General features: G+C 50.1%; 1 protein-coding gene across 4 annotated transcripts; it reads right to left on the bottom strand.

The window, feature by feature from the left end:
* Positions 1–28,086: 28,086 nt before the first annotated feature.
* ADARB1 (adenosine deaminase RNA specific B1) lies at positions 28,087–141,603 on the bottom strand. 4 transcript variants are annotated; one of them, XM_042237801.2, is made up of 13 exons: positions 141,408–141,603; positions 117,813–117,915; positions 114,515–114,664; positions 96,852–96,988; positions 66,845–66,919; positions 62,157–63,091; positions 58,029–58,143; positions 57,141–57,309; positions 56,385–56,533; positions 54,928–55,096; positions 48,024–48,205; positions 33,350–33,484; positions 28,087–32,465 (listed from the first exon to the last, which is right to left on the bottom strand). In XM_042237801.2, the coding sequence occupies exons 2-13, from the start codon at positions 117,827–117,829 to the stop codon at positions 32,065–32,067; spliced, it is 2,634 nt and encodes an 877-aa protein (XP_042093735.1). In that variant the 5' UTR covers positions 117,830–117,915; positions 141,408–141,603; the 3' UTR covers positions 28,087–32,064. The 4 variants fall into 4 exon arrangements, with proteins under 4 accessions (XP_042093735.1, XP_042093745.1, XP_042093738.1 ...); XM_042237804.2 differs by having other exon boundaries at positions 31,378–32,465; positions 33,306–33,484; XM_042237811.2 differs by lacking the exon at positions 48,024–48,205.
* Between the last annotated feature and the right edge of the window lie 2,576 nt (positions 141,604–144,179).

Below are 144,179 nucleotides of genomic sequence, written 5' to 3'. Positions count from 1 at the left end.
ACCTCAGGACTCCCAGGGAATGCACCCTGGGCGCGAGCCCACCTTCCTGTCCTTTCTGTGTCAATTTCTCTCCACTGCATCATCTGTGTCTGGTGGCCCTCTGCATGGGACTGTCCCCCTGAGGTCTCACTGTTTGCTCTAGGACTGTTGATGTTCAGGAAGGGCTCACAGACTCCAATGTGATTGGATCAGTTATTGTTGCCAGAGTGAGCATGACATTCTCTCCAGCCGTGACTCTGACTACAAACCCTCCAAGCACACCTATTTTTTCCCCTTAGTTTTGTTGCCAGGGGTGGGAAAGTGGGCAAGCACAGCAAAATGAGTGACAATAATGAAATTTGAATTTCAGTGTCCTTTTAATGGCAGGGGCTAAGTCACCCACCCTCTTGGTCACTAGGAATCCAGGGATTGGCTGTGTCCCCACGATGCTTCAGTTTCAACACAGACAGGTAACCCTAAAAAGGTTACCTTCTTCTGGATTCAGGCCACACAGGTGATGGGGCACAGAAGGAACGGCAGCCCGTCTCCAGCTGCCTGGGCTCCAATCCCCCAATGGATGAAGGGCGAGTGACCAGGCTCTGGTGGCTCTGCTGGGCAGGTGACAACATTTTAAACTACAGTCGACATTTCCACCCTAAAAGGTTAAGGATCAAGCAGTTTGAAATAATCCGGAAAAGAAACTGTCTCTACTTTGTCCCTTACATGACCCAGTGTTAGCTGTTCCTGAGAGAAGGTCTAGAATAAACCAGGCACTCGTGAGACATGGGATTTTTTTTTTTTTTTAATAAAAGATACACTCTGGATGCAGTGGATCCTGCATCCCAGGGCCCCAGGGCATCATCATGAGCTGATTAGTTCTGGGCAGAAGGAGAAAGACAAACACTGCTTTGAAGGTCAATGTCATCTGACTTTGCTTAAAAATATTCCAGCTCCAAAAAAGCCCTTCCCACCCACGCTTTCTCAATCTCTTGGTTCCTTCTCCCCAAAGGAGGCTGTAGGGAGTGGGCTCAGGACACACAGTTGGACACTCAGCCCTGAAGACCCAAACCTGGGAGGGTCCTGTGCCCATGACATGCAGGGGTCTGTCCTATGCCCTATAGGCCCAGACAGCCTCATGACGGGGTCTCAGGGGTATCAGTCTTGGCTAGAAGCCCACCCCAGGACTTAGGAGTGGGGCAGTCAGCCTCCCCAAGCAAAAGGCTCCGCGGGACTCCCAATGTGGACAGGATCGGTGGGGCAAGAGTGTCTCAAAGAGACGCCCTCACAATTTCAGTTTTGCTGGCAATCTCTAAGAGATTTCTGACATCCTGTTGTTATTGTTCAGTGGCACAGTCGTGTCTGACTCTTGTGACCCCATGGACTGCAGCACAACAGGCTTCCCTGTCCTTCACCATCTCTTGCAGTTTGCCCAAACTCATCTCCACTGACTCCATTATGCCATTCAACCATCTCATCCTCTGTCAACTCCTTCACCTCCTGCCTTCAATCTTTCCCTGCTTCAGGGACTTTTCTAATGAGTAGGCTCTTGGCATCAGGTGGCCAAAGTATTGGAGCTTCACTTTCAGCCTCACTTCTTCCCAAGAATATTCATAGTTGATTTCCTTTAAGATTCACTGGTTTGACCTCCTTGCAGTCCAAGGGACTCTCAAGAGTCTTCTCCAACAGCACAGTTCAAAAGCATCAATTCTTTGGCGCTCATCTTCATGATCCAATTTTCACATCCATACATGACTACTGGAAAAACCATAGCTTTGACTATACGGACTTTGGTGGCAAAGTGATGACTCTGCTTTTTAACACACATCTAGGTTTGTCACTGGAGGAGGAAATGGCAACCCACTCAGGTATTTTTGCCTAGAGAATCCCATGGACAGAAGAGCCTGGCGGGCTACAGTCCATGGGGTTGCAAAAAGTCAGACACAACTGAGCAACTAATACTAATACTAGGTTTGTCGTAACTTTTCTTCCAAGGAGCAAGCACCTTCAATTTCATGACTGCAGTCACCATCTGCAGGGATTTTGGAGCCCAATAATATGAAGTCTGTCACTGTTTCCCCATCTATTTCCATGAAGTGATGGGCCTGGATAAGCACAATGGTGTGATCACTCACCTAGAGCCAGACATCCTGGAATGTGAAGTCAAGTGGGCCTTAGGAAACATCACTACAAACAAAGCTAGTGGAGGTGATGGAATTCCAGTTGAGCTATTTCAAATCCTGAAAGATGATACTGTGAAAGTGCAGCACTCAATATGCCAGCAAATTTGGAAAACTCAGCAGTGCCCACAGGAGTGGAAAAGGTCAGTTTTCATTCCAATCCCAAAGAAAGGCAGTGCCAAAGAATGCTCAAACTACCACACAACTACACTCATGATAGTAAAGTAATGCTCAAAATTCTCCAAATCAGGCTTCAGCAATACGTGAACCGTGAAATTCCAGATGTTCAAGCTGGTTTTAGAAAAGGCAAAGGAACCAGAGATCAAACTGCCAATATCCACTGGATGGCAATGGCAGCCCACTGCAGTACTCTTGCCTGGAAAATCCCATGGATGGAGGAGTCTGGTAGGCTGCAGTCCATGGGGTCGCTAAGAGTCAGACATGACTGAGCGACTTCACTTTCACTTTTCATTTTCATGCATTGGAGAAAGAAATGGCAACCCACCCCAGGGTTCTTGCCTGGAGAATCCCAGGGACAGCGGAGCCTGGTGGGCTGCCATCTCTGGGGTCGCACAGAGTCGGACACGACTGAAGTGACTTAGCAGCAGCAACTGGATCATCAAAAAAGTAAGAGAGCTCCAGAAAAACATCTATTTGTCCTTTATTGACTATGCCAAAGCCTTTGACTGTGTGGATCACAATAAACTGTGGAAAATTCTGACAGAGATGGGAATACCAGACCATCTAACCTACTTATTGAGAATCCTATATGCAGGTCAGGAAGCAACAGTTAGAACTGGACATGGAACAACAGACTGGCTCCAAATAGGAAAAGGAGTACGCCAGGCTGTATATTGTCACCCTACTTATTTAACTTATATGCAGCATGAGAAACGCTGGGCTGGAGGAAGCACAAGATGGAATCAAGTTTGCTGGAGAAATATCAATAACCTCAGATATGCAGATGACACCACCCTTATGGCAGAAAGTGAAGAAGAACTAAAGGGCTTCTTGATGAAAGTGAAAGAAGAGAGTGAAAAAGTTGGCTTAAAGCTCAACATTCAGAAAACGAAGATCATGGCATTTGGTCCCATCACTTCATGGAAAATAGATGGGGAAACAGTGGCTGACTTTATTTTTCTGGGCTGCAAAATCACGGCAGATGGTGATTGCAGCCATGAAATTAAAAGACACTTACTCCTTGAAAGGAAAGTTATGACCAACCTAGACAGCATATTAAAAAGCAGAGATGTTACTTTGCCAACAAAGGTCTGTCTAATCAAGGCTATGGTTTTTCCAGTAGTCCAGAGTTGGACTATAAAGAAAGCTGAGTGCCAAAGAATTGATGCTTTTGAACTGTGGTGTTGGAGAAGACTCTTGGGAGTCCCTTGGACTGCAAGAAGATCCAACCAGTCCATCCTAAAGGAGATCAATCCTGGGTGTTCATTGGAAGGACTGATGTTGAAGCTGAAACTCCAATACTTTGGCCACCTGATGCGAAGAGCTGACTCATTGGAAAAGACCCTGATGCTGGGAAAGATGGAGGGCAGAAGGAGAAGGGGACGACAGGGGATGAGGTAGCTGGATGGCATCACCGACTCGATGAACGTCGGTTTGGATGTTCTCTGGGAGTTGGTGATGGACAGGGAGACCTGGCGTGCTGCAGTTCATGGGGTCACAAAGAGTTGGATATAACTGAGCGACTGAACTGAACTGAAGGGACCGGATGCCATGATCTTAGTTATCTGAATGTTGAATTTTAAGGCAGCTTTTTCACCCTCCTCTTTCACCTTCATCAAGAGGCTCAGAGTTCCTCTTCACTTGTCTGTCATAAGGGTGGAAGTGAAGTGAAGTGAAGTCGCTCAGTTGTGTCCAACTCTTTGCGACCCCATGGACTGTAGGCTCCTCCAAGGACCAGGCTCCTCGGTCCATGGGATTTTCTAGGCATGAATATTGGAGTGGGTTGCTGTTTCCTTCTCCAAGGGATCTTCCTGACCCAGGGATCACACCCGGGTCTCTCGCACTGTAGGCAGATGCTTTACCATCTGAGCTACCAGGGAAGCCCCATAAGGGTGGTGTCATCTGCATATCTGAGGTTCTTGATATTTCTCCCTGCAATCTTGATTCCAGCTTGTGCTTCGTCCAGTTAGGCATTTCACGTGATGTACTCTACATGTAAGTTAAATAAGCAGAGTGACAAGATACAGTCTTGATGTACTCCTTTCCTGATTTTGAAAGTTTTCAATGTCCGGTTCCAACTGTTGCTTCCTGATTTTCAAACACGGTTTGCAGGAGGCAAGTGGTCTGGTATTCCCATCTCCTTAAGATTTTCCACAGTTTGGTGTGATCCAAACAGTGAAAGCCTTTAGCATCATCAATGAAGCAGATGTTTTTCTGGAACTCTTGCTTTTTCTCTGATCCAGCGGATGTTGGCAATATGATCTCTGGTTCCTCTGCCTTTTCTAAGTCCAGCTTGAGCAACGGGAGTTCTCGATTCACATACTGTTGAAGCCTAGCTTGGATAATTTTGAGCAGTGTCTTTTCATATGCTTTACTTCATGACTAAATTTCGGATCACAGGCATTCCCAGTCTGGGTCCTGCCTGGGACATTGTGCCCCTGACTTTCAGGCAGACTAGTCCTGCCTCATACAGCAGCACCAGTGTCTCTCCTGGCGGGAGCCTGTCAGCCCACCCGACAGCTGGTGGATGAGTCCTCAGAGCAGAAGGGACCATCTCTCCCCTGGTTCCTGTTACCCGATCTTCCACTCCCTAGAGCTGGACCTCTGAGTCCCCTGGCCCATGCACCTGGCTGACCTCTTCATCCTTGGATCCAACACCCAGGACAATCCTGGGGACACTGGAGGAGCCCCGAGAGGTTAACTGAACAGACGGATGGAAATAAAGGTGAACACCCCCAGCCCAAATATAAACTCAGGATTCAGGATACTCAGTGCAACACTCACTCCAACACACCTGTAGGGATCGTTTGCAGGTGGCTCTGCCCCAAGGCTGCCCTCTGGCCACCTCCCCAGGGCTGTACCTGACCCAAGGTTCGCCGCGATCCTGGGTGGGACACACTGCCTTCCCCCACAGCCATCTCCCCCAGCCTGGACATGAGCGATCCCTTTCTAATTCAGAGCCTCTCCTGAGAACTGTCTCTTCAACCTGGCGGGCCTCCCCTCCCCCACCTCGGTGACCAGCCCTGGGGGTCAGGCACCTATTCCCCTTGGAGACGGAACACTCCCCAAGGTTCTGAGCGTTTGATCGTGGCCCAGAGGACACTGGCCGTCGGAGGCAGAGCTGGGGAGCCCTCCCTGCCATGGAGGGCCCCCTACCTGCGCCTGGGGCCCACAGCCAGCTCACCCTGGAGCCGCTAGGGGGCGCTCTGCTGCTGGCTTCTGAGAGCTTGCCCCGGGTCCCAGGCCTCCCTCTGTTGCCCTGGGGGGCCCTGGTTTGTGTTGTCTGGCTGCGTTGGGTCCTGAGGAGACGGCACATCGTCCGCAGAGGGAAGGTGCCGCGCAGGAGGTGTCCTGCCTGCGATGAGGTCTGCGGACAAAGTAGGGAGACAGGTGGTTCCCCCACAGCACAGGCCGACGGAGCCCCTGGACCGCCCGGCGGGGAACCCGGCCCACCCGTGCGCCACACGCTGTGCCCATCGGCACTGAGCACACACCTGAGCGGGTCCTCTCATCGGGACACCGGGGACTTGGTGGAGAAGGCACTGGGGAGCCGGGAACCTCAACGCCCCCGAGTGACCCATGACAGACCCGGCCGGGGAGCATCTGAGAAGAGTGGAGGGCAGCGTTGCCAGAAAGCTGTGAGCGATTTGAATGAAAACACTCTTGTTGCCGAGCGTCCAGGGCTGCTGGCCCGGGAACTTGTGAGATGGAAGCAGAGAGTCCAGGAGGAGGAGGAGGAAGCGAGGCTGCGGGAGGCGAGCGCACCGCGGCAGCAGGAGCTGGAAGCCCAGGTCTGCCAGGCAGAGGCCCTGGCTGGGCCACTGCTGGGGGTCTTCCCGGTCCCCGGCCTCTCTGGGGGCCTTGGGGGTGATGGGGACGTCGAGCCGGCTGGCCGTGCCCCGGTCCAGCAGCCAAAAGGTGTCCTGAAGAAGGTGGGCGCTGGTGGGGACTTGTGCGTGTCCCTCCCGGGCCTGGAGCCCCAGCCTCAGGGAAGAGCCAGACAGGAGCTGGAAGAAAAGCTGCGCTTTACGAGGCTCATGGGGGAGAAGGTGCGTCTGCAGCGAGAGCACGCGGCCCTGTGGGGAGCAGCCTTTCAGCTGGAGCACGACGTGCAGCTGCTGAAGCACAAGCTGCAGGTGCTGCCGGGACAGCACGCTCGGCTCTTGGCGGAGCTGCAGGAGAGGGAGCTGGAGGCGGAGGCGCGCTGCCTGGAGCTGGAGAGGAGGGTGCCCGCCATGCTGGAGGACATGGCCGCCCAGCAGGAGGCCCGCAGCATCTATTGCGAGATGGCCAAGCACCTGGGCCGTGAGCTGGAGGTCAGCGTCACCTTCCATCGCAAGCAGACCCTCTGCCAGGAGAGGATGGTGTGGGAGAGCTGGATGGCTGCCGAGAAGACCTGGAGGAAGGTCCAGGAGCTCAGGAGCTACAACGCGCGCCTCAGGCAGGAGCTGGCCGCTGACCTGGCCCCCTCCCGGCCCTGCTCCAGGAAACCTGGAGCGCCAGCCACTGGCCCAGAGGCTCCCTGGCTGATCGGACCCCCTAGGAGTGGCAGGCTCGGGGGTCCTGGGAGGCAGGCAGGTCTTGACTCGGCTCCAGCATCCAGCCTAACCGCCAGCTCCACACCCAAGACCCACGTGTGTCTGTGAAGGAATCTTCCTTCCTCTCCACACGCAGCTCCCATGACTGAACAGATGCCCCAGTGACTCCACATCCCATCATGACTTCTCATGATGATGAAATTCCCCCAGGGAGCCTTAAGAAGTATATTTTATAAGTCATGTGGTTTTGTTTCAATGAGATGCCCACTGTGATCGTGAGCCTCTTCTGTGTGGGCTTGATAGAAATGTTTCAGATGATTAGAACTCTTCTGTGACTGGGGCCAGGCCTCAAATTGACCGGAATAAGTTTTCACTGGTTTCTAAAACAGAAGCAGGAAGGCAAACAAGACAAGAAAACCTTAAGGAAAAGCAAACTCCTGGCAGGCTACTTATATTTGTATTAGTTGAGTCTTCACTCATAATTTACTCCTACTTCACAGATTAGAAAAAGCTAAGATTTTGCAGCCGCTGTTTCATGCCTAATTTCTTTTTAATCTTTGTTGCTTTAAGATCATATTTTCATTCAACTTTTCTGAATATATGCACTCAAATTCACAAGGTTTATTTTGATGCCATCCTCACGCACACACACACTTCACAAGACAGGTATTAGACCCTGTTCGGTGTGTCACGTACCTGAAAAATGTAAAAGAAGACTTTCGAAAAGTATTTAAAATAAATATGTGTCTGGGAAGAATCGATGACGCATGTGTCATTTCTAGAAATCAGGCCCATCTCGGGTATGCAGAGGGAGGGGTGGATTCCCTGAGACCGTGAGCGGGTTCCAGCGGGACAGCTCCCCACGTGGAGCGCATGAGACCCTGAGCTGAGGCCGTGTCCTGAACGGTGGCAGGAGGAAGGGAAGGACCAAGGACAGGCCTCCAGGGCTCAACAGGGGAGATGTCCCTGCCCTGGGCATGGCGGGAGGAGGGGAAGAGGTGTGGCTTGACCTGGGGAGGGGCTTGTCAGGAGCATGGAAAGGGCCCCCACCTGGGTGCTGTCCCCACACTGATGCAGGAGCAGTGGATGGTGCCCTAGACCTGGCTGGTGCCGGCAGAGGGGAGCCTTGGGGCAGGCCAGGCCACAGTGCACGCTGTGGTGGGGGAGTGCGGGGAGTGAGCCCCACATTGCAGTGTCCTGGATCAGAGTGTGTGTTTGGGTTGCGGGTGTTCTTTAATCATCTGTCTGTTCAGTTAATATTCCTGGGCTCCTCCGGTGTCCCCAACACTGTCCTGGGTGTTGGATCTGGGCACAAAAACATCACCCAGGTGCATGGTCCAGGGGACCAAGGGTCTAACTCTCAGGAGGAAAGGAACCAGGGGAGAGACGGACCCAATGCTCCCCAGACTCGTCCACCGGCTGCCCAGCGGGGTGACAAGCTCCCACCAGCAGACACTGGTGCTGCTGTCCGTCTGAGGCAGGGCGAGTCTACCTGGAAGTCAGGGGCACAGTGTCCCAGGCAGGCTGCAGGCATGGGAATGCCTGAGATTTGGTGTCTGGGGCCGGAAATGTGGCAAAGGTGACCTGGGTTAGGGGCAGGGCAGGGCCTCTTGCTTCCAGGCAAATCCTCTAGGGCTGAGACCCCACAATGGAGGGGCAGCCCTGGGCAGGGAGTTGAGGGAAGTGGGGTGATGGCTGTTCCCTGCAGACCCCTATGGGGGTGGAAAGAGTGGAATGTAGGGGCAAAAGTGGGGGGAGAGCCCTCTTGGGTCTGCAGGGAATTGCTGAGTGGCCCTCGGGTGGTCATCACGGGATGGAAGAGGAGGCCGGCGGGCCTTATAATCAGACAAGAAAAAGCTTGACTTCTCAAGCTAGGAGCCCCAGAGGATTTAGATCTAGTGATCTAGCTTTCTGGGTACAGGAAATTGCCGTTTCTAGGCCTTTAAAAGATCTTTACTGGCCCAGCTCCTGGCCAACACATACTACCGAAAATGAGTTGATGGGATTAGAGAAAGCGGTATGCAGGGTGGGAGTGCTGCAGAGGAAAAGGTGAGGGAGAGTTTAGAACCTTGGAGAGTAGTGAGTTCCCCGTTGCTGGAGATATTCAATCAAAGATTAGATGGTTGCTTGTCATCTAAAAAGCTATAGACCAGATTTAGGTTCAGTTTAGTTCAGTCGCTCAGTTGTATCCGACTCTTTGCGACCCCGTGAATCGCAGCACGCCAGGCCTCCCTGTCCATCACCAACTCCCCAAGTTCACTCAGACTCTGTCCATCAAGTCCATGATGCCATCCAGCCATCTCATCCTCGGTCGTCCCCTTCTCCTCCTGTCCCCAATCCCTCCCAGCATCAGAGTCTTTTCCAATGAGTCAACTCTTCCCATGAGGTGGCCAAAGTACTGGAGCTTCAGCTTTAGCATCATTCCTTCCAAAGAAATTCCAGGACTGATCTCCTTCAGAATGGACTGGTTGGATCTCCTTGCAGTCCAAGGGACTCTCAAGAGTTTTCTCCAACACCACAGTTCAAAAGCATCAATTCATCGGCGCTCAGCCTTCTTCACAGTCCAACTCTCACATCCATACGTGACCACAGGAAAAACCATAGCCTTGACTCGACGGACCATAGTCGGCAAAGTACTGTCTCTGCTTTTGAATATGCTATCTAGGTTGGTCATAACTTTTCTTCCAAGGAGTAAGTGTCTTTTAATTTCATGGCTGCAGTCACCATCTGCAGTGATTTTGGAGCCCCGCCCCAAAAAAGTCTGACACTGTTTCCGCTGTTTCCCCATCTATTTCCCATGAAATGATGGGACCAGATGCCATGATCTTCGATTTCTGAATGTTGAGCTTTAAGCCAACTTTTTCGCTCTCCTCTCACTTTCATCAAGAGGCTTTTTAGCTCCTCTTCACTTTCTGCCATAAGGGTGGTATCATCTGCATATCTGAGGTTATTGATATTTCTCCCGGCAATCTTGTTTCCAGCTTGTGCTTCTTCCAGCCCAGCGTTTCTCATGATATACTCTGCATATAAGTTAAATAAACAGGGTGACAATATACAGCCTTGACACACTCCTTTTCCTATTTGGAACCTGTCTGTGGTTCCATGTCCAGTTCTAACTGTTGCTTCCTGACCTGCATACAGATTTCTCAAGAGGCAGGTCAGGTGGTCTGTATTCCCATCTCTTGAGGAATTTCCCACAGTTTCTTGTGATCCACACAGTCAAAGGCTTTGGCATAGTCAATAAAGCAGAAATAGATGTTTTTCTGGAACTCTCTTGCTTTTTCCATGATCCAGCGGATGTTGGCAATTTGATCTCTGGTTCCTCTGCCTTTTCTAAAACCAGCTTGAACATCAAGGAGTTCACGGTTCATGTATTGCTGAAGCCTGGCTTGGAGAATTTTGAGCATTACTTTACTAGCATGTGCTGCGGCTGCTGCTGCTAAGTCTCTGCAGTTGTGTCCGACTCTGTGCGACACCATAGACGGCAGCCCACCAGGCTCCGCCATCCCTGGGATTCTCCAGGCAAGAACACTGGAGTGGGTTGCCATTTACTAGCATGTGAGATGAGTACAACTGTGCGGTAGTTTGAGCATTCTTTGGCATTGCCTTTCTTTGGGATTGGAATGAAAACTGACCTTTTCCAGTCCTGTGGCCACTGCTGAGTTTTCCAAACTTGCTGGCATATTGAGTGCAGCACTTTCACAGCATCATCTTTCAGGATTTGAAGCAGTTCAACTGGAATTCCATCACCTCCACTAGCTTTGTTCGTAGTGATGCTTTCTAAGGCCCACTTGACTTCACATTCCAAGATGTCTGGCTCTAGATGAGTGATCATATCATCATGATTATCTGGGTCTGAAGATCTGTTTTGTACAGTTCTTCTGTGTATTCTTGCCACCTCTTCTTAATATCTTCTGCTTCTGTTAGGTCCAGACCACTTCTGTCCTTTATCGAGCCCATCTTTGCATGAAATGTTCCCTTGGTATCTCTAATTTTCTTGAAGAGATCTCTAGTCTTTCCCATTCTGTTGTTTTCCTCTATTTCTTTGCATTGATCGCTGAAGAAGGCTGTCTTATCTCTTCTTGCTATTCTTTGGAACTCTGCATTCAGATGCTTATATCTTTCCTTTTCTCCTTTGTTTTTTGCCTCTCTTTTCACAGCTATTTCTAAGGCCTCCCCAGACAGCCATTTTGCTTTTTTGCATTTCTTTTCCCTGGGGATGGTCTTGATCCCTGTTTCCTGTACAATGTCACAAACCTCATTCCATAGTTCATCAGGCACTCTATCTATCAGATCTAGGTCCTTAAATCTATTTCTCACTTCCACTGTATAATCATAAGGGATTTGATTTAGGTCACACCTGAATGGTCTAGCAGTTTTCCCTACTTTCTTCAATTTGAGTCTGAATCTGGTAATAAGGAGTTCATGATCTGAGCCACAGTCAGCTCCTGGTCTTGTTTTTGTTGATTGTATAGAGCTTCTCCATCTTTGGCTGCAAAGAATATATTTGTCCTCAAGCCCCCTATGTAGCTAAAAGAGAGAAAATGTTAGATTGGCGGTTTGAGGCTGCCTGTGGAGCTTTTCAACCCTATGCAGTGTATGTAGCTCCTTCACTCCCCTTTACTCCTGGGGGAGGGACGTGCTGTCTCAGATGGGAGTGCTACCTTTTAGCCCTGATGATAAAGTGACCTCTCAAATGCTGCGGATGGGTTATGATCCATCAAAAGGATTAGGTAAACAACAGACAGGAATAATTGAGCCAATTTGCCCAACTCCTCAACAGCTATGTACTGGATTGGCGTATCCAAATTTATAATGAAGGCTATTGTTTTTGCTGCCGACCCCATTACATGGGAATCTCAGGACCCAGTGTGGGTGGAACAATGACCTCTACCTAAAGAAAAATTACTGGCAGCTAAAACGTTAATTACTGAATAACTAGAATTGGGACGTATTTGAGCTCTCCAATAGCCCCTGGAACACTCCTATTTTTGTCATTAAGAAAAAATCTGGTAAATGGAGACTTTTACAAGATTTAAGAGCAATCAATGCCACCATAGTGGACATGGGAGCTTTACAACCTGGGCTCCCTTCTCCAGTAGCTGTTCCAGAGGGATATAATATAATTGTAATTGATTTACAAGACTGCTTTTTCACCATTCCCTTAAATGCTGAGGATAAAAAGCTATTTGCCTTTAGCCTGCCATCAAAAAATCTTAAACAGCCTTACCTACGGTTTCAGTGGAAGCTTTTGCCCCAGGGAATGAAAAATAGCCCCACCCTATGCCAGAAATTTGCCAATGCCGCTCTAGAAGATATCAGGACTAAATATGAACAAGTATATATGATTCACTATATGGATGATATTTTAATAGCTCATCCTGATAGAGCTCATTTGCAAACTCTACTTCACGATTTGACCCAGGCATTGTCAGCTAGAGGCTTAAAACTTGCCCCAGAGAAAATTCAAACTAACCCACCCATAACTTACTTAAGAAGGGTTATCAGTTCAAAAACTGTGACTCATGTCACGCTGCAATTGAGAAAAGACCGTCTTGTTACTTTAAATGATTATCAAAAACTTTTAGGTGATATTAACTGGATTAGACCATATTTAAAATTAACCACTGCTAAACTAAAGCCTCTTTTTAACATTTTACGAGGAGATTCTAACCCCACTTCTAAAAGACAATTAACTGCTGAGGCTCGGGAAGCCCTAGGCAAAGTAGAAGCAGCTTTATCTGATAGTTATGTAAAAAGAATTGACTTAACAGTAAACTGGCAATTCCTTTGCCTAGCAACCTGGACAGTACCTATGGGAGTTCTGTGGCAGAATGGTCCCTTAAAATGGATCCACCTTCCCGCACAAGCTAAAAAAGTAGTGGCTTCTTATCCAGGCTTGATAGCAACGTTGATATTAAAAGGGAGGAAACATTAAATTATTTGGTAAAGAGCCAGCAGAGATTGTAATTCCATATAATAAGGAACAACTTGATGCTCTTCTAATGTTTGATGAAGATTGGCAGATTGCCATAGGAAATTATTGTGGTCAACTTTTGCATCATTTACCCTCACATGCTTTATTAATTCAAAAATTTTTTAAAAAGGGGGAATTTAAGTATAGCTCTCCCCATCAAATCTTGCAACATGCTCTTTTCGTAATAAATATTTTAAATGCTGATTCAGCCAGAACTACTGCAATGCTTCGCCATTGGTGCCCGGAGCAATTAAATGCAAAGCAATTAGTAAAATGGAAGGACCTCCTCTCCGGACAATGGAAAGGTCCCGACCCATTATTAACTAGTGGTCGAGGCTGTGCTTGTATTTTTCCACAAGATGCAGATTCGCCAGTTTGGATCCCAGACAGACTGATTCACCATTGCTTCAATCACAGAAGAGGAAGGACACTTCTCTACCCCTGCCTCTGCCGCCACAGGGAACAGCCGAGCGCAGGGAGCCGTGGGCGGGGCCTGCCTGGCTGCTGGGGCCCAGTGCACTGTGCTCGCAGGCAGCGTCTGCGCTCGCTTAGCCGCAGGCAAGAGAGACAAGATAAACATTGAGATCCCGTTGGGACTGACAGCTGCTGCAGTGCGAACTCTTGACCAGGAAATGATTCTATTTACTCTATTTTAGCTTGTCTACTATATGCAGGTCAGGAAGCAACAGTTAGAACTGGACATGGAACAACAGACTGGTTCCAAATAGAAAAAGAACTAGTCAAGGCTGTATATTGTCACCCTGCTTATTTAACTTATATGCAGAGTTCAGTTCAGTTCAGTTCAGTCACTCAGTCATGTCTGACTCTTTGCGACCCCATGAATCGCAGCACGCCAAGCCTCCCTGTCCATCACCATCTCCCGCAGTTCACTCAGACTCACGTCCATCGAGTCCGTGATGCCATCAAGCCATCTCATCCTTGGTCGTCCCTTCTCCTCCTGCCCCCAATCCCTCCCAGCATCAGAGTCTTTTCCAATGAGTCTTCGCATGAGGTGGCCAAAGTACTGGAGTTGCAGCTTCAGCAGCATTCCTTCCAAAGAATCCCAGGGTTGATCTCCTTCAGAATGGATTGGTTGGATCTCCTTACAGTCCAAGGGACTCTCAAGAGTCTTCTCCAACACCACAGTTCAAAAGCATCAGTTCTTCGGCGCTCAGCCTTCTTCACAGTCCAACTCTCACATCCATACATGACCACTGGGAAAAACCATAGCCTTGACTCGACGGACCTTAGTCGGCAAAGTAATGTCTCTGCTTTTGAATATGCTATCTAGGTTGGTCATAACTTTTCTTCCAAGGAGTAAGCGTCTTTTAATTTCATGGCTGCAGTCACCATCTGCAGTGATGTTGGAGCCCAGAAAAATAAAGTCTGACACTGTTTCCACTGTTTCCCCATCTATTTCCCATGAAGTGATGGGCCCGGATGCCATGATCTTCATTTTCTGAATGTTGAGCTTTAAGCCAACTTTTTCGCTCTCCTCTTTCACTTTCATCACGAGGTTTTTTAGCTCCTCTTCACTTTCTGCCATAAGAGTGGTGTCATCTGCATATATCAGGTTATTGATATTTCTCCCGGCAATCTTGATTCCAGCTTGTGTTCCTTCCAGTCCAGCATTTCTCATGATGTACTCTGCATATTAGTTAAATAAACAGGGTGACAATATACAGCCTTGACACACTCCTTTTCCTATTTGGAACCAGTCTGTTGTTCCATGTCCAGTTCTAACTGTTGCTTCCTGACCTGCATACAGATTTCTCAAGAGGCAGGTCAGGTGGTCTGGTATTCCCATCTCTTGAGGAATTTTCCACAGTTTCTTGTGATCCACACAGTCAAAGGCTTTGGCATAGTTAATAAAGCAGAAATAGATGTTTTTCTGGAACTCTCTTGCTTTTTCCATGATCCAGCGGATGTTGGCAATTTGATCTCTGGTTCCTCTGCCTTTTCTAAAACCAGCTTGAACATCAGGGAGTCCACAGTTCACGTATTGCTGAAGCCTGGCTTGGAGAATTTTGAGCATTACTTTACTAGCATGTGAGATGAGTGCAATTGTGCGTAGTCTGAGAATTCTTTGGCATTGCCTTTCTTTAGGATTGGAATGAAAACTGACCTTTTCCAGAGTACATCATGAGAAACGCTGGACTGGAAGAAACACAAGCTGGAATTAAGATTGCCAGGAGAAATATCAATAACCTCAGATATGCAGATGACACCACCCTTATGGCAGAAAGTGAAGAGAAGCTAAAAAGCCTCTTGATGAAAGTGAAAGAGGAGAGTGAAAAAGTTGGCTTAAAGCTCAACATTCAGAAAACGAAGATCATGGCATCCGGTCCCATCACTTCATGGGAAATGGATGGGGTAACAGGGGAAACTGTCAGATTTTATTTTTTGGAGCTCCAAAATCACTGCAGATGGTGACTGCAGCCATGAAATTAAAAGACGCCTACTCCTTGAAAGAAAAGTGATGCCCAACCTAGATAGCATATTCAAAAGCAGAGACATTACTTTGCCAACTAAGGTCCGTCTAGTCAAGGCTATGATTTTTCCTGTGGTCATGTGTGGATGTGAGAGTTGGACTGTGAAGAAGGCTGAGCGCTGAAGAATTGATGCTTTTGAACTGTGGTGTTGGCGAAGACTCTTGAGAGTCCCTTGGACTGCAAGGAGATCCAACCAATCCATTCTGAAGGAGATCAACCCTGGGATTCTTTGGAAGGAATGATGCTGAAGCTGAAACTCCGGTACTTTGGCCACCTCATGCGAAGAGTTGACTCATTGGAAAAGACTCTGATGCTGGGAGAGATTGGGGGCAGGAGGAGAAGGGGACGACCAAGGATGAGATGGCTTGATGGCATCACTGACTCAATGGACGTGAGTCTGAGTGAACTCGGGGAGTTGGTGATGGACAGGGAGGCCTGGCGTGCTGCGATTCATGGGGTCACAAAGAGTCGGACATGACTGAGTGACTGAACTGAACTGAATCCTCTCCTTATGTTTTTCTCTTTGTTAATGATTCTCGAAAACTTAATGTTCATCTGAATTACACAGGTGGACTTAATGTAGTGTCTTGTAAACAATGTATGCTCTCATCTTGTTAAGATTCAATGTGATCAAGATGGTTTGTGGGATTACTAATTTTAGGGAATTCAGCTTTAATAACAACAACTATTACTGTTACTGTGGCAGCAATATCATTGACTCAACAAGTGCAAATGCCCAATACATTGAAAAATCATATTTGAGGTGTTTGGAATAGCTCAGATATTAGTTTAGACTTGGAAACTTCACAACCAGATACAGACCTTGGAACACTCTCGATTGGATTTTATTGCCGCTGGAGTGGCTAATGACTTTTTCCACACCCTCTCTAACTTTATTTCTGGAAAAATGATTGTGTCTAATATCTTCAGTTATGCTCTAATTTTACTTCCTATAATCATTCTTCCTTGTATTTTCAGGATTCTTCGGCAGAGCATTTCTGGCTGTTTAAAGAATTAAAAAATGGGGAGATGCCGGGAGCCAGCGTGAGGAACTCTGCCCACAGCAAAGGTCATGAGGAAGGAGGCTTTGGCATATACAAAGGCGGGATCGAGCCTCAGGAAACCCCCTGTTCCTGAGCATCTACCCCCCACACCAGGGTCTGCCTACTTTACCTAGGTCTGCTCTCACCAATACCTCTGACTTTACAGGGGGCTGACCCCCATTACCTCTCTCGGAGAAGGAGTTAACTTACAGCTCCAAGTCAATAAAAATTCTTGGGCGTGACAAGAGTGTTTTAACTTACAAACTCCTCTGAAGGTTATCTAGCCTGCCTGTACAGTTTCGTCCAGCCACATGTGATTGTTTACAGCCTCCCAACCATGAGAGGCACGAGATGTTTTAGACTTACTAAAGGCAGATTCTTTTGGGACGTTAGAAATTATTAGTATAGTGGGTTGGTTAGGAATTATATTGGTGAAGGCTTTTTCATTTGTGGGGCCAATAATTGCCTCTAAGTCTCCATATTCCCTGCCCTGGGCGTGACAAGGGTGTCTAAGGTCAAACCTCTCTGCTGACAGACTAGCTTGTGTGACAGGATTATCCACACTCCTGCCTCTATGCACATGATTGTTTCCTACCTCTCAACCATAAACAGCACAGAGAGTTTGGAGTATTTTGAAAATCTTAATTAGCATAGGGCTTTTCTCATTGTTGAGTCAATGATTGCCGCCAGGCCTCCATATCCTTAGGCACCTGGGAATATATTAATGTATTTGGAATATAGAAAAGGAAATATAGTAGTTTTTGATATTAGCAATACTAGACCTTTTGAGTTAATGAATTTTATCTTTTGTTATAGGTCACTGTACTTTGTTATAAATCACTGTGTCCTTGCTATGTAAAAATGTAACTTTATCACTATCTTAAGACTAAATAGATCTTAAGGGGAACATTGGTGAAGGGTTTTCATTTGTTGGGCTGATGTTTGCTGCTGAATCTCCATATTCCCTGCCCTTATAATGAATATAACTAGCATATAGGAGAAATAAGTATTAACCTTTAAGATTAATCATGTTAACCTTAGGTTAAATAAATTCCTTTCTTAGTTGTAACCCACTACACCCTCACCCTATAGGAATGCAACTTTATCTGCTACCTTCAGAGGGTGGTGCCTGGTTTAAGAAAAAACACCCTTGGAAAAAATAAGTTTTTTGGTTATCAGAAAGAAAGGATCATAAAATGTCAGCAGGCCTCATGGCCAGAAGATGATGTAAAACCCCTAAGACCTTTTTTTTAATACATTTATGTGAAGCACCTGATTTTGATAAAGGTCAGGACTGCTGACCTCAGCGTGACTTAAAAATTTCCATTTGTCTGTATGTGTAACAAAAGGTATATAAGCAAACCTAAAAAATAAAGAAATCGGATCAATTTCTGGAAAGACTGATTCCCCCGTGTCGTTTCTTTCTTGCTCCCCATTTTTCTGGCTGAAGTCCCATCTGGGCCGTGGGTGCTCACCACATCTACTTACTTGCCCCAGCTTTTAAGTTCCACGCGAGAAGGAGTCCAAATAGGGCACCTTCCGATATTCAAGTGGCGCCGGTGGCCTAATGTAGATGGCGCAAATTCCTTGTTTTGGAATTTTATTGGTATCCCACGTAACCAAGTTATTCAGCCTCTTTTTCTCCACTAATATTTCCTACTACACTATCCGTTTCTAATCTCTCTATATATCCGTAATTAAATAAGTTCTTTCCTAGGACACCAACCCCATCCCTGCTTTGAATTACCCTGGATCTACCAGGGCTGGACCCCAGCAGTGCTTGAGGGTGGAATTCCTTCTACAGGTAAATTTAAGCAAACTGACATCATAAAAATGTTGTGTCCAATCCTGTAAACTCTAAAGTTCAGTCTCTCAGTCATGTCCAACTCTTTGTGACCCCACGGGCTGCAGCACACCAGGCTTCCCTGTCCTTCATCGGCTCCTGGAGCTTGTTCCAAAACTCATGTCCATCAAGTCGGTTATGCCATCCAACCATCTCATCCTCTGTCGACCCTTCTCTTCCTGAGTTCAATCTTTCTCAGATCAGGGTCTTTTCCAATTAGTTAGTTCTTCACAACAGGTGCTAAAGTATTGCAGCTTCAGCTTCACTTCAGCATAAGTCCTTCCAATGAATATTCAGGGTTAATTTCCTTTAGGACTGACTGGTTTGATCTCCTTGCTGTTCAAGGGACTCTTAAGAGGCTTCTCTGTCACCACAATTTAAAAGCGTCGATTTGTAGGTGCTCAGCTTTCTTTATGGTCCAACCCTCACATCCATACAAGACGACTGGAAAAACCATAGCTTTAACTAAATGGACCCTTATTGGTAAAGTAATGTTTCTGCTTTTTAATATGCTGTCTAGGTTGGTCATAGGTTTTCTTCCAAGGAGCAAGCATCTTTCAATTTAATGGCTGCACTCACCATCTGCAGTGATTTTGGAGCCCAAGAAAATAAAGTCTCTCACTGTTTCCATGGTTTCCCCATCTATTTGCCATGAAGTGATGGGACTGGATACTATGATCTTAGCTTTTTGAATGTTGAGTTTTAAGCCAGCTTTTTCACTCTCCTCTTTCACCTTCATCAAGAGGCTCTTGAGTTCCTCTTTGCCTTCCACCAGAAGGGTGGTGTCATCTGGGTATCTGAGGTTTTGCTATTTCTCCCAGCAATCTTAATTCCAGCTTGTGATTCATCCAGTGCGGAATTTCACATGAGGTACTCTGCACAGGAATTAAATATGCAACGTGACAGTATACAGCCTAGATGTATTCCTTTCCCAATTAGGAACCAGTCTGTTGTTCCACATCTCTTCTGTTGATTCTTGATCTGCATACAGACTTCTCAGGAGGCAGACAAGGTGGTCTGGTAGTCCCATCTCTTGAAGAATTTTCCACAGTTTCTTGTGATCCACACAGCTAAAGGCTTTAGCAGAGTCAATGAAGCTGAAATGGATGTTTTTCTGGCATTCTCTTACTTTTTCTACTATCTAGCAGAGGTTGGTAATTTGATCTCTGGTTCCTCTGCCTTTCCTAAATCCAGCTTGAACATCTGGAAGTTCTTGGTTCATGTACTGTTGAAACCTCGCTTGGAGAATTTTGAGCATTAGTTTGCTAGTGTATGAGATGTGTGCAATTCTTAGTAGCTTGAAAATTGTTTGGCACTGCCTTTCTTTGGGATTGGAATGAAAACTGACCTTTTCCAGACCTGTTGCCACTGCTAACTTTTTCAAGTTTGCTAGCCTATCAAGTGCAGCACTTTAACAGCATCATCTTTTAGGGTTTGCAATAGCTCAGCTGGAATTCCATCACCTCCACTAGCTTTGTTTGTAGTGATGCTTCCTGAGGCCCACTACATTTCACACTCGAGGATGTCTGGCTGTATCTGAGTGACCACACCATTATGGTCATCCATGTCATTAAGATATTTTTTGTATAGTTTTTCTGTGTATTTTTGCCACCTCTTCTTAATATCCTCTGCTTTGGTTAGGTTTGTACCATTTCTGTTTTTGCTGTGCCCATCTTTGTATGAAACGTTCCCTTGGTATCTCTGGTTTTCTGGAGGAGATCTCTTGTTTTTCCCATTCCATTGTTTTCTTCTATTTCTTTGCATTGATCACTTTGGAAGGCTTTCTTATCTTTCCTTGCTATTCTTTGGAACTCTGCATTCAGATGGATATATCTTTCCTTTTCTCCTTTGCCTTTCACTTCTCTTGTTTTCTCTCATTTGTAAGGCCTCCTCAGACAACCATTTTGCCTTTTTGCATTTCTTCTTCTTGGGGGTGGTTTTGATCACCACCTCCTGTACAATATTACAAACCTCTGTCCATAGTTCTTCAGGACACTTTATCTATCAGATCTAATCTGTTGAATATATTTGTCACTTCCACTGTATAATCATAAGGGATTTGATTTATGTCATACCTGGTCTAGAGGTTTTCCCTGTTCTTCAATTTAATTCTGAATTTTACAATACGGAGTTCATGATGTAAATACTGTAGATTCCCATTAATTTGGGTCCATTTCATAACCTCAGTCTCTCTGCACTCAGTCTCCCAGTTGTGTCTGACTCTCTGCCATCCTCTGGTCTGTAGTCCCGCCAGGCTCCTCTTCCGTGGGATTCTCCAGGCAGGAATACTGCAGTGGGTTGCCATTACAGTTTATTGTAATTAATGTAATAGGTATTTGTTCATTTACTAGATTTATATTTTTTACTCTATATGCCCTATACAACTTTTCTTAAATTTATCTAAGTAGTTTATATTTTTAGATAACATTATAAAGGGTATTTAAGATTTTTATTGTTAAATATCATATAAAAATATATAGAAATCTATATATGTCCACACACATACATTTATATGTATTTGTGTTTGCATCTAGTGCCTTTCTCTCTATCCATATCTACCATCTATCCATCTGGATCATCCATCTGGTGTGAGTACCGTTTCTCTGAATTGGCTAAATTATAATCCTCAGTTCATGGAGGGTTCCATCATCAGCCGTGCTTGGCAGGTATATTTCATGCACGCACACATATGAGTGTATGCTTAGTAACGCAGGAAGCCCTTTTAATGTCTCCCATAACAACATCTTCACTAGTCATCATTTGTGCCCATGCCCTCTCCCCAAGACATCTTGCTCCCCCTTACTCATAGAATATCATCCTAAACCTACCTCTGAATTGACTGAATTGTTGCTTTGTGTTTGGACCTTCAGCAACTTTTCTAGGTTTCTGCTATAACAAGTAATTCTGTAATAAGTATTCTTTTTTGGTATATCTATTTCTGCTTTATTGACTATGCCAAAGCCTTTGACTGTGTGGATCACAATAAACTGTGGAAAATTCTGAAAGAGATGGGAATACCAGACCACCTAACCTGCCTCTTGAGAAATCTGTATGCAGGTCAGGAAGCAACAGTTAGAACTGAACATGGAACAACAGACTGGTTCCAAATAGGAAAAGGTGTACGTCAAGGCTGTATATTGTCACCCTGCTTATTTAACTTATATGCAGAGTACATCATAAGAAACGCTGGACTGGAAGAAACACAAGCTGGAATCAAGATTGCCGGGAGAAATATCAATAACCTCAGATATGCAGATGACACCACTCTTATGGCAGAAAGTGAAGAGAAGCTAAAAAGCCTCTTGATGAAAGTGAAAGAGGAGAGTGAAAAAGTTGGCTTAAAGCTCAACATTCAGAAAACGAAGATCATGGCATCCAGTCCCATCACTTCATGGGAAATAGACGGGGAAGCAGTGGAAACAGTGTCAGACTTTATTTTTTGGGGCTCCAAAATCACCGCAGATGGTGACTGCAGCCATGAAATTAAAAGACACTTACTCCTTGGAAGAAAAGTTATGACCAACCTAGATAGCATATTCAAAAGCAGGGACATTACTTTGCCGACTAAGGTCCGTCGAGTCAAGGCTATGGTTTTTCCTGTGGTCATGTGTGGATGTGAGAGTTGGACTGTGAAGAAGGTTGAGCGCCGAAGAACTGATGCTTTTGAACTGTGGTGTTGGAGAAGACTCTTGAGAGTCCCTTGGACTGCAAGGAGATCCAACCAATCCATTCTGAAGGAGATCAGCCCTGGGATTTCTTTGGAAGGAATGATGCTGAAGCTGAAACTCCAGTACTTTGGCCACCTCATGCGAAGAGTTGACTCATTGGAAAAGACTCTGATGCTGGGAGGGATTGGGGGCAGGAGGAGAAGGGCATGACCGAGGATGAGATGGCTGGATGACATCACTGACTCAATGGACATGAGTCTGAGTGAACTCCGGGAGATGGTGATGGACAGGGAGGCCTGGCGCGCTGCGATTCATGGGGTCACAAAGAGTCAGACACAACTGAGCGACTGAACTGAACTGAACTGAGTCCAAAGACTGATTATGTTCCTGGGGAGTGTTCTTATAACTAGAATTTTTATGTTATCGACATCGACGTCCCATGGTCTACAATTCATCTTCCAATACCCACAATCCCTTTCCACCATCCCCCAGTCAATTCCCAAAGCCCACCACCTCTCACTCTTCTGCATCCACCATCCACAATTTACTCCTCACTGTTCTTTAGCAACCATCGATCACCACCATCTGCTTTCCAGCATCAACATTCCACCTTTCACCACCTCCCACCCATCACCCATGATTCACTTTCTTCATCCCATCCTCCACCACTGGCCATTTGCTTTCCACTTTCAACATTCCACACTCCACCACACTCGTTTCCCCAGTTACCACCCACCACCCACCCTCCAAAACCCACCACACACCATCTGCCAGCCTCCGTCCACCTCTGACAGTCCACCTGTTACTTCCCACCTTTCACCGCACACATCCACCACCCAACAGCCACCATTCATTTACCACCCAACATCCTCTATCCACAATAGGTCATCCACCTAAAACCCTGTAACCTCACCATCCGTGTCCCACTGTCCACTTCCCACCATCACGTGCCATTATTCAAATCCCAGTCTCTCCTATCCTCCTTCCACCACCACCCTTCCACCCTTACTTCACTTTCCACCACCCATCTTCCCTTCCCTACCATCCCCATTCGCCACCTTCTACTGTTGATTTTTCACCTTCCACTGTCCTCCAATGTCCACTCACCTCTCACCACCCACATTTACCACCCACTAGCCACCGCACATCACCTACCACTCACCACCCAAAACTCACTGTACACCATCCATCTATCCACCTGCCACCACTCACCCTGGGCCATCCCACCTTCCACTTGTCACCTACAGTCTCAACCTTCCATTGCCCATCTTCCACCTTCCAAAACCCATATTTCACTGTCCATCACATGATACCCACTACTCACATCCACATAAGTTTTCAGCTTCACTCAGAAGAATCACCTTCCACTCACTGTATACCTGCCACCAACCCTGCACCAACGCCCTCCACCTTCCACACTTTACCATCCACCTGCCTCCTGTCACCTTCCACCATTCACCTGCCATCAAACACCACTATTTTCCATCACCCCCACCAGCCACTTTCTACCACACACCGTCCACCATGGACCTATTGCATCCCCCCATCCACCTTCTACCATCGGCCAGCCACCACCATCACCCATGGTCCATTCTACCTCCTCCACTCCACCGTGCTCCTCGACTGCTCACAACCCACTTTCCTCTCTTTGGCTTTCCAGCATCTTTTATCCTCTTTGCCTGTCCTTCCTTTTCATCTCTTTGTGATCACCAGATTTTACTTATTAATAATATCTCCTGGATTTGTATTTCTTTTTAAATACTCTCAGTTGACAATTATTCAAACCACATAAATACATACTGGAGAAGGGAAAGGCAACCCACTCCAGTATTCTTGCCTTGAGAATTCCATGGACAGAGGAGCCTGGGGGGCAACATAACAACACCGATAGGCAACTGATACACAAGAGTGAAAAAAACGGGCTTGAAACTCAAAACCTCAACATTCAAAACACTAAGATCATGGCATCCAGTCCCATCACTCCATGGCAAATAGATGGAGAAACAATGGAAACAGTGACAGACTTTACTTTCTTGGGCTCCAAAATCACTCCAGATGGTGACTGCAGCCATGAAATTAAAAGACGTTTCCTCCTTGGAAGAAAAGCTATGACCAATCTAGAAAGCATATTGAAAAGCAGAGATGTTACTTTGCCAACAAAGGTCCATCTAGTCAAGGCTATGGTTTTTCCAGTACTCCTGTATGGATGTGAGAGTTGGACCTTAAAGATAGCTGACAGCTGAAGAGTTGATGCTTTTGAACTGTGGTGTTGGAGAAGACTCTACAGTCCCTTGGACTGCAAGATCAAACCAGCCAATTGTAAACGAAATCAATCTTAAATATTCATTAGAAGGATTGCTATTGAAGCTGAAACTCCAATTTTTGGCCACCTGATGGGAAGGACTGACTCATTGGAAAACACCATGAAGCTGGGAAAGATTGAAGGCAGGAGGAGAAGGGGATGACACGATGAGATGGTTGGATGGTATCACCCACTCAATGAACATGAGTTTGAGAAAGCTCTTGGAGTTGGTCATGGACAGGGAATCTTGTGCTGCATTCCATGGGGTCACAAAGAGCTGGACATGACTGAGTGACTGAACTGATTACACACAAAAGCAACATCTGAGGTAAAAGGCATACTCCTTGGAAGAAAAGTTATGACCAACCTAGACAGCACATTCAAAAGCAGAGACATTACTTTGCCGACTAAGGTCCGTCTAGTCAAGGCTATGGTTTTTCCAGTGGTCATGTATGGATGTGAGAGTTGGACTGTGAAGAAGGCTGAGCACCGAAGAACTGATGCTTTTGAACTGTGGTGTTGGAGAAGACTCTTGAGAGTCCCTTGGACTGCAAGGAAATCCAACCAGTCCATTCTGAAGGAGATCAGCCCTGGGATTTCTTTGGAAGGAATGATGCTAAAGCTGAAACTCCGGTACTTTGGCCACCTCATGCGAAGAGTTGACTCATTGGAAAAGACTCTGATGCTGGCAGGGATTGGGGGCAGGAGGAGAAGGGGACGACCGAGGATGAGATGGCTGGATGGCATCACTGACTCAATGGGCGTGAGTCTGAGTAAACTCCGGGAGTTGGTGATGGATAGGGAGGCCTGGCATGCTGCGATTCATGGGGTTGCAAAGAGTCGGACACGACTGAGTGACTGGACTGAACTGAACTGAACTGAACTGAATGAGATGAGGACTGTTCTTCTAACTAGATGGTTCTCAGGTGCAAGGATCAGGAGCAGTCTGCTGCAACAACACCAGTTCAGTCTTAGTTACGCTCTTAGTGTTTTTTCAATAGCTGTAAAGCCACGACACTTTGCAGAATACACAGAAGAGGAGGCTTTGACACATGACAGCAATGTCCCTCAACTGCTTATTGAACTCCAAGCTAATATCCTTTCATCAGAAGGTGATCTGTAATAAAAATTATAAAAACATTTAAAATGCTTTATCAGGTCTCAACCAGGTTACCTTTTCATTCAAATGCTCTGAAAGCAAAGGATCCGAAACTCTGTACCTGTCAGACAGTATTTTATCCTGTCACTCTCAAATTGCTGGGACATTTACTGGCATGGCCTCACCTCTGCTTATAGTGATTCTCCATCACCAAGTGGTACTTTGTTCAACCGGATACATTCTGAGAGGGTTGGGAATGTGCAAATGTTCACTTCATTGCTTTTTAGCCCATTTGACATTTTTTAAATAAAATGCTCTGGCCATTCCATTATTTTAAATCCATTTTCACCAAACCTTGGAGGTGCAGATTATTTTCATTCTACTGATCCTAATGGCCCATGTCTGCCATACAGCCTGACCCTCCTTGTCAAGCCTGGGAAATGAGTGAGACTTACCTTCTGTCAGATCAGGTCTGATCCAGTTTTCTAATTGAAATAAAAACATTAACATGACTTTCCAGTAATTTTCAAAAAGAAAATCCTGAGAAATAAAATTAGAGGACATACCTTATAAACATCTAAAGGCAGTGAGGCCAAGATTTAGAACACCTAGATGTAATTGACCCACTTTATAATCTGCCAATAAAAGAAAATCAGTCTATATACTGAAAGTATGTAGGCAAATGTTCAGGTTATATACTGAGTGAGGAGAATGATGACAAAAAATGTGTATATATTGGTATTGAACATTATTCCCAGGAGCTAAAGGCTAAGTAAGAATTAAGCGTAAAAAGCATTTTTAAAAGCCTTGCCTCACTAATTCATGATCAAAGCCTCCTTGATGTTTAATGAAAAAGAAAGTTATGCATTGCTAAAACTAATCAGTCTGATAGCTAGCACTTTCCAATGTATGTCTGCAGTGTTATTTAAGAATATTCAGTTTATCCATGTAAGAAAAGAGAAGAGAAGTGAGTAGTCTGACTCTTGAAATCATTTAAGGGGGTAGGAACTCGGTATTCAGGAGAAGCTCGTGTTCACGAGGCCAGACTTTATCTAAACATAGCTGACTTTCACTTTGGCCCCACTGCTTCCTACCCGAGGAAAAAATTTAAAGACATAGAAGCAGAAAGAACAGTGCAGTGAATTTCTATGTGTCAGCTCTAGCAATTTCCTATGTTTGGCCAACAGCGTTTCATCTAGACCTTCCCATCACTTATGCTGCTTTTTCTTTTAAGCAAGTTCCAGACTTGTTCATCTGCAAAGACTCTACTGTGCATCCTGGCAGCACCTTTGTGATGGTGACAAATGACACGGACTCCCCGTTAGCCAGATGTCGGTACCTTGCTGCTAGTGTCCAAATATTTTCACTCTCCTCTCTTCCTTTTTCCATCAGTTTCCTGACTGTAAACACATTCTTTTATTGAGATAGCCCATTATGTTCAGTATTTCAAATTCTTCTTTGCTCTCACATTTTCTTATTTCTTTTAGAATGTTAATTGAGCTCATTGGAAATTCTTGGGCTCTCTGTTTGAAAATATTAGCACGTACTGTGATGGAGTCTAAATCACTGTCTCTGTTCTAATTATCAGTTGCATGCATCACACGTCTTCTCCTCAGGTCATTCGCCAGGGTGCTATGGCCGCTTGGCAGCTGGCCTCAGTGGCCACAGCCCAGGGAGCTGAGGGGTGGGGAGCACCGGGGGGGCGGTGTCCCAGCTCGGCAGCCTTGCCACTTAGGGCTACAGGTGGACGCTCCCAGCTCGGGGCCCTTGCACGGCCTAGAGCCAATCACCAGTTTTACAGCTGTGAAGACGGCAGCCCACGCTTTATAAACAATAAAAAATACGATGACCTGCCAAGTCCTGAGGCCTGCTGCCCCCAGACACCCGGTGGGTTCTCACTGTGCCCTCGTACCCGGAGCCAGTAGTGCGGGGACTGTGGTTCTGACCAGAGCGGGGGCGGGGGGGGGGGGTCACTGTCACTCATGCATCGGACTAGGACGAGCAATGCCTCTCATCACAACTTTCAGAGGCTGCACCAACCCATCCTCAATTCCGGAGCCTTTGCAACCTAACAAGTATGCTTCAGTGTCATCTGCAAGTCTGCACCCCGTTCTCAGGCCTGGGGACTGCAGGGCAGCCAACGAGGCCCAAGAGGGGGCATCCGAGGTACAAGGCTCCCCCAGGGCCCAGAGGGCACCCAGCAGGCTGAGGCTCAGGCACAATGATGATCCTGAGGGTCCAGCACCTTGTTCTCAACACAGCTGTGAGCTCGTATTGTGTGGCTTTAAACAGCAGCTGGGCTCCACCTCTCCCCAGAATGCTGTACCTTCACTGCTGGGCCAGTGCCCCAGGCCCACTCAGGCTGGTCCCTCTGTCTTTACTAAGGAAATTATTAATGACGTGACTAATTGGATTTTAATATTAACAATGACTCAGCAACTTACTAAGCAGCTGGTTTCCCAGACGTCCAGCAGTTGAGCGAGTCTTCAGGGCAGCCCCCAGACCCCCTCCCAACCTGGGAGCGGATTTTCAGCCTTTCCCGCTGGAGAATGTGTGCTCCGTGTGGTCAGCCCCATTACAGAACCCGGAGTCTTGCCGCCTCTCCAAAGGAGCCACAGGAAGACCCCACGACTCTGGACTGAACCTGTGAAGAAGAGGCTGCTCCCAACCTTTTCTCTGAAGCGTCATCAGTCTTTCTGATGACACATACCTTCATTCGAACATTGCTTTTATTGTGGGGAAAGAAATGGAAACAGAATCAAAACTGACGCAAAAGAGAGCAAACCACTTGTCTCTAACAGTGCTGCTTTTTATTTGTATGGGACTGTTCACTTTCCAAAAACTTTTCCTATTTGCTTTTCATGTCGTTGTAGGAATGCTGGACAAAGGTAAATTTTTTAAAAAGGAAAATAAAATGGAAATGACTTCCCATCCCGTCATCCACGCACAGTGACCAGACTCAGTCCTTTCAGATTGTTCCGCGTGTACCCTCCTTCCATGAAGCATCTCCACAACTGTGAACTTTAACACTTGCTTTACAGCCAGTTTTCCACTCTATTGGCAATGTCCTTCCAAACCACCGGCCCTGAACATTACTGCAACCAGGGGCTACCTCATGGCCCCAGCACCCAGATGGTCTGGTCAGCACCACCCTGGGGTGTGGCCCCCCTTTGCTGCCCCATCCACATCCCTCCACATGCCTCCCACCACGTGGGCTCATGTCCCCCACTCCCCAACAGATGGGGCAGGAGCAGGGTGGCTGTGCAGTGTCCACTCCTCTGCCCGGAACTTGGGGACGGGACTCGGAGGGCTGACCCCGGGGGCTGGCACTCAGAGCAGGCACAGGCGGGGAGTGGAGCCCAGCCGTAGCTGCCCCAGCAGGTGTTGCTCCTGACACCCCTTCCCGAGCAAGAAGGGGGACACCCGGGAGGAGAGAGAGTCGGGGCAAGGCTGTGGTGGTGAAACATGGTTTTATTGAGAACATCTCATGCCCTCCGTCTGAGTGACAGCGTCTCATGCTCGGTTCTGGCTGGTCTCGGGGCAGGAGGAAGCTCATGCGGGGGTCACGTGTGGCCTGGACATTAGTGTAGACGTGGGGACACCAAGGGCTGAGCCCTAGTGACAGCGTTCTCAGCTGAGTTACATTCATAAAAGTGTCTGAATTCTAGAACAAGATTAAAAGCATAGAACCCAAAGTCGGAGAAGCAAACCGTTTTCGGGGCTCACTCCACAGACCACCTTAAACTGCTCACAGCTGTGTCCATGATGCACTGTCAGCACAGGCTGTGGCCAAAACATGAGTCCTTGGCTGAAAGGGGGGCGGGGAGCCTCGTCCCTCCAGACACTGAGCGAGGGGGTGCAGACATGCTGCTAGGAACAGGAGCTCAGAGCCAGGATTAAGTGAGAGCGCCCACCCCCCACTCCCAGTCGAGTGGACACAAAACCCAGTACCCTGGGCTGGCTGCTGGTGAGGGAGAGGGGGTCCCAGGACTCACAAAGCTGGGCCCACACAGTCACACTCTGCTTTTTCCATCTGTATAGGTTTGATGAAAAATAAACCTTCTGAGAGATTCACCGAATTCATAGAATTTAGAGATGGGAAAGCCAGCTCATTTTATTTCTCATGTTGGATCAAAGTGATGACTGGGGCAGACCTTACACATTGGTGTGAGGTATTCTGGAAATGCCAAACATCCATCCTTTTCGTCTGTTTTGAGAAAAGGGCTATGTGGTGAACCCTGGGACCTGCCCAGCAAGGAGACCAAGAGGCTCGGCCCCAAGATAAGGAGAGTAAGGGCTCTGCAGTCTGGAGGGCAACAAAACTATTCCGAGGAAATAAATTCCAGAAAAGTGTATATATCTCACACAATGCTGGTTTGTACATTTTGAAATAAAATAATTTGCTTTGATCACAATAAAAATCTCCAAAACAGAAAAAGATGAAAAGCCCCTTTAAGAGTCAACTGGCAGGGAGGAATACAGTGTCCTGACCCCAAGCAGGGGGGGAGAACCCAGGATGGGGGCCTGCCTCGGCCCCACCCCCACGAGCCCTGGCTCACTTTTCTACAACACAGGACAGCTGCCCCTTGGGCTGGGCACCGCAGAGAGGCCAGTTTCTTGGCAGAATTAGCACTCCGGGCTCAGCCAACAAGTCAAAACAGAGCCCCTCCCATCCCTGCTGGTCAAGCTGCCCTCAAAAATGTAAGATTTTTTTCAAAAAATCAAGCTCTTGGTTATGTCAAATCTCTGTTTCTAAAGCCCAGATTAAGGACCGTAGATGTAAAGGACTCCTCAAGGGAACAGCTCCTTGGTGACACCCTGTGGGCATCTGGGAGGGGTGTGTAAGATGCTGGGCTCCCTGATTTCTTTGGGGTTGAGGGGGTATGCTCCCTGCTTTTCCTGCCTACAGACAGACAGACACGCACACAGATGGAGGAGACTGGCTGCACTCAGGATAATCAGGCTGGAGACTTCCTGCCTATGAGCAGCGTCCAGCTGTCCTGTTCCGGGAGCAGGGCTGGCCTCCTGCCCTGGCTCAACTCCCTCTGGCCTCACACAGAGGTCCTGCCCACCCAGGGCTCCTTAAACCCCTACCCTTGTGAACTCATACACCTTCCCCCCAGCATCTCTCGAGGCCTGAGCACTCTTGGGGTGGGAGCCCTGTGCCAGGCCCATGCTGCCCAGTGGCACATGGCCGAGGCCCTGGGGACCCGCACATAAGACATTCAACTATCTGGGGTGGGGGCAGGGGTGGGGAGGGGCCGGGCGTGCAGGGTAGCTTGTGTGTGCGCAACACCGTTCCTCTAGACTTTGTAACCAAAATCCATGTATTTTTAAAAAACTAAGTCCATCTTCCACTCCCCATTAGAAAAAAATACCATCTATACAGACGAGAATACAAACGCAGGGGTTCACAGACATCTTTTCTGAGTGTGCAGGCCCCACCGGGCCCTGTACTGGCAAGGTCAGGCTGAGCCACACTCCGCAGAGGGAGGTGTGGGTCTCAAAGGACAAAGATCTGTCCTTTAACCTGGTCAGCCCCTGTGCGGACAGCACCCCCAGCATGTGCCCACAGGGCACACCATCTCCCGTCTCTGTGGTGCAAGGAGACACCTGGAGGCCAGCTCTCTTCAGCCTCACCTCCCACCCTGAGCACAAGGGTCATGGCCAGGGCCACCCTGCTCCTGCTTATTAAGTCCACAGAGGACACCCCCCACCCCCAACACGCCCCCTGGGCACACAGCCTGACTCCTGGACTTGGCTGGGGAGTGGGGTCTGCCCTCTCGCCCACAGCACCCCAAGACCAGGAACTGGCACTGACCCCATGAAGGGTGGGAAGCTCCTCCGGGGTCCTGAGTGAAAGCAGGAGGCAGTTAGCGTGGACTTTGTGCTCAGTGGGGATGGCCTCCCAAGGCCCCCCAACCCGCCCCAACTCCAGACTCACTGGCTCGGCCTGCCTGGGCTCATCCCTGCACAGTGGGGTGCCGGCCCGTGTCCCGGGTGTCCCAGACGCCAGACCACCCCCTTCCCTGCCGTGACACAACACCCAACCCCGGTCGAGAACATGTGAGCGACATGCTGTCTTGCCAACTTTCAGTCTGAACACTTCTTATATTTCAAACACGTCTTTGATAAAGTGGGAAAGAATAATTTAAAAATATGCCCTTAGTGGCATTTTCCAAGAGTGAATATCTACGTAATTCATCCTATTTCCATCCTGCGAGGATTCTGGGATGGTCGTTCACATCCACATGATTCAGAGGAGGGATCAGAGGGAATCCTAGGCCATTTATTGTGCAGTCGGCCTGCAGACTCCTACTGGTCCTTAAGAGTTAAATACTGTTTAAAAAACCCAAGTGAATGGCCAGGCTCACCGGCCACGTTTGACCTGTGATTACTGAGAGGTTTTCCAGGATATGGTCCATCAAGGGGTACAGAAGCTTCTAGAAGAAGGGGCTGCAGGACCTGGGCCCGGTCCCAGGGGCCACCTAGCGGATCATTGTGCTGCAGGTGGGCCTCTGTGGGAAGGCAGCGACTGTAGGGGAAGGGGCCACGGGCAGACAGGGACGGTTTCCTTAGGCTAGCTTCCTCGCTACTTCCTAGCGCCCTCCATATGGAAATGCCTCTGCACTTAATACGATGTGGCATAAGAGTGACCTGGCATAATTATTTCTTATTTTATAAACCACATTCCTAGTTCTGAATAAATTATTCAAGAATTTCACACAAAGTAATTTCTATTTTCCTAAACTTCAGGAAGCCCTACTTAGTAGAACTCAATTTCTAAACGTAAACTGAGATTGAAAGCAGTCACTGGATGACTCAGAGGGGAAGCGCTGCTGCTGAGATGCGGGTGGGGACCGGGACCCCGAGCCCACAGCCACCACCCCACCCCCGCCCTGCCCCGCACGCCTGCCCCCAGGACGGCGCCCGCACACCCATGCCTGCCCCAGCCCAGCTGTGGGGTTGGGGCTGTGCTGCACGCTGTCAGGGTGTGAGTGCGAACTGGTCCTGTTCCGTGGGCTTCTCCACCCAGGCGCCCAGCCCGGCCTTGATGAAGGCTCTGAACAGACAGGCCTTGGCAGCCTGGTACTCCTTGGCAACCAGCTTGGACTCGTGGTACACGTTGGGTTTGGTGATCTTGGAGCGTAGTAAGTTGGAGGGAACCTGTGAAAAGACAAAAAGGCACGTGCAGCTGTTCAAGCCGTAACAGTGGAAAACACAATCCAGTACGGTGTTCAAAGAGCAGCATTTGAACCTGTGCTGCTTCTGGGGGACCCCACTGACCCCAAGAACCACATCACACAGAGCCACGCCAGACGCCCCCGTGCGCCTGCGTCCTCAGCCCCAGTGGCAGCTTTGCAGTTAAACAGGCGGGCTGCTGGCAACCCATGAGCAGGGGACTCAAAACAATACACTAACACTTTTGCGTCTTGAGCAAACACTGCTCTGCTGTTTGGTCACAGAGAACTCTGTGCCTCGGCCCGTGAGGCCAACGCATTTCCGTGCAGCTAGGATCTGCAGGGAGGGCAGCTGCTGTGAGGCTGCCCGCGTGGTGACCCTCTTGGCACGTGGACATGGCAACTTCCGTCCATCACAGATAAAAGCTTCTGACTCGACTTAATAGGTGAAAACTGGTCACATATGGATCCACTAGAGAAGATTTTATCTGGGGAAAAGGGGACCTGTTGCTGTGAAAACCCTCTAACTCCAAACCAAACCTCAAAATCAACAGGTTTAAGAGGCTTCCTGAAGGGCTGAGTGAACTCAGGGCAGCCCCAGGTTGCAGGGCCCAGGAGTCTGCAGTGAGGGGGAGCGCCTGCCAGGCAGAGGGGGGCCAAGTGGAGGGGTGCTGAGCCCCGGGTTCATATGGGGGTGGGGAACGGGCGTAGTAGGGTGAGCCTGCTTTGGATCTGAGGGGGCAGGGCCTGACTGCCAGCTGAGAGCAGCCAGAGGAGACAGGGAAGGGTGGCCGCGAGTGGGTGGGGGACCCGGGTGCCTCAGTACCTTGCCGTGCACACGCATCCAGCGACAGTACAACGCGTGCTTACACAGGCGCGAGGCGCGGCCCAGCTCGTCCTTCCCCGTGGTGGCGTTGATGACCTCGATGGCTGAATCGCCCACCGTCCAGTTGACGCTGAAGTTGGGGGCCTTCCCTGGCTGCCGCGCCTCCGCGTTGCTGATGCCTGGAATGGGACGAGACGGGGAAGGTGACACGGTTGCTGTGGGGACAGGTCTGACAGTCGTCAGCCAGGCACATCCGCCCTCCCAGGAGCTCAGTTGGGTCCAGTGATGCTGCCCCGAAACACGCCTGTGGGGAGGCGAGCAGGTCCACAGAAACCCTGAAACCTGAGACTTCACGCACTCTGAGTTCCCTTGGGGCCAAAACTGCTGGCATCCAGGAGCAGATGGACTCCATTTCCAGGTTAATTCAGGGGCCACATGGCTGTGCACCGCGGGATGTTTGTGCTTGGGCCCTGCCGCGGGGGCCAGGCAGCTTCAGAACCCTCCCCACACGCATGACACTCAAGACCCAGCAAACTCGCCTCTTAGCAAGTGTGTTGGTGCTTTCTCAGCACGGTACAAGTCTCCTGTCTTAACCAGTCAGAGGCTTGTGCTGTGGGGCTGACAGGTGGATGCCCTCAGGTCACTGGGGACTGAATGCAGGTGCCCACCATGGGCAGACTGACGCAACCCCACGGACCCAGACACAGGCCAGAGTGCTTGCAACAAGAGCTGGCTTATGGTGGCAGTACCGGACCTCCGGGAGCTCCCTGGGGGCTCCTTGCTCTTGGTGACCACCTCCTCCCCCTTGCACAGAGTGTTAAAGCCAGGGCAGCAGGTCCAGGCAACCCACGGCTGGCACCCAGGCCTCGCTCAGAAGCCTCACTTCTTCAGGGCAAAGCAGCATGAGAAGGAACAGGGAAAATTCATGTGTACAGGCCACCAATCTTGGGGATTCATTTCAAGGGACAATATGAGTTCAATGTGATGACCTTGCCCCCTCCCCCAGATGTGCAGGGGAGGGGTGGGTACCCACTGTGCCCGGCCTCCCCTTTGCCCTTCCACTGCCTGGTGGGTGCTGGTGTCTGAATTCACGCTTGGATAGCACTGGGTGGAGCTTCCTGAAGACCCAGGTATTAAACACAGACCCCACAATGGAACCCCCGGGGTGGCTGCCCAGTATGTCTTCCCCAGGAAGGTCGGGGGGGGGGGGAGGGTTGCCCCAGCAGAGGATAGGTTCCGGGCACCAGAAGGGAGCTCGTGCTGGGACCACTCCACCCTGGGTCACCTGCCCTTCTGAGGTGACTGCCAGGGTGACTTCAGGTCAGCAAGTGAACACTTCAAAAATGATTTGTCCCCAGGAAAGAGTACAGAATAAGAGGTGCATGTCCCCTCGAGTCATCTGCCCACAGAACTGCCTGGCCCTGCTAATCGTTGTTCTGACTCACAAGTCCTCCTGGCTACAGTGGCCACCTCTGAGGGCTTTGTCCAAGCCCCACGCCGGGGTCCAGCTGCCTGACTGGCTGCACGCCCTCCTCCCAGAGGCAGTGAAGAGCCTAACGGGAGGGGTGAGAGCCCCCGGTGAGGCTGAGTGGAGAACACACCGCACGCACAGAGCAGAGGTGCGCTGGTCCTGGCCTCCGGTGGCTTCTCCCGCAGCCCCAGCCCGTCTACCCGCCTGTCTTCTCAGGTGTACATAGCACCCGCCTGCGGAATCCTCCCAGCAAGGCCAGTCCCCTGTGCAGTCCCCCACCGGTGCCCAGGGCCACTGCTCCCCAGCAGCCTGCCTCCAGCTTGGCCTGGGGGACTCGACAGCCGCTAGGCAGACAGACCCAGTTCTGAGAAAATCTTAATGGTTGTTTTTTCAAGGTTTCTGCCTTCTCCGTGAAACTGCTGAAAGAATCATTTTTTTTCATTCTAAGACATGAGCCCTGAATTATTTCACTTTCCATAAATGTTTTAACTAAATTATAGGACATCTCACAGAGTAAGCAAACCCTCAATAAACTGAGCCTCTGGCCCCAGGGTCCACCCCCATCCCTGCTCCTCTGCCACGGCAGTCACCAGCAGCCTGACACCGCATTACTGATCATTGCTGCCTGCCTTAGTATGTGTTACACAAGCGCTTTCCAGACCTTCGAATTAACGTGTGATCTCTGTACTTACTAAAAACACGTATTAATAAGGCTTATTCCTTACATCCTCTCTGTTCTCAGAGTTACTTTCTCTCAGTTGTGTTTTCTCATATAGATCAGTCTCTTCTGTGTTTATTTTCCTCAGAAGTTTGATGGCTATTCATTCACGTTTGTGAGTAAACGTCTTGGCTGATGAACAGAGGCAGCTGGCATGGCCTCCTGAGCCTCTTTTTGGGAAAGGCCTGCACATACAGGGAGAGCCTGGACCCACGTCCGTCTAGACCAGGGGTCCAGAGTCCAGCTTGGCCCCTGTCCGGCTGTCGGCACGGGAGCCTCACGGTGGGCAGGACTCCCACCAGGGAAGCTCTGGCTTCGTCCCGGGTGTCCCAGGGCAGCACATCCTCGATACTAACCCTCTGCCGCCTGGCCGCTTCTGCCCTGCGAGCTGGGGCTGCTTCAGGCAGTTTCATCAGCTGCGGGGTCTGGGGCAGCTGTCACGGGCACACGTGTGCAGGTGCAGTTGGTTCTGCAGGTCCCCTGGCTCAAGGCCACAGCCTCTCGAGGACGGAGTCAGGACGAGCGGCTCGGGGAAGAAAGGGGGTCTGTTCAGGTATAAGTGGTGGGGAGTCTCGTAATGGGACAGAACCTTCTGTGAATGAATGGATAGCGCTTATATTATCTTCTTTTGCAGTTCCATGACTCCTCAACATAAGATCGAAATCAAGGGTTACTCTTCAACGATACTTAAACCTTAGAACTGCAACATTTTACGTTAAAACTAGACATGGTCGGTTAACTAACTGTATAAATATTTTTCAAGTGAAACTGTTAGTCACTCAGTCATGTCCAATTCTTTGCAATCTCATGGACTATAGCCTGCCAGGCTCCTCTGTCCATGAGATTCTCCAGGCAAGAATACTGAAGTGAGTAGCCATTTCCTCCTTCAGGGGATCTTACCAACTCAGGGATCGAACCCAAGTCTCCTGCATTGCAGGCAGATTGTTTACCGTCTGAGCCACCAGGGAAACTCCATAAATATGTTTCATATTCTATGTTAAATAAAAACTACCATCAGAAAATAAAGCTACAAGACAGCAGCCAGTCCAAGGTTCTAGTACCAGCCATGTACTTTCCTGGGGCAGGGAGCCCACGTGGGCCCAGGAGCTCCTGTCTGTAAGTCTCTGGGGTCAATACTCCCACAGGACAGACACCCAGAAGGAGCTTGTGTTTCCGGGGCTGCAAAGTGAGAACTAGGGTAATGAGCTAACCACAGGGTACTGTGCAGAAAACAGTAAAAGCAGCAACAGCCTGGGGGTCCTGAGAGTGTCTCTGCTGCTGTATCTCCAGCATGCTGAGTCAGAGCTTTTAGAGCAAAAGCATGAAAAACTGTGAACTGGCCTAGGAACTGACACAAGGGAAACTCAGGAAACTTGGCTGGTGGCGCCAAAGCGCTGGTGGTGAGGGGTATTTCTCTTGCTTCCCTTGTAAGGGTGCTTCCTGTGCCACACACGGTGTGATCAGAGGCCTCACACACACAGTGAAGAGTAACAGATGCCTAGGGGACTACAGCTCCTGTTACAGAGGCTACTGTTCCCTCATTAAATGGCCAGGACAATGTGTAGTTACAATCTGGACTGAGTGTGGCCTTCATTCTGCAAACACACGAAACCCCGAGCAGAGCTAAAGGGGAAGGAGTCAAGTGCACAGCACAGTGATGGCCATGCAGTCCGTCACCCGGGCCGTGTGTCCCGGGCCTGCGGCCCCTGGAGTGGGGCACCCAGGGATGTCCTTCTCGTTTCCCCTGGGCTGACGGAGGGGGTGGGAACCAATGGGAAGCATGAGTCTGTGAGGGCAAGGCGGCCACACACACCTATTCTGTCATCTTCAGCTCCCCAACCCCAGACACAGATCGTGAGACTGTGGGCTCCACCTGGTGGACCTCAGGCCAAATCAGACCCCGTTCTTACACCAGGTCGGGGTGGGGGGTGTTTAAAGCACCAACTTAGGCGAAATACTGGGTGCTGCGGTCCACAAGGTGATATGCATGCTGCTGGCAACCTGGCCCAGAGGACAGAGGACCAAGCCAGCCTCATCCCCGGGACAACAGGGCTGGTGGGTGGAAGGGAAAGTGCCCCCACCCCAAGCGACATGCCCTGAGGACGAGAGGGGAGATCCAACTCTGGTGCAGGGGAAAGAGGACATCTGGGCAGGGCGGGGCAGCAGACCCCAGGACAGACACAGAACATGTGGCTCCACGGGAGGCACCTCAGACAGGGTTCAAGTCCTCCACATGCCATTATATCTACTGGTGTGGGCAAGAATCCCTTAGAAGAAATGGAGGACCCCTCAAAGTGAACAAGAGTCCTAAATGCAGTACTTGGGTACAATCTCAAAAATGACAGAATGAACTCAGTTCACTTCCAAGGCAAACCATTCAACATCACAGTAATGCAAGTCTATGCCCCAACCACTAACACCGAAGAAGCTGAACAGTTCTGTGAAGACCTACAAGACCTTCTAGAACCGACACCAAAAAAAAGATGTTCTTTTCATCCGAGGGGACAGGAATGCAAAGCAGGAAGTCAAAAGATACTTGGAATAACAGGCAAGTTTGGACTCGGGAGTACAAAATGAAGCGGGGCAAAGGCTAACAGTTTTGCCAAGAGAACACACTGGTCATTAGCAAACATCCTTTTCTAAGAACACAAGAGATGACTCTATACATGGACATCGCCAGACGGTCAATACCGAAATCAGACTGAGTACATTCTTTACTGCAGAAGGTGAAAAAGCTCTATACAGTCAGCAAAAACAAGACCAAGAGCTGACTGTGGTTCAGATAATGAGCTCCTTATTGCAAAATTCAGGCTTAAATTGAAGAAAGTAGGGAAAACTACTAGGGCATTCAGATATGACCTAAATCAAATCCCTTGATTATACAGTGGAAGTGACAAATAGATGCAAGGGATTAGATCTGATAAGAGTGCCTGAAGAACTATGAACAGAGGTTCCTAACATTGTACAGGATGACCAAAATCATCCCAAAGAAACAGAAATGCAAGAGAGCAAAGTGGTTGTCTGAGGAGGCCTTACAAATAGCTGAGAAAATAAGAGAAGAAAAGCAAAGGAGAAAGGGAAAAATATGCCCAAGCGAATGCACAGTTCCAAAGAACAGCAAGGATACACAAGAACACCTTCTTAGGTTAACAATGCAAAGAAATAGAGGAAAACAACAGAATGGGGAAGACTAGAGATCTCTTCAAGGAAACGGGAGATACCAAGGGAAGATTTCATGCAAGAATGGGCACAATAAAGGACAGAAACAGTATGGACCTAACAGAAGCAGAAGATATTAAGAGGTGGCAAGAATACACACAGCTATACAAAAAAGGTCTTAATGACCCAGATAACCTCGATGGTATGGCCACTCAGCTAGAGCCAGACATCCTGGAGGGTGAATTCAAGTGGGCCTTAGGAAGCATCACTACAAACAAAGCTAGTTGCTGCTGCTGCTGCTAAGTTGCTTCAGTCGTGTCCGACTCTGTGCAAGCCCACAGATGGCAGCCCACCAGGCTCCCCCACCCCTGGGATTCTCTAGGCAAGAACACTGAAGTGGGTTGCCATTTCCTTCTCTAATGCATGAAAGTGAAAAGTGAAAGTGAAGTCACTCAGTTGTGTCCGACTCTTAGAGACCCCATGGACTGCAGCCCACCAGGCTCCTCTGTCTATGGGATTTTCTAGGCAAGAGTACTGGAGTGGGGTGCCACTGCCTTCTCTGCAAAGCTAGTTGAGGGGATGGGATTTCAGCCGAGCTATTTCAACTCCTAAAAGATGATGTTGTCAAAGTGCCACACTTAATATATCAGCAAATTTGGAAAACTCAGCAGGGGCCACAGGACTGAAAAAGGTCAGTTTTCATTCCAATTGCAAAAAAGGCAATGCCAAAGAACGCTCAAACTACTGTACAGCTGTACTCATTTCACATGCTAGCAAGGTAATGCTAAAAATCCTTCAAGCTAGGCTTCAGTAGTACATGAACTGAGAACTTCCAGATGTACAAGCTGGATTCAGGAAAGGCAAGGGAATGAGAGGTTATATAGACAACATTCAATGGATCAATACATCTACTTTTGCTTCACGGACTATGCTAAAGCTTTGACTATGTGGATCACAAGAAACGGTGGAAAATTCTTAAAGAGGTGGGAATAGCAGACCACCTTACCTGTCTCTTGAGAAATCTGTATGCAGGTCAAGAATCAACAGTTAGAACCAGACATGGAACAACAGACTGGTTCCAAATTGGGAAAGGAATACGTCAAGGCTGTATATTGTCACCCTCCTTATTTAACTTATATGCAGAGTACATCATGCGAAATGCCAGGCTGGATGAATCACAAGTTGGATCCAAGACTTTTGAGAGAAATATCAACAACCTCAGATATGCAGATGATACAACTCTAATGGTAGAAGGCGAAGAGGAGAGTGAAAAAGTTGGCTTAAAACTCAACATTCAAAAAACTAAGATCATGGCATCTGGTCCCATTACTTTATGGCAAATAGATGCGGAAACAATGGAAACAGTGACAGACTTTATTTTCTTGGGCTCCAAAATCACTGTGGATGGTGACTGCAGCCATGAAATTAAAAGATGCTTGCTCCTTGGAAGGAAAGTTATGGCAAATCTAGACAGTGTATTAAAAAGCAGAGACATCTCTTTGCCAACTAAGTCAAAGCTATGGTTTTTCCAATAATCTTGTATGGATGTAAGAGTTGGATCATAAAGGAGGCTAAGTGCCAAAGAACGGATGCTTTCAAATTGTGGTGATGAAGAAGACTCCTGAGTCCCTTGGACAACAAGGAGATCAAACCAGTCAATCCTAGAGGAAATCAACCCTGAATATTCATTGGAAGGACTGTTGCTGAAGCTCCAGTACTCTGCCAGATGCGATGAGCTGACTCATTAGAGAAGACTTTGATGCTGGGAAAGATCGAGGGCATTAGGAGAAAGAGGTGACAGAGGACAAGATGGTCAGATGGCATCACCAACTCAACGGACATGAGTTTGAGCAAACTCTGGGAAATGGTGAAGGACAGGGAAGCCTGGCCGTGCTACAGTTCATGGGGTTACAAAGAGTCAGATACAACTGAGCGACTGAACAACAGCAATAATAACTAGTGATTCTGGGCATCTCTTCCTGTTGACCATCCATGTCTTCTTTAGAAAAATGTCTATTCAGGATTTCAGCCTATATTTTGTTTTTTTTTTTTTAGTACTGAGTTGTATGCACTTTTTGTACACAATGGATATTAACCTCTGATCAGTTGTATCATTAGCAAATATTTTCTCCCAGTTGGTAGGTTGTCTTTTCATCTTGTCGACGGTTTCCTTTGCTATCCAAAAGCTTTTAAGTTTAATTAGGTCTCATTTGTTTAATTTTGCTTTTCTTTCTTTCCTCCTCAGAGACTGATCCAAGAAAATACTGCTGTGATCTTTGTCAAAGAGGGTTCCACCTAGGTTCTCTTTTAGGAGTTTTACGGTTTCAGTTCTTACAATTAGGTCTTTAGAAACCATTTTGAGTTTATTTGGGGTATGGTGTGAGGGTGTGTTCTAGCTTCACTGACTGCAGGTGGCTGTCCAGCTTTCCTAACACCACTTGCTGAAGAGACCGTCTTTTCTCTATTGTATATTCTTGCTTCCCTCCTCAAAGATTAATTGACTACAGGCGTGTGGGTTAGTTTCAGGGCTCTCTATTCTGTTCCACTGATCTATGCATCTCTTTTTGTGCCAATACAACACTGTTTTGATTAATGTAGCTTTGTTGTATAGTCTGAAGTCAGGAACCATGATTCCTCCAGTTTTATTCTTTTATTCTCAAGATTTCCTTGCCAATTCAGGGTCTTTTGCAGTTCCAGAGAATTTTAAGATTATTTGATCTAGATCTGAAAAATGTCATGGGCATTTTGATAGAGATTGTATTATATCTGCAGCTGTCTTTGGATAGAATGGCCATTTTAATAATATTAATACTCCCAATCCAAGAGCATGGGGTATCTTTCCACTTCTTTGCATCATCCTCAATTTCCTTCATCAATGCTGTGTAATTTTCAGGTCTTTCAGATCCTTGGTTAAGTTTATTCCTAGGTAATTTATTATTTTTGATGCAATTTTAAATGGAATTCTTTTTAAATTTCCTCTTTCTGATACTTTATTATTAGTGTGTGTGCTGTGTGCTAAGTTGCTTCATTCATGTCCAACTCTTTGCAACGCTATGGACTGGTAGCCTGCCAGGCTCCTCCGTCCATGGGGTTCTCCAGGCACGAAAACTGGAGTGGGTTGCCATGCCCTCCTCCAGGGGGTCTTCCCGACCCAGGGATTGAAACTGCGTCTCTTACTTGTCCTGCATTGACAAGTGGGTTCTTTACTACTAGCACCCCTGGGAAGCCATTATTAGCAGACAGAAACAAAAATGATTTCTGTATAGAATCTTGGCTTCTGCAACCTTGCTAACTTCACTTATTAGTTATAATAGTATTTGGGTGGAGACTTTAGGGTTCTCTAGAGATTATCAGATCATCTGCAAACAGTGAGTTTTACCTCTGCCCTTCCAACCTAGGTACCTTCTATTTCTTTTTCTTGTCTGACTGCTGTGGCTAAGACTTCCAAAACTGTATTAAATAAAAGTGGCAAGAGTGTTGCCACTTGTCTTCTTTCTGAATTTAATACAAAGCTTTCAGCTTTTCACCATTGAGTATTATATTGGCTGTGGGTTTGTTGTAAATGGCCTTTATATTGTTGAGCTATGTTCCCTCTATGCTCACTTTAATGAAAGCTTTAATCCTGAATGCCTGTTGAATTTTTTCAAATGCTTTTCTTGAGTCTATTGAGATGATCATATGATTTTTATCTTTCATTTTGTTAATGTGGTATATATCACATTGACTGACATGTGAACATTAAACCATCCTTGTGACCCTAAAGTAAATCCATTTCACCATGATACATGATCCTTTTAATGTATTGTTGGATTTGGCTTCTAATATTTCGTTGAGGAATTTTCCGTCTATATTCATCAAAGATAGAGTATCTTTGGTTTTAGTATCAGGGCAATGGTGGTTTCATAGAATGAGTTTGGGAGTGTTTCATCCTCTTCAATTTTGGGGAATAGTTTAAGAAGGATACATAGAAGTTCTTTGTATGTTTGGTAGAATTCTCCTGTCAGGTCTTAAACTTTTGTTTGCTAGTTTTTTTTCTAATTATAAATTCAATTTCACTTCTAGTGATTGGTCCATTCAAATTGTCTGTTTATTCTTGACTCCGTCTTGCCAGGCTGTGTGCTTACAGAAATTTGTCCACTTCTTCTAGATTGTCCAATTTGTTGGCATATGACTATTCATAGTACTCTTATGATCTTTTGTATTTTTGTGGTATTGTCTGCCATTTCCCCTCTTTCAAGTCTTATCTTATTTATTTGGATCCTCTCTCTTTTCTTCTTGATGAGACTGACTAAAAGTTATCAACTTTGTGTGTCTGCACCGAAAAAAAACCAAACAGCTCTGGCTTTTGTTTCTCTTTTCTATTGCTTTTTTAAAACTATGTTTAAATTTCTCTCTCTGATCTTTATTATTTCCTCCCTTCTGACTTTGGGCATCATTTGTTCTTTTTCTGAAGTTTAGATGGCAGCTTAAGTTGTTCAGTTGAAATTTTCCTTCTTACCTGAGGAAGGGCTGTATTGCCATGAATTTGCCTTTGGTACTCCTTTTGTTGCATCCATATATTTTGGAAAGCTGTGTCCCATTTTCATTAATATTAAAGTATTTTCTGATTTCCTCTTTGATTTCATCACTGACCCACTGTGTTTTGTTTTGTTTTGTTTTTAGCAGCATGTTGTTTAGTGTCCACAGATTTGTTTTCTTTTTGTTTCTCTATCAGTAGTTGATTTCTAGTTTCATACTACTGTGGGCAGAAAAAATACCTGATATAATTTCTGCCCTCTAACACTGCTGAAGTTTGTTTTGTGACATAGTATGTAATCTATCCTGGAGAACATTCCATGTGTACTTAAAAGAATGTATGTTCTCCTGGTTTGGGGCATAATGTCTTATAGATATCAATCAAGTCCAACTAGTCTAATTTGTAATTTAAGACCACCTTTGCCTTACTGATTTTCTTTCTGATCTGTCCACTGATGTCAGTGGAGTGTTAAAGTTACCTATTATTGTATTGTTGTCAATTTGCTCCTTTACATCTGTTAGTATTTGCTTTATAAACTTAGCTGCTCCTGTATATGTTAACATATTATTGACTGGGGATTTTTTTGCAGAAACTAATGCCTATGGCTGGCTATTTGTTATGTAAGTAAATATTGAAACACTCTGGGTAATAACATTCAGGTAACAAAAAGCGTATTAATACATCTCTAGTCAATACATGGTTAAGGAATGTTACATCTTCCTCTTAAAAAAGTTTATGAATATGCATACAAATAATATCAAAACTCATTATAAAATGTATTATTTAAGACAGTAGCATTTTAATCCATAACTTGCTATGGAAAATATAAATAAATAAGCCTAGTTTTTTCATTTTTTTGTTTTCCTAATCAAATTACAACATTCCTGTACTTTATTTTTCACTGTTTACATAACTAAGTTACTACCTAAGGTAGAAGGCAGCACACCTGCAAAGTCTTCACTATGTTAAGGTCAGATAATCAATTTCCTATCCCAAAAGACACAACTAATACATTACAGAGAATTATCACTAAATATTAGCAGCTGCTTTTGTTAAGATGAGCTTTTATGGGGAATACTACAAAAATGGAGTAGGAAGGAAACAGAATTTCATGTATCTCTATCTGTGAATTCTGTGAAAGCCCCACAGGTTTTTTTTTTTTAACTTATCATTTATTTTTAATACACATAACATGTATCTATTCTTCTTTAAATTATTTTCCCAATTAGGCCATTACAGAATATGGAGCAGAGTTCCTTGTGCTATACAGTAGGTCCTTGTTGGTTATCCATTTTAAATTTAACAGTGTGTATATATGTCCACCCCAAATTCCCTAACTATCCTTTCCCCACACTTCCTCCTTGGTAACCACATGTTCATTCTCAGTCTGTGGGTCTGTTTTGTAAATAAGTTCATTTGTATCATTTCTTTTTAGATTCCACAAAAAGCAGTGTCATCTCATTTCTCTTTCTTTGTCTGGCTAACTGCATTCAGCATGACGGTCTCTAGGCCCAGCCACGTTGCTGCAAATGGTGTTACTTCATTCTTCTTATGGCTGAGTGACATTCCACCACGTCTCCTTTCCCCATTCATCTGTCGATGGACATTCAGGCTGCTTCCGTACCTTAGCTAGTGTAAACAGTGCTGCTGTGAACGCGGGGGGCGCATGTGTCTACTTTCCTTTACGGTTCTTCGTAGTCATGGTTGCTTTTATTTTTTTTTGGCCATTTAATTACATACTGGATTATTTAAGTGATCGTCTTACTCCATATTGGCCTTTCCTAATGGGATTTTCTCTTTCCTACATTTTCTTACTTCTTTTCCATTTAGAGAAAGCCCTTCAATAATTCCTTTAGGGTACATTCAGTACTGCTGGAATTCTAGTTTTTGCTTGTCTGAGAAATTCCTCCTCTCTTCCTCTATTCTAAATTATAATCTTGGGAAGCATATCCTGGGTGGTGTGTGCTTCCCTTTCAGCACTGTGAATACCCTGTGCCACTCTGGCTGCCCATAGCCTGACCAGGAATCTCATGTAACCGACCCCTTGTTTTTCTCTTGTTGCCTTAAGAATTCCTTAGCTTTTGCCATTTTAATGATGTGTTGGTGTGGGTTTGATTGGGTTCATCTTGTTTGGGACTTTCTGTGCTTCCTGTACCTGGATATCTGTTTCCTTCTTTAGGTTTGAAAAGTTTTCAGCCATAATTTCCTTGCGTGCACTTTTTACCCCTCCTTCTCCTTCTAGAACTCCTACAACATGAATGCTGGCACATTTGATGTAACCCCAGAGATCCCACACATTCCACTCATTTCTGTTTTGTCATCTTTCCGTCCACTGCTCTGGCTGGGTGAGTTCCATTATTCTCTCTTCCAGATCATTTCTGTGTTCTTCTGGGTCATTCCGTCTATTATCCATGGCTTCTAGAGTGCTATTTAATCTCAGATATTGAATCACCTATTTCTGATTGGGGCTTCATTAAATTTTCCATTTCCTGCGCTTTTGTTCTGGGGGTAGGTGAGCCCCACACGCTCACCCCAACACCGTTTGCTCTTCCTCTGTGTGTTACTGTTTTGTGACACGGTTGGCAGTGAGATCGGCATTGTGGGTCTCACCCCATGACCCCAGGCATCCTGGCTGTGACCACGACTGTCAAGCCTCTTGGTCTTCCTCACTGAGTTCTCTCGGCGCACCTGGCATCAAGCGGGGCCAGGGAGAGACTCAGACCTGGGGGCCAGCGGAGGAGAGCCAGGAGCCAGAGCTGTCCTGCACTTGCAGACCCTGGATTTGAAACTAATCTGAAACGGAGGAACAAGAGAGTTCAGAAGGATGGGAAAGTGCATCACGTGAGCACCCAAGGCAAAGGTTCACCTCCAGGAAGTTCTTTCCTAAACACACACTTCGCAGGCTGAAATTAAAGTAAAATTCTCATTTTTAAGCTCGATGGTATTTTCAAACACAGTCTGCTGATAAACCTTTTAATAAGTCCATCTAGATTTGCTCCAGTTTCCAGGAAACCTCATTCAGTCACCTCAGCCTTTCTCTGTGTGGCATTCAGGTCCGTTTCTCTCGCTCCCTTCAGACACGACCGTTCTCTCACGGCTGTTTCTCCTTCCAACATGGGAATGACCTGCGATAAACAATGAGGTGAAAAAGAGCAACAAGCAGGGCATGACCTGCCAGGCACACAGCCGTGCACCAGGTGTACACAGCAGGACGACTGGGAGGGGACAGCCCAGGTGGGCCTGGCCACTTACTGACTGTGGGGGCTCCCTGTGAGCAGGCTGAGGGCGGCACCATGGGCCCGCCTGAAAGGAATGTGGCCTCCTGAGTCACTCAGACACCAACGCCCTCTCCTCTGGATTCGCCCTCTCCGCTGGATTTCTCCCGTTGGAATCCTTTTGTCTGTGAAGATGCCCTGCATGGTGTCTGTGGGCCTCAGGGCAATACCGGTGAGGAAGAAGGAAGAGCAGGGCTCCCTTATCTGTAAGTTCATGTATCTAACAGACATACATGGTGAAACACTATTTTGCAGCACGTGCTCATGGATACAGACGCGCTCCGTACACGGACGACGTGATAAAAGCACGCCTGGCTTCACGGGTGAGCAAGTCGGTCAGTGACCAGGGCCCCTTCAGCAAGTGGTGGAGCTGCACACCCAGAGCCACCCACTGGGCACCGGGCAGCGGTGACTCCCGAGTGGCCCCCGGCGCCACGAGTCTTACATATGCTCTTCTCAGTGGCTACCAACACTCAAGACAAGCGACAGCTGACCGGATCAGAGCACTCTTGCCCCACACACAAAGCACAGACCGAACAAGGAAAACTGTTGGAAAACTGTTTGACTCGTGAGAAATTCACACGCTAACACACATCCAAGTACACCTGCTTCACACCTACCAGAGTAAGTTCAACGGTAGGGATGCTACAATTTCAGCTTACCATCAGATTTTATCAGTCTACTTTTATCTTTTTTCTCCCAAGAAGATAACGGTTTACAGTAGAGAGCTGTGAAACTGAATTTGGAGCAACTTTTTCTCCATTCCCGTGTGATCCATGTGCTCTAAGAGACATGCTTTCAAACAAAGCTCCACGTTGCTTTTCTCAGTTAGAGATGGGCTAGTAGCAAGACTACAGACCACGGCAAAACACACACACACCAAGAGGCATTCTAGTTCACGGTTAGGGTTTTAGTTCTAGCTTTAAAAGTAGGTAAAGCGAGATTTCCAAAGGATAAAAATACCTTAACTGTGTCCTTTTAAGTAAAGGTGAACTGACCTCTGAGCCACCAGGGAAGCCCGAACTGAGAAGTTAGGGCCCTTGAATTCAAAAGCGCTTGTTCACTTTACTGCTAGCCACTGACATTCTAGAAGAAAAACAATAAACAACCAGTAACCCAGGGCGCACTAGGCAGGTGCCCGTCCCCACTGAGAAAGACACCACTGCCTGCCACGGGCACACAGCCCCATTGCCACCCTCCTGCAGAGCACGTCACCGTGGCCGTGACTCCTCCGTGGGCCAACCCAGCATCATCTCGGGCGGCTGAGGCCTGTGGAATCTTCATGGCACCTGCAAGCCTCTACAGTGGACGCAAGACTCAGCAGCACGAGTATGGGTGAGAGGAAAGCCCCTGGGTGCTGAGTCTAGGCTCTAATTTCCCTGTAAATGGCAAGGTTTTCAACTGGCAAGAGAGGGGAACCTCAAGGGACCCACTTAAACGACCCATCCATCGCCTACGCCCCTTGTGAATGGCCCAACACTCCCCGCCACCCCCCCACCCCGCCACCTCAGTGCAGCCCCCACTGGTGTGTTACTTGTGAGACCTGCATGCTGCAGTCAGGAAGGGAAGTGGTACTTGCCGCTGAGCAGAGGCTTGTTGAGGGTGTACAGCGGGGGCAGGTCCTCAATGTTGGAGATGCGCTGGTACATGGCCCTGGAGAGATGGTCCCCGTGGTACAGGCTGCCCAGAATGATGCTGGAGAAGTAAATGGGCTCCACGAAGATGCTGAGCAGGGACCCCTGGATGCCCACCACATTCCACCTGGAGGCAGAGGAAGAGGCCCTCAGCGCGGGGTCCCTTTGGCCTGGGCCCTCCATAGCGCCATGCTCACATGAGCATGCTGCTCATTCCGTACAAGTGTTAACCAATTTAAAAAGCAGTTAAACAACTGACTTGGGTTCCCTGGTGGCTCAGCTGGTTAAGAATCTGCCTGAAATGAGGGAGACCTGGGTTAGATCCCTGGGTTGGGAAGACCTGCCGGAGAAGGGAACGGCTATCCACTCCAGTATTCTGGCCTGGAGAATTTCACGGACTGCATAGTCCATGGGGTTGAAGAGTCAGACACAACTGAGCGACTTTCACGAAATAACTGACTTAGTTTAAAATTCTAAAGAAAAAAATCTACTTAATTATTTTACGCTGGAACGATCTTTTGCCTCCATGTTTCCCAAGATGACACATTTACCGAAGATTAGTTCTAAAAAGATAACGAGCCACGTTTCTTGTGAGAAAAATCAAAAGAAAAAATAAACCTTTATTTCATTACTTCTAATATATAAAAAATGGTAGCTCCAGAGGGATGGAAACTGGCCTCTTCCTGCTCTCTGGTGGCGGCAGCGACCGTCCTGACCCTGCGTTTGGTGTGGGTAAGGTCACAGCACCAACCTGCCAGGGCTTTGTCTCAATGCCAACCCCAACACCGCATCACTGCTCTGAGCCCCACAGACAGCAGGAGAGCAGCCCTCCACGGCCTCAGCGGTCCATGTCCCAGCACTCAGGGGGCAAAGCTCACTGGCTCCAGGGGTCTTCTCCCTCACACCCCTTCCCCGAGCCAGCAGCATAGGCATCCTCTGCTCCCTGCAGAGCTCCAGCCCTCAGCCAAGGGTTCCCAGTGCACCCACCTTGGTCTGTGCAAAGTCCTTCTCTCTGGGTACAGCCCCCTCAGCTGCCACTGGAGCCCACCAGGTGCCCCCTGCTGAACCCCTGCAGATCTTACCATCTGTCCCCTACCTTCTCCCATCAACAGGCTCTAAGCGGGAGGGATTCGTCTGTTTAGCATACTAAAACATCCCAGCATTCAGGGACCTGGCCTCACAGCTCAGTGTGTGCTGACTGGACAAATCCTCGGCTCCCCCCACCCTCTAAGAAGGAAATTAGAGCACAGGTTTTCTCCTATCTAGCAAGGAACAGTAGGGAAGGATTCAGCGCGCACAAAACCCACAGGGAGCCCTTTCTTATGTAAATCAGAGTCTTGTCAGGGGGGTTAGGCCCCATTAAGCCGAATTCAGCCTCCTGGGGCAAACTCGAAAACCCTGCTCTTGCAGAAACTTATACAAGTTACAAGTCATTAATTTTGAACACATGCTTCACAGGCGAATCCTAGGCCCTGATTGCTCCACGGAGGCCCTTGTGGGAAGTGGTCCACCTACTCGGCTCAGCTCCCCTGGGTGAGCTTCACAGGGAACAAGGAGGCACCAACTTTACCAGCAGCAAACACGCGTGGGATGTGTGCCGTACAAGCCCACTGCCCCCAGCAAACCCCTGTGAAAACTGGCTGTCCCCACGACCCCACAGCCTCCCCACAGCAGGGGGGCTCACAGCTGATGCCCCCGGCCCCCTCTGTGTCTGGGGGAGGGGGAGGAGGCGGTGGTGGGGGGACAGGGCTCCGCATGGTCGCACGCACTGCTGCCCTCAGGCAGGTGGTCTCTGCTTTCTCCCCAGCTCTGCGCGGAGCACAGGCTGTGCTACCCCCTCCCATGGCCCAGTCAACAGAATTCACCCAGAGGTGAGAGCCCCTGGGACCCCTCACTGCCACCCCCTCACTGCGGTCTCACCCGAAGGCCACCCACTGCCCTGATTGATCCCTCTGGAACCAGAACCGTCTGTGGGAGGCAGCCCTGCCCCCTGTAAGACCCAGGCCCGCCCCCCAGACCCTGTTCATGGTGACCACGTGACTGCCAGAGGCAGGGTCAGCCCTCCAGGGGCACCAAAGATCAGAGGGTGGGAGCTCAGCCCCGCCCCCACTTCCGGGGTTGAGTGAATCATCAAAGACCAAGGATTCAATCATCTGCACGGAGATCCCAGAGGACAGGGCTGGGAGTGTCCTCCACCCAGGCCCTGCTGCCTTAACCACTCAGTGAGACGTTTCCACTTGAGTGTCAAGTGCTACGAAAAATGATGAGATTTTGATTGAAGTTACAGATTTGGAAGAAAATCAAGCAATGTTGGTTTCATTCTTTTACAAGTGGTTGACCACTGTAATTAATCTCCAATTAAAATAAATAAAATTATATTTAAAAAAAGAAATAATGTTGGATTTGGCATATATGGGGATGTTTTAGATTAGAGGACGGCCTGTCATTTTGTTTCCCTTCCTGGCTTGGTCTAGGGATACAGGGTGAGCTGAGGCCCTTCCCCACATTCCTGATCTGTATGTATGAAGAGGATACCTCCCCAGAATGCAGAGAACTCACTCAAGGGTCTCCTGCAAGAGCTGCATCCTCTTTCTCTGCAGCCACCTCTTTGATTTTCTCCAATTTATTTAATTCTTGGGAGTGAGGGCATGACTGGTTTACTTTTAATGTTTGGAATTCCATTCAAATTTCTTATACATGCTTGAGTCAATTTTAGGAACATACACGTTTCTACAAAGCTTTAATGTCATCTCAGCTTTAATGCTGTCTGTAAACTCTCACTGCAGCCATCTGTGCACGTGTCCATTCCTACTAGATCCTGACACCCTTTCCTCCTCCCCTGACTTGGCTGCACCCTGTGTCTTGGTCAGACTTCCAGAGGTCTGCCAATTTTATCACTTTTCAAAGCAGCACTCTGGGTTTCTGACTGTTCACTGCTCATCAGTGCTGTATCGAGTACTAACGTCTGTTCTGTGTCCTTCCCTCCCTTCTGAGAATTTGGACTTGCTCTCTTGTTCTCAGCTGTGGTATTTTATGTCATTCACTTACGACCATCTCCTAACTTCCCCTGCAATTTCTTCTATGAGTTGCTGAGGCTTGATGGACACACAGTGCCCTGCCTGGGGTTAGAGCACAGAATTTGGGGAGTCCTGGCATGTAAACACCCTCCTCGGTCGGGAAGATCCCCTGGAGAAGGAAATGGCAACCCACTCCAGCATTCTTGCCTGGAGAATACCATGGACAGAGGAGCCTGGAAGGCTACAGTCCACGGGATTGCAAAGAGTCAGATATGACTTAGCAACTAAACAACAACAAAACCCCCACTCCAGCCCTCTAGTCTCCTCCCACCTTGCTCCAGGCCTTCCTCCTGCCCCTCCTGCTCTGCCCCATCCCTGGGCCACCACTGACCTGCTTCTGTCAGTTTCTAGAAATCTACAGCAATGGAATCACATGGTAAGCGCTCCTCTGGTTCCTGGCATGCTGCGCCGTTCTTCTTCGATGTGTCCACATACCATGGACTGAACATCACAGCTTATTCTGTCCCTTGCCTGAGCAGTGCCCCAAGGCACAGATACTCCCATTTTACCCTGTTTAAAGACTGACAGCTGTTCGAGCTGCTCCCAGATGTGGAGAAGCCGCTTCAATCACTCCAGTGTGAGTCTGCATGGACAGTGCTTCCATTTCTCTCCGGAAACAGGAGTAAAGTGGAGGCAACACACGCCAGAGATGCCTTTAACATCTAAGACACGGGTGAGCCTTCTTCACAGTTGGCTGCAGTGTCTGTTCCCAGCCTGGGAGGATGACGCCCCAGGGCCTGGAGTCCCCACCGTACCCGACAGGGCTCTAACCCTGGAGTGAAGAATGTGCCCTTGTAGCTCTCTGTACGTCCCCGTGATTAACGAGCTTCTCATGTGCTAATCTGACATCTTTTTTGGTGAAGTGTCCATTAAAATATTTTGCCCATTTTAAAAACTGCTTTCCCCCCCCCTGTTGGTTTTAGAAGTCTTTGTATAGTGTGGATCTAGGTCCTTTATCAGATGTAAGCTGTGTAAATATTTCCTTCCAGTCGGTGACTTTATTTCTCAATGTTTTAACAGAGTCTTTCAGAGAAGCAATTTTTAATTTGATGATGGCTAACACCATTTTTTTGCTCTCAAGGAGCGTGCTTTTGGTGTTGCATCTAAGACATAACCCATCCCAGTGGCCAAGATTTTCTCTTTCCTTCTAAAACTTTTATGCATTTAGGTCTACGACACATTTTCAGTATATGACACATTTTTGTATATGGTGCAAAATATGAAGTTCACTTGTTTGTTTTTACATAGGGATGTTCAGTTGTACCAGCATCATTTGTTAAAAACACTATTCTTTCTCTACTGAACTGGCTTTGAACCTTGATCAAAAATCAGCTGTGACTAACAACGAACTTGTGGAACTTGAAGTTTAAAACACAACACTGTTTACATTCAGCTCAGTTCAGTTCAGTTCAGTTCAGGCGCTCAGTCGTGTCCGACTCTTTGCGACCCCATGAATCGCAGCACGCCAGGCCTCCCTGTCCATCACCAAATCCCGGAGTTTACTCAGACTCACATCCATCGAGTCAGTGATGCCATCCAGCCTCATCCTCTGTCATCCCATTCTCCTCCTGCCGCCAATCCTTCCCAGCATCAGAGTCTTTTCCAATGAGTCAATTCTTCACACGAGATGGCCAAAGTACTGGAGTTTCAGCTTTAGCATCATTCCTTCCAAAGAAATCCCAGGGCTCATCTCCTTCAGAATGGACTGGTTGGATTTCCTTGCAGTCCAAGGGACTCTCAAGAGTCTTCTTCAACACCACAGTTCAAGAGCATCAATTCTTCAGTGCGCAGCTTTCTTCACAGTCCAACTCTCACATCCATACATGACCACTGGAAAAACCATAGCCTTGACTAGATGGACCTTTGTTGGCAAAGTAATGTCTCTGCTTTTGAATATGCTATCTAGGTTGGTCATAAGTTTTCTTCCAAGGAGTAAGCGTCTTTTAATTTCATGGCTGCAGTCACCATCTGCAGTGATTTTGGAGCCCCCAAAAATAAAGTCTGACACTGTTTCCACTGTTACCCCATCTATATGCCATGAAGTGATGGGACCAGATGCCATGATCTTCGTTTTCTGAATGTCCAATATACTACTGGAGAAAGTGAAAGGGAAAGGGAAGTCGCTCAGTTGTGTCCGACTCTTTGCGACCTGTGGACTATAGCCCACCAAGCTACTCCATCCATGGGATTCTCCAGGCAAGAATACTGGAGTGGGTTGCCATTTCCTTCTCCAGGGGATCTTCCTGACCCAGGGATCGAACCCAGGTCTCCCACATTGCAGGCAGATGCTTTTAACCTCTGCACCACCAGGGAAGCCCATACTACTGGAGATCAGTGGAGAAATAACTCGAGAAAGAATGAAGGGATGGAGCCAAAGCAAAAACAACACCCAGTTGTGGATGTGACTGGTGATAGAAGCAAGGACCGATGCTGTAAAGAGCAATATTGCATAGGAACCTGGAATGTCAGGTCCATGAATCAAGGCAAATTGGAAGTGGTCAAACAGGAGATGGCAAGAGTGAACATCGACATTCTAGGAATCAGTGAACTAAAATGGACTGGAATGGGTGAATTTAACTCAGATGACCATTATATCTACTATTGCGGGCAGGAATCCCTTAGAAGAAATGGAGCAGCCATTATGGTCATCAAAAGAGTCTGAAATGCAGTACTTGGATGCAATCTCAAAAAAGACAGAATGATCTCTGTTCGTTTCCAAGGCAAACCATTCAATGTCACGGTAATTCAAGTCTATGCCCCAATCAGTAATGCTGAAGAAGCTGAAGTTGAACGGTTCTATGAAGACCTACAAGACCTTTTAGAACTAACACCCAAAAAAGATGTCCTTTTCATTATAGGGGACTGGAATGCAAAAGTAGGAAGTCAAGAAACACCTGTTTACATTAATACCTCCCAAAATTAAGTATAGGTACAAATCTAACAAAAATACAAGACCTATACAAGGAAAACTATAAAACTGACAAAATAATCAAAGAATTAAGTAAATAGAGAGATAGCCTATGTTCATGGAGAGGAAGACTCGATTCTTTCCAACCTGAGCTACATACTTAGCACAAACCCGTCAACACTCTAGCACAGTATTCTGCAGATACTGACAAACTGATTCCAAAGTTTACATTAAGGGCCAGAAGGCCTGAAGAGCCCACACAACACAGGAGAACAAAGCTGGAGGACTGACTATCCAACCTCAAGACCTACTATGAAGCTACAGTGACTAATCTTGTGATTTATCAGAAAGTACAGTTGGTCACTCAGATGATCAGAATATATTTTTCTTATATAGGTCTGGTCTTCTTCTGGGGTTCCTGGCTCACAGCTCCCAGGCCCTGGGAACTTTCTAAGTGATTAACCATAAGGGGTCTATGCTAATGAGGTGGACTGTGTCACCCACCTGAGGACGGGGGCTGGTTGGCTGTGGAGCCAAATACTGATTACATACTGTGGGAACTTTCAGCCTTATCCTCTTGACCTCCCGGTAGGGGAGAGCAGCTGGAGGTTGAGTTCCCATACTAACAGCCATGATTTTAACCAATGGTGCCTTTATAGTGAAGCCTCTTACCCAAAAGGACCTGGCTCCAGAGCCTCTGTCCACAGAGACCCCACCTCTCAAGGTGGCCCTGAAGCACCTTTTAAAACCTGAGTCCTTCAGTGAATCTGTGGGACACATGCCCAGGTGTCCCTGGAAACACTCCGGGGCACCCGGGCGTGCAGGGGTGGGGGCAGGCCCAGGCACGTGTCCGAGGGGACTTACCTGGCCATCTTGTCGCTGCAGGACATGGTGAGCAGCCGCTCCCCCTGCAGCACCCCGTCCCACGTCTGGACGCTGGCGTTGGAGCGAACAGGGATGGTCCCCTCACCAGACTCTATCTTCGTCCGCAGCTGTCCACGGGCTTTTCGGTTTGGGTGTCTGTCTGCTGGCTCTAAGACAGAGACACAAGGTCCTCTTGAGAGGGTCTGCCAGTCAACCACCTACTTAACTCACCAGAAAGCATGTCTAACAACACTCTATTAATTCAAAACACGGTTCACACACACGCGTGCGTCTGTTCATTCTACATGCACCTAAGACATGTGCGTACGATGCAAGCACAAGAAATTGGACAGGAGGATACAATACACACCAAATTCATAAAGGTGGTTCCCCTGGTGGTTGGGAGAAAAGAAGGCCTCCACTTTAACCAAACGATGTATTTCCAGGATTAGAAACTAGCGGAAGCAGACAGAACACAAGGCTGACATTTGCTAATTCTAGGTGATGGATATTAGAGTATTTGCTATATTTCTCTGCTGCATACTTACATTTTCAAAAATAAATCTATAGAGATGTGGAAATAAATCCATAGGAAACATTCACAAACACCCAGAAGTTTTTTACATGAATACAGTGATTTAAATGTTATTTTTTATGTTTTAAAAATATTTGGCAATTTCTACAGTGCATATTTGTTGCTTTAAAAAATTTTTTTTTATAATTTTGTGTTTTTAAAAATTCTTAGGTATCTATTTATTTATCTGTGCTGGGTCTTCTTTGTGGAATGCAGGATCTTAGATCTTGGTTGCAGCACGCAGGATCTTAAATTGCAGCATGTGGGATCTAGTTTCCTGACCAGGATTGAACCCAGGCCCCCTGCACTGGTAGCGAGAAGTCTTTGCCACTGGGTCACCAGGGAAGTCCCCACATGTTGCTTTTATAATCAAGAAAAATAATGTAATCAAATGTTCTATTTGGAACAAATAATCCTTAAGCTTGTGAGCAGGGTTGTGGATACAAATTCCTGTGAAACAAGAGCAGGAACAAGAATGAGAGCTCACGGAGGTCAGAGAGAGGCCTTCCTGCCCATCGACACCTGCTTCTGAGACTTGGTCACACTCTCGTGATATCACAACCTGCCAGAAACGTGGACCACAACGTGCATTTCTAATCTAGAGATGCGTGTCATCCAAATTCAAAATCTGAACACAATTTTGTTTAATATCCTCACTCTATTCTAATTTCTTGTTTGAATCCACATTTTCATTCATTAAAAATTTCAAGTTACTAATTGAGAAGAAAACTTCATGTTTTTATACATTCCTATCAGATCTACATCCAAGGTTGAAATTTTTGAAGAAGAAACGATATTAATACAGGTTTGTCCTTTTCTCTGTTACAACACAGTCATGAACTTTCTCAGGAAGCGGCGGCTGCTGCTGAGCCTGGCATGGTACCTTCCAGGATGGGTTCGTGTGGTGAGAAGATCCTGGCGTCCCCGCAGGGGGAGGTGCTGATGTACAGGTGGAACTGGACATTCTCCTTCAGCTTGAAGCCGCCCCGCTCGGACTTCTCAAAGATGGATCTCTTTTGATCATCTCTGCTACTGAAAGGAGTAAGTTGCAAAGATAAACCTCAAAGCTGAACATAATCAAAATTCAATCTCTCATAGCTTATGATGATTTTCAAAGGCCAGTGTTTTCAACAGGGTAAGATAAGCTTGCACTGGGGTATTTACTTGACATGTTTATGATAATTAGCATGGTTCCTGCCTGCTCACCAATGAGACAGGTCATCAGTACACAAGTAACCTCGTTCTCTTCATTTACAACCTCAGAACAGAAAGGCTGCGAGTAAGACATGACCTGGGGCAGGAAGCAGTCTAACTCACAGTCAGCCGTCTGGACATGGTGACCTCCCCAGCACTTATTCCTGTAAAAAGCAAAAGCCTGGGGTCTGGAACACAGACATGACCCCTCTGACTGCACGCGTGGCGGTATGTACGCAGGCATGTGAATTATATAACTCAGCCAACTCTACTTGACAGCCTGAGCTTCAAGGGCAAAGGGTTCCCAACCTGTAAGTCAGAAAGTTACTATGCTGAGAGTTTTTCAGTGATGACAGACACGGTGAAAAGGATGCAATACATTTGATCGGAGGAAAATTTCTTTTATGGGAAACAGCTTCCTTCACCCATTTCCTCGGACACTCACTTTAAGTAAAGCTCAAGCTGCGTGTAGAGAAACCTCAGCAGGGATCTGCGGGCTATGATCTCCGCGTGGCAGTCGTTAAGTGCGAGCCCCCGGTCACTCATGTACTCGCCGTTGATGCACTTTGTTCCCGTGGAGATGCTGATCACCTTGGCGTCCTTCACATCTGTGCCTGGAACACAGGAGAAATCATCTCGCGATTCCTCCCCAGGAATCGGCTCAGCCAGCTGGGCTGAGCGGATACTCCAAGAAGAGAGGGCCCCAAGACAGCCTCAGACCCAGCCCCCAGGAGCCAAAGGTTCTCTGGCTGCCCCAGGGACACAGGCACTGGCCGTGGGTGCGGTTCCTGCTCCCAGGAGTGGTCCATGTAGACACTGCTCAGGGGGTTCACTTCCAGGAGGTGGAAGAGGACTTGGGGAGAGATCCCTTCACAGCTCGGAACTTAAGGGCAAATTTAGCTGGGTTTCTGTTGCTGTCTCCAAGGGTGCTTCCCCCACGGAGTCTCTATGCTTGCGGAAGCCTTCTCTCGCAGGGAAGGGAACAGGGAAGCTTATCTGGCAACAGTGATGTGAACTGACACACCAGAGATGGCTACTCTCAGTGAAGCAAGAACCAACAGGTCTGCATTTCCCAGACTCGCTCAAGATGATTCGTGTAAGGTTACTGGAATCAAATACTAATACAGGATGCTTTCTCCAAACAAAACACTCAGGTTAAACAGATGAAATGGTAGGGGAAAAACATAAGTGCAGCTCCTCCAGTGGCACACAGCAGACATTCTGAAGGAGAATGAAGTCGCCTTCTGCTCCTGTCAGAGACTTCTGTACACTGAGAGCGTGTCTTCTTCATTAAGTGTGAGAACACGCAGTGGACACACATCAACACGGTTACCTGTTGTCATGACGATTCCAGCAAGGACCTTCCTGCGCGCGTGGGGGGAGGCGAAGCTGTCTGTCAGGTCCCCAAACTTATCCAGCACCAGGCGGGCCACAGCATCGGCCAGGACCTGAGGACCAAGAGGGGGTCAGCGCCCTCTGGGGTTACGTTCTGGGGCCTCTTCTCTGAGCCACACGGTAGGTCTGGCAAATGAGTGTGTGAGTGTGTGTGTGTGTGCACGCGCAGTTTTTCCTCCAAGACATTTCTTGGAACCAGGCATCCGAGGAGCATATAAGGGCCTCTACGGACAGGATGGCAGGAGCCCAGCCACGTGGGAGCAGCACAGAGCAGCTAAGGCCTCCCACCCCAGCCCTCTCTCCGGGGGGAACCCAGGCCCAGGGCGGCAAGGTCACCTGCCTCCCTCCCTCTGTGGCTTGGAGCCTGCAGCCACACTCCCCAAGAAATAGGGCTTCTGACTGGTCACCTCAGGGCGGAGGCCAGAACGGCCCTGCAGGGGCCACTCAGGAAGGAAAGGGGAGTCAGAAGGGAAACCATATCTCAGCACCTCCCTCCCAAGGCAGCAGTCCACCTGCGCCTGTTACCTCCACATCTGAGACCAGAGAGCAGCACTGCCCAGAGCCCCGCAGGCGCGGGCTCTGTCCCCTAGCTGGGACGACAGGGGAGGGCTGCAGGGCCGCTCGTGCACAGCGCTGGCCGCGTCTGGGGGGTGTGCAGCACTGCACTTGGGGGCACACGGCTTCGAGAGTGTGGACCTGGTCCTCCTTCTGCAGCATGGACTGAGGGACCCCCTGTGTTCTGGGAACAATGCCTGATGGGAGGGGGTGCAAGGAGTCACGTGGGACCCACGTCCCAGCAGCTCACACTTGTCTCGAGTCCCCAGCCAAGCCCTCAATGAAACACTCCTGAATGGGCAGAAGAGTCATTATCCTCAATGGTAGCTTATCCGGAAAGAACAGTCGTCAGGACACTGCCCTATTCTTGCACCAGCAACGAGCCCCAGAAGATGGTGCTCATGGCCAAGTAGGAGGGGAACAGGAGAGTGGGGACAGGGCCAGGACCTAACCCTGCACCCTCGGGAGAGGAGCAAGGCCGTGGGTGAGCGCGAGAAAGGCAGCAAGACTGCGGACAGGACAGGAAGTGGAGGCAATGTGCGCGAGAGGAGACAGAGGCCCCCCTACAGGGTGAGGAGCTGCAGACGGGTGGATGCAGAGTCTGGGCTGCTGCCACGCCTCTGCCTGGGCAGTCCCCCAGCCACCATCCCCCTGACACACTGGCATGAAGCCCCTCCCTCCAGCTTTGGGGCAGACAAGGCCACACAGCAAACATGCTCTCACAGTCAGTGGGGACTGGGTGGGCTCCTGGGACGCCTTGTCTGGGCCACGTCCATCCAGTTCATGGATAGCCCTGTGCTCACCATGTGGACAGTACCATCTGACTTTATAATCTCTCAGTGCCACATGAAGGCAACATGGAAGCAACAAGTCCCTGGGACCAGGGAAGGCCCCCCCACATCCTTCCGGGTAACCCCAGGAAGACAGCAAGATGCCTCACTCCCAGAATGTATGTGTCAAAAAGGCCATCGAGTCCAGAAATGATGCTAAGAGGACCAACTCTCTGAAGGCCGCCCACAGGTCCTCCGAGGAGGGCATGACTGCATTCTTGGGTACTGCTTGAGGGCAGGGAGCCACCCTGGGGCCCCTGGAAGCAGTGGGGGGTGAGGGGGAGACAGCTCACCTCCCCAGACCCAGCTGGCCTGGGCCACAGAGGCAGCTGGGCAGGGCTGATGAGGCCCCTCCCGAGCCAGCAGCTCTACTCACTGCTCCCCACGGGTGTCACGGCCAGGACTGAAGCAGGCTGCCAGTGCCCACACACGCATGCACACTCATCCCTCCCCCTACAGGTGACTCCCAAGCAGCTTTCAATGACCCCAGTCTCTTTACACGACTGCTCACACTAGAAGAAGATGGCGCATGTCAGGAGTCACCGTGACCACAGCATGGGTGAATCTTGGCTGAAAGACTGCATCAGATATTCAACTGGAAAATAAAGTCCCTTGAGAGCTGGTGCCCCTGATGTGTGCAATGATAAATGGACCAACAGTCCTTATAAATCATATAACAAGAGGCTAATACGGGAAGCAGTTACTTGGCTCACTAAAAAAAAACCACAGTAATATACTTTGAATATATTACTTTACATTGATGCTGTATTGGTTGCTTTCAGCAAAAAATAAATAAATAAAGTTCCTTCTTTCACAGCTGAGAACTACTGGTCCTTAAGGGTCCCCCGAAGGCAGGAGGGTGGGGGTGGTGGGTTTTCCTGGGGGAGTGCAGGCTGGCCTGTCAACCTGGGCTCCTCCATACCTTCTCATTACATCAATGTGTATTTTATTCTCAAACTGAATCATATGGTGATAGAAAGGATTAGAGAACAGGGTGAGACTTTCTCCCTGAAACAAACATCTTCACAACAGACCAGAGACATGTTGGATTTCCATGAAAAGAAGCAATAAATAACCAAACAGTTCTATGGTGTTGAGATAAGTAAGCATTTCTCCTTCACTCTCCTCAGAGCACCCCTTGAAATGTCCCCTCTTCACCCTGAGATGACCACTCACCTTCTTGTGAGATGACATCACCCTTCACAATGAAATGTCCCTTCTCTTCACGTTGAAATGTCCCCTCTTCTCACCATGAGATGACCCATCTTTACCATAGATGACCCCTCCCTCACCAAGATGACCCCCCCTCACCCTGAGATGATCCCCCCTCACCCTGAGATGACTCCCCCTCACCCTGAGATGACCCCCCCTCACCCTGAGATGACTCTCCATCACCCTGAGATGATCCCCCCTCACCCTGAGATGATCCCCCCTCACCCTGAGATGACCCTTCCTCACCCTGAGATGACCCTCCCTCACCCTGAGATGACCCCCCCTCACCCTGAGATGACCCTCCATCACCCTGAGATGATCCCCCCTCACCCTGAGATGACCCTCCCTCACCCTGAGATGACCCTCCCTCACCCTGAGATGACTCCCCCTCACCCTGAGATGACCCTTCATCACCCTGAGATGATCCCCCCTCACCCTGAGATGACCCTCCATCACCCTGAGATGACCCTCCCTCACCCTGAGATGATCCCCCCTCACCCTGAGATGACCCTCCCTCACCCTGAGATGACTCCCCCTCACCCTGAGATGACTCCCCCTCACCCTGAGATGACCCCCCCTCACCCTGAGATGACCCTTCATCACCCTGAGATGATCCCCCCTCACCCTGAGATGACCCTCCATCACCCTGAGATGACCCTCCCTCACCCTGAGATGATCCCCCCTCACCCTGAGATGACCCTCCATCACCCTGAGATGACCCTCCCTCACCCTGAGATGATCCCCCCTCACCCTGAGATGACCCTCCCTCACCGAGATGATCCCCCCTCACCCTGAGATGACCCCTCCCCTCTTCTCCTGATTTTCTTGCTCCATGCCCTGTCCAAGAGCAAACTAAGAGCAGTGCCCACCTGTGGCTGAGCAGGCAGAGCTCTAGGGACCCCACAGGGACTTTAGGTGCAGAGACCCCTGGGACCCTGGGGCTCTGGATCTCTCATGGGGACCCAACGCCCCAGGCCTTCTGACATGTGCTCACCACTGTGGAGGCTTGGCCTCTGCCTGGACACGCTCCACAAGGCCCTGGTACCTTGACCCCAATTTGGGTTTCAGCTGCTGACCAGCCTGCCTCATCTCTCCTGCACCTGGGGTTCCATGTGAGACATGGAGGGAGGAGACCACTGAGCTGTGACAGGCGCAGGGCTCCAGCCCCTCTCCTGCCCTCCCGCTCCTGAGATGGGCCCTGCAGGGTGTGGTCACCACAGGATGGGCAACAAGGTAAGGGCGCCTTGGCCTGCCTGCCGTGGGCAGCAACAGCCAAAGAGCACCCGTCGGCGCCGGCCTCGGCTGGGCTCCCGTGCCCACGTGAGCAGCACGGTACAGGGAAGGCCCCCTGGCAGCCTGGCTTACAGGAGCTCTCTCTGCTGGGGACAGGGCGGCGGAGAAGCTGACCCCAACAGCCACACCTTGTCTAAGAGCGTCAGCCACATGCGGCGCTCAGCGGCTCTCCTCACCTGCGGCAGGTGCAGCTGCAGGCCCTCGCTGGGGATGGGCTGGCGAGACGGGGTTTGATCCAAGTGCAAGTTAAAGATAGTCGCCAGGGCAGACTGTGCGGCCCGGGCCTTGGCCAGCTTTTTGTTCCTCCCAGAGCCTTCAAAGAACTGGCCGTCCACGACCACGGACATGACGAAGTTCTTGGCGTGGCTCTCCCCACTCTCTGAGAGGAAGTCGTACTTGAGTCCCGGGCGCAGCTCGTTCAAGATCATCACAGGGTTCTTCCCGCTGGGCGGTGGGAAAGGCGGGGGCCCAGGCAGGGGCGGCTGGGCCAGGCCAGCGGGCACTGGGGATGCGGCCAGGCTGAGGTCCCCACTGGAGCTGAAGGAATCATCACCATTGGAGCCCAGGTAGAAGGGCACCTCCGACCTGTCGGGCGTCTCGAAGCCGTTGAAGAGCGCGTCAGGGAAGTCGGCCTGGTCAGACGTAAAGTCTGCATTGGTGGACAGGCTGCGGCCCATAGCCAGGTGGGCCTCGGAGGCGTTGGGGAACTGGACGAATGAGCGCAGGGCCTTCTCGGCCGCGTGCAGCTTGGCCTTCTTCTTCGTGGGGCCGGAGCCCTCAAACACCTGTCCGTTGACCTCGACGGACATGAGGAAGAGGGGTGCGTGTACTGGCCCCGTCTGCGACAGCAGCGTGTACTGCAGGCCGGGCTTGATCTCGTTCAGCTGCATCAGCGCATTCTTGGGCAGTGCGGGCCCCGGCGCCCTCCTCCGCTTCTTCAGGCGGAACTTGGCATGGCCGTTGCTGCCCTCATCCAGGGCCCGCTTCCTGCTGGTGCCCCCGCCGCCCCCGTTGGAGAGCGGGGCACCCTCGCCAGGCCCTGGGGCGCTGCCATCCTTGGGGGGCGCGCCGTCCAGATTGCAGTTTTCCTTAACATCTGTGCTGCTCGAACCTGCGGTGCCCAGAAAGAGTAACTTACAACGCCTTCGTTGCAGGATCTTGTAAATGCAAAATTTATAGATTCCTTTATCTCTCTTTGTAACTGGTTAAGTGATGTGTGCTTATATATCTTATTCCTGGCTGCACTTTTAACCACAGAACTATCTGTCTACACTGGAACGAGCAATTTGATGTTCTGCTAAATAATGGCTAATCCTGTTTCTATTTAGTATCAATGACTGCATCAAAAGGTGAATCTTTAAGTCATCTTTTTCTATGAGAATATTCTGAAGCACCTAAAGGTTTCTATTCAAGTTTATCAAAATGTGGAATAAACTAATCCAAGAAGACCTTACATTAATAATCTAACATCAGTATCAACAAAGTACCTTTTATTCCAGCCTTTCCTCCTTTTCAAGGCTGTTTCTCATACTATACTCATACTGGGCTTTCAACTGCAGCCTTTCCAGAAGAGAAAACATGATTTAAAATATGCATTCACCAGTCACTTAGTTTTTCTGGTTTAAAATATTCAATTAATATGTGCAGTTGTTTGATTTGGTTCATGGATAAGTCTTAGAAAACTGTTTATGTAAAGTGTTCTGGCCTTTTAGAAACTATTGTGAAGGACACAGCTTCACTTCTGATGCTCAGTTAACATTTTTTCAATAAGTTATGGGGACCGATTTGTCTCTGAATCCTTAATACACCCCATGATAGAAAAAAACATATAAGGCCAGACATGAAGACTGACACGCCGGTGGTGGCCACAGCTCCCTAACTTCCTGAGGCTGGCAATGTGCTCCTTTTTAGAAAAACAAATATTTGATGAAATTACAAAATAATTTGGTTATACTACCTTTTAAAGGTAGTTTATTTTTATAACTAATAAAAATAATTTTTAGAACTCTAAAAGTTCATGGCAAAATAAATATGATTTTAACCTCAAAAAAATGGGAATAAAAAAAGCACTCCCTCTTCCCTTTAAGTTTATCAAGATTTTTGGAAAAGAGAAAAAGCAGTAACTTCTTGTTTTCCTGGTTAGCTTGCATAGGCCACTGGCTGCAGGAAGCACAAGGTTAATGACCACCAGGCTTTACAATACTGTTAATGTGAGTGTATTTAAAGCCCTACTGCTAACTTTTGAGAATCCACAAGTGTTTTCAGCAACGGAATATTGCTCACAATCATAAGCTGGTTTACAGGTGCCCCATTAGGTGGTCCCGCTCCATCTCTATTACTTAACGTGAAAGAAGATTCTGACTATGCTAAGGAGGCCATTTCTATTCCTTAATGTGAAAGTAGATTCTGACCATGCTAAGGAGGCTGAGGATAGCTGTAAAGACCTTCACCAGCTGGACCCATGGGAGGTACTTAACGTGGCAGCAAGTCTGGGTCCCCGGCTGCCAGTGCCCACAGTTCAAGTTCCTGGGCTCCCGGGCTGCCATCCTCACTGAGATGCGAGAACGGTGCTCATGTAAACACAGCCACAGGGAGACTGACTATCTCCGCTACGGCTGAGATTAAGACACTGCTAAGCCTTCCCTGGTGGCTCAGACAGTAAAGAGTCTGCCTGCAGTGTGGGAGACCAGGGTTCAATCCCTGGGTTGGGAAGATCCCCTGGAGAAAGAAACAGCAACCCATTCCAATATTCTTGCCTGGAAAATCCCATGGGTGGAGGAGCCTGGCAGGCTACAGTCCATGGGGTGGCAAAGAGTTGGACACGACTGAGTGACTTCACTTTCACTTTTCAAGCCTTCCTAGCTCACTGCCTCCCAGGTACACCTGGCACACACACCACTTCTCCCAGTTGACAAAGCTGACGGAATGAACACTAAATTTTCATTTATAACATCCTCCAGCAAAAGCTCAATAGGTTACTCCTTTCGGTGCTCAAAGGAAACAGAAGGTTAGAGAGGGCAGAGCGAGACAGTTTAGATTAACAAGTGAGCGAGAGCATGGCACACCGCATGGCTGCGTACATTCTCATGTTACTGCCAAACAGAATCATCAGTAAAGAAGTCAAGTTACGGTAAACATTCTGACATGCATTTAATCAAATGTTCATACTCTCTGAAACCAAAGCTTTCCTTTAAGAAATAAAAATAGTCGGTGTTGATTATAGAAAAATACACTTTCTACAAGAGAGTTCACATGAATTCTACATTCTCATGTGCTTCAGTTCACACGGATTCTATGTTCTCACGTGCTTCAGAAGCTCGCAAATACCACTCATGCTCTACTTTCCTAAAAATGCTTCCACATAAAGGGAAATAAAACACCAGAAATGCAAGAAGACATCCCACCCTCACAACTCTTCTTAGATAGATGCTTTCTATTTCCATAGCATGCTATTTTATTTCATAAATGTGAATACTAATCATGATAAAAATGATTCATTGCTTTCAAAATGACAGAAAAATATGGGTCTGGCATTTCAGTTTCAGCACTAGAACCAGCAGCTCATCTTTCCAGAAACTGTATTCAGAAGGACTCTTTATCTGGTAACTGACCCCCAGAGCAGTCTGGGGATGGTTACATAACCTAGAGCATTGTGAAGCTTCCTCCCAAACCCCACGACCAGCACCGTGGACAACAGCTCACAGTCCTGACGGCAGGGGGAGGGCTGCATGGGTGACAGTGGGCGTGGGGAGTGGGTTGGCCCCAAAGCCCCCCGAGAGTGACCGCTGGGGCAGCAGCCTGGAGAAAGTGCGGGCAGCCAGAGGCCACACCCACGCCGCGGGAGGACGCACTGCCACATGGCCTGAAATCGCACCTGGTCACGTCTTCTCATGCCAGGGTCCTGGGGGTGGCCTCCCACATGAGGACATGCAACTGCAGGGTCACCTGGCAGAGACCCAGCAACCCACGGTACCCACTACCCTCGGGGACAGAGGCCTGGATTCTGCGAGCAGACAAGCTAACCCCCAGGCCACAGCTATCGGCTCTGGGTGAGGCCGCAGGATGCTGGCTGAAGTGTGTCCTCATTCCGAGTGACTGTTCATCCCTTACACCCGTGGGTTCTTCCAGGGACACCTCAACACACACAGGTAACAGGGAAGGGCACACATCACACACACCAGAACTCTCAGCTCCGCTGTGACCTCCCTACAGAACACGCCCAGCCTCTGTGGGAACATGTAACCTTATCTAACTGCTCTGCTACCCGGGATCAGCACCAAACAGAACAGAGAAGTGTGTCTACTGACTCTTTACAGGGAACAGCGTCAAGGGTGGAGCCAAGGCCAGGGAGGGCAGTGAGGAGGGGCTTCAGCCAACGCCAGCCCTGAGGCTCATCAAACAAGACCAACAGCCTCGTGTGAGCCCTTCAAAGTGCAGGACAGCCCGCTGCACCTGAAGATTCCAGGCACCGTCACCTACACGGCCAATCTCAAAGACCACCTTAGATTTAGACAGATGGAAATCAGGGCCACTGTTACGAGAAGCACATGGGGACACGAAGCATGTGGCTTCATGGCATGTGTGCCTGGAGGCTGGGCCCCTCGTTTCAGCCATGTGCACTGGGGCCCCAGGGCGAAAACAAGAATAAAAATTCAGACAAGCCGCTATAAGGAAAACGCCCACAGCAGACTCCGAGACCTACTGTAGAGAATATATGAAAATTAAACACATGCCACTGTGAACAGGCTGTATCGAAGAAAAAAAATGACCCTCCCCAAATTGGTCCCATTGCATAAATTTACAACACTAATATTTTAATAGAAAAATGAGCCACTTGACACTACAGGATAGGCCTGGATCTTACTCATGTTTTCTTCATCTTCTACATCCATGGCAAAATACTTTTGAGGGTTTCTTGACTGGCGGAGGCTGTTTCTGTCTGCAAGACATCAAGAAGACCACACTGAGTGTACAAGTAATTGAGTTAAGTCTCCTCTGTGGGAAAATGGCAAAACAGGATGGTTAGGTCTGCCCTCTGGACAGCATTCTGAGGCTCCCATGTTCTGAGTGCATACCAGGAACCCGAGGGTCCCGGCCAGGACTCTGCATCTGGGGTTGGGGTGGGGCAGATTTCAGGCCACGTTGCAGAGGGCAGCCTGGATTCTGGGGTCAGGACCATGGAGAGCTCCAAGCCAGGGCAGGGTGAGGACCTATGCATCCCAGACTCCTCATCAAGACAGACCCCAGAGAGAACTCAGGCCCGGCTGCCACGTGATCTCTGCTCTGGGGAGACTTCAGTTTTGGGGTCATAAGATAAAGCTGTGGAGCAAGAACAAACATGCCTCAGCATTCACCCCACCAGTCCCCTCTCATCTTGAGCAGCATCACATGGATGACATTAAAAAGCAAGTAATTCCTCAAATCTGATCTAATTTCTTAACCATGTATAACTTATTATTTTGTTGGCAGGAGAAACCACAGGAAATCCTCAAAAAACAATTATTCCAATTATATAATTTTTAACAAATTCAGGAGTTTCCTCTTCCTAAATATTTTGGCTGTACTTTGCAGGATTATACTAACGTGTTTGCTGCTGTTTGGTTGCTAAGTCATGTCCGACTCTTTAAGGACCCAAAGGACCACAGGATGCCAGGCTTCTCTGTCCTCCACTATCTCGTGAAGTTTGCTCAAATTCACATCTATTAAGTCGGTGATGCCATCCAACCAGCTCATTCTCTGCCACCCACTTCTCCTCCTGCCCTCAATCTTTTCCAGCATTACAGTCTTTTCCAATGAGTTGGCTCTTCCCATCAGGTGGCTAAAGTATTGGAACTTTAGCATCAGCCCTTTCAATGAGTATTCAGGGTTGATTTCCTCTAGGATTGACTGGTTTGATCTCCTTGCTGTTGAAGGGACTCTCAAGAGTCTTCTCCAGCACCACAATTTGAAAGCATCAATTCTTCGGCACTCAGCCTTCTTTACGGTCGAACTCTCACATCGTACATAACTACTGGAAAAACCATAGCTTTGACTATGGTGGCAAACTGATATCTCTGGTTTTTAATATGCTATCTACATGTGACATAGCTTTTCTTCCAAGGAGCAAGTATCTTAATTTCATGGCTACAATCACTGTCCATAGTAATTTTGGAGCCCAAGAAAATAAAATCTGTCACTGTTTCCACTTTTTCCCTTTCTATTTCTCATGAAGTGATGGGATCAGATGCCATGATCTTTGTTTTTTGAATGTTGCATTTCAAAACAGCTTTTTCACTCTTCTCTCTCAACCTCATCAAGAGGCTCTTTACCTCCTCTTCACATTCTGCCATTAGAGTGTGTCATCTGCATATCTGAGAGTGCTGATATTTCTCCCAACAGTCTTGATTCCAGCTTGTGCTTCATCCAGTCCAGCATTTTGCATGATGTACTCTGCATATAAGTTAAAAAAAGCAGGATGACAATATATAGCTTTGATGTATTTATTTCCCAATTTTGAACCAGTTAGTTGTTCCATGTCTGATTATAACTGTTGCTTCTTGTCCTGCATACAAGTTTCTCAGGAGACAGGTAAGGTGTTCTGGTATCCCATCTCTTGAAGAATTTTCCATGGTTTCTTGTGATGCACACAGTCAAAGGCTTTAGCAATGAAGCAAAAGCAGATGATTTTCTGGAATTTCCCTGCTTTCTCTATGATCCAACTGATGTCGGCAATTGGATCCCTGATTCCTTTGCCTTTTCTAAACTCATAATAAAGAATCCCATCAAATTGCCATTGAGGAAAAAAAGAGATTGGCAAATTTTGTAGTAACATGTTGATTTGTATACAAATCAAATTGTAAATCAGTAAAAGTTAAATTTATTGCTTTTAAGAAAATGGTGACTAAAATGAGCTAAATCATGCTTATATCTTATACATCTCTCTCATATAACACATACATAAAATAGTTTCCATGACAATCATTTGTTAATAACATTAACCCTTACTGTGTAACTGGCAAATACACAGTTAAATGAGTTAAAAGTTAAATGGGTTTCTGTTTTTTGGCTGTGCTATGCGGCATGTGGGATCATAGTTCCCCAAGCAGGGGACAAACCCGGGCCCCTGCAGTGGAAGCACAGAGTGTTAACCACTGGGCCACCAGAAGCCCCTCTGAGTTTCTACTTAGACTCCTTTATTCAAGAAAGCATTTCAGATAGTTTTTAAAGTATTAATATTTTATATTAATGAATTACTTGAACATATATTTTTCTGAAAATTTACTATAGGAAAAGCACAGTACTGGATACTATAAGAACCTAAAATGAATCAGACAGACTCTGCAACTGATACACTTAAATAAAAATATTGTCTGGATAGCTGACTATATTAAGGAACTACTTTTGATCATTTTAGGTGTGGAAATCGTGTTTTTATCTTTTGTGATAATATACCGAAATGCTTACAGATGAAATGGTACCTGGGATTTATTATAAAAGACGATCCAGTGCAGTGGGAGAAAGTAGGTACAGATTAAACGGAGGAGCTGGCAATGCTGGTCCTGCCGGGGCTGTGCGGTTCAGGCTGCAGTTCTGCACTGGTGTGTGCTTTAACCTTCCCACTGTGGAGACTGTTAAAAGTAATTCCCTTGAGATCTAGAATGGACATGAGTGCTGACCGCCCCTCACCGCGGGTGAGGTATGGGTGCTCTGAGGAGCCTCGTGCGGTGGCTGCGCTGAGTCTGGAGGGGAGGGGCGTTTGGGAAGCACAGAGGCTGGGTGAGAAAGGACTTGCTGCTGAGAGACTCGAAGGACCAATCCTGGAGGCAACCACATGAGCCGTCCAAGCACCCTGCTCTCTCTGGCTGAGAGCTGGACTCAGAGCAGGCAGAGGGGCTCATGTGGTGGGAGGTCTGTGGGCACGTCCATCCCCTCCCCTTCAGCCCGACTGAAAACCCCAGACGGCGCAGCACAGCACAGCGAGAAGGCTTGGGCAAGGGGTAGAGGAGAGGATGGCAGAACAGCTGGGACCCGAGGATGGTGTGGCTGTGAGTCCCCATCGCCACCCCAGACTTGGAGCTGAAGACACCAGCAACCTGGAAGCACCAGTGGGCAGACCAAAACTCCCAACAAAACTGTCTCTCTGGCCAAGGGGCCAGGAGAGGCCCTCCCAGCAGGGCAGGAGACTGACAGACTGAACTGCCCCTCTCCAGCCAGACCCAGCCTCCCACCCAGCAGGAATACGGGGTGGGGGAGCCTGGAGTCCCAGGCCCTCTGGGCTGTGACGGCCCCTCCCACCCCGCCTGCGATGCAGTCAGGGAGAAGAGGTGGGAGCCTGGACTGCCCCCACCCCGTGGCACCCAGGTGCTTGCCCCCTCCTTGCTGGGGTGGTGCAGGAGGTCCCATCCAGCAGTGCCAGTGGAGGCCGGGGAGCCCAGACGTGCACTCCCACCGGCAGCAATGAGGCAGGTCTCCCCTCCGTTACAGAGGCCAAGAGAGAAAGCAGCTGAAACAGAGGTTCAAGCAGGATTCGGATCTGGGAACATAATACGTCCAGGTTACACTTGAAGTCACTCACCAGACTGAGAACCTCAAACTGAATGAACGAAGGCAAGAGATGCCTACCCCAGGACGTCAACATTATCTGAGAAGGGCTTTCAAGCAGCAATCAAAACAGAAGTGGGAGGAATCAGTAACCAGTCTCAACACAGCCTATACAGCCCGCATCACCAAGACAGACAGGCAGACCACACAAAACAGAACAGGGGACTCGGAGACCAGCCCGCACAGCATACCTGCTCACTGTTGACAAAGGCAGACAAGCCACGCAGTGAGGGGAAGACGGCCTTGTCCACAGATAGCGCTGGGTCAACCAGCCGTCTCAGCTCACACCCCACACAGGTGCTTGGAATAAACCACAGGCTTAATACGAAGTATAAAACTAGAAAATTTTCACAAAATCATACCCCAAATTCAGAACTGGGTGAAGAGTTTGCAGACTAGCCGTCAAATCCATGAAAGAAGAAAATGATAAATTGGAATCCCTCAAAATGTAAGGGTTTTGCTCTGTGAACAACTCTGTTAAGAAGATGAAAAGACCAGCTATGGACTGTGAGCAGATATGAGAAAACCACATAGGCAACAAACAGAACATAACTCTCAAGAGCAGAACACACACTCACGTGAGAAAGACATTTCACCAAAGAGTGCACACAGACAGACACACAGGAAATGATGTCCATCATCATCAGCCACAAGGGAAAGGGGCTGAGAGCCACACGCATCCACCACACTCCCACGAGAACGGCTGAAGCAGAGGACCGACGACCCAAAGGCCAGCGGGGACGAGGGGAACTGGACCACCACACAGCCACCTGGGAACCAGTCTGGTGGATTCTTAAAACTAAACACAGACATCTATCCCAGAGAAATGAAGACTTCCATTCACATTAAGAAAAACAGTGTGGGCGAATTTTTACAGCAACTTTATTCATAACAGCCCCAACCCAGAGACAACCCAGATGCCCTTCTGCAGGTGCCCGGCTGGACACACTGCGGCCCGTCCACACCAGGAGCACCACAGACAACAAAAAAGAACAAGCAGTCAACACACAACAACCTGGATGAGTCTCCAGAGGACTCAGCTGAGTGGAAAAGCCAACCCAAAGGTCACATACGTTACACCTATTTACACACTGGGAGCCTCGGGCAAGGCAGGCTTGAACTGCGTGGGTCACTCAGACACAGATTTCTCTCACTAAACGCATACTGCCCACTGCACACCCCAAGGCCAGCTGAGGCCAAGGACAAGGACACAGAAGGCCGACAACCCATTACATGGGTTTTTGACGGCAGCTCCGGTCAACACCCAACCCTGTGCAGTTCAAGGGTCAACTTTCAAGGGTTCCTAAAATGAGAAAATCATAGAAATAGGGAGCAGAGCAGTGGCTGTGGGGGTCAGGGAGGATGTGGGCGTGGCTACAAAGCACAAGGGGGTGGGGGTCCTGGTGACAACAGACGCTTTGGACCTCTCCCCGAGGTCTGCCTCCCACTGAGACCGCACACCGTGTAAAGGGAACACGATTTCCCTGTATTCACAGACGCTCGTGAATGTAGGTTCTCTCAAAATATAAATGTTGATTGAAAAGTAGGCAGAAGGTACACAGCATATTCATATGTAACTAATCAGTGACTGGTGTGCTGAGAGGCTGGCTCCCCTGGGGTCTAGGACAAGAGCAACACACGCAGGCAGTAACCATGACGGGCAGTCTGAGCCACAGGAGTCCTGTGGCCCCAGAGGTCAGTCGGTCTATAGGACGTGCCTTTTTTTCCTGCTCTTTCATACTCAAAATGTCTCACAGTAGAAAATAGTCAGGCTGTGCACCGTGCCGGTGAGTACGCATGGAACAGAATGGAGGCCAGAGACCTCTTGCAGGGCAGAAGCTGGCACTTCCAGCTTGCACAAATGCCAGCTTTCATACTGAAGGTTATAAAACAAGGCAAAACAGCAAATACAAGCACTTCAGAGCATTTTACATAACCGTTTTTCTTTCATTCTGAAAAACACCTTGTATGGCCTGGACCACAAACACCAAAGAATGAAAACCCCATCAAAAATCCCATATGGACAAAATTCCAGGAACTCCCAGTTAAAGAAAAGCTCTATTTGATAGCAACATTCGAATAATTTCTTCATTTTCCAGGATTCCCCCAAAGCATTAAACAGTAGGCAGGGAGGTATGGAAAGACTATTAAACTTGGCATCAAAAGACCTGGGATTTCAGTTTAACTTGATTCCAGTTATAATTTCAACTTCCCTTTTTTAAAGTAGAACTAGACACACTGATGCTAAAGTTTATGTGGAGAAATAATCAGATTTGAATAATTAGGAAAAGTCTGAACTGAGGAGCAACAAGGTGGGGCTGGTCCTCCCAGACTGGAAAGGACGGAGCCCCAGAATGTGCTCACGGCTCATGGACGCAGAGCAGAGAGACAGACTCAGGACAGAAGGGCTTCCCCACCACTGACCAATGCCCTTTATAACAAGTGGGGCTAGACCTGGGGTGACCCCCGGGGGAAGAGGAGGCTGGACCCGCCAGGGCCCTTGGTCGTGTCGGTGTTGGTTCCCTGTGGGTTTGCGTCTGACTTCCCATAATGCCACCCAATGGCAAAGCTTTACTTTCTAAGTGGCTGGTGGGTAGATGGTCATCTATTGTGTGATTCCTTACACACTCGTAGGTGTTTCTGATGTAAGACAAAGTATAAATAAATACGTAAACTATAGCATTTCTCTCCGCATCTTATCTCTCACTGTGGAAACACCAACCTGCACACATGCCTCCCCTCCCTTGGTGAAAAGAAGGTTTTCTGGAATAAAACATGAAGAACAGCACTTACTCACATTCAAGATGCATCAGAACATGAATTCTCTGTTGTGCTGGTTAAAAAAAAAAAAAAAGCTATCTTGAGGAATTCACTAAAAATTTTAAAAATGTTAAGAGAGACAGTAAACTTGACAAAACTTACTAGCCATTATTACTCATTTTAACCTACATTATGCTCTGAAAAGGATGGTTTTGAAAAAGTTTTACATATTCTTAATGACTGTTATGGGTTTCAGTTAGGAGCCATACACTACAAAATTTTAAAGAGAGAATTATTCAAATGAAGATTCTTCATGTTAATTCTTTTTACTATAAATCAATCAACTTGCTAAGGGGCTTCCCTGGTGGCTCAGATGGTAAAGAACCTGCCTGCAATGCAGGAGACCTGGGTTCAATCTCTGGATTGGGAAGATTCCCCTGGAAGAGGGCATGGCAACCCACTGCAGTATTCTTGCCTTGGAGAATTCCAAGGACAGAGGAGCCTGGCGGGCTACAGTCCACGGGGTCACAAAGAGTAGGACATGACTAAGCATAGCATAGACTAATTTTGCAGCTATGGGAAAAAATTGAATGCTGATTTGATTATTTATTTAACAAAGGTGACTGAAGTACAAAATTCTTTAATTTTAAAAAATAATCTCAAATTCAGCAACTTAATCACGCATGTTTAGAGAATGCATTCATGACTTGTATTTTGCTTCCATTATTTTGCTTTCTAAACAAAGTAGTATCACTAAAATATTTAAAACAATCAACTTATAATACTTTACAATGAAATATTTTCCTTTCTAGGAAACCACCCAAATAATAGATGTTCAGTTCAGTTTCCCGTTAGAGACTCAGTACACACTGAACATGGTTTAAGGCGGATTGTGTACAACAAATAAGGTTCAAGCACTACTTTCAGAAAATGTAGTTTTCCTAGTGAAATGCAATGAAGAATAATTAAAATGTGCACAGCAACTGACAGGAAGACTCTTATAAGCAGTTATATCAAGCTTGCAGAATGCGAAGTTAATACACAAAAGACAACTGCTTTCCTACATACGAGCAATGAACTAGAATTTGACATAAAAAACAATACTGTTTACATCAGTATCACTCCCCCCAATGAAAATTTAACAAAATATGTAGAAGATCCATATGAGGAAAAGTACAAAACTCTGATGAATAAAACCAAAGAACTAAATAGCGGAGATATAATCCAGAAAGACTCAACAATGTCGGTATCGGCTCTTCCCAACTTCACCTATAGATTCAACAAAATCCCAATAAAAATATTCTGTGGAAATCAACTGACTTGTTCCCATGTTCATATGGAGAGGCAAACACCCAGAGCAGCCAACATAATATGAAGGAGAAGAACAGAGGAGCCCTGGCAGTCTCCGACTTCAAGACTTTCTGTGTATACAGCTGTGGGAATCAAGACAGATCTGAACAAAGACGTTGGAATAGAAGGACGTGCGCTCATCTCCTCCTGCAAGAGCACCAAAATCACAGCTAGCTGCTGAACCACCATTGACAGAAGGACACTGGCACCCACCAAAAAAAGATACTACATCCAAAGACAAGAGGTGTACAACCACAGTAAAATCAAACCCCATACCTGTCAGGTGGGTGACCCACAAGCTACAGAACCAAAGAAGTTCCCCTGCTGTTGTGAAGGTTCGGAGCCCCACATCAGGCTTCCCAGCCTGGGGATCCAACAAAGGGACCGGGAATGCCCAGGGAATTGGGCCGAACGAACTTTTGGGCCAACCCAATACAGTCCACAGACCTAACCCCACGTTTGTTTTAGAATTTCAACTATCAGACGAGGGTGGCTCTGTCCACCCCAAAGGCCCCGCACTGGAGGAGCTCCTCCCCAGGGAGCCTGGTCCCCACTCATGCTGGGGAGCCCATCAGTACAAGTGCAGTAACATGCACACACATGTGTCACGGTCAATTCTGGGAGCCCCAGGCCTCTGTCCACAGCTGCTGCTCATCAGCGGTCAGCAGCTTCCCCTCCCTGTATCCTCTCCTAGCAGACATGGCGCCTCCTACTCGTGCCAGAGACGGGCTCAGATCCTTCCTTCCTGAGGCAGACATGCACAGGGCACTCTGGGTGGCCCGCTGCAGAGCGGTCTCCAGGCCTACCATCCTATCACCCATGCCTGCACACACAGGCCCCAATCCTGGTGCTGGCACACGAGGGTGCCAATAGCTATTTGTTGCACGAAAGGACGCCTGGGTGGGTGGGCAGGGGGATGAGTGGATGGACTAGATCAATGAGTGGATGAACAAATGGATGGATGGATGGAGGGGTGGGTGGATGGGTGGGTGGATGGATAAATGCTCTCCCTCCCTATGCCTCCCCTCACAGGGAGGTGTTCTCTCAGCAAGGCGGAAGCAGGGAAGGAGCCCAAAGCCTCAGGCACCGTTTGCCTCTCCTCCATCTACGAGGGAAAGTAGGCCCAGTCTCTTGTGCCCTGTCCTCTGGCGGTACTCAGAGGAGGCTCACCACTGTGGGTCTGGGCTTCCATTTCTACAACAGGCCCCATGCCCATCTACTTTTCCATTCTGGAAAGATGGGGGCGCCCAGATGGCCTGAGCACAGGACAGTGACCATCACAGAGCACACACTCAGCACTCACTAGGGAAGCCCGTAACCCCAAAACACTGGAGCCTGTTCACATGGGGTTCCCCCACCTGTTCTCGGCAGCAGGCCAGGAGCAGAGGAGGTCACAGTGGAGCTGGCGGCACTCCTCGGGGCCCTGGGGAGGCTGGGGTGTGCTCCACTGTCCCCGGGTGTGACCTGGGCTCCAGCCCACCTTGGGCCTTGGGCACAGTGCCCACCAGGGCAGCAGCGTCTGCCTCAGGTCCTGGTTGGTGGTTGGTAATTAAACTGCACATCACTCTCTTCTAACTGCCATTCACTTCCTGACGACTGAGTTAATCCACCAGAGTCTCATCCACAGCCACAGCCAACATCTGCCTTGTGGAGGGGGTGACCACAGGGATAATTCAGGATCGGTGAAAAACCACTGAGACCCCATCACTACTGACACCAAGTTGCCTGCTGCTATGCCGTACTGACAACCAATAACATTTGACAAGCCACATGTCACACCAGGCTTTACATGTGACTGGGAGCACTTTAAAATTACACAATAGTAAAGACTATATTTCAAATCCTGTAAAACTCATCCCATAAACGGGAGGGCCAGTCCTAATAACACTCATAAATTTGAAAGGCATTTTTATTAGTTTCAAACATAGAGTGTGTGGTAAACAGGAGCAGGCATTCATGTGTGCCCCACTCATCAGCAGTGTCCACAATGAGCGTGCACACACAGCAACCACGATGAGCGTGCATGCATAGCGATGTGCAGTGAGCACTGCTACATCTCATTATGCTCAGCCTCCCAAGATGCTGGTCTGAAAATGCAAACAGCTTTCCTACAGCAGAAAAAGATTCCAGCGTGCGTGAAGACATCCAGAATTTGTGTACGGTGGGGCTAACGCAAACCACGTGAGTTACAGCAAGTTCAAAATGATGACACAATTGTTCTTACACTTCTCAAAACTTTCTCCAATTTAAATGTCTAGTGGTGAAGAACCATGGGAAAAAAGGTGGCAAGTCTAAATTTAGGGTCTTTGGATGACAATTCGTGCAGTTTGGGCTCCTGCCTTTGTCTCAATTCCCTGCTGCTTATCTTCCTGACATCTTGCTCTCCCACACCTGACTGATACTGTCACCCAGATGCGGGGTGGGGGCAGCAGGGACGCGCTGAGAGGCAGCACCTGCGTGCCCTCGGATCCTGGACAAGCACATGGGCACGGCACCCCTGGAGGTCTCGCACTGTGAGCCAGCCCCACTGCTCCCACTAGTGTGATTGTCTGTGATATCGAAAGACTGCCAGTATCAAGATGGGTTTCCTCCTCCTCCTCTCGGGAAGTGCACTAAAAACTGAGGCTCATTCTATTTCCTGGAGAGTTCACTGTCTCCTGCTGCAGAAGACCCCAAAGATGCGGTGCCCCTGAAAGACCCTTTCCAGCCCTGTTGGCTGCTGGGTAACAAGGTGGCCCCCAGAAAACACCTGGCTTTTTCCTCAGGAGGGGCATCTTTGCACCGATGACGTTTTCTGTTGCTTCACGCACATTACATGGAGACAGCAAACTCTCAACATCTCTTAAAGCAGCGATTTGCCCCAAAGCCATGAGTGTGTGATTTTTATAGTCAAGGGCAACTTCTGAATCTGGTGTTAAGAAAAAAATAATGATTTTAACATCTTAACACATTAAATTGAATTAAAGACTGAAATCATCAGCAGTGGTGAATGGAACACTCCGCGTTTTTAAAAGGCAAACACGTAACAGTATCAAACAGCATGAAGAGCAGTTTTAAGGTTGGAAAAGTCAGTAAGGAAGCATGGCAGGAGAAGGGAAATTACAGAGCACCCATCTCTAGAGGGAGAATCCCCCAGGACTCCAAGCTGCACACTTCTGAGATTCCATAAACATCTTTCTAAACAATACTTTAAACCTGGAAGCCAATAGGATTCCTAGACATGTTTCTAGACATGTTTTTAAAATCTGCCTTTGTAAGCTGGCCCCTCACTGACATTCTATGAAGTGCCAACAGGGAAAAAGAGGAGGGCTTTAAATGGAGAGTTGGAATCACTGGCATCAATAAGATGAATTCACAGCACCACAACTCAGAACACATTCCCACAGCGCATTTGCATCCAGGATCTGCATTTCAGAATAAAAGAGGACGACTCACCTTTCCTCTCGGAGCGTCTGCTGCGCCTCCTCTTACACCGGCGGCCCCTGATGCTGAGAACGGTCCCCATAGCCTGGGTCCCCGTGTTGAGCGAGCCAGCCCGGGGCAGCCCGGCCCTAGTCTGGCCCCGCAGCCACTGGGGTGGACGCTCAGCCAACCCTCGGAGCTGCACAGCTGCGACGGCCGCCCGGGGACACGTGGGAGGGCGGCTCCTTCCCCGCCCCAGGCTCACTCATCAGAGGCAGATGGAGGGGCCACCAGCCAGAGGGTGACCCGGGACTCTCAGCCCTGAAACACAGGCAGGGACATGACCCTGAAAGGGGAGGAGAGACATGCTCTCCCTGGCAAACAGAATCCGAGCTGAAAAAGCCCAGCATCTTCAAACACACAGAACCCTCAAGTAATGAAGTAGAACTGCCAGGAGACCAGTTCACAAAACACACTGCTCAAAGTAACGCAGCCAGGCAGCACACACAGGGGGCCAGGACCCCATTTGGGGACACTGCCGCCGACCTGCATGTGGGCAGCCAGGCCAGGCAGTGCCACTCACCCCTTCCCATGCATCCAGGTACACAGGCATGCGTGTGCGCGCGTACACAGACCACACAGTTACACACCCACGCGCACATACAGAGAGGCACATCTCGGGGCATTGGACCCCTGCACTCGCGCTGGCCCAGCATAACCCATGCCCTTGGTACCCCTCATCCAGACAGGCGGTGTAGACACTCTCCCACGTCTAGGGGGCCCTGTCCTCCGAACAAAAGGCAGCTGCAGCCGGGAGGACGTGAATGGCATAGTCCTTCAGCCAAAGAAAAGTCAATCAATGCGTCAAACTCTTCTTTACAACATGACTGACTGTGTCTTGCAAAAAAAAAAAAAAAAAGTTCCTTTCCCGGTAATGCCAGCATCCCTTTTACAACTTAGTATTCCAAAGGTGCACATGAATTAACACCAGATTCACCAACTGCACACAGAGCTGAGCCATGTCTTATCACGTCAAGCAGCTCCTGTTACCTTAGACTTGTGGGTGTGCCCATCCAAATGTGCCCCATAGAAGAGGTTGCCCTGCACAGCCCCCTCCCCAAGGCTCTAGGCAGAGGGCACTAGGGGAACAGAATCCACCCCTGGCCTGAGGTGGGGGTGGGGCGGAAGGACCAGAGTGCAAACCCGAGCGGTGGGCCGGCTTGGTGGGCAGAGCCCAGGGACTGTCCCCAGCCTCAGGCACAGCCATTCATGCTGCTGTTGGAGGCGGTCATGCTAACTCTGATTTCCTGGACTCTGTCCAGTATTTTTCCATGTGGCATCCATACACCACATGGCACATTACTTTAACTATATTTTCTTTTTGTTGATGCTCTGGCATGGGGAGAGGCCTTGCTGACCCCAAGAGAGACTGTCCCTCCCCAGTGAGCCAATTCTCAGAGACAGCAGAGGGCTCAGCCAGGAGCAGTGCAAACCCCAGTGCCCACCACCATCCAACCTCTCCCCAGACCCCTCTGCCTCAACCCAAGGCCCTCAGGCAGGGACCAGGCCACCAGAAGTCACTGCTCCAGCCCAGAGCCTGTCAGCATGACCCAAACTGGTCAGTCCTGCGTGGTTGACTCTGTCCTGCCCTGCTGTTCCCACGCTGTTATTCAGTTGCTAACACAACAAAGTCATGTCCGACTCTGCAACCCCATGGACTGAAGCATGCCAGGCTTCCCTGTCCTTCACTGTCTTCCGGAGTTTGTTCAAATTCATGTCCATTGAGTCAGTGATGCCATCCAACCATTTCACCCTGTGTCATCCCCTTCTCCTGCCTTCAATCCTTTCTAGCATCAGGGTTTTTTCCAGCGAGTCAGCTCTTCACATCAGGTGGCCAAAGTATTGGAGCTTCAGCTTCAGTATCAGTCCTTCCAATGAATATTCAAGAGTTGATTTCCTTTAGGATTGACAGCTTTGATCTCCTTGCTGTCCAAGGGACACTCAAGAGTCTTCTCCAATACCACAGTTCAAAAGCATCAATTCTTTGGTGCTCAGCCTTCTTTATGATCCAACTCTCACATCCGTACATGACTACTGGAAAAACCATAATTTCAACTATATGGAACTTGGTAGGCAAAGTGATGTCACTGTTTTTTTAATACGCTATCTAGGACTGTTATCGCTTTTCTTCCAACAAGCAAGTGACTTTTAATTTCATAGCTGCAGTCGCTGTCCGTAGCGATTTTGGAGCCCAAGCAAAGAAATCTGTCACTGTATCCACTTCTCCCTCATCCATTATGCGTGAAGTGATGGGACCGGATGTCACGATCTTAGTTTTTTGAATGTTGAGTTTTAAGCTCTTTCACCCTCATCAAGAAGTTATTTAGTTCTTCTTCCCTTTCTGGTATTAGAGTAGTATCATTTACATATCTGAGGTTATTTCTCCTGGCAATCTTGATTCCAGCCTGTGATTCATCCAGCATGGTATTTCACATGATGTACTCTTGTGGTTCAGCTGGTAAAAAATCTCCCTGCAATGTGGGAGACCTGGGTTAGGAAGATCCCCTGGAGGAGGAACGGCTACCCACTCCAGTATTCTGGAATGGAGAACTCCATGGACTGTAGTCCATGGAGTCGCAAAGAGTTGGACACAACTGAGCAACTTTCACTCACTCACTCTGCACAGAAGTTAAATAATCAGGGTGACAATGTACAGCCTTGACGTACATACTCTTTTCCCAATGTGGAACCAGTCTGTTCTTCCATGTCTGGTTCTAACTGCTGTTTTTTGACCTGCATACAAATTTCTCAGGAGACAAGTAAGGTGGTCTGGTATTATATTTCTTTAAGAATTTTCCACAGTTTGTTGTGGTCCACACAGTCAAAGGCTTTAACATAGTCAATGAAACAGAAGTAGATGTTTTTGGAATTCTCTTGCTTTTTCTATGATCCAACACATGTTGGCAATTAGACCTTGGTTCCTTTGCCTTTTCTAAATCCAGCTTGTACATGTAGAAGTTCTTGGTTCACATACTATTGAATTGTAACTTGAAGGATTTGAGCATTACCTTGCTAGCATGTGAAATGAGTCCAACTGGGCAGTAGTTTGAACATTCTTTGGCATTCCCTTTCTTCGAGATTGGAATGAAAACTGACCTTTTCCAGTCCTGTGGCTCTACTGCTGAATTTTCCAAATCTGCTGGCATATTGAGTGCAGCACCTTAACAGCATCATCTTTTAGGATTTGAAATAGCTCAGCTGGCATTCCATCACCTCCACTAGCTTTGTTTACAGTGATGCCTCCTAAGACCCACTTGACTTAGCACTCCAGGATGTCTGGCTCGAGGTCCATGATCACACCATTATGGTTATCTGGGTCATTAAGATCTTTTTCGTATAGTTATTCTGTGTATTCTGGTCACTTCCTCTTAATATCTTCTGCTTCTGTTAGCTGTCCCCATGCAAACTCCCCAAAAGGCCTTCTCACTGCTTTATCCCTCCAGACCCCAGTGGGTGCTACCATGTTCTGCAGGGCACATATGCAGCCAGGCCTCCCCAGGGCACCCACTGCTCACGATGATCCCATGGGTGCAAGAGGACACAGTTCAGTTCTCAAGACACTTGGTGCAATGACATTGAGGACACTTAGGTTCCTTTCAACTAAAGGGCACATAACAGTCTGTGAGACACAAGGGCAAGCTAGCTTCCTACAAGCATGTGCACAAGCCCACTTCACACCCGCTCTACATTCATAACAAGAGGCAGACAAAGCGGTAGTTACATGCATGCAGCCTTCACTTCATAAACTGATAGCTTGCTTTTTCTCATCAAACGACATGACCCAATGCACAATGAATTTTCATCAAGTAATGAATGCCGTATTCTCAAGAGTAAGCGGGAGGCAGAATCCACCAGAATAACAAGGCGAGTGGGGCTCTGACCATGCTGAGCCTGTGGCTGTTGTCAGGTGGGGCCCTCAAGGGGCATCAAGCTTCTCTCTGTGTCTTAATTTATCTCAGAGCCACTCCACACGGAGTCCCCAGAGGTGAAGTAATGACCTCTCTCTGCATCTATTATAGTCTTCTTTCTTCCCACTTCTTTCTTCCACCTTTAGGATTATTTAAGAGAAGTGTAAAAATAGAATTCCCATGTTCATGAGAATCAAGAGATTCACAGCAGAATGGCAATGATTTGCTATTTCAGATAGGGATTCCAGAACCATTAAATTGACAGTTTATAATCTAAAAAAATACTTCAAAGCTCTTTTTCTAATTTAAAAATACATCAATTTCGGACTTCAGCTGTCACATCTTTGCAAGTTAATAACTACTGAATTCCAAGAGAAAGTCATAAATAGTCAGACACCATTTAGCATCTGACATTCTTGGTACCTAATTAACTTTATTTTTATCCAAGTCCTAGAGTAAAGACACCAAAATTTAACGTTCCTAGACTATTAATCTAGAATAAGACTCTTGAAAACTATTTTTCTACTCTTATAAGGAATAAAAAAAAGTTTACTCTATTAGAATTCTAAACCCTCTAAATGAGTCAGTTATTCATTAGTTACTCATATATAATCAACACATGGGAAACTGTAACAGTACTTGATTTAATATTAATATTATGGCACCTGAGAAATATCTTTTAATAAGGAAAGCAGCACTCACTCACTCCCTCATCCAGCCGTCCTCTGGGGAGAAGTGGGCTTGGGGCAGGGCTGAGGCCAGTGCCAACAGCTGGCTAAGGTGAGAAACAGCCAGACTCCACAGTGGAGTGGAGCCACACAGCAGGCAGGCCAGCCTGATGGCTAGGGTCTGGGGCCAAAAAAGAAAGGATGCCTGGCTTTCAGCCTGAGAGCCCAGCAGGACGGAGCTGCTGAGCTCAGAGGCCTCTGGGGGGTGGGGGTGGGTCACTGGGGGTTCACTCTGATGTGCCAAGCTGGAGATGAGGTAGTCCCCTAGAAGATGCAGGGAGATCCAGGGTCTGAGTACAGACAGCAAGAGAAAGGTCTGGGCTGGAGACTCAGGTGTGGGACTCACCAACACAGAGAGGAGGTGAGAGTCTTGAGTGTGGATGGGATACACGCTGCTGCTGGGTGGTTGGGAGAGGGAGCAGCCACGAGGTGGTGTGCATAGGACAGGTTTATCCACTGACTACCGCCTGTCCGGTCACTGCCCGTGCTTTAGCTCACTTCAGTTCAGTTCAGTCACTCAGTCGTGTCCGACTCTTTGCGACCCCATGAATCACAGCAGGCCTCCCTGTCCATCACCAACTCCCCAAGTTCACTCAGACTCACCTCCATCGAGTCAGTGATGCCATCCAGCCATCTCATCCTCGGTCGTCCCCTTCTTCTTCTGCCCCCAATCCCTCCCAGCATCAAAGTCTTTTCCAATGAGTCAACTCTTCCCATGAGGTGGCCAAAGTACTGGAGTTTCAGCTTTAGCATCATTCCTTCCAAAGAAATCCCAGGATTGATTTCCTTCAGAATGGACTGGTTGGATCTCCTTGCAGTCCAAGGGACTCTCAAGAGTCTTCTCCAACACCACAGTTCAAATGCATCAATTCTTCGGTGCTCAGCCTTCTTCACAGTCGAACTCTCACATCCATACCTGACCACAGGAAAAACCATAGCCTTGACTAGATGGACCTTAGTTGGCAAAGTAATGGTCTCTGCTTTTGAATATGCTCTCTAGGTTGGTCATAACTTTTCTTCCAAGGAGTAAGTGTCTTTTAATTTCATGGCTGCAGTCACCATCTGCAGTGATTTTGGAGCCCCAAAAAATAAAGTCTGACACTGTTTCCACTCTTTCCCCATCTATTGCCCATGAAGTGATGGGACCGGATACCATGATCTTCGTTTTCTGAATGTTGAGCTTTAAGCCAACTTTTTCACTCTCCTCTTTCACTTTCATCAAGAGGCTTTTTAGTTCCTCTTCACTTTCTACCATAAGGGTGGTGTCATCCGCATATCTGAGGTGATTGAGATTTCTCCCGGCAATCTTGATTCCAGCTTGTGTTTCTTCTAGTCCAGCGTTTCTCATGATGTACTCTGCATAGAAGTTAAATAAGCAGGGTGACGATCTACAGCCTTGAAGTACTCCTTTTCCTATTTGGAACCTGTCTGTTGTTCCATGTCCAGTTCTAACTGTTGCTTCCTGACCTGCATACAGATTTCTCAAGAGGCAAGTCAGGTGGTCTGGTATTCCCATCTCTTGAGGAATTTTCCACAGTTTCTTGTGATCCACACAGTCAAAGGCTTTGGCATAGTCAATAAAGCAGAAATAGATGTTTTTCTGGAACTCTCTTGCTTTTTCCATGATCCAGCGGATGTTGGCAATTTGATCTCTGGTTCCTCTGCCTTTTTTAAAACCAGCTTGAACATCAGGGAGTTCACGGTTCACGTATTGCTGAAGCCTGGCTCGGAGAATTTTGAGCATTACTTTACTAGCGTGTGAGATGAGTGCAATTGTGTGGTAGTTTGAGCATTCTTTGGCATTGCCTTAGGTCACTTAAACATCACCAAATCTCAGTAAAGAAGACTCTGCAATGACCGCATGAGGGGCAGCCTGGACACAACCACCATCTGTTTCACGACCAGAAGGGATGCCAGTCAAACCTCTGTGAGGGGAGTCGGGCAGTGCAGCCTGATTACAGCATAGGGACCTCCCTGCTGAAGCCCTGCTCCACCTCCTACTGGCCTGGGGCCACAGGAACTTCTCACCCTCCTGGCTTCCTAGTGACGGAGAAGGTTCCCTCCAGGCTTGCTGGGGAGACCATGTGAGGATGGTGCACAGGGAGGGCAGCGGACCCTCAGCTTTAGCTGCTCCTACATTAGCAGCACCGCTTTACAGAGGAGCCTGCCAGCTGGAGAGGCTAAGTGACCTGTCCACAGTCACAACTGGGCAACCAGCAGGACCCTGTTCAGAACCCAGGACATGCCCAGCTCAGACGCAGCGCTTCAACCTCTGCAACACAGCCAACATAGCAAAAGCACAGCCACTGGTTTACTTTTTTAGTGTATTAAGATTCTACAGTATTGTCAAAACGACACGCCCGTGTTTCTCTAACATTGCACGTTTCTACTTTCTCTGACAGAACAGTTTCAAGCAGACCAAGGTGAGCGTAGTTGTCAGTCTACTTCCAACATTGCCCCACTCAGTTAAGATCATGGATTCAAGTGAGCTTTTTCCATTTTCTATTACAGTGACTTTACCAAGGAACTTTGGATTAAAATAAAAATCTACACAGCTCAAATAAGTAAAGCAGGTGTTGAATCTGAAAAAAAGGCGGGGAGACACTTGAATTGAAATTAGGCCCTGAAATTAGTTCCAATAGCCAATCACGGTAGACAGTGACTGCAGCCATATTAAAAGATGCTTGCTTCTTGGAAGAAAAGCTATGACAAACACGCAGCGTATTTAAAAACGGAGATATCACTTGGCCAACAAAGGTCCTCATAGTCAAGGCTACGGTTTTTCCAGCAGTCATGTATGAATGTGAGAGCTGGACCATAAAGAAGGCTGAGCACTGAAGAATTGATGCTTTTGAACTGTAGTGCTAGAGAAAATTCTTGAGAGTCCCTTGCACTGCAAGATCAAACCAGTCAATCCTAAAGGAAATCAACCCTGAATATTAACTGGAAGGCCTGATGCTGAAGCTGAAGCTCCAATACTTTGGCCACCCGATGGGAAGAGTTGACTCTTTGGAAAAGACCCTGATATTGGCAAAGATTGGTGGCAGGAGAAGGGGGTGATAGATGAGATGGTTGAATGGCATCACTGACTCAGTGGACATGAGTTTGAGCAAGACAGTGCTCAAGATCCGGGAGACAGTGGAGGACAGAGCCTGGCGTGCTGCCATTAATGGGGTTGCAAAGGGTTGGACACAACTGAGCAACTGAACAAAGTCTCCTATAGCAAGGAAGTAGCCACAGATGGTGGTAGGCAGATGGCTCAAATGTTCCAGGGATGACAGAGGTGATCCACAAGTGGCCATGGCGGCCCATGGATGAGTGTCCGCAGCAGAGGCCATCTCAAACCCAAGAGGCCTGGGCTATGCAGGGAGGGCTCAGACATGTAGCTAAAGATGAAAGGAAAGTCTGAAATAAACACTGCCATCAAGTCTGAACATAAATTTGAAGCTAAACTGAATACACAATTGATAGTCATGATTGGATAGGTATTTCTTTCTCTATTGTATTTTTTAAAATTTATTTATTTTTTAATTGAAGGATAACTGCTTTACAGAATTTTGTTGTTTTCTCTCAAACATCAACATGAATAAGTCATAGGTATACACATATGTATGTTTTTCTTTAAACATTACTTTTTGAAGCATACTTTAAAATGCTTTAGCTATTACTGATTATTAATAACAAATTAGAACATAAACTTTTTGAAATACAAAGTAAATCTGGCTAGTTCTTCAAAGAAGACAGAGTGACTTTGCTCAATCTAGAGTAGAAAACCCCGGCCTAGTTGATCTATTTATAAATGATTCCAAGGTTGTCGTTTTTTAACTGGGTATGTGTAGATGAAAGAGCTGATGTGAACGTATATATGTACAAGGAAGGTTCAGTTCAGTTCAGTTGCTCAGCTGTGTCTGACTCTTTGTGATCCATGGACTACAGCATGCCAGGCTTCCCTGTCCATCACCAACTCCCAGAGCTTGCTCAAACTCATGTCCATTGAGTTGGTGATACCATCCAACCACCTTATCCTCTGTAGTCCCCTTCTCCTCCTGCCTTCAGTCTTGCCCAGCATCAGGGTCTTTTCCAGTGAGTCAGTTCTTCGCATCAAGTGGCCAAAGTACTGGAGCTTCAGCTTCACCATCAGTCCTTCCAAAGAATATTCAGGATTGATTTCCTTTAGGATAGATTGGTTTGATCTCCACACAGTCCAAGGAACTCTCAACAGTCTTCAACACCACAGGACAAAAGGATCAATTCTTTGGCACTCAGCTTTCTTTATGGTCCAACTCTTACATCCATACATAACTACTGGAAAAACCAGAGCTTTGACTAGACGGACCTTTGCTGGCGAAGTCTCTGCTTTTTAATATGCTGCCTAGGTTGGTCACAGCTCTTCTTCCAAGGAGCAAGTATCCTTTAATTTCACAGCTGCAGTCACCATCTGCAGTGATTCTGGAGCCCAAGAAAAGAAAGTCTGTCACAATGAAGGTACCAGAGGACAAAAGTGACCAGATTTGACTAAAAACTTCAGCAAGACTGAAGGGGAAGAAACCACTTGAAAAGATATCAGAGGCGTGAAAGCTGGACCGCAGGTGGCACCTGAGGCATGCAATTCATGAGCCTGAGGAACAGGCACACGGGCTGCAAGAGGGGAAACATCTCAGGGTGTGACGAGCCGAATCTGCCACCAAATGGATGCCATGTGCAAGGAGACGGCAATAAAAGGCAACAACGAAAACCCACATCTTTGTCACTGAAATCCGCGACTAGAGAGCGCCAGTGGAGTCGAGACCAAAGCAGTCTGGTTACTGAGGCAATGCAGCTGGGCTGGAGGGCAGCGACAGGGTGTCAGCCAGTCTAAGAGGGGGTGACCCATCTCAGGTCCCTCAAGCTGATCACCTACAAAGGTGGGAGCCTAGGAGACCCTGAGCTCCAGGGTGGGGCAGCCCGCAGGCCTCACCCTACCTGCAGATCTGTATCCCCAAATTGCCAGGAGGCCCTCAGGAGACGTGAGTGTCATCTTGGACGGACGTTCACAGGGAGGTGTGGGAACAGGTCCCTTACTCACTCTGGCCCACAGGGATCTCTTCTGGCTGGAATGTGCCTTCATCCCCAAAGTCTAGCACCCTGGGATCTCATAGGCAGAATCTGAGCCATGACTTGGAGGCCCTGGATTACACCATGGACCCCGGCTACCGCCTGGCCAGCCCCGACCCCCCTCCCCCTCCCCCTGGTGCCCACTGCTGCAAGGTCAGCCTCAGCAGAGCAAGAGAGGGTGGGAACAGGACAACAGAGTGGGCGTGGCTTCAACACAGCCGTAGGGCTGCAAGACGCAGGTTTATGGAAGAGGAATTTTAAACCTTAAGCAGTCACATTATTTCTTCACTTTAGGAAGTGACAACTCTTCACTAAAGATCAAACACACACATACAAATTTTGGTTAGTCTTATTAAAATCAGCAATCTGTTACCACACATTTAGAACTTGAGAGTACAGACTGGGATTTTTTTTTCTTTTGCATTTTTTCTTAATTATTGCCTATGTGAAATATTAAGCTAAAACAGTAGAACTAAAGAATTATGTTACACATAAATAAGCAAAGCAATACTTTTTTAAAAGATGAGAACAAATCATGCAACTGTGCTTTCCAAGTCTGTAACACAGACTCAATTCATTAGCATGCTGCTGCTAAGTTGCTTCAGTAGTGTCCAACTCTGTGAGACCCCATAGATGGCAGCCCACCAGGCTCCCCCGTCCCTGGGATTCTCCAGGCAAGAACACTGGAGTGGGTTGCCATTTCCTTCTCCAATGCATGAAAGTGAAAAGTGAAAGTGAAGTCGCTCAGTCATGTCCGACTCCTAGCGACCCCATGGACTGCAGCCTTCCAGGCCCCTCCGTCCATGGGATTTTCCAGGCAAGAGTACTGGAGTGGGTTGCCATTGCCTTCTCTGATTTATTAGTATAGTTAAACATAAATTATTTGATAAAATTTATAAATCAGGTCATTCAGTAAACTAAACTAGCCATAAGTATTCCATGCCATTGTCTCCTGGCTCCTTTAAAACGGTTAAACCAAAGCCAGTGAACTGAAACTTTCCTGCACTTTTCCACAGGAAGTTGGTATCTGGGTTCAGGCTGTGAAACAGGCTTTTCTCGTTATCGCAGCACAACCCTACAGCGCCGCCTACTGTCTGAAGGCGTCCACCTGGGGCTCTGGGCACGCTGGACAGTGTGGTCGGCCCTCTCCACTGCTCCGTCCTGGCGCTCTGTCCGTCGCAGGCGATGACACAGAACACCACCAACAGACAAGGCCACTCTGCGATGAGGGTGGATGGGGACATCTGAGCGGGCCAGAGGGCGCCTCTGGGAGGAAGGAGACGCGGCGGTGCTGTGCTACGTGCACACTGTCGGCACACAATTAACTGCTCACAGAAAAGTGATTTTTATTGCATGTCAACTATATCTCAATAAAGTCAGCTTTTTAAAAAATCCCAGAAAAAAAACCCACAAATTATATGAGAAAGTCATTGTTCAATTTGAAACAAAAGGTATGTAGATTTCAAGAAGAAGGAATGACTGGATTCCAAACACAGAATGAATCAGTTGGAAAAGACTGGAAAGCCCGGTCTCCCTCATCAGGACAGCAGAGGACAGTGCCACCAGCTCTTGCTGCTGGTGGTGACATATCTCGCGAGGAGACCGGGCTGGGAAGCCGGCAAACAGCCGCAAGCTCAGAGCTGTGTCAGGGAGGCCAAGGTCCAAACTCGGGCTGTAGCCACTTCTCACAGCCCGCTCCACCACCCCAGACGATGCAAGAATGCAGGAAGAAGAGGCTAACACTGAACAAAAAAGGCACGACCCAATGATAAGGCTAGTTAAAGTGCCCTCCATGCCCCCACCCCGACAGCTGCAGCCCGCTTGGGCCCACCAGGCTGCTGGGATCCTCTCCTGTCCCCAATCCCCTGCTCCATGCCCACCTCCCTGTACCATCTGCTTAGAAAATATACAATGTTCAGGACTCCCCACCTCCATGAAGCCTGCAGCCCCTGCCTGGAGAGGTCGCCCGCCTCTGCCCCCACTCTCGTCACAGCAGCAGCAGACACCCCGTCATCACTTGCTTCCTGCCCACCCCCAGCCACGTCCATCCTCCAGGGCCTGCCTATACAGCACTGCACAGGCCTGAGTGCCACCAGGAACCAAGAGACCCACCCTGTCCACTAAGCAGCTCTGGGCTTGGTTCTTCCAGAATGGGGCCCATGGAGCTCTTGGCAATGCTGCCAGTTGCCACCTGACAAACTCCAGGGAGTGACGAGAGACCACATGGAATGTCCCAGTTCATGTCCAAAAGGTGGACCACAAACCCAGCAGCGGTCCACAGCATCCTGGGCACAGCCAAGCGTGCATTAATAAGATGATCAGGAAACATCAATCTTCTAGAATTCTCCATGTGCACAGGAGGGGCAGGGGGTCTCATAGGTTCAGCCTTTCAAATTTTAGAGTGGTAACTACGTAACAAACCCGTCCACAGGAGGGCGATGATAGTATTTCTAAAAATCCCTCCATGAGGACACAGGGAAGAACACCAGATTTTCCTGCATCTACAATGATCAAGCCACAGAGGCTGGGACGGTTGGCTGGCATCACTGACTCAATGGACATGAATCTGATTAAACTCCAGGAGATACTGGAGGACAGAGGAAACTGGTGAGCTGTAGTCCATGAGGTCACAAAGACTTGGACACAACTTAGCGACTAAACAAGATAAATGAACCTCTTCATTTTTCTTTTACACGTCAGTCTTAAGTGTCTGATTCTATTATCTAGTATTGAGTCTAGTATTGACTAGAGCTCAAAACAGCTAGAAGAAAATCACCAGTTAATCTCCAAGAACAACAGATGCAACGGCACAGGACACCGCAAAGGCAACTGCATTTTTATTTGCCGAGTCGTACTTCTGAGGTTGCACTGGGCTTGGGGCTCAGTTGTGTCTGACTCTTGGCAACCCCATGGACTGTAGCCCGCCAGACTCCTCTGTCCACGGGATTCTCCAGGCAAGAAAACTGGACTGGGTTGCCATGCCATCCTCCAGGGGAATCTTCCCAACCCAGGGATCAAACCCAGGTCTCCCGCGTTGCAGGCAGATTCTTTACTGTCTGAGCCCCCAGGGAAGCCCACTCATGAGGTTAACTGTGCACTATTTTGCCTGCAGCCACCCTCAGCCAGGGATATGCAGAGAAGGCACATGGGGGCCCCTCCTGGGTCCTTGCTGGGAGGCTGCCCCCTGGGAGAGGTCCCACCCCTGGCCTGCAGGTCCCCCTCACAGCCAGCGCTGCCTGGTGGCAACCATGACTGCCCTCTGCTTCCAGCAGCATCAGGAGGCCACCCTGGTCCCAAGGGCCTCAGTTAGTGCCTGCCCACAGGTGTAAGGCACATATCTGCTGGATAAATGACAGACGGGGTCCAGAGTGCAACAGAGATCTTCCCTGAACACTGCTGCAGGTGCTAAGAAGCTTCACTGGGACATTCCCTGCCATCTGAGCCCCTACCTGAGGCCTTGGAGCTGAGAAAGAAGGAGCGTTCGGGGCCCAGGACGTTGAAGGGGGCACCCCCAGTTATGCAAGATCAGCCAGGAGAGCATGAACCCAGTGCCTGGTCCGCACCATCACCCACCATGAGGGGTGGGGAGGAGGCCGGAGCTGGACCGTGGTCGGGGGCGACAGCCTGGGCAGAGTCCTCCCAGCAGGTGAGCTCCAGGTATGCGGAGAAGATGGAGTTCTTCCCTCCCCTCAGCTCCAGGCCCTGGTCCACTCACCCCAGCCTCACTCCACCCCCAGGCCCCTCAGAAGTCCATCTGTAGCTCCCTCCATGCACCTGACCACCTAGCAGGCCCCCATCCTTCCCAGCCTGTCTGATGGGCAGTGAGGTGCAGAAGCAGGCCATTAGTTCCAGAATGGCCTCCTGGCTCTGCTGATGAGCCCGTAAGGTCTCCCCGTGAGTACGCTCACAGCGCCTCTAACTGTCTATCCTGCACCGAGTGCCGAGACCACAGCCGCGGTGACACCCTCAGGGCTTCCTTGGGCACCGGGAGTGCCAGGCAGCAGGAACAGGGAGGGGGTGAGCAAGAGAGGGTTCCCCAGGAACCAGCCTCTCCACTCTGGCTTCAAGTCCACGTATGCAGACTCAGTCAAGGGCTGCTGCCAGGGTCTCAGTCTCTAGGCTGCACATATCTTGGGACAGGCCCCAGAAGAAGAACGCCAGGCCCACCTGGGGCCCAGGTGCCCACCTTGGGGATGGTTCTGGGAGGATCCCCAGGCGGCTCTCAGGCTGGTGCTGGCCCAACCTCCAGACATGCTGGGTTTCGCTGCCCGTGGGCACTGCTTCATATGTTCACTGGCCACCCCTGTTTCATATCTGGCGCCAAACCTGTGCAAGCTTTCCTGCCCTTTTTGTGTCCACTGTCTTGTCCATACTGGCTTGTAGGGGCCCGTATGCATTGTGTGCTCTAGAGACCACGCAGGCCTCTGCCCGTCTGGTACACACCGATCAGATACACATCCTATGAGGCACACACCGATGGCAGATACACACCGATGGCAGATACACACCTCAACCAGGCACAGGCGCAGTAAGTTCCCCAATCAATGGGTGTTGGCAGCACACTTCATTCCACACCTTGCTTCTCCCTCCCCCATGATGGTGGCAGAGCTGCAGACATGATGGGCCTACTGCCACAGGAGGCATGGGGAAGGGATGTGCAGATATGATAAAGGTCCCGAATCAGCCGGCTGAGTTAGTGTAAAGCGGACTTCCCTAGGTGGGCTCACCCAATTAGGGTGGAGGAAAGAAATCCATATGGGAGGCAGCAGAAGAGGCTCCCTCCCCTTCCCGTGTCCAGGGGTTGGGGCCAAAGGCCTGCATCCTGCAACCACAAGTAACTCGGTGGGCTGGGTAGGGCCCCTGGGCCTCTAAACTCTGGACCAGGTGAGAGCGGGAGCAAGGAATCCGGCCCTGACCCTGAGACGGCTGGAGGACATTTGCTGCGGTTTGTTTCACAGTGACAAGAAGTTAGTCCACGGGCATCCTGACCACCGATGCTTCCAAGGACAAAACTGGGTTCATGCTCCGCACTGAGCCGGCGGGTGGCCTGTGGCGGCTGGGGAAGTGAGGCTTGCCTGACGCTAGCCACGCCAACTGCACCAACCACAACCACTGCTCCAACCATGCCCAAGACGCCGGCCACGCCCACCACACCGGCCACGCCCACAATCTGGGCTCGTTGGACCCTGAGTGCGTCTCCTCCACGTGGCCTTGGGAAGCAGGCCCTCACTGCCCCACGAGGCAGGACACAAGCTTCCCAATGAGTGATGACTGGACCACCAAGGTTCACATGCAGAAGAGTACGGTCCCCGGCAAGATCCGTTTCCTGCTCGGCTTCCTTGTTCCCAAGCAGAAGAGCAAACACTGGCAGATCTGAGCAGGGCGGACCTCGGCTCCCTGGGCAGCACCGGGGTCCCAAAGGGCCAGTCTCTGCCCCTGGCTGCCCAAGACCTGTGACCTCACAAACAGGGACGCCTCTGCCTGGACGCCCCTTGTTGAGCTGATGCTGATGAGTCAGGCAGGCCACACAAGGACACCTTCTCGGCAGCAGTGACTCATGCCAGAAGCACACTGAGACACTCTTCATTCTCAGCCAAACTTTTCTTTAGTTCACCGACCTTCAGAAGTGTTTGTAAACTGAAGTGTCATCTGTGTTAAACAGATTCTGTTAGCCAATAAATCACAGTAAGGGGAAAAGTCAAGTTTCTACCCCAACATGTGAGGATTTAGCTGCCTGCCTAAGCACCAGGTGCCCTCGCAGCGCTGCCTCCCGCTTTCTCCATTGCTGATGTGTTAGGAGCACCTGGGGTCACCTGCACCTCAGGGCCTGCCTGATGCCCCAGGGGACCCCTCCCGGGCCCACAGCTACCCCAGCTTTCAGAACACCCAGCTGGCCTGTGAGGATCTTGAGGCCACCCTGTCCCCGACAGACCCTCCTTGCCACTTTCTTCTCTCTGCTAAGGCTCCTATCAGTGGTAGCCACGTGTGGACGTGATCTGGTCGTCACAGGGCTGGGGCGCTCGGGCACCATATAGGGAGATATGAGACAAGCAGGACCGTTCCAGACATAACTGTCCTGCCCGAAGGACTGACATGCAGGTGACAAAGAGATTCATGAGGACACAAGACCAGGCCTGTTTCAATAAGGTCACAACTTCCCACACACCCAGCAGTCCAAAGTGGAACTGCTGTGTGGAGGCAGACAGGCCGCACCCTGCTGCTCTGAGAGCCAGTCCATGAGCTGAGGGCCAGCCCACTCAAGTCAGCACCGCAGTCCCACGACACCATCGCAGCGCCTGCAGCTCTGCGTCTGCGGGTGTACGCGCAGCACAGGACGTTCACAGGTCCCCGTGAGAGCTATGTCACTGTGCATCCTTAATTTCTCTTTTACTACATTTGGATATGGTCATAATTATAATGATTTCAATTCAGAATTAGAAGGGGAGTCTATACATGTTTGTCATAAGCAGACTGCGGGGACTGGTGGCAATGAGACACTGAGGAAAGCCTCAGCGTCTGAGCAGAGCCAGGCCTCCCTGGGACCCCCTCAAGTTAACCCCCTGAAGGAGCTTACGGGCTTCCCAGGTGGCACTAGTGGTAAAGAGCCCGCCTGCCAATGCAGGAGATGTAAGAGACTCGGCTCGATCCCTGGCTCGGGAAGATCCCCTGGAGGAGGGCATGGCAACCCACTGCAGTATTCTTGCCTGGAGAATCCCATGGACAGATGAGCCTGCCAGGCTACAGTCCATATAGGGCCGCAAAGAATCAGACAGCACTGAAGCAACTTGGCCTGCACAGCACGCACGGGCCCTTAAACTCTGCAGGGGCTCCACAGCACAACCTCAAGAGGCCCCAGCCTCGGAAGGTATTCTCACCTACGAAACACAGGAAGCAACTTCAGCCTGTTTAAGGAGCAAGAGAGATGGAAGCAGGGACAGGCCTGGAGCTAAAAATACAGGCTGCCTGCAGCGCTCCCGCCAGACGGCAAATGAGGCTACTGATCAGGAGTGCGTCAGCCAAGAGATACTTTATCCAGCCAGAAGTTTGCGTGCTTTTTTCTTTTTCAAATCACTGTGAAAAAAAGATTAATACACGGGATTACGGTTGCTAGAATTAGCTCTCATTTTATGAAACAAATGTGAAGTGTCTACTCTGCAGGTACCACCTGTCAGCACAGACTCAGCAGAAGACCTGATTCCTGACACTGGGTGTCTGACCATTCCGCCCTCCGTTCTGCTTCAGATGCCACCTCCTGCCCTTGCTTTTGTTCCTGTGCCTTCAGGGACAGCTGACTTGTGCACAGGATTGAAAACAATCCGCTTCTTCACTGCATGCTTACGTCACATTAAAAACACTTTCTAGTTCACTTCAACAGCATAATTAAAATGATAGTTTACATCCCACTATAATTGGTTCTGTGGCTTAGCTTTGAAAGCACCTGTCTAGTAAACAGGAGATCTTGGGTTTGAATCCCAGATGGGCCTAAGAGGGCAATGTTTTGGGGGCTTCCCTGATGGCGCAGTGGGAAAGAATCCACCTGCCAATGCAGGAGATACAGGTTCAATCCCCAGGTCAGGAAGATCCCCTAGAGAAGGAAATAGCAACCCACTCCAGTATTCTTGACTGGGAAGTCTCATGGACAGAGGACCCTGGTGACCCACAGTCCATGGGGTCATAAAGAGTCAGACACGACTGGGCAACTAAACAACAAGAACGTTACATCTACAGCACCCTGGATGTGAAAGTGGAAGTGAGGTCGCTCAGTCATGTCCGACTCTTTGCGACCCCATGGACTGTAGCCTATCAGGCTCTCCATCCATGGGATTTTCCAGGCAAAAGTGCTGCAGTAGATTGCCATTTCCTTCTCCAGGAGGGGATCTTCCCGACCCAGGAATCGAACCCAGGGCTCCTGCATTGCAGGCAGCCGCTTTACCGTCTGAGCCACCAGGGAAGCCCACACGGCACCCTGGATGTAGGTGGCCATAAACCCCAGCTCACTTGCAGTGCTAAAGCACGGTCTCACTCTGGGCTTTCTACCATCTCCCAACCAACTCCGGCTACAGAGAAACTGATTTAAGATCACTAATTGAGCTAAAAGATGAGTTGTGGTTAAAAACACAACTCCATCCTACTGGCACAAGCAGTGGTAAAAGTAAGCATGGTTTTGCCCTCTCCATACACTTGCTGGCTATGTAGAAAAGAAAAAAAAAAAAAAATAGAAAGCACCAATTGAAGATTAGACAAAACCTCTTTTAAAGGTTTCCTTGGAAACCAGGGACCTGATGTTCCTGATGTCCACAAACACAGAAACGACAGGTGGGGCCCTCCAGGTACAATTCCCGGGCCTTGTGGTCAGGCATGGCACATCTCCCGGCCCTAACCAACCCCATGGATGGCTCCACGCCCGCCACGGCCCAGAGGGGGCTGTGTCCTGGCTGACACGCCTCAGCCCCCAGCGAGGGAGTGGACAAACGCAGAACGCCCTCTTTCTGCACCCAGCAGCTTCTGGCAGCCACTTCCTATAATACTTCTTCCCCAAGAAAAAAACCTCCGTGGAAGTTCAGTGCTTGACCTTCCTGACTCAGTCACTCTGCAGGCCACAAACTAACCTTACATCATACTAACTACCGGGATTTTGACTGGGTCGTCTCAGCTTCCCTCAGAAGCAGACGCTGAATCATGTAATAGTCACCAACAATAAGTACCGAAGAAACGTTCTTTTAATTACCTCAAAGAAAGTAATCTGCGGTAAGGGCTCTACAGCAAGTCCCCAGTAGTGCCCAGCCCTTGGCCACCCGCGGCGGCCACTGGGGGGCAGCAGAGCACCAGCTGAGAGGCTGTGGGGACAGGAACAGACGGTCTGTAGGAAGCTGCTAACAAAATGCATTTTAAACAGCCAGCCAAAAGGCTTAACTAATGAGTTTACGTGGGGCCAGAGGCATTTTTTATGAGTCAAAAGTTAGCAGAGGTTTACAGGTTCCACTCTTACTGTGAATTCCACGTGTTCCTGTGCCGCCTGGGCCCTGTGGAGCGGGTGGAGCTGAGATGATCCGAGCGTGGCGCCCGCTCGGCGAGCTTCCTTCAGGCCCTTGTCCAGCTCTCCATGCCGACCGGAAAGCCTTCCCCCTGTAACAGACGGTTCCCGTGCTTCATGTTAACTTTAACCCAACAATAAAGCCTTTCCACCACTGCAGAAGTCAAAGTGAAAAAGTGAAGTCGCTCAGTTGTGTCCGACTCTTTGCGACCCTGTGGACTGTAGCCCACCAGGCTCCTCCATCCATGGGGTTTCCCAGGCAAGAATACTGGAGTGGGTTGCACATTTCCTCCTCTAGGGGATCTTCCCCACCCAAGGATCAAACCTGGGTCTCCTGCATTGCAGGCAGACGCTTTAACCTCTGAGCCACCAGGGAAGCCAACTCCATAACATGCTGCTCATGAAAAGTCCTCTCCCAGGGAACTGATCTGCAGGCTACACAGCACAGCCCCCAAAATAACCAGTCCTCTCTTGAATATGGAGCCTTCCCTGGTGTCTCAGTGGTAAAGAATCTGCCTGCCAATGCAGGAGACGCAGGTTCAATCCTTGGATCAGGAAGAACCCCTGGAGAAGAAAATGGCAACCCACTCCAGTATTCTTGCCTGGAGAATCCCACGAACAGGGGAGCCTGGCGGGCTACAGTCCATGGGATCACAAAGAGTCAGACACGACTGAGTGACTGAACAACTCCTAGATATGTTTCACTTACTTCTAATGTGTTCTTGGTTTTTAAAGCAGATACCCCATGATAACTCCCACCTTCACCCCCTGCCACAACAGGCAGGGGCACACAAGACACACACCATCAGCTCTCCACTCGCCAACAGGCCAGCGCAAACAAGCACCAACCCACACGCCAAGGAATGAGGCCTCGGGCAGAGTCCTGTCCGGACCCATCTTCCGAGAGAGCAGACGCCACCTGCGCAGGCCTGTGTACACGCGTGTGAGTCCAGACAGACCCGGAGTTACAGGCTCGGCATACCCCCACCCCTTCCCACCTGGGTCAGCGCCGACAGCCAGCCCTGTGTCTGGAGCGGAGCCCGGGAAACAACTCTCCAGATCACTTCCTCCCGACCAGTGGGACGGTGGAACTTGCTGATATACCTATGAGACCTGACAATGGAGTGCCCGTATTTTCTTTCTGAAAAACAAACTGATATCCAAAGGATACCTGCTTCTCCAGTGCAGACCTACCGGCCCACGTCTGCGGGGAGAACGGCGGGTCTCGGAGGGGCAGTGCCAAGACCGAGGCGGACGGTGCATCTGACCACGGGGCGGCCAAGCTGTGCAGACCCCCATCCCCAGCCCCCGGGACCCTCCCTCTGCACAGCCACAGCTGCAGGTCCTCAGGCTCCGCCACACCTCTCTGCTGTGACGGGCTCAGATGCCCCCAGAACGTGTGCCAGAACGTCCCCATCTCCTCTGGCAGCATCACCGCTGTGACGGTCACTCACTGCAGAGCCCCGCAGGCCTGGGGTTACAGTCACACAGCCGTCTTGTCCAGCACAGAGGTTCTGAGTCGAGTGCCCAGAGCTGTGCCCAGCGTTGCCCACCCATCATCACCCAGCTGCAGGAGGTGCCAGCCCATGTCACTCATGAAGCCTCCTTGGGCAGGACACTAAGAACCAATGAACCCAGGCATCAGCCTAAACGATGGCCCCAGACATATGGCCAACCTCCAGATATTTGGGCGAGCCCAGCTGAGGTCCCCATCACTGCGGAGCACAGACAGGCCATCCACACACCCCCCGCAAATCCCTGACCCAGGAAGACACAAGCAGAACAACATCGTGGCTGTTCTCTGAAGCTGAGCCTTGGGTGTTTAAGTTAAGTAGCAAGAGACCCCCCAGAATGGAGCTACTCCAAAAATCTTGTAAACTTAGGTAAAATGAGCAAATTCCAAGCAAAATGCAACTCATCAAAGCTGACTCAGGAAGAAATGGAAAATTCGACTAGACTACCAATATTAAAGTAGAATCAAGAGAGAAAAAAAATCACTGTACGAACAACAGTCCATGCCTGGATGGCTCCCCAAGGAAGTTCGCCCAACACTCAGCAGGAACACATCTGCCAAGTGCCAGGAGGAAGGAGGAAGTGTCAGCCAAACTGCTCCCAGGGACAGACGTAAACACCCTCGACAAAACGTCAGCGAATGTAGTCCTGACTAATCCTGCATGATCTAGCTGGATTTGTGCTGGAACATGAGAATGACTGCATGCATGGAAACCTATCGATGTAATCCTCTGCGCTAATAAACCATAGGAGGACATCTCATGACCCCACTACTGGCAGCTCAGTAGCAGGCACAGTTGAGATAGATTCCAAGGGACACAGGCTTCTGTGCTGATGTAGAGAGAACGGCAAGCACAGTGCTGTTCTGAAACCCAGAACAGCAGCCTTGTCTGCATGGGGAGAGGCTGTGGTCAAGGAGGAGCTCGAGGGAGACTGAGACACGTCTGCTTTTACCCTGGGGAGGGCAGAGGACAGACGTGTCATCAGAACCGCTCTCCTGACCCTCATGCCTCTGTAGGAGTCACACAGCTTACAACACAGATGTAGGAGAAAATCACAGGGCACAGAAGACAAACCCGCCATGGTGCCCACGGTGTTAGGGAGCACTGTCGGTGCCCACGGTGTTAGGGAGCAGTGTCGGTAACGACGGGGCCCAGCACAGCTGACCCAGGAACGGCCCGGGAACGACACGGCCAAGCACGGTGCCCGAGTCCCCAGGTCCCGTGTCCTCGGGTCGCGCAGTGCTGTAGAACTGCTGCTGACGGAAAGGTGACCCATTCACACCCTAGCTGGGCCAGGGCCAGCTGCACCTGCCACACTGTGAACCAGACGAGACCAGTGACAGCGGCACTGCCTGCAGCAGCAAAGAGAGCCGAGGAGCCTGGGTGTAAAGGGCAGCAAGACCTCAGGCAAGGCCGGGAGAGGCAGCTGGAGTGCTCCTGCCAGTCAAAGTGCAAGCGTTAGTCGCTCGGTTGTGGCTGACTCTTTGTGACCCCATGGACTGCAGTCTGCCAGGCTCCTCTGTCCACAGGATTCTCCAGGCAGGAATACTGGAGTGGGCTGCCATTCCCTTCTCCAGGGGTTCTTCCTGGGATCCAAACCTGGGTTTCCTACATTGTAGGCAGATTCTTTACTATCGGAACCATCAGGGAGGTTTCCTATTTCTTGCAAAAGAGAAGAAGAGAGACCCTGTGGGAGAAGGGAGAGGCAGGCAGGGAGCCAGGCTGCAGGGAGAGGAGGCCAGCTGATGGCGCAGGGTCAGGAGCCAGGACCCTGCCTGGCTCGATACACCCGGCACGCCACAGGAGAAGGGCAGGGCCTGGGCACCCTAAAACTCTGGAAGGGGTGGAGGGGGTGGGACATGGAGGAGCCCTGTCAGCTGGAGGCTCCATGGTCTCCAGTCCCGGACACACCCAGGCACCACCGCCACCGCCTCCCGGAGCCCTCTCCTGGTGGCTGCGCCTGGCTCAGGACACCCCCCTCTGACAGCAGTGCGACCACTCATTAGTCAGGCTGCAAGGGTTTCTGCAGGGCTTCACCGTTCTGCTGACCAAAGGAGCTCGGATGCCACAGCAATGCTGGTGAAACAGGGTCAGGTGGGGCTGAGCTCGTGGGCACTAACGGTAAACACAGAACCAGTCCCGTTACACGAACGCATCGCTCAGCACCCGATGGACTGCTGTGGAAACCTTGCTGACTGAATGAAGCTCTCGAATTTCCTTGAAAAGTGGTATTTATCGTTACAATTTTACTAGACTGTGGAAATCAAGCCTTCACTCTGCCCCCAAATAAGTATCTCACATTCTACCTTGCAGATGCGCAGCACCATTCGTAAGTGTGCAGAGACACAAAGCAGATACCCACTCCAGTATTCCTGGGCCTCCACTGTGGCTCAGCTGGTAAAGAATCCGCCTGCAGTGCGGGGGACCTGGGTTCAATCCCTGGGTTGGGAAGACCTGGAGAAGGGAAAGGCTACCCACTCCAGTGTTCTGGCCTGGAGAATTCCATGGACTGCATGGGGTCGCAAAGAGTCGGACAGGGCTGAGCGACTTTCACTCACTCACTCTGCCCCTACATTCTACCTTGCGGGTGTGTAGCACCGTTCGTACGTATGCAGTTACACAAACCAGATTCCCTGATACTAGAGATGCCAACTATCCGAGACATAAGGCTTCACAGGCTCAAGGCAGGGGACAGAAAACGGTCAGCTGAGGGATGCTGACATTCAGGGGTACTTCCACATCACTGGTGCCACCACCGCTTCAAGTGCTTAACTAGTCCTGTGATCTTCCACCAAAGGGGGTCAGCCAGGGGCACCAGGAGGAGGGGCCGTGGGGTAGGGCACCAGAGAAGGGACTGCGGGGGGTGGTACTGGAGGAGGGGTCACAGGGGGGGTCCCCCAAGTCACTGAGTGGGCAGGGATGGCACTGGGAGGGGCCACCAGGAGGAGAGGCTGGCGGGGGGGGGCACCAGGAGGTGGGACCACAGGGGGCGGCACCAGAGGAGGGGCCGCATGGGGAGACCCCCCAAGTCACTGAGCCAGGAGGGGGCCCCCTAAGTCACTGAGCCAGGCAGGGGGTGCAGACGCCCCTCATCTGAGGCTGAGACTGAAAGCAGGAGTCCCTCTGGATGCCTTTGTTAGGGGAGGGGCTCTTGGCAGAAGCTGGTGTGATAAAGAGGAATCTGGGCTGAAAGATCAGGCAGATAGCTCTATGGGCAATGCCAGGGATGAGGCTGGGACAGCTGTGGGGCAGAGGGAAGACAGAGATGGAAACATCAGGCTTCTCATTGGGAGGCTCAGTGGACGGGCCTTGGGGATGAGGCCTGTGGGTGGAGGAGCGCATTGAAGCCGAATGACTCTGAGGATCCTCAAAGATCCTGGCTCCACCCAGAGGGCAGAGCGGCTCTTCAACAACTAGCATGAGAAAATGCAAAGGAAGTTCTAGAAGACAGGTGTCTTCAACTGTTCTGAACTAGGGAAACCTCTGAGCATTGATATTTCAGCTCTGATAGGACAGAAGCTTCCCTGGCTAAGATTTCAGAAGAATCAAGTCGATCCTGGTATGTGGAGAAAAGCAGCAGCTCCACGTGGTAAACTACAATAAACACTTAAATATAAAAATGTCCCCCCCAAGGAAGGGAAGCCGGGCTGGGGGGCCACTGGCCTTCACTTCCTCTGGGAAGTCTATGAAGAAAGACTCGCCTGAGGAAAACGATTCTCTAGTCTAGAGGCCTTGGTTTGATTTCATCTTTTTGTATTACTTACATTCCACTTGGAATTCCCTGGCTGTCCAGTGGTTAGGACTCAGCGCTTCCACTACCAGGATCCAGGTTCAAACCCTGGTTGGGGATCTAAGACCCTGCACACCGAGGAAATGCTCCGCACAGTACATTTATTCCGCGACACCCGAGGACCACCCTCGTCACTGCTCCCAAGCAGGGCCCACTCCAGTCTGAGCCAGCGGGACGGGGTCCAGGGGAGAGCACTGGATCCACCTGGTCCTGAAGGCTCAGCCAGATACAGGTTCTCACGTGACCTTGGGACCGCCCAGCAGGGCCTCAGTTTCCCAGCCTTTTATTCCCCCTGCATTTGGGGCTTGATAGCCCCAGTCGAAGCGGACTTTGTTCTACTCAGTGAATTAAATCCACCCCACCTTCTGAGCAAGCAAGAGTACTGTCCTCTCCCTCATAAGAAAGATTCCTTTGGGATGAAGCACTGACAGTTGCAATAACATGCTGGGCCTCTGAGTCATCGCCCTGAGTGAAATGAGCCAGACAGAGAGGGACGCATGGCCTGATCCCATCCACGTGAACCAGGAGCTGCAAGGGATCCACTGTGCCAGGACGGGGCAGGGAGGGGGCGTTCACCACCGTCACAGGGCGATGCCCCTTGGGGCTCAACACGCAGCCAGCTGTACCCGTCACACGTGTAGCTTCTGGGCACACACCAACCGCACCCAAGAAAGCTGCTGTCAAAAAAAGACTACTTTGTTTTGTATTTTAAAACCCCACTTATTTTTTGAAGTGAACTGGTGAACATTATTGGAAATATTTTTATGACCTGAAGGAAATGTTATTTTTTTTCAAACTTTCAATAATCAAATGCTTCATGGGCAATTAAAGCATGTTGCAAATATTAAAACAATTCATTAAGTAGGTGGGAGGCTGCTCCCTGTCTAGATATATTTTATTGTTTTATGATCGTTTTTAGAGAAACTCAATGTTCCCAACACTAGGAATGAGCCCTGGGTCTCCACTGGAAGACAGCAGAGATGGAGTGGAAAAGAGAGAGAAAGAGACCCAGAAAGGGAAAGACACATAGATAGAGACACACACATAAAGAGAAGGAGACACACTCAGAGGGAAGAGTAGAGAGGCAGCGAGAGAAGGCCAGAGATGTAGGAGGGAACAGAGCGAGCCGTCACCCAGCGCCCAAGGCCCGGCCTCCCCTGCCTCTCCCACACTCAGGCCCAGGACAATCGATGCTGACACAGGCTGCGGGCAGCACCGGCATCACCAGCCCAGAGCAGGAGTGACTCCATCCTGGGCACAGGGCAGATGCCTGGTCACCAGAACAGGAGGTGCAGCAGATGGTAAGGGATAGGCGTTCTGAGCCTGCCCGCCCCGTCCTCGGCCCCTGCTCCCTTCGGGACAAACCAGCGAGACCAATGGGTGAGCAGAGGAGATGTCTGCCAAGGAGAGCCCAAAGGCACACTGGCCTAGAGTGGAGCCTCGCACCCCATCACAGCTGACAAACAACAGGACCCAGAGCAGCAGGTGAGGGGGACCTGCCCCAGAGGATGCCTGCCTGTCTCTAGTCTGCAGCCGCTGCCCACAGACACCAGGAAACCCACAAGGAAGGCCTGCCACTCCCCTGAGAAACCCGGACTGGATCATGAACTGAACAACTGGAGAAAACAAAATGCTCTCCAGACCGAAATGCACAAGCCAAGTATGGAAGGCAGAGTGACAGGAAGAATTAACACGCAGAGCAAAACTCAGTAAGCCTCCTGTAACTGAAAGAAAGAACAAGACTGAGACCCACACAGACCAGAGCAGACAAGCAGAGATGCTGGGGCAGCAGCCCTGGCAGGCAGTGCAGGGATCCACCATTCACTGCAAGGTCTAAAAATACCAATAATGCGGAAACTGCCCTAAGGACGCATGTCCCTGAGTGACAGCAGCGCCAGCTTCCACCGTCACGTCCCTGTGTTACATAAACCTGGGCCAGCCATCAACCTCTTGGATCCGATTCATGTGTCAAACACACACATTCTCAGAAGCTCTTAATTAAAGCCCAAACAAATGTGATCTCTGTATTTCTTAAGTAATGTTGTAATTTTAAAAGCCGTCAGTAAGGTTATGTATCAAATACTGAAAATTAATATATGCTATTATCCATTGCAGGAAGATGAGCTGTCTAGACAAGAAAAACCTTTAATCATTTTTGATAGAAAGTTCTCAAATCTGTCTCCTTGCTCTTACATAAGATGAACTAAATATAAGTTTTTAACCAGAAAATGGTCTTTGGTTAGGGATCAGAGAAGAGAGGGGGGCAGATCCCTAGAAGGAGGGAATAGCCAGCTGGTTAGGGGGGACGGTGGGGGACCAGCCCAGTCACTCCAGATGAATAAATGAAGCTATTAAAAACTATGAGCTTAGACCCCAGAGAGCCCAGGCCTGGCAGGGGCGGTAGGTGGCAAGACCCCCACCAGCAAGAGACACGGGCAGTAGCCCTTCCACGGTGAGGAAAGCCAAGAGGCCCAGACCGGCGCCTGGGGACCCCCACAGCCAGGCACAGTAGTCATCTCAGGAGGAGGAGGTGAGGTGGAGGACGGGGAGGATGGAGATGAGGCAGGCAGCCTGAGAGCCCCCCAGACCCTCAGAGGAGGGAAGAGGGCACACTTCCCAATGCTCCTCACAGCCGCCACGACCTTGGCCGGAAGGCTCTCGAGGACATCAGTTACAGGAATTAAAATCTAGTGGCCAACTTCTCTTACAGAGACACAAAAACCATAACAAAAATACAAGTAAATTCAAACCCCGGCACATGTGACAATATGTCACCACCAGCTCCTTGTGTTCATACCGAGAGGGCACGGTGGGCTGGATCTAAAAACAATTCAGTACCCACGTCACCAGCGACAAAGCTCCCCAGGGAGCCAACTGGTGTTCTCCTGACTGTGCACCAGTGCGGTGAGCCTGGTGCTCATCCCCAAAACCACCCTCTACTGCGGAAAAGAACTGAAAACGGGGCAAGGAGAAATAAAGACGTCAAGAGGATGAAAGTTGGCGTCCTCGTGAATCACGAAGATGAAAACCAAGCACATAGAAGCCTCCCCAGCCCTGTCCTTCCTTTGGGAGGAGGAGGGCCACAGGGCTCGGCATCCTCGGAAGACTCTGGGTCCTCCGTCAGGAAGTTGTGAGAGAGCCGCAGGCTGCGGCAGGAGGGGGCAGCAGCCTGTGGGACCTCTGTCCTTTGCTTCCATGCATGACGCCCCCTGCCCGGTGGGTGCTGGGCAGAGGGAAACAGTGGCCCCACGCCTTATCTAGAAGAGGGGTGCACCGAGGGGTCAAGTCTGTGGAAACATAAACTTAGACACACAATGGTGTGTGTGTGTGTCCAGACACACCTTCCTAGGACAGATGAACAGAGCTGCAGATGCCCCGAGACCCTCTGGCCTTCACCCTGCTTCAGGCATGTCTAACCACAGGTTGTGGCTGACCTCAAACCCAGTCTCTTTTTATTTTTCTTGCTTTTTAATGATTTTCAGCCTTTCTTTTGTTTATCTGCTCGTTTATTTGGGGGTCTTTGCTGCTGCACATGGGCTTTCTCTAGCTGTGGCAAGCAGGAGCTGCTCTTCATTGCCCTGCGTGGACTTCTCACTGTGGCGGCTTCTCTCGTGGAGCAATGGGCTGTAGGCGTGGGGGCTTCGTGGGCGTCAGCAGTTACGGCAGTAGGCTCAGGAGTTTGGCGCGTGGGCTTCGTTGCTCTGGGGTACGTGGAATCTTCCCAGAGAAGGAATCAAACCTGCATCCCCTGCACTGTCTTATCCACTGGACCACCAGGGGAGCCCCCATTCCTCTCTTTGGCACTTAACCAACAAGATGTTATAGCCTTTCTTTTTTTGATGTAACTATCACTCGATGGTAACCTATAAAGTGAATCATTAAGGAAAACTAAAAGTTGTAATTCATAACCCAAACCTGGGGTGTTCTCAAGTTTGCAGAGCGCCATGCACCCCCAAGTTCAGAAAGAACGGTTCTTTTATCAATGATGGTTTTAATTTATCATGGACTTCAACGGCTTTTGTTTTTTTTTAATCATTATAACATTAGCTTTGCTTTATCATTCCGTATTAGTTTAATATGGGCTATTTGGGGTACACAAGGAGGGAATTTGGTTAGTTTTCCTGGACCATAATTTTTCAATAACTAAACTTTCAGTATCATAAATGATCTCCAATCTTATGGCTAAACATGTGTATAGAGCCCCTCTGAATTGTGATCCAAATCCCATGGACGGAGGAGCCTGGCAGGCTGCAGTCCATGGGGTCACAAAGAGTCGTTGACTTCTCTCACTTTTCACTTTCATGCATTGGAGAAGGAAATGGCAACCCACTCCAGTGTTCTTGCCTGGAGAATCCCAGGGATCAAGGAGCCTGGTGGGCTCGCACAGAGCCGGACAGGACTAAAGTGACTTAGCAGCAGCAGGAGCAGAGATGTTTATCAGAAAACCCCAGCAGAGATGTTTATCAGAAAACCACGGCCTGACTCTAAGTCTGTGAAATTTAACTAACTTGCAACCCAGTATCTAGGTAAATGTAACAATATTACCCAGCTATTTTTAAGTTTATGGGGCACGCTTAAATAATACAAAAATGACAAGTATATGCTGCTGACAAATTTACTGGAACTGGCTCATTTAATTTCTTCCCAATTCTTTGATATTGTTGGGCAGTTCTTCCAGTGGAAAGAAAGAACCCTGACTGTTGGAGATGTTCAAGAACCTTGCCACTCACAGTGATCTAAAAAGGCTTTCAATTGAAAACAGTGATAAAGTCCACACCTTCCTTCCTTCCTTCCGAAAGCCCTGTCAAAGGGTCAGAAAAGGTATGTTCTGGAGGTGAATGAGCCAAAACAGTGCTGAAAAGTCACCAAGGGGGCTCAGCGGTGGAGGAAGTTGGGACAGGCGTCATGGCAAAAGGCAGGTGGACCCAGCCTGACTCACGTGAGTGGAAGGAGCCTGTGCAGGACGGCAGGGCAGGGGTTCCAAGACCAAGGAGCCAAGAGTAGGACTTGAGAATGACTGTCAAAAGACAAGCCGAGAGCCTGAAGGAGGCCCAAGCATGGGCCTGGAGGAGAAGCAGGGTGGAGCAAAGGGCAGTCCTAAGTCAGATAAGCAGCACTCAAGGCCACGCAGGGACATGATGGGACAGCGGGAGATCTACCCGCAGAAGAACAAGCATCGCCGTCCTGACTTCCCATCAGTGACCCCAGACCCTGGAAGATGCTAGAGAATACTTGCCAAGTTCCAAAGGAAAGTGACACGGACCAAGAATTCTAGACCCAGCCAATTATCGATTGAGTTCAGGAACAAAAAATACCACGTTTGAAGACTGTGTGCAGCAACCCAGGAAGTCTCTCAGCTGTGCATTCCATAAAGAAGTGGATGAAGGAGGTGCATCAGCAAAAGAGAAACGGAATCTAAGAAATGAACACCATGGGGTATGAGGACCCACAGCAGCTGGAGCAGCCAGAGGCAGTACGGAAGATCCACAGGAAGGCAGGAGGTGCCGTCTGAATGTCCTCTTTGCTGGGCAGGAGCTCTGTGATTCGGAATTGCATTTTCTCCTACTTGGCTCTGCAGTGAAATACATTTATATGATCATAGTACTATACACACCGCTTTCCTTCTGTTAACGTTCCTGGACTAACACTGTAGAAAAAGCACAGAAAGCCTAAAATAATGGTAGATGAGAAACAGACTACAAATGTTTAGAGCTTAGTCAATATAAATCTAAAAATGTAACTCGTAAAAGTCAAGCACTGGAGAGGCGCTGCTTGCTGGCTCTGCACAGGAACAGAAATGAGACGAAGTGATGACGGTCAGGACCAGAAGGATGGGGAAGCAGAGGAGCTGCACACTGTCAACGGCTCAGCTCGGGGAGCACTGAGGGCGGAAGGGGACAGGCGGCTTCATTCCTACCGCATGCTCACAGCACTTTGGGCTTTTAAACAGTTAAACTGCAAGGGCACCTCACCCATCAGGGCATACTGAACGACTGTAGTCCATCTGCAGGACAGAAGGACAAGCTCTCCTGGTAAATATGGCGAAATGAGCCCGATAACAAGGTTATGAGCATGGTATTAGTTACACAAAATCAGAAGGCTTCTGAAACTATTTTTAACTGTGGAAGTGAACAGGTACCAGATAAAATGTATCAGCCCTACACAGAGGGAGGTCCCTGTGCACTAACACGCCCACAAGGTAATGGAAAAGGTGTGTTACAATTGTGCAGAGAGTAAGCCAGTATCTAATGGAGAAAGCCCGCAGATACATCATGTATGCGTATATGCTTGCTCTATGATGTGTACATAGATCTCAGGAATCCCATGTGCACAGCACGAGTCCCATACGTACCACAGAAATGCCACACAGACAACAGAAACCCCACACGTGTCACAGGAAGCCCACGAACATGACGACAGACCCACACCCAGCACGGAAGGAAGTCAGGGCTGCAAGCACGTTTAGCTGACCCTTTCCACGTTTCTCCTGCGTGTACACTCACACACTCACACGCCCCACATGCCGGCCGGGAGAGTGCACAGACATCATGGGAAGATACTGGAGTGCTTGGAGACGGACTCCCTGGAAACTCAGGCAGGCAGCGGGCTCTCCTGGAGGAGAGCGAGGCTGGGGCAGTGCCCGGGGCTGCTCCTCTCTGCTGCGCCACCGTCCTCAGAGGAAGAAACCCCAGACGCACAACAGTGCCGCCCACTCCACGTGGGACCTGCAGCAAAGTCCTTACTAAACGACACTGAACAGTGAAGACTAAATATAAACCATTCTTCCAGGCGCTGCTGCTAATCTGTAGCACGTGTTGCTCCGATGACATGAGAGACCCACAGAAATACGCAGAGGAACAGCAGTCTCTCGAATGTGTTTAGGGAAAAATAAAACATGTCCATAAGACGACTCAGAGGACACAGACAAACGCTACCAGCACAGCTGCCATCAGGCAGAGGGAATCACTGCACCTCCTTGCTCCTAGTCTGCATCCCTGCAGAGTACACAGTTCACAACAATATTTTGTTTCTGAATAAAACATAAAATCTTACTCAAACTCAGCAGTGCAAGGAGTGCTCTGCAGAGACCACAGTTGAGGCAAAGGGCACACATGGTGGGACAGTGGGGCCAGAGGGCACAATCCTGTCCCGCCAGCCCCTCCTGGACAAGGTGGTTCCCAGACTGACCCTGCTTGTAAGACAAACCTGGCTCAAAGGAGGACCAGGAGGACACGCTGACCAACCAGCGTCCCTGGAAGCACTCACCACCCCCCGCCCCGCGTGCCTGGTGAACCCCACCTGTGGGGCGGCCCTGGGGGACAGGGGTGGGGAGGCCGTGGGCCAGCAGGGCTCCGCTCCCGGTGCGTCCTGCTCTGTGGCAGCCCACGGGGCCGCGTGTCTCTGTCCTGTGTGCATCCCGGGCATGTGATGCCTCTTAACACTTCAAACACGAAGTCACTGCTGAGTCAGAACAGGTGAGAGAGGCAGTGCACGAGGGCTCCTGAGAGAGTCGAGCACCCTCACCTCCCACGAGGGCCTCCATGGGGAACAAGCTCTCGCAGGGCCAACGGCCATCCTCTCCCAAAGAACCAAACTGGACAGAGATGCACAGCGAGCTTTTGAGGCAGGACAGGAGTCTGTGCAACACTTTCCATGAGATTCAACGTGTTTGTTTATTACTTTTAACAATGGCTGAAGATTCATCACCTGTTCAAAACAAAATGAATCCTGCTGGAAGCTAACTAGAAAGGTCAAAGGTGCTAGCAAGTCGACTGTGAGAAGCTCCAAGGGGACAGAGGCTTAAACATATCAGGCTGACCCCTCCCATGGCCACCAGTGAGGGGTTCACTCTCTGAGGAATTAAAATACACTCCTGCCAGTAACTATTATTTAGTTTAATTCCTATAGGAAAACATAAATAAACACCAAACAGTAAGCAGATCCTCCCCACACTCGCCTCATCTGGCTCTCTGACAAAACAGCCCTCATGTGCAGCCACCCCAAGACCCTCTGCCCTGGGACTCTGCCGGACTGCGTGGAAAACACAACCACTGCTCGGGGCAAGTCTGTGCTGTTCTCCAACTTGCTGAGAAAGAATTAACAGTTACTTCATAGAGTAAACGGATCAACATTTTAAAGTGTGCTTCATGAACAGAAAATGAACATGCTACCCTGAGGTTAATCCCACCACTTTCGGAGCATCTCATGCTGAGAGTGGCTTCTTGTCGAGGCACAAAATTATGCAGAGAAAAGAATCGCACATTTCCTCCTCAAACTCTGGAAGTGAAAAGGCCAAGTAAAAATAAATACAAAGCAAACTGACTAATCTGGGCTTCTCTTCTCCCTGCGCTGGCTAATAGAGCAGAAAGCTAAAGTTAGAAAGCATAGCGGTCTGAGCTTTCTGGAGAAAGGCTGAGGTTATAAATACACACACATCTGACTCGGGGCTGAGTCGTGACTGCGGAGCAGCCCTGCGCCCGACCCGCACGTTTCCATGAGCAGCAGGAGAGGAAACTCCTCACCTCGTGGCTGGCGAGCGGCTATGCGCCGGGAATGATCGGCTCACGGCAGGACCCCAAAGGGAACTTCAGGGGTAGATTAACTATGTTTGCCGAAAATCAGATCGAACTGGCTTTTCTATCCTTTCAGCTGAAAGCACACTAAGAGCTATTTAACACTGGTTAAATAGCAAACCTGGAGGCAAGCAAAAAGCACACCAGGATGAAAATACTGAGGCGCCCAGCCACTCTTCAACAAGAGAGGGGCCCAGGCCCCTAGAGGCCAGGTGCTGAGGAGGGGCTGAGAAGGCGCACACACCGGCTCCAGAGGGAGGGCACGGAGGGACACCACTGGCCACGGGGGCACTCACACACAGAAACGGGCGCCTGACAAGCCAGAGGTGCCACGACCTCACGTGTGAGCCCACACAGATAGGCACGCATGTGCTTGGGCGTGGCTGTACAGTGACATACATGTGAGCCCAGAGCTATGCCCCCAGGCAGCTGCTTGGTCCCCCTCTGCTCCCTGACCTGTGATGAGAGCAGAGAGGCCGGACCCCATGTCCCCTTGGCCACTGACACGCCAGGGGGACTTGGGTCCAAGGCACACCCACCCGTGTGCCCACATGTGTCCACGAGGAGGCACCGCCCCAGAGGATCACTGCAGTCCCCTCTGGGTGGCGAGATGACGTCTTTTGCTTTCTTCTGCTCATCTCCGCAGTCTGAAATTTCTACAGCAAAGCAAACGATTCTCACAAGAGAAAAAGCTCCAGGGGTGAGAGGGGCAAGCCCCACAGGAGAGGAGGTAGCTGAGTCCTGGCTGCCCCTGTGCCCGAGACCCATGGCTGGGCTCTGGGCTGGGCTCAGTGCCCCACACTACTGTCCCCTGCTTCCCCCTACTCAGGCCCTCGGCATCCATTGCACCTTAGCAGACCAACCTCTGTCTCTAATTTAAATGCAAACCAGCATGGCAGGCGGCACTGCTGTCACGGTCCCTGCAAGTCTCACGGCCACGAGGGGAGGCAGCTCCCATGCCTCCCTCCCAGCCCCTCTTCACGGTGAGGCATCTCTCTTCCCCTCCAGCTGGTCCCCAGAATGAAAGGCCTGGCACACAGAGCAGGAAGATGTCAGGGACGGGAGCTCCCGATGGGATGGGCGATGCCCGAGCAGCCTGTAAAGGACAGGCCACCCGCCATGTGTGGGAGGGAGTGAGGGACAGAGGGGGGTGTGCGCCTGCCAGACCTCTCACCCACCGCCCACTGTCTCTCCTGCAGACACAGAGGCCAGGCCGGGCTGCAGCCACAGAGGAAGACTGCGAGTGTCTGCTGGGAGGACAGGGAGCAAGCCTCCAGCCAGCCATCCTCCTGGCCCTACCAAGGGCAGGCCCGTCACTCTCTCCCACTGCTGACCCTGGTGTGGTGGTGGGGGTTTGTCTCAATGTGAGCAACAGGGTGGCTGCTGAAGCTGGCCGGGGCCAAGCTGGACCCCCAGCGAGAAGCAGGCCTCAGCCCCACAGGCGGCTGGCAGGACGGACAACACCCTTCCCCATGTTGTCACCCACATGGAATGGGGCACGGCTCCCAGCCTGGAAGAGGCCTTGGCCTGGCTTCCCACCCCACCCCGAGCGAATGCTCACTCCCACACACTCACACACACCGAGCACAGGAGGGCCGGAAGCAGCCCTGAAGCTCCTCAGTCAGACCTGTGAGGCTGCCTTTCCTGTGTGCAAGGCTGTGGGCTCATAGGTCCACACGTGGGACACAAAATCAAAACAATTTAGCCTTTAACCAGAACCCAGGAGCAGAGAAGGCTGTCCAGTGTCTGCAGAGGCTGTCAGTGGTGAGACAGCAGCCTGAGGGCCGGGATGGGAGGGCCCGGCATAGCCCAGGCCGCAGGTCTGACCTGCAGGCCTCTCCTCCCCATCTCACTCCTTCACATAAAGTTCCCGAGACAGATGCCAGCGGAGCGAAGCCAACACTCTCCACACTGACTGCACGGGGCTGTCTTATCCCCCGAGACCAGCCCCTAGGGTGAGCCAGCTCGAGGATGGATGAAGGGGCACCCACATGGCCTACACGGACGAGGAGTCACCCTTCCCCCTAAATCCACACACATACCACAGACACCTTCCCACCAAGCAGAGCGTGAAATCCATGTGAGCACAGAGCTACCTACGGCAAAGGGCAGCAGAGCAGCAGCTCCTAAACTTCAGGTGTGGGGAGAGGGAAGGACAAACAGCCCAAGGGACCCATGGGACCCAGGAAGGGGCCCAGGGGCCCAGCAGCTCATGCACACAGCTTCCCAAACACTCGCTCTATGCTCAGAACCTATGAACAGTGAAAACAAGGGCAGGGTTGTCACTTCCATCATAAAGTCCATTTCAAGGCCAGTCGCAGGTCAGCTAGGTCAACCACTGTGAATGCAGCCTCTTGGTGGAGCCGAGAGGCCCCTTCATCCACTGACCGTCTTCTCCCACTAAGCACATGTACAGTGACAGCTTTCCAAAGAGCTTTGGAATTTCCACCCATCTGATGTGTGAGAAACAGTACCTCCAAGAAGCTGACGGGCCATTTCTACACGTGTGTGCAAACACGTGTACACACATGTGCATACATGCGTGCAGTGTGTGCGTGCGTGTGATCATGTGTGCTGCGCAGCTGTGTGCATATGTGTAGGCATGCATGCATGCCTGCCTGTGCACATGTGCTTGAGCACGTGTGCACAGGCCTGTGTGCAGGTCTGTGTGTGCGCATGCATGCACGTGTGTGCATGTGTGATATGTTGCGGAGATGTTTCTCACAGCTGATCGTTCTGACTTCTGACCTTATGTACAGTGCTATTGCTGCTGTTTGAATCCTGGTCAGATACAAGTTCTTCATCGCTGGAGGACTGTAATGTCGTAAGACTCTCCCTCTCCTGGTTGACTCTCAACCCTGAGTCATGTTTTAAAAGCCCTTCCCAGCACTGAGGTTATACTGGCAGGTGTTTCTAACACTAGAATAGTCTCCTCGGATCCATTTGGTGCTTATCCTCGTACATGGTCTAAGGCATAAACCTAACACTGTCTTTAACAAAATGGTGTCGGACTGTCCCCAAATCACTTACTGAAAGTTCATCCTGACCCAGCACTCTGAGATGCTGCCTTCGTCGGACCCGAGGCTTCCGTCTGTGCCCGGGCTTCTTCCTGCCCTCCGGGTCTGCTGGGCTGTCTGCTACTCTTGTTTGCCCTGCTCCGTCACCACCTTCTCTTACTTAGAGGATGAGTTAACGTCTGGCAGGGCTCTTCTCCTTGGCCCTTTCTCTTCTGAGTTTTCTAGGTGGTCACACACGTTCTTCTGTTAACGACACAATCAACATGTCCAACCCCAGGGAAAGAAAACAACTGATGTAGAGAGACCTGCCATCTTACGGAAGCTGCAACAACCAAACCAGGAAAAAGGCCTGTCTTTCCGTCTGCCAAAGGCTACCTTTGTGTCTTTCTGGAGCACTTTTAGAATGTTCTTCCTTAGGTTTTGAACAATTCTTATTTCATTTACTCCTAAGGACTTTATTTTGCTATTGTAAAGGGGGCTGTCTTCTCCCCAGTATCTTCTAATTGGTTAACTCTGAATGTGAAAGGCACTAGGAACATCTACATATTAACTTTGTATTTACACTACCTTGGCAAATTCTTTCATTACCTGTGTTTATCTCGTCAGTGATTCTCTGAGTGGTGGCCTCTGCACGGACAGCCAAGGTGTGAGTAGCCCCGCCCCCACCACAGAAAGTTCTGCTGGACAGTACTGCCCAGGTTTGCTGCAAAGAGGGGCCACTCACCTCCTCTGGTCCAAACCCCGTTTGTGTCCTCCTATTCTTTGCTCAGCCTGGCTGGGAGGAATGCTGTGATCAGGCCTCACACTGCACGCCTGTGTCTGGTACAGCCCCTGCCTCCTGCCCTCCCTTTGGTCCGCAGCCAGGTCAACGTCTCTGAAGGGAGTACAGGGGATGGAAGGAGGATCAGTTAGCGCCTAAAATTTATTTTTCAGTAAAACTTTCTTTACTTTACTGACTCTTATTTAAACCTCTGATAAGACTTTTTCAGACAGAAAAACAAAACTTCCATCTGGGACAAACTGAATGATTGACACCTGTGGACCTGAAAAAGAGATCCTTAAGATTTCTAAAGGTTACATTCATTAGAATTTGAAATAAATAGAACACATGTTTTTGCCTCCCGTTCCATGAGTACAGCATCCAAAGATCACATGCCTCACTGACCCCACGCTTAGCCCCGGGCATCGCGCTCACACCGGGACGTGGGATTCCTTGCATCCCACTGCTCAGGGTCTTTCACTGGGAGGACCCGAGGCCACCGCAGATGCAGTAACATGGTTTGTAAAAGTGATGTGGGCTGAACTTCTCTATGTTGCTGGGAAAATTCATTTTTTATTAATTTGTTGCTCTAATTCCCAAGTCACTCATTATTAGAGAGGAAAAAAAAGGGGGTCAGCAAACACGCCACAGGCCCACAGCCTCCCAGTGTTCTCCCAGGGGTTACTGTGAAGACCACACCCAGGAAACAGGCACCACAGCGGTCAGGCCTAGGCAAGTTCGTGTGGTGGGACGGTTGTACAGAAACGATCATGGAAACAGAAGGATGAGTTAGCTGACAGACCACGTGTGTACTGAATATACTAGTCTAGGCTGCAACACGGAGCAGGCCCGCCACCCGCCCTGAACACAGAGAGCTCTGTTGGACCCAGAAAAGGGCTTTAAACTCAGCAGGCATCGTGGAGAGAGGGACCTATAAAAACCTCCAGAGGAATTTAATAAGCCTGGTTTTACAGGATACAATTGCAACAAAAACAAAGAAAGGAATTACCACTGCTGTGAAGAAGGAAAAAAAAAAAAAAAAAAAAAACGCAGCTTTGAAAGCCTGAACCCTATTGACTACGCTTGAAAATCTAAGAACAGCTTTGTAAACAAGCTGAGAAGAATCTTAAGACTTGAAATGGCATCAAGGTGCTTTCTATTCAGGAGAGGAGGGGACACTGTTCTTGACATTCCCCTACAGCTGCTCCCCTGGACAAAAGCAACAGTGTCGCTAGCAAAACAGTCTGAAAAAGCAAAGAAGCTGAGTTCAGCCCCAGTTCCTAGACAGAGACCTGTTATGAAAAGAGCACACAGCGACGGGTCCAGAAAGCCTGGCCAGGGTGAGGGTGTCATTGCTTCTGAGGCCGGTGAACCCCGCGCAGTCGGTCCCACATCCCGACATGGCCTCTGCTGCACCTTCATGAAAGAGGTCAGTTCCTGAAATAAACCCCCCTTAACCACGTCTCCAGATAGCAGGTGTACCGGAGAGCCAGAACCAACACTTTCGGGGGCTTTCATCTGTACAGTGTTCGAAATACTTCCCTGTTTGCTCACAGCTGGCTCTCAGGGGCTGTCTCCTTTAGAATGCATGTATGTGTGACTCTTTGAGACCCCATGGACTGTGGCCCACCAGCTTCTCCGTCCATGGAATTCTCCAGGCAAGATTACTGGAGTGGGTTCCCATTCCCTTCTTCAGGAGATCTTCCAGGGAACTCACATCCACTGCATCTCCACTGGCAGATGGGAATACATTCCATTACTTATCCTCTGAGACTGACCAACACAAGAGACCTGGCCTTGCCCCTTGGTTATCACACGAAGGGCCAAAATGAACCCAAATGTTCCTCTAAAAACACAAACGCCACTGTCAAAAAGTGAAAATCAAAGGCTCAGTGATGCATCTGAGGCAGCAGAAGAGCCTCAGAGGAGGTGAGCCAGCCGGCTCACACGCCCCCAGCACCGTCACCCTGAGTGGGAGGTGAGTTTCTTCCACTAAACCCTGCCCTTCATTTGGGAGGGTGTCGATTTGGGGAAAACACAGATTGGTATTAAGGTCATAAAACCCAAGAGCCCTTCCAGCCAGCAGTCACCCCAGGCAGCCAGCAGGAGCGTGTGCAGAGGTGATACCGGAGCAGGGCTTCCAGGCCAGCAGGCAGGGGTTCACAGGGCGGCCGCCCGCTGCAGGGCAGAGGCCCCGCTCCCCAAGGCCTCACGGCATCCCGCTTGGAAAAACAGACACCTCAACTCTGCCGGAGGCACCGCTGACAAGCAGGACAGTTTCTGCTCACAACCCTCGCTAGTGACCTGACCTTTTCCCAGAACAGGGTCTGCACTGGCAAGCTCACAAGAGACACTGACCAGGGCAAGAAACCAACGTGGTATCTACGAGAACCAAGTGGACAGCTATCACCTAAGTCAGACTTTGGCTAATGAAACTAGGAAGTCACAGTCTGTTCAGACTCCTCATTTTCCCCAACTGACCTTCTGCTGCCCCAGGGCTCCGGCCAGGCCCCCACGTGACATGCAGCCATCGTGTTCCCTCAGAGCTCCTCTGGGCTGTGACAGTCCCTCAGACCTTCCTGTCTTTAACGACCTTGACAGTTTGGAGGAGGAGCCAGGCGTTTTGCAGGACGCCCCTCAGTGAAGACCACAGAGGGGAGGGGCCCTTCTCACCACGACCCGTCCAGGGTGCGTGCCGTCACGTGACCTCCATGGTGGACACTGACTGTGGTCGCCGGCTCAGGCGAGTCTGGTGGTCGTCTCCACTATGCTGCCACCTCCTCCCACCGTCCTCTGGAAGGGGGTCGCTGTGCCCACCCCCCACCCAAGGAGGGGCACTCCCCTCCCCTCCCCTCCCCTGAGGACGGGGCAGCTGCAGAACCACGTGGATCCTCCTGGTTTCCTTCTCCATCATTTGTTTATGTCAGGCTGGCCCCGTGGGTATTTATTTATTTTATGCTTTGGGCCATGATCCAGTACGACTCTGTTCTGCTGCTGAACCTGTTCCAGTGCTGGCCCTCGGGAGTTCCTTGGTTGGCTCCTCTGTCCCCTGACATGCCCGTCCGTGGGGGCTGGGTTTTTTTGTTTTTTTGTTTTTAGCACTTCTGTACTTTCTGGCACTACCAGGGGCTCCAGGTCATCTTGGGTATTTCCTGCACAGTCTCAGAAAGAAACCCTCACTCTTTATTTTCTACATGCTCATTTATGGAGCATGCAGTTACATGTTTAAAAACACAAGTGGCAGACAGCTAGCTTTGCCTACCTTCCAAAGGTAGGCATCTTCCTCCTGGGAACAGCACCTTGACCTTGTTCAGAATGACTTCCTCCCACTGGACATTACTGGGCGATCCTGTGGAAAGGGTTACCTGCAGGGAGTAAGATGGGGGAAGAAGCCCAAACTTTTCATTTTAAACTGCTTGCATAATTTTTTCCAAGGATGTGTATTATTTCCATAAATTTTTTTAAATGTAAAAAAATAATTTAAACCCTTGTGTTGTCTATAAGTACAGACCAAATCTAAGACAGAGAATACTAACAATTCTGATTTTGAATAAAAATAAACACAAAGCATGCTCACTTCAGAACGGGCCGAGTCTAGCAAAGCACATACCACCTGTTCAGTGTCCACTCTTTTTCTTACACAATTTTAAGTTGCTCTTTCACTCATTTAACAATCAGCAAAGATTCTGGTTAACTAACATGAATTGCATTCAAAGTACTCAAATGCTTTTGCTGAATACACAGTATCTAGAAACTTTTAGAAAACGCTTTGCTTGAGAAGTTTTATAGCTCCAAAGATGGTGGGGTTCACCATAACTCCCCAAAGCAAAAGCATTCTTGATCTATTTGAGAATAGTTACCCCTTAAACTCCAGGACAGGAAGTAAATGTTGTACATTAGCAAAAGAGAAACATTAGACAAAAAATGTTTTAGTTCCATCACAGGTATACTTAGGAAAAAGTATAATTTATAATGTCAAGGTTTCTAAAACCATATCTCTGTATGCGTACTTTAGGAGGCAAGGTGTTCCGATGTCCCCTAAAATATCCGCACCTGGGGATCTGCGGAACCGGGAGGAGCTGGCTGCGGATGGAAGTGGGAGGGGGAGACCCAGAGCAGGCGGCTCGCTAACCCCTGACCCAAGGCTGGGCACGCGCACCGCGGCTCCCGAGAGTCCGAGGGCGCAGGCGCGCGGCCAGCCCAGAGCCGACCGTTAACAGTAGCGGACTCGAGTCATAGGGTGCAGCCTCCCAGACCTCGCCCGACAGGACCCCGAAAGGTCTCTGCGGGGCAGACTCACCCGGCACTGACGCTTCCCGCTGGCCTGACTGGGAGGTGCCTGAGCGCACGACCATGGCGACCCCGCCCATGACGGTGCTGCTGCTGCTGCTGGCGCTGCTCTTGCCCAGGCAGACCTGCATAGAGCCCACGAACAGCGCGCCCACCCCGATCGCGTCCCTGATCCCGGAGAGCAACACCTCGGAGAGCCGGGCCTTGCCCGGCATCGAGCTCAGAGCCCGCGGCTCGAGCCCCGTCCCTGGCCCACTCGCCCTGCTGGCCCCGCTTGCCCTGTGGCTGGTTCTCGGGTAGGGACGCTGCATCCAGGCCTGCCCAGCGTGGACACTGCACCAACACCTCGCCGGCCTCCACGTCTCGACCTCACGGACAGAAACAGGTCCAGAAAGCAGAACCCCACCACCACCCCGTGTGCGGTCAGTGATTGTCAAGGTCACACCTCCCAGCGACTCCCTGAACAGCCTGAAAGGAGATGCCACATCCCAGCGAACTGAAGACAGGGCTCAGGAAACCTGGGTACCAGGAAATCAGAAGATAGTTTATCTCTACTTTGATTCATTAAATTATAAAGCCAAAAAATGGCTGGGTGGTGTCTCTGAAAAACGGCAAAGCGTTGTCTCTGAACTGTGGGCCGGTGGCAGCGGCCAGGCCGCCCACCAGTGCAGCTCGGAAGCTGCAGTTCTCTTAGGAGCTGGTGGCTACATTTGACCTGGGGACAGTAAGTGACAGGGGCCTACACAGTGATGGCAGATGGCCCCCAAATCCAGACCTAGTGAGTCACTTGTGCACCCCGCTTCCCCACACACCCTACACTGACCCAGAGAGCAGACACACATAACCTCACTGGACTGTAGATGCTGCTGCTTTATTTCGGTATGTTCAATAATTTCTACAATTTAAAGGTGGTTTTTTTGTTTGTTTGTTTGGTTTTTTTTTTTTTTTTTTTTTTTTTACATATTTAAGAATCTTGAACATAAGGTTTGGGTAAAAAGGTAAATTGAGCATTTGGAAAGGGGAGAGTGGAACTTGCCTAGGCTGAGTTCACACAGATTTCATGCTCTTTTTATGACGTGTGTTTTCTCTTTACAAATCCACACTTGGACTGCTTGCTATCAGTGTTTTCAGACAGCATCCGGGGCAGAGCCTAAAATAGATTCCAGAGGCAACTCTAATACAGCCAGTGATGTACAGACACCCCCTCCAGAGTCTGTGGTTCACGGGTGCACGTGGACACTCCAGCACCCAGAGGCTACAAGCCTCCATAACCAAACACATGCCAGCCTTAGAGGGCATTCCAGAAACACCCGGGCCAGAGATCTGGAGGAAAAGGACAGCACGTGTGAACAAACACTGCATGTGTCCTGCTTCACATGCTGTGTTTAGTGTATAATTATGCTTTGATTTACATAAAATGATAAAGTATTTGCACTGAACATAAGTGGTAGTTTTTTTAAGCTTATAGAGCAATTGAGAGAAAAAGACCCTAATTTAACAGCTAGGTTTTACTCTGCAGTAAAGAATGGTGACCAATAACAGCTTTATTTCACTTAAAATAATGATGAAAATGCTGCTGTACCACAGGAAACAACATTTTCTTGGCCACCAATCCTACAAAACCCATTTCTCAAGGAGTGGTGCTGAATTAACACCCCTTAAGAGAAGACATGGGAATTCCTTTCAATCTCCAGCATCTATTAGATTTCACCTCTGAAGCCTGGAGAAGCCCTTGCCAGCCCCACTCCTGCCTGTATCAGGTATCTATTCTGTTGGGGGAACTGTGTTCCTGTCCTGTGGTCAGCCACGGTTGCTCTGCAGGGAACGTGCTCACTCTGGTCTACCAGGCTGAAATACTAAGAAAAGCCTGGCCATGTGTCCAATTCCAAGGCAAGGCAGCAGGGCTCAAGGGTAAGGAGATGAGCTCCTGACTGCCTGCGCGTCCACTCTGCGGGGCACTCTGCCAGGTGACCCATCAACTTCTTCTCAGCACCTGCTGTCCACACACTCTCACAAATGCTTCACATGATCATTTAATCCTCATCTTGCAGATGGGGAAACTGAGGCCCAGAAGGTTAAATGTCAAGGTCACACAGTAAGAGGCAAGGTCAGCATGACTCAAAGCATTTGGTTCCAGAGACCAGGCCCATGACCATATCCCGAAGCCACCTCCCAACAGAACATCAGAAGACACCACCACGAACCAGTGCGGCAGGCCCACCTCAGTGGCAGTCACCTGATGGAGAAGAAGAGCCAGGGAAAGCCAGGAGGTGGGAACAAGTGAAGCATGTACAAGAGCCGGGAGGCTGGGGCAGACCAGGCAGACGGGGGCGGGGGCCCACATGGCCAGAAGGGGGAGGCTGGGGCAAACCAGGCGCAAAGCTAGGGCGGACCAGGCATAAGGAAACAGTGGTCAGAGGGAAGCCGGGGCCAGCTGGAGGCTAGGGAAAGCAGGGCGCTGGAAGCTAAGAATTAAGTCAGGGTTCTCTGCAGATGCAAAGGCACATCAGGAAAGACTAAAAGCACAAGGTGAGACGGTCTGACCGCCACTACCTTGCGGAGGGCTCAGAGAGACAAGGGAAGGCTCAGGGCCCACTGGGATGCTTCTGTCAAGGGCAAAGGAGGGAGAGCAGTGGCCTGCAGGCTGCAGGGGGGGGGGGGGACGTGGGGAGGCAGGCGTCCAGGAGGAGATGAACGCAGGGACAGCAGGGACACGGTGTGTGAGAGGGGCTGAGGTGGCAGCAGGGGAAGCCTAGGACAACCGCCCGGTTTCCAGCGGAAAACCTGGGGGTGTTGTGACACTGACTGGGGGGAAAGGGTAGAAACCTTAGGAAAATAGAGGGACTGGTTCCAAATGTTCAGTTTGGGGCCTGTGGCTCGTCAGCGTGGTGCAGGGGTGCACCGTGCTCCTGGCAGGCCCGGGCCCAGAGCTCCGCGGGAGCTGGAGACGGAAACGCAAACCTCCCTCCCGTCCAAGCGTGTGCGTGCAGAACAGACGTGCTGCTCCAGGCCTCCCACCACTACAGCCGCCTCCCAGCAAGCTCTGTTCAGGCAAAGGCACCCCTTCGCCCCACACGCAGCCCCAACACGCCTGAGCTCTCCACCTGCCCTAATTCTCAGAGCAGACACAACCGCCTGCCGCCCACAGATCCTCCGCCAGCCTCCTCTCCTGCAACCCAGGCTTCCAGCAAAGCTGTGCTCCGTCCCCATCGACTAACAAAGAGAAGGTACAGGGCCTGCATAGTGGTGAGCGACTCTCTCTGAAGAACTGAAGAACTGCTCTTGCCACCCCTCTCTGGGGCTGCAGAGGAAACCCAGCCCCTTCCCTGCAGGATACAAGGGCGGGGGGGTTGCCGGGGGAACACTCCTGCCAAATCCCAGAAGGGTGCCCCCAGAGGTGCCCCTTGGATCCCAGAACTGTGGAATCAACCTGTGGGGGGGTTCTCCTCAGAAGCCACAAAGAGGCAGCAAGAAGGGGGCAAGAGTCAGCAGGGCACCTGGAGGGTCACAGAGGTAGAAGGGGGGCGCTCATCAGGGGCTGTGTGAGGATAGGGCCACCATCCCTAAGGCCGACCCATTGGCAGGCTGCCCCCACTGGAGATGGCCAAGCCCACAGCGGATGAGGAGACTGCCTTCCTGCTCCTGTTGCCCTGAGGGGAGACGCCAGCTCATCTTCAAGGAGGGAGGAGGCAGCAACGATGGTCTGGGGGAGGGTGGCCCACCCCCGAGACCGGCCCCTCAAGTCACTGTGCAGGAGGGGCTCATCCCTGTCAAGGTCACCTGCCCAGCCATGCTCACCACCAGGGGGGTCGGTCTGACTGATCTGAGATGAAAGAGGAGCAGCCTGCACGCTAATGATAATGCTGGCCCGCAGGGTGGGCCGCCTCTGTTCTCCACGAGCCCATCCATGGGGTATGGGGGCCCTTCCCACAGAGGAACCACAAGCCTGTCCATGGGGCATGGGGCCCTCCCCACGAAGCAACCTGAGCCAAGAAGAGTGGGTGCAGGTGACAGAAGGCCACACCCTAGAGCCCTGCCAGGCCTCCCCCGACCATCTCCCTGCTCCGTGCAAAGCCTGACTCTAGAGACACCCTCCCAGCCAGCAAGGTGGCGGCAGGGCTCCTGAAAGAGACTGGTCCCCTGCTTCCCCTCAGAACAGCCACCCCGAGGCCAAGGAGCCAGAGGGATGGTGGCAGAGCAGAGAAGAGAGACGGAGGGTCCGGCCCCTGACAGGAGCTGGTGGTCTGCTACTTGCTGCCAAACCACCCTCGAGCCAAACACAGGCCCAAGAGAAAACCCCCAGTGACCCAGGACCGCCTCTGATTTCCAAAAGCTCACGTGCCAGGGCAGGGGACAGACAGCACACGTGCCTACAAGCAAATGCAGGGGCACCTTGAGTGCTCACAGTAGGGGGTTGGGAAGGCCAGGGGGCCAGCGCGCGGATGGCTGAACAGGGAGCAGCGGCAGCCCTATGAACACCAGGAGACAGCCATCGCCCACGGGAGGAAGAGCAGACACTCCAGCCCTGGGGAGGGGAGGGTGGCTCTGCGCAGAGCAGCACACAGGGCAACAGAGGGAAGCAGGCTCAGGGAAGACTGAACTCCTGCCGAGGGAGCGCCCTCCTGGTGTGATAGGAAGTCACCAGGAAGGCTCCCGGGCAGGATGTGCCCCCAGAAAGATGCCTGCAGGGGCCAGATGAAGGGCAGGCTTCTCGAGAGCAAGTCCAGACCCAGGAAGCCAAGGAGGAGCGCCCACGGCCCAGAGCAAGGCTCAAGCGGGAGTCGGGAACTGGGAGGAGAGGATGGCAACCAGGCTGAGACACAGCAAAGCTGAGAGGGGCGGCTGATCACACGGCCGGCCAGTGGGGAGCGGCGAGGGCAGGAGAGGCTCCGACTCCAGGGCAGGAGGGAGGGTGGTCTCAGGCTGAGGGTAGACAGGAAGATAGGCTGGCATGGACCACTGCCCTCAACAAAGACAGGTCCCCAGGGGCTGGAAGAGCCACGTGGAGGGATGGCGAGGCCACCTGACCACAACAGCCCAGGAGATGCTGACAGCAGGGCCGGGAGGCGGGAGGCACCTGTGTAGAGAGCCCCCAGGCTGGCACTTGAGGGAGGTGCGTTCACCTGGGCTGGGGTTGGGGGACAGGGCCCACTGAAGCAGACACACTGGGGCTGCTTCTCCGGGCAGGGGGTGTCCCGACCAGTGACCCCACCAGCCCAGACAGCAGTGGGGCATTTGGTGGCAGTGGAGGCAAACCATCCGAAGCAGGTTATCCGCCCAATCCACAGTTCAAAAGCACCCCAGGGAACGAAGCCAAAGCTTTCCAAACTTCACTGAAAGATCCCCCAACTTAAAGGTGATTTCAGACAACAAGCCAGCATTGGCCCAAAGCAGGCTACAGCCCTCGGGAAGCCCCGCCCTCGATAAAGACAGGAGAGCGGCCCTGCTCCGGCCGCTCTTCTGGGCCTTTAATGAGACACATTAAAGACTGTGTTTAAGCCCAGCTGGTCTCGGAGCTGTGAAACCTGCTTCTGGACATTTCTGAACAAATCATTTGATTTATTCCATTTCAGAAAAGAGCCTCGCTTTTTATATACGAAATCACCGGAAACTCATCTTAACAAAAAAGACATTATATACTAAAAACAAGATACCACCTCTAAGAATGCTTTGAATAAAAATGTTGCAATCATGTAGAGCAATACAAATACTCAGATGAGTCACAAGTTGAGAAGGCAACTAAAAAGATTGTCCTATGAAATGCCGGAAGGCAAGTTATTTCATCAGATTGTATCAAACCTCTTCTGGGCCCTGTGTACAGCGGGGACATGAAGCCCAGCCCCAAGGTGCCCAGCAGGAAGGGCATGGAGGAAGGAGATTCCGGACTGACTGAGAAATCCAGGAGGCCTGCCTGTACCCTGCACTCCCAGACTAGGCCTGTACCTCCCCAGGCCCCAGGTCCCAGGGCCTCCTCCCAGGAGTGGCTGTGCCCTCACTGTGAGACCGCAGACCTGAGCATGCCCACCGAGCCTCCCCATGGAGGGCAAGGCTGGTCCCAGGGCCACAGAGTCAGAGACAGCAGAGGGGGGCTCCGAAGGAAGCACCATGAGAGGTCCCACTTCTCTCTCTTCCAACTGATAGCCAGGGATGCCAGCAGGTCTGGAAAGTGGTGAACAGGAGGGGAGCCACCCCAGGACAGCAGTGCCCAGGGTGTAAGAGGGCCCCACGGCCCGGGTCCAGCTCCGGAGCCGCCCAGGAAGTGGGAAGGAGGCCAGCCTCCAGCAGCTGCCCCCACCTCCGTGCCCAGCAGAGCCCAGCAGCCAGGGTCTCGAGGTCCCTCTTGGCCAGAGTCACGTGCAGGTAGGTGTGGCCCCACAGGGTGTCGGGAGCCAAGCTTCCTTCCTCCCAGAGACCTTACTTATCTCAGAGCCTCGGTTTCCTGGCTTTCATTGTGCCTATTGTGTGAACTCAGGGGTGGGGGCAATCTGAGACTCCCCAGAAGGGTGTCAGAGGCCCGTAACAGACTACCTCATGGTCTCTAGGAAGCAGGACAAAGATTTCCTCAGCTTTAGGGAACTCAAGGTGACAGTGGTTTCGACATCTCTAGGACCCTGGATCCACCTTCAAGAAAAAGAACCAAGAATACAAATGTATGGTGATGAATGACTGCCACTCCACAGTACTGAGAGGCTCTACCCACCAAGACACTTTAAATAAGGACACAAGAGTTAGGTTTGAGCCTAATATTAGAGCCTCATCAATCTCCCCATCTGCTGTGTCTGGTACAATCCCTAACTCGTCCATTCTTCTGGTATCTATAGAAGGATGTTTTGTTTTCATATTCTGTGATACTATTAGTATCTGACTTATACATTTAAGTACAAGTAAATAAGATGTATCCATTTAAAAATCCAATAGGACCACAACAATGGAAAATTACTTCTGACAAGGGTTCTTGAATTCTAAGATTTAAAGGTAGTCTGTGAGGATTCAACTTTCAGATTAAGCCTGCACCTCCAGAATTGTTACTTTCAAAGACTGAATTCCAAGGTGTAGCTATACCTCCACCAAAATATATTTAATCCCATGAAAAATGCTTTCCATCACATCCATTTTTACAGTAAATCCTCCTCATCAGCCAGTTGCAATACAGTCAGAAGAGAAAGGAGAGCCAGCTCACAGAGCGTTTATTAATGGTCACAAGTCACCCATGGCAGAAGGAGGTTCTCGGAGGTTCTGTCCATCCTTGACACTGAGGGCCAGACCACACCTCTGGACTGACAGCCGGCAGCAGAGTGACCCGTGCTTCCCTGGAGGTTCCTCTGTGCAGACAGACACTCAGGGGCCAGGAGCCAAGGCCTACCCATGCTGTTCTTTCACACATCTGACTTCCTCATGTCCTCCTGGAGGGGCAGCAAAGTTGATCTCTGAGGTCTTTTAAGATCCTGAATAAATAAACTACAAATGATTTTTCTTATTAAAATGAAATGCTGACTTTTAAATTAAAGTCAAACTAATTATGCAAAGGATTGAAACCCCAACCATCAGCTTAGTGGAGGCGGGGAGGTAAACTGGCAAGGCCCTCTGGCTGCACCCTAATTTTCCAGCTGCCCCCAGGCCGACTGCTCTGGATCTAGGTCCTCTTGCTCCTCCTCCCCACAGGAGCCTCCTCTCTCCTGGCCTGTAACCCATGGGGCACAGGGACCTGGCCCCCACCTCCTCCACCTCGCCTGGTTCCAGAGCTCCCAGTGAACGTCTAACAAGGATCGGTGGCTGGGCTGCCCCCCTCAGAGCAGCCGAGCTGCCAAGGCACAGCCCCATACACCCTGATGCTGTCCAGAGTGAGATGAGACCATGGTGGTGGGGAGCAGCCCGTGGACACCTGCCCCCCCAACCAGAACTGTTGCGGAAGACCACCAGCTCGTCCCCGGCTCCTCCTCGGACAACAGGCCACACACCATAAAGAAAGTCACTTCACTAAACCTCTTCAATTAGTCTACTGACCAAACCCTTTAAAAACACTGATCTTTCCTAATATAAAAGTCACCAGATGCAATTCTTCAGCTCTTCCTGGTGAGATTTTGGTAAAAGTATAAATTGCTGTATAAGTGGTTAAGGTAATGTCAACTAGCATCGAAGCAGGGAATTTCAAAACCGGAGCAGTGGAAGAAACTGGATTAATTTAGGGTTGATTTAAGATAGCACCCGCGGCAAAGACAAGTGGATGTCTAAGGAGAAAACTCACAAAGATGACCAGATCAGAAAAACACACAACTGAAAGGCATATCAGAGCTTGGGCTCTATGAAGAAAGAGTAAACGCGTGCTCCGTTGCACAGTCACGTCCAACTCTGCAGCCCCATGGACCATAGCCTGCCAGGCTCCTCGGTCCATGAGATTCTCCAGGCAAGAATACTAGAGTGGGCTGCCGTGTCGTCCTCCAGGGGATCCTCCCGACCCAGGGATCGAACCCACATCTCCGTGGCTCCTGGAATGCAGGCAGATTCTTTATCAACTGTGCCACTGGTGAAGCCCACTATGAAGAAAGAGACTGAGCCTTTTACTCACTGCTCTACCTTTGGCACCCAAATGCCTGACACGGGTGGATGTTCATAAAATGCCCGCTGAATGACTGAACAAATAAATGAAGGGAAAAGGCCCTAATTAATACTAAGGAAGATGAAAAGCTGCATGATTATAACATGCTAGCAACCCCTCAGATTTAAAGAAAGTTACTATCAGAGAACCCTCACTGTTTTCTAGTAAAGTTGGTGCCACAATAGTAATCATGAGTCCAATGTTCAATTCTTCAGCAGAGCTCACTGTGACCCAATGTCTTACCTTTTCTACACGAGGTGGCCGGTGGGAGAGAGGAGCTGTGAATGCAGGAAAGAATGCCGGGGCTCCAGACGGGGCAAGGACCCTGGGTGACTAAGGTGAGACCGAGGGCATGGGTGCCAGTGTGGATGGCCAGGAAGCACAGATGGTGTCTGAGATGGTCCCTTGAGCCACATGGGTGTGGTCATCAGTCAGCAGGCTGCCCACCAAACTGGGCAGCTGGGCCAGCTCCTACCAGATCGAGAGAACTATTATATCTCAGGACCACCAGCCAATAGCTCGTCAGTATCCTGAAACAGGCGATGGTGAGAAGATTTACGCCACGGAAATTGGCAAATGCTACAAATCAGGGCTTTTTACACCAGCACCAGCACCAAAAAAAAAACCATCTGTTGAACATCGATCAGCACAGTCCTGCAGGTACCTCACAGTGTGCACACCATGTCTCAAAAGCACACAGGACAAGGGGGAGAGAAGAGACACATTCTAAAAGAGAGAAAACATTAAAACAAATAGCAAGTTAAATAGCAAATTAAATAAATTTAGTCAGGATACAATGGCTTTTCTGAACACTGGGCAAAGGGCAGAGCAAGCAACAACTGAGGCAACTGGCTAGCCAACCAAAGATATTAGATCCTGGCCTCAGACTGTACAGAAGCAGATTTCATGTGGATTAATAGGCTGTGTGGAAAACACCAGCAGACTCCTGGAAGAAGAACGGCTCCTGAAACAGGAAAGTGTTCTCAGGCAGATTCAAAACCAAGTCATAAAGGAAAAGGCTGACAAACCTGAACATTTAAAAATGTTAAATTTTTCTTCGGAAAAAATGGGCTTCCCTTGTGGCTCAGCTGGTACAGATCCGCCTGCAACGCAGGGGACCTGGGTTCGATCTCTGGGTTGGGAAGATCCCCTGGGGAAGGGAAACTCTACCCACTCCAGTATTCTGATCTGGAGAATCCCATGGGGTCGCAAAGAGTTGGACATGACTGGGCGACTTTCACTTCATTTTAGAAAAAATAATAAAATCAAAAGATCAAGAACTACCCAGGACAACCTTCCTGCTGCTGAGAAGTCCCTACCTGCGCCTCTGGAGGTCACTGCCTCTGGGTCACAGGGTCTCTGCCCACTGGGTCCAGGCTATCTCGATGCTCCCACTTTGGGAAGAGCCATGCCCCTCTGCTGAGGGTGCAGGTCACGTGTCTCCAGAATGCTCCATGCCTCGTCCAGATGGCCAGAACTTCTGGTAAGAAGGCATGAGAACTTCTCATTGAGACAACACTGACCCTCCCCTGGGACAGAGTTAGGACCACACACGCTGCCCCATCTCCTGAGGCCCCTCCAGGCCGAGACCCCCTCAACCGCCCGGGCTCTCGTGATGTGAAGGGCCTGGCCTGGTGTTTTGGGGACATCCTCTGTGGGGCGGGGCCTGCACTGTGCCCATGCCCAAGCAGGAGGGAGGGCACAAGGGTGACCTGTCTTATCACGGGTGACACTGCCCAGATCATCGGGTGGGGTGGTGTCTTGCTGGCTCTCTCCACTCTAAAGTTACTGCTTTTCCCTTTTCAATAAATAAGTAACTTGGGGAACAGATACTTTGAGACGAGACAAATATCCTGTTTCTCCTCAAACTCTCACTTATTTAGCATCAGTCCTGAGCCCTGCCTAAAGTAATTATTACCCTGGTGTCTGCCTCTCGGTGATTCTGTGTCTTCACTCCTTCCCCGTTGCTTAGCTGTTCCCCTCTCCTTGCTTACTGACTGCTGCTTACACGCACCAGCATGGAGTGATGGGCTTTACTTTATTCTATGGATTATGAGCCACGCCATCGCCATGGAGGTCCTTGCTCAGACTCACCAGCTCTGCCCCACCCCCTCCATGTGGGCCGGTCCCTTCTGGGCTCCTCCTTGCTTCCTGCACCTAGGGCTTCCAGTCGCATCTTCTTGGAGGAGCCCTGCTTCTCTGCTTGGGAGAGCCCGACTGTCCTTGGGGGATTGGCTGAGGAGCTGAGTGGCCTGGGCTCTGACATTTATTCTCTCTGCCCATCTGTGCACAATGACACCTACTTCCAGCCCAGTGCCCAGGCTCCTCCATCCCCTCCCCTTGTCTGCACCTTCCTCCCGGATCCCGTCCCTACCACACACTGGCTGTCCCACGTTTGTGAACGCTGCACCACTAACCTGGCGCTGGGAGAGTTAGAGGGACAGATGGTGTGCAGCCCTTTTTGTCTGTGGCCTTACAGAACCCAGAAAAGTTTGTTTTCGAAAACCCAGCTAATCCTTCCCCACCCCCACTGTAGCTCCGTGACTGTCCTACATGGAGCTTTGGTTCTTTCTGTCTGTGTTCCATTCCGGGTCCCGCACATCCTGGCTGACACTCATTTATTTTGTCTTGGCATCTGTGGTTCCCAGACTTGGGCTGTACTGAGAGGGTTGCTCAGAGAAGCATCCTCCTGTGTCCCCTCTCCTTCCCACCAGCCGGGGCCCCACCCTGCTCGCCCTGGCTTTCCTTTTTGGTGTCCCTTCCGCACGAAGGCACAGATATATGTTTGCTCACTTGAAGGGCGCTCACTGGCCACGCTCCAGTGCTTGGCCCAACTCCCTTCCTGTATGTTCTGGAAATCGCCTCAGATCAGAGACCGACACCTCCACATAGCTCATTACGGTGTGGTCACCTAGCGCCCATCTGCCTGCCCCTGACTGCACAGTTAGGTCACTTCCATCTATATTTCCATCTTATTAGCAGTGTGTCCTTGGGCTGAATTCCTAGAAGAGGACTGCAGGGTCAAAGCATGAAGCCCGTGGTGTCTGCAGGCCTGGTGTGGGTTTTAACAAACCTCAGAGTTCCTGCTGGACGGCTTCTCTTGAGTGAAAGGAAAAGCCAGACAGACACTGGGAAGGGTTCCTCAGCCCCACACTCAGCCCCGAGGGCATCATCACATCACAGTACTTCATCACAGAAGTAACGGGTCCTTACTGCTCCGGACACTCAGGGCCCCTCGCAGGGACAAGCCTGAGTGTGCCTGGGGTCCCGAGAGCAGATGTGCCATCATCCTAACCCCACCCAAGTGCCGATTTCCACAGAAATGCAGCCGCTAACACTCAGAGCACACTGTTCACAGAAGCAAAAGGCAGAAAGCATCCAATACCTGTCCCTGGCGGAGGGTAATACAGGCGTGTGACCCTCATGCAGCAGAGTCCTAGTCGACAACTAAAAGGAACAAATCACTGATCCACCTACAGCACAGGCGAACCCCAAAAGAGTCATGTGAGGCGAAAGAAGCCTGATTCAAAAGACTCCATGTTACACGATTCTATTTATATGAAATGCTCAGAAAAGGCACATTTAGAGAAACAGAAAGCAGATCAGTGGTTGCCCACGGCTGGAGGTGGGAATAGGAATTAACCACAGACACAAGGGGCACTCTGGGGTGATGGCAACGTTTTAAAACTGGACTGTGGTACTAGTTGCACAACTCAGAAATTCATGAAAATCGCTGATTTGTCCACTTACTGAGGGTGAAGCTCACGCTAGCTTTTAAAGCGAAGAAAGCAAAGCTTCCCCAGGGCCTGCCAGTCCCTGGACTTCTGCCCATGACCTCCAAGCACTTGAAGATGGACACACAGGCCACAGGCTGACTGTGCGCACCATCTGTCCATCTGTATGGCTTCTTTCCCCAACCAGTGAGGCTGGGCAGGCTCCTGGGGTTTGTGCCCATGAATAGCACACACCGGCCACGCAGCACTTCCCTCCCCAGCTGCTCCCAGCAGAGCTCTGCCCCACAAGTCCTGAGCACCTTACCCAGCTACTCGGCTAGTGTGTGTGTGGCTCAAAGCCCTGGTGAACTGAAGGAAAAGCCCTGCTTTTCCTACAGTGAGGCTTTCAGAGAGAAATGCTGAAAGCCATTAAGCGCCTCCTTCCCAGCTGTGCTGCCCACGCCCAGGGCTAATAGCCCACGGAGAACTCAAGGGGCACTGGCCGGGTCACACAGCACCTGCTTTTCCTGCGGAAATGTCATCAATACCCTTCGTTTCACTGGAGGGTAAAATTAAAGAGTAGAAAGCATCACCGTGAAAACCCGAAAACCCAATCCTCACCCAATTTAATTCAACAACTAATACAGTCTCATCCCCAGAGACTGAGAAAATAGAGACAAGGCTCATCCGGCCTCCCCAGCACTCCAGTATCCTTGCCCGGAGAATCCCGTGGACAGACGAGCCTGGAGGACTATGGGCCATGGTGTCGCACAGAGTCAGAAGTGACGGAGTACAATCTAGTCTTGTCCCCAGAGACTGAAAAAACAAGAGATGGGGTCATCGGGACATCCCAGAGACCGGTGTTTCCTTGGCGAGTTAGAACCCAGGACTCTGCCCTAGTCCTGTGTCCTGAACCCCTCCTGGCCCTCCTTCAGGAAAGCTGCGGGTCCGGGAGGTGACAGGACGCCTCATGCCGAGCCCAGGGTCTCGTGCATCCATAGTCGCTGGGTGACTGGCACCCCGTGCTATCCTCACAGGGCTGTTCTTGACAAACACTTGTTGACAGCTGACTGAAGGACCCTCAGAGCACTCAGAATTTGTCATCTGACTCCCAGTACAACAGCTTTCTAAGAACAGCATGACCGTGGACATCGCCAGCACAACCACCCCTTTACACTGAAGGACCTGCGAAAAAGACGCAGGAGCAGCCCACCACGTGGGAGTGGGGCTGGACCAAGTGCCAGCGCCCCATTCCGGTACCCCCTACCACTGGCCCCCCTGCCAAACAGCTCTTACACGACGTTCCTCCCAACCTTTAAACCCTTTGAGCCTCCACCATGAATCTACTTCATTTTATTTGGCTGCTTTTCTGAAATCTCCCAGAATTATTCAAAGTATCCTCATTTTCATCAGGATGTAGTTAGGAATATCACTTCTCTACAACGGATACTGTTAGTTCTTATGAGGATGCATTTCAATCCGTCACCTGAAAGGGGTTAGCAGAACAGAGCTATTTTTTTTTTCAAGTTGAGAACTCCGTGTTTTCAACAGATTAACTGCTATATTGCACTTGATAGTTTCAGAACAAGTTTGAATGTTTTGTAAATGTTTCTGTTCTACAAAGAAAAGCACAGAAATCTGGAGATAACACAGACATATGGGCCGTAAATATATGACTGATTCACCAAGTACAATGGGAGCCATTGGGGGGAGGGGTGCAGCTGGGGGTGCAGTATGCTCGGGTGGAAAAAAATATATTTTCAGAGGCAGACAGCCTCGTTTCGGATTCTACTACCTACACTGCAAGTAAGAAAAACTTATTCATTCATTCAACAAACATTGGTAAGTGCCTCTATCTGCCAGGCACTGTTCTGGGCCCTTAGGATAAAGACAGAATTAAGATCCCTGCCTTCCTGAGGCCTCCACTCTGCCAGGCAGGCTGGTAAAAGGAGGGGGCGGGTGCAGATGAACAGAACAGACTGAAGGGCCCACAGCAGTGGGGAGGGGGAGGGAAGGGCATGGAGGAGGGAAGCCATGGGACAGCTGGAGGGGGTGGCCAGAGGGGAGGGCAGGAGAGGAGGCCTGAGATGGGGGCAGGTACAGGGCTCTACTGCAGGCTTGAATCTGGCTGCTGGTCAAGAACGGACAGGGAGAGGGGAGGAGTGGGGAGGGCAGGGGGGAATGGAGGGGAGGCTGTAAGGTAGCTACTCAGGTGAGCCAGGTAAGAGGGGACAACCATGGTTCCACAGAACGGGAATCTTCTGAGATTACCATCAGGAGTAAACGAGATTAAACTGGTTCCACCACACCTGACACATAGCAGGAACTTAATAAATATCAGCTAAATATTATTAAGTTATTAATAATAATAACAAAATTAAATTATTCCGCTTTCCCAAGAAGTTACTGAGCCTCTTCTGCCAGTTCCCGACTGGAAAAATAGGCGCAGTGAAACATCTACTGTGAGGAATGGCTGACGGAAGCAAAGTCCTGCCCCACAGAAGGGTAAGCACACACGTGCCTGCCTTTCACAAACAATGCGTGTTATGTCTACAGATCACACCTAAGTATGTACAAATAAATACTCTGCACACCTCACAGCAGGGGGAAGTGAGGTACAGACTCAAACCGAAGCCACCATAAGCTGACGTCCACGACTGAGATTCCCCACCTCGGACCCTCTGGCCTCAGCGGCATCGGATCCACAGCTCCAAGAACCCTTCTTAACCCTCCTGGACCCTGCCTCCCAGGCCCCTGGGTCAGCAAACCCTGCTGACTGCAGACACCTCTGTCCCTCCTCCCCAGCAGCCCCACACGGCTCCAGCCAAGTCTGTTCTCCGCCACAGCCTCCTGCCCTGCTCCAGGGCCCCTCGCCCCTCTCTGCAGGCCCTTCCCAGGCCCAGGAGAGCCCCTACGGCTGGCATCCCCACACACAGCCCGATGGAGGCTGCCGGCCTCCCTCAGTCACTCTGAAAAGTGGCCTCCATGTTGGGGCAGGGTGTCTGCCCACCACTTCCACCTGGCTGGGTCGTCCCACAGGAAGGCTGGCTTGTTCCACAGGAAGGCTGGCTCTCAGAGGCAGAGAGTGTCCCCCTCCACGAGTCTGGCTGGAGAAGGTCCCCAGCCAAACCTCCACATCCACAGAGGGCAGGGGGACATGACCAGCTCCCCCCCGGCTCCCCCACGGCCTGAGGACAAGGGGTCGGGGGGCCTCGTGTGTTTCATCCTATTGACTGAACCACTGAGAAGGCTGACATTTCGGAACTCCAAACCTAAAAACCCCAAATAACCACACACAGTACAAATCAACACGCAGGGAAGATGTTCTACCATTTCACCAGGCAACTGGAAGTGAACGCTGCTGCCTCAGGGGAGCTTCAGCCCACAGGGCCCAGAGCAACAGCGCCAGCCTCCAGGCAGTGGGGGCAGCTGGCTCCGACGCACCTCCCTGGAGAGCTTTCAGACAAATAAGGGGTAAACCAGAAGCCAAGTCTGGTTAGTCCTCTGCGCAGGACTGGATTTGGTGAATAAAGGTGCCAACTTCTAGTTGAATTAATGATACTTCTAGAGACAAGTGAATATTTTTAATAAAGAAAAATGCCATTTCCACATGTATCTTTCTGTAAGGATGCCCCAAGGTATGTTTAGCACCACAAGCTAATAAGAAACTAGATCCTAAGTCCTACAGCACAGTTCCCAAGGTTCCTGGACTGAGCACAAAATTATATTTTATTTTATGCCCTCCTTTCAAAGGGGCAGTGTGTCTCTTAGCAATATTCTCGGAGACTCCCACGCACAGAAGTCCCGCCTTGCTCTGGGAGGGGGTGGGGGGGGTGGGGAGGGTGGCTGTGCCGCCCTGCCACTCCACCCTGGCCGCTTACCCTCTGCTAGAAATCTATCCTATCAGCCCCAGGACACACAACACTCACTCTACCTGAAAATTAACAATAAAAGCTCCCTTGAGCCCACAACCCTCCAGTCACTGTCCCGTTACTCTGGCCCCTCCTGGGGGTCCTCCACACCTGATGCTCTCCACCCACCACAGGCCACCGCCTCTTATCAAACCCCAGACCCTCCTCCTCTGTGGACCCAAAGCCCCCAGGCTCAGTCCTCACCCTCCTGTCTACACCCAGGGCCCAGCCTATAGTCTCAAACACCAGCAACATACAAATGACCCCCAGCCTCTCCTTGAACCCAACCCTAAATTTCTGCGCAGACCCACACACCTCCACTCAATGACTGATCACAAAGATAACAAGAATAAACCCTTCTAAGTTCTGGCAGTGAAATACTGTTTCAGGCCCTTTACATCAGCTTGGCTATCAACCCGCGGGCCACGGAGGACCAGGTGCTGCCATTCCTCCCAATCTATGGGAGAGAAAACTGCAGCGCTGGACGGCGGCAGAGGGAGCACAGGCTGACATGGCCGGCGGGCCAGGGTCAGAGACCCACCCGTGTCTCACAGCTCCGCTGGCTGGCTGCTCTGCCGGCCAGCACCTGGGGGCGTTTCTGGGCTGTTCCACCTCAGAGTCTGGCAGCCCACCAGCAAACACGCCAGGGCACGCTGTCGCGACTTTGAGGTGGGGTGGGGGCTGAGCAGTCACTCAAGCCCAGCAGTTCCTCGAGGAGGCATGGCTGAAGGAACTCCCTAACCTGTCAACGGGTCAGTCCACAAATCATTCAAGGACCAAAAACCTCTCCTTAACACCTGCTGGTAGGACAGAAAGCACCCAGACTCCCGAAGCTTGGACGCACCCCAGAGACAGCAGTGGTACAGTCGAGACAGACTCCGTTCAGGCAACAGATGGTGACAGTACAGCGCACCCAACCACGGCGCCGACTTGGAGGAACTAAATTCTAAAGGTGAAACGCAATTTTATAATTACTTTATTTCACTTTCATTTTCCTTCTACATCAAAGTGAGACTGGCATGGTTTTAAAAGTCTATTCGTAAAGTCTGAAAGCTATTTCAATGGGTATAAGTGAGCACACGCACACAAGTGACAGGAAAGCACTGTGTCGCAGGCAAATGGGCAGCATTTTCTGATTCAGTACAAAATGATGCCGAAATTGGTGACCTCCGCACCTCTGCCCTAGTGCCAGCCCCCAGCAGGTGACCATGGCTGGGCTGCCCCCCTCTAGCCCCGGGCGGGGACGGGGGAGTCCGCCCTTGGCCCCTGATCTGTGCTCTCCCTGCACCGAGCTTTGCACACACGTAATGTGGGAGACCGGAGAAGGCGATGGCACCGCACTCCAGTACTCTTGCCTGGAAAATCCCATGGACAGAGGAGCCTGGTAGGCTGCAGTCCGTGGGGTCGCGAAGAGTCAGACACGACTGAAGCAACTTAGCAGCAGCAGCAGCAATGTGGGAGACCGAGAGTACTGCGTGCCTTACAGATGATCCCAAGACTTTAATTAATACATGTGAAGCGCTTAAATGGCCTGGCACACCACAAGCTCCCAATAAACACTGCTGTATAACGGGCAGAGCAATTCTTCTCAAAGAGAGCAGATCGTGTCATCTGTTGTCCAAAACTGTGACGCCGACGAGGACGGCAAGCAGGCAGGCCGGCAGCCCCAGTAAGGCTGAGACTACCATCTAAATTCCACACCCCAAGCCAGGTTCCGCAAGCCACAGCCAGCCGCCAGACTCTGGGCTCACTTCCTGCCACCCTCCCTCCCTCCCTCCAGGCCACACTGGACTCCTGGCTATTATCAGCACAGGACAGGAAGCTGGGACATGGGGCCAACCTGTGAGTCCAGAACCCCCTTCACCAGTGCCCAGCCAGGCGGCGCCCAGCTCCCTCCACCCTGAGCTCTCCCCACAGCTCTCCCAGGCCGCTAGCCCCATCTCCATCCGGGCATGGCACTCAGGACTTTGTAAGTTTTATACTGGAATATAGTTGATTTACAAAGATATGTTAATATCAGATGTACAGCAAAGTGATTCACTCATACATATGGATACATCTATTCTTTTCCAGATTCTTTTCTCATATAGGTGATTACAGAACATTGAGTCAAGTTCCCTGTGCCCTACAGTAAGTAGGCCCTTGTTGGTTATCTATCTTATATACAGCGTGTGTATGTTAATCCCAAACTGCTAACCTGTCCCTCCCTCTACTTTTCCCCTTTAGTAACCAACCATAGTCTTGTTTTCTATGTCTGGCCACCTATTTCTGTTTTGTAAATAAGTTCGTTCGTATCTCTCTTTTTAACTACACATATAAGGGATACCATATGATATTTGTTTTTCTCTGCCTGACAATTCACTTGATACGATAATCTCCAGGTCCAGCCACGTTGCTGCAGATGACATTATTTGGTTCTTTTTGATGGTTGAGCAACATTCCCTTGTATCCGTGTACCACATCTCTCCACCCGTTCCTCTGTCCGTGGACACTCAGGCTGCTCCCAGGTCTTGGCTGCTGTAAATTATGCCGCAGTGAACACTGGGGCGCGTGGATCGTTTCGAATTATGCTTTTCTCTGGCCAGCACTTAGGACTGGAGCTGGGGTTTACGATCCTCGTCTCCTCCAGAATGTGAACCCCTGAGGGCAGGAACTACCCTGCAGTGTTTACTCCCCTCTCTCCAGCACCTAGAACAGGACCTGGCACATGGTAAATATTTGTGGGATGAGCATGGGAATGAAACGAAACTGCCCTCCATGCAAACAGAGTATCACTGCACTCTCCGAAAGAATACCAGGCCCCTCTCAGCTACTTCCCCCAAATCCACCACAAAGACAAACTGAAAACCAAACTTGTTTTTTGGTACACTCCTAGAACACAGCACACACATACAGGAGAGCAGCCGGCAGTACCAATCAGACCACAAAGAATACAGCAAGGCCAGGTGAACACCTCTGTCCACACTCCAAACAAAACATAACCTTGGAAAGAAAAGTCACTCTCAGAACAAGAAAATCTTAATGACTTCAACTTACAATTTTTAAATGAAATTGTGTTTGTCTTTCCTACCTCACATATTATGAACATACTTTATAAAGGTTTTTTTTCTGGTTTTTTTTTTTTTTTCAGCAGCAGCATTACCAGGGGCGCTAGTGGTAAAGAACTTGCCTGCCAATGCAGGAGACATAAGAGATGCAGGTTCCAGCCCTGGGTTGGAAAGATCCCCTGGAGGAGGGCATGGTAACCCACTCCGGTATCCTTGCCTGGAGAATCCCATGGACATGAGAGCCTGGTGGGCTACAGTCCATGGGGTCACAAAGAGTCAAACATGACTGAAGTGACTTAGCACACACAGGCATTTCTATCACACCAAATTTCAGATTCGGAAATTTGTGTTTAGAAAACTGACACAAAAAACCATCAAATTTTCCAATAAAATCTGACCTCTCTTAGCTCTTCAGTTTCATACTAAGATTGACTTTTTTTTTTTTTGCTCTACTGCTCGTATAGCAGGATCTTAGTTCCCTGACCAGGGATCAAACTCAGGGCCTCAGCAGTGGGAGCGCCAAGTCCTAACCACTGACACCTCCAGGGAATTCCTCCAACAATTTTTCTTAAACAAGTTTTTTATAGGCTGGATAACTTCACCTATTAATCTCGAAAATGTACTTTCTAACTATCTCCAACCTAAATATTTAAATAAATTCCTTGGTGCTAAGTACTTACATAGCTCATCACAGCATTCAAGGGAATACAAACCAGCTCTTAAATAAACCTTACGGCTAAGGAATTTTGACCATTAATAAAAAATGATTAGTGGATTTTGTTTGCACACTAATATATAAAAAAAATTCACTGCAGTACTTTCAGCAGATATGAAAAATTATATTAAAACATACACATAATCATGTATATTTTGACTACTGCTGGGACAATCCACTGGTAAATGACCACAGCAGTGGCAGGGACCCGAGTGGCTGGGCGTGGAGTGGAATGGGGTTTTCTTATGTGTTTATAGCCTTGTGCATATGCACGCTCTCCTTGCACATCCATAAATAAAATTTTCAATGGTATACATTTTAAAATTTTATAACTAAAAGTATAGATGTAATTTTTAAAATGTAATACTATAACACTGTTTAGTAAAACAAACTGCCAGCTTTCAAGCTTTTTTGAACTCTGCCTAATTTGTTCAGCACTATATCGAAGGATCCTGAAACAGTGAGCAGCACGACACAGATAAATACCTGCCAAGTGAATCAGTCTGCTTCATTCGTTCACCAGATAAATATAAATTTAAAGAATGTTCCTACTCCAATCTAAAAGTGGTTGAGATGCTTTTACAACCTGTAAATTTACGGAGGACTGGATTCGCCTATAAGCTGAGAAGTTTCTTGAGGAAGCTGTTACTAGCGAACTGTCCGTCCTTCACCTCCCAGGTCAGAACTGACCTCATGAGCATGCTGCATCTCCAGAGCCATGTGTCATCACTTTCTCAGAGCTGGACCAATTTTCTTTTCACCACTGCCCCCTGCAGAAAGGCCTCTTTTTTTTTTTTCCCCTTCCACTTACAGCTTCAATTTTTGTTGAAGATGTCCCTGAATACATTCAGTCTCAGGAACATTCAGACATCACTCAGAGATAAGGCTCTCCCTGCAAAGCAGGGGTCAGTCCTTGCCTCCACCCCAGCAGGGCAGGCTAACCACCCAGCTCAGCCGCTCTCAGCCAATACTTTACAGGCCCTGCTCTGGGTGGCCTGGGGAGGGGACCCTGTCCCTGGAGGGACCCTGCAGGGAGGGAAGCGACTTCTCACACCCAGGAGGAAGGGTACCAGCCAACCTTTGCATTTTCCTTCTTCCTTTCCCCTCAGGGAAACCCTCAGCAAGCAGGTAAAGGAATCTCAGCCTCAGAGAAACCATGGTATCAAAAGACATTGCTGGAACTGCTCCTAACACATCCCAGGTTTTGGAAAATGGAGCTCTAGGTGGCACCTTTTGAAGGAGTAAAACATACTGTAAATTTAGGACAGATTAAAGAGAGGTAAATAAATATTTCTATTCTCAAAACTTAACTGATCATCATCTCAATTAGGGCACAAAGAGTAGAAAAGTAAGTCTGACAACCAAGCTAGTTTTCCTTATATTTAGAGGGCTGAATGCTAACCACTATTGCTTGTGTAGGGGAAAAAATAAATAAATAAACGCCTTTATCATTAGTAACAGCCCAAACCTGCTGGCTAAAAATATGAACTGCGAACCAAACACGGCGCTGTGGGTCTCGCATATATAAATCGGTATTAGAACACATTTCAGGTTCTCCAGTCTGTATACTATTGGAAAAGGAAATGGCAACCCACTCCAGTGTTCTTGCCTGGAGAATCCCAGGGACGGGGCAGCCTGGTGGGCTGCCGTCTATGGGGTCGCACAGAGTCGGACACGACTGAAGCGACTTAGCAGGAGCAGCAGCAGCAGCAGCAGCAGTCTGTATACTGGGACTCCCACCCGTTATAGCGTCCACAGCCCATCTTGACACCTTCCCCCAGACCTGTTCACAGCTCGGTGATTTTCCTACTGCAGATCTGAGCACGACAGAATTCACCTCGAGCCCCCAATCGCCTCAGACGCCCGGCACCAGGGGGAACTTCCCCGCCCCGCGACGCCCGCGGCGAAAAGCATCCCACGCGGACACTGCGCCCTAGAGAGGGGACGCGGGCCGCCCTGGCGCAGCCTCCCCTCCCCGGGGGCGCAGCCTCCCCTGGGGGTGCCTCTCCCCTCTGCGCAGCGCAGGGCACCCCGCGCGGACACGGAGCTCTCCCGAAGGGGGCCCGGGGGCCGTCCCGGGCGCAGCCTGGTCCCGGGAGCAGCCTTCCCTCCCTAGGGCGCAGCGCATCCGGAGCAGAAACGGCACCCCCGGGGAGGGGACAGGGTTGTCCCCGAGGGCGCAGGCTCCCCTCCATCCCGGGTTCGGTGTACACGCGCCGGGGCGCAGCTTCACTCTGGGAACGCAGCCTCCCTCCATCCCGCGGCGCGGCGCGGCGCGGCGCAGCGCAGCGCATCCCGCGCTTATGCGGCGCCCGGGGAGGAGATGCGGGGCCGTCCTAGGCGAAGCCTCCCCTCGCGGGCGGCCGCGGGCCCTCCGGACAGGGCTCGGGGCAGCACGGGTCCCGCTCGAGCCGCACGCCAGGCGTGGCCTCACCACCTGCCCGGCGGCGCTTACATAAACGCGGCCGCGGCGCTGCCCGGCGCTGCCCGGCAGCGTGGTCGGGCCGTGGTGTCCGCCCGCGGTGTCCGAGCCCCGCTGTCCCCCCAGACCCCGCCGCCCCGCCGCCCCCGCCAGCGCGCCTCACCTCAGCCGCGGGCCGCTCAGCTCGGCGCAGCTCAACGCCTGGGCTCCGACAGCGAGTCTGCGGGACTCCGCTCGGGCGCCGGGGGCTGCGGCGCGCTGGCCGTGGCCTGGCGCGGCCCCGAGCGCGCCCCCGAGCGCGCCCTGGAGCGCGGCCAGACCGGCCGCCGCCTCAGCCGTCGCCTCAGCCTCCGCCCTCCGCCCCCAGCATCGGCTCCGCCCTCCCACTGCCCCCGCCGCCGGCCGCGCGCACGCCGGGGAGCGACGCCACGACGCAGGAGGGCGCGCGCACGCATGCCGCGCCGAACCGTGCCGGTAGTACGCGGAGGACCGAGGGGACGCGGCGCCAGGGTGGGGGTGGGCTCCGGGGACCTGGGTGGGACGGGAGAAGCGGGAAACCCGGCGGGGCCCGCACCACGAGACCCCCGCCCTGAAGTGCGAAGCCATGGACGAAAAGAGCCGGTCCACACAGTCCCCGCGCTGGAGGGCGCGCCGGGAGCGGGACGCGAAGGTGCATTCGGCATGTGCGGGGTCAGGTCGGGACGAGTTGGGAGGAGGAGGAGGTGGGGTCGGCCCCAGGGGCGCCCTGGATGCGAGCAAAAGCGAGTCCAGGTGAGCGGTTGGGGGTGGTGGTCGATGGGTTTGCCGTGAGGCAGTGAAAGCTTGCAGCCGGGCAGAACGCGGACTCTCGTCTGTACCCACTGGCTCCTGCACAGCTGCACCAAGAACGTTTGCACACCGACGGGAAGCATTTGTAGAAGTGCCACGTCCCAGAGCGGAATAAGCAACTCGAAGCAGCAGGTCTACTAACATAAAATAGCTGGGTAGGGAAAACTAGTTTTGAATGCACTTGAGCCACTGGTGGTCCGTCAGGGCAGCTGGGCAAGCCTGGGGCCTCCACCTGCACAAGGCCAGTGACCGCAAAACTCCGAGGTCAAGTGCCACTGCCGCCCTCTTCAGGTGTGGGGCCAAGAGGTCTCTCCGGACCTCTGCCAGTTTTCTCCTGTTACAATGGGGGAGAAAAGTCAGATGTGGGGGAAGAGGCTACTGCAGCGCTATTCCTGGTCATCAGGCAGAACTGAGCTTCCCTGAGACTCAGTAGCTTGGAGCATAATTTAACCACAGGGGAAAGTGCAGCAGCCGGCTAGCTATCTGTTTCAGGTTGCTATCTGATGGAAAGGAAAACCTGCCTTCAGGGCCAGCCACCCACCCACCAGGCAAGCCCAACGCCCTCCTGAGGGCTAAGTGGCACAGGGTTCAAAGGGGTGCTTGTGAGGGCTTGGAGAAGTCAAGACTCCTGTAATGCCTCCTAGGAGTTCATCCTTAATGAACAAAAATCACCTGAAAACTAAGTGACTTGAAGCATTCCTTTATTTCCTCATGATGCTGAGGGCCAGAAGGGGGGACAGCTCATCTCCACTTCTTGGGGTGCAGCCCATATTAGCTGGGACTCCCATGGGCCACTCCCCTCCCATGGTTGGTGGGTGGGGACCCCCTGTGGCCCCGGCTGTTGCTTGCACTGGCATGACTCGGTCACCAGCAAGAGAAACGGCCAGCAGAGCTCCGTCACAGGGCTTCTCAGCCCCTGCACAGTGTTTACTAACATCCTCTTGGCGGAAGCCAGGCAAAGGGCCCAGCCCGAGCCTGTATTGGGGGGGGGGGGAATGCGTGTGCCCTGGAGGCGGTGGCATCCTACGTGTCCTGCAAGGAAACATGAGCCTCCCTCCTGTCGAAGCGGGTGGTGTGAGCCTCAGCCGCAGGGTCGAGAGCGGTGCCACCGTGACCAAGGTCTGCATGCTGCTCCTGCTGGGTGGCCAGCCTCATGACAGCTGTAGAACCTGAGGTCACCCCTGACTGTTGTCCTGTAACCTCTGCCTCCATCGTCTCCAGAGATGGGTTTATGGTGGGGGTCTCCCAACCTGGCGGCATGACACACAAAGCTTGCCAGTACAAGTGGACATGGGAGACAGCGACTTTCAGGCCCCAGGGTCAAGACGGGTGCACCAGACAGGGAGGGTCCTGCAGGTGCCTGAGAGGTCAGGTTCAGCCCCCTGAGGGAAGCTAGTCCTTCTCCCTTTCACTCAGTGTCAGACCCATGGCCATCTAGGGAGGGGCCCTGGCCTCCACAGAAGTGCTGGCAGCTTGATCACACAGCCTTCGGTGCAAAGAGCAGCAGCCAGACCACCAGCACCACCCAGACACCATTCTGTTTACCTCCCTTGTGCAAACTCTGAAAGTGAAGGTTGTCCAAGGAAACACAGGTGATGCCTGGAAATGCGCTTGTAAGGATCCGGCTGTCCCCTCTCTACCCCAGGAGTTGGGGGATAGGATCCACGTGAGTGCATGAAGCCTCTGCTGGGAGCACTGGCCGCCTTGCTGCTTCTCACCAGCTGACCCAGACAGCCTGACCATGCAGCAGAACGAGGACTTCTCCGGTCACCACATGTGGGACAGAATGGTGCAGAAGGACTTGTCAGGGACAAAGGACAAAGACCTCGCCTGCTCTGGGGCAGGGGTGTGACTGGTTTCAGCTTGTAGCTCAAAGCTGTTTGGGAACAGCTGGAAGGAGGGGTGAGGGGCTCAGGCCAATGGCCAGGAGCTGCTCGGTGAGCGTTCACATCCTGACTCTCAGGACGGCTTTCCACAGGATGTTGTGTCCCAGGTGTAGAAACCACTGTCTTGTCCAACAATCCAGCGAAGTTTGGCAGTCCTGCAGCCCTGAGAGCGGGCGGTTGTCAGCCTGGCTTTCTGACCCCCTGTTCTAGCCTGGGGGCCG

This window comes from Ovis aries, chromosome 1 (genome assembly GCF_016772045.2).
Source record: "Ovis aries strain OAR_USU_Benz2616 breed Rambouillet chromosome 1, ARS-UI_Ramb_v3.0, whole genome shotgun sequence".
Lineage (NCBI taxonomy): Eukaryota > Metazoa > Chordata > Mammalia > Artiodactyla > Bovidae > Ovis > Ovis aries.
The sequence above is the reverse complement of the archived record's forward strand: the minus strand, read 5'-3'. Positions and strand labels throughout refer to the sequence as shown.

Excerpts from the sequence above, each read along its gene's own strand:
- ADARB1 (XM_042237801.2), bottom strand. Across the intron at positions 57,310-58,028 it reads TGGAATCGTCATGACAACAG|GCACAGATGTGAAGGACGCC; the intron begins GTAACCGTGTTG and ends CCTGTGTTCCAG. Across the intron at positions 55,097-56,384 it reads ACACGAACCCATCCTGGAAG|AGCCAGCAGACAGACACCCA; the intron begins GTACCATGCCAG and ends TCTCTGTCTTAG.